The sequence below is a fragment of the Azolla caroliniana genome, unplaced genomic scaffold (genome assembly GCF_043228905.1).
Source record: "Azolla caroliniana isolate FFs.n. ecotype wild unplaced genomic scaffold, voAzoCaro1.0.p SCAF_12, whole genome shotgun sequence".
NCBI classification, from domain to species: Eukaryota; Viridiplantae; Streptophyta; class Polypodiopsida; order Salviniales; family Salviniaceae; genus Azolla; species Azolla caroliniana.
In genome coordinates this window covers 8,668,485-8,812,663 of record NW_028230447.1, presented here as the reverse complement: position 1 = coordinate 8,812,663, position 144,179 = coordinate 8,668,485, and the positions used below count along the sequence as shown (strand labels likewise).

Here is a 144,179-nt window from a genome sequence, read left to right as displayed (position 1 = left end):
ATGGTATGTGTGGTTGCATGGTTGTAGGTGAACCAACAAAGACGCAGTTTTGTCCTCCACACCTAACCCGCAAGCGATGCAACGTGCTTGAACTGTCAATAAATCATTTTCTGGTTCTACTTCATTTGGTAAGGGAGCAAGAATGTTCAGGTCCAAATCCTGTCTGGTCCTTACCATTCCCTCCACAAAATGTAGCTTCTTCTTAAGGCAGCTAACTACCTGTTCTTGATGAATGTATTGTTCCTTCAACGCAACAGAGAAATTTACCGATTAATTATTCTTGTTGTTGAAAGATACACCAACTTTGCTCAGGAATCGTTAACTTACTTGAAGCTTATCCAAATTGTAATCTGCAACAGTATTTACACCTAGAAGGTCCAGGTTCATTGAAAGAACCTGGATCTCTATTTGCAGTTCTATTTTACGCTGGGGATCCAGTGGCCCCTCTAATTCAAGCTCCTGTTGCGCAACCTATTCCAGATAATGCTTGATTAGCACATTTTACCCGTTATTTATAACACAATCACATACCAGCAAAACAATAGTTACCTGAATCTTATTTCTAATTGTTGTAACAGCAGAAGTAACTTTGCTCTCCATTGCAGAAGCCATTGTGGCTTTCTCTAAATCAGTCTTAAAAAATGCCAATGTCTCACAGGCTTCATGGACATTTTTTAGCATATAGCTAACCAATGTCTCACCTGTATCATCGACATTGGCTTTCCTTGGGTGTCGGTGTGGTGTATGCCCCCGGTCTTGCTGGGAGTCGGCAGTTGCATCAACAGCTGCCATGCTCCAAAATCTGTCTATTTTTTGTGCCAAGGTCCCCATCTTTCGGCATCTTTTTACCGATGCCTCACCATAGACTGCCCAAGCTACCCTATACATTTCAGGGTCTCTAGATTCCTTCGTTGTTTTGCAGTACTCATATGCAAGTGCTCTAGCAAATGAAACTGACAACTCATTGTTGACTAGGATCTCCTGATGAACTTTCTGGTGCAGTCTCATGCAGTCATCGTACAAGTCGGCTCGTACATGCTTCAGCTTGACCTTGCCTTTGACTCTAGGCACTGTATATACTGTCATCCAGTCTATATCACTGATCAATTTATCACTTAGGACAGCAGGGTCAACACCCTCGAGTGACAGACCATAGGTGTTGTGGAAGTCCTCCTTTGTCTCGCAAAATTTTGCGAAGTTTAGCACTCTCGTATACGGAGGAACGAGCCATCTGAAATATCATTACAGAAATCAGAAATAGTGCAAAATCAGAATATGTGAGAATCAAAAACCCCAATCAACAACAACAAAAATGGTGCAAAATCTTTAACTTAGCAAATCAGAAACCCTAATCATAATTTGTAATCAAATTTCTAATTTGTAATCAAAATTTGTAACCAGAAACCCTATTCAGAAATTCTAATCAGAAATTTATAATCAAAAACCCTAATCAGAAATTTCAATCACAAACCCTAATCACTAAAGACAGGATTAAACACAAAAAAAGTAATATAAACACACCTGTTGCTACTCCCCGATTTGTGAGACATCCTTGTATGGGACTCCAAGGACTTCGCCCTATTCGATTTTGGGGAAATATGAATCGGCACCAAAGTTCAGACAGTAGTCAAAAAGAAAAAACAAATGTTTGGGGTTTCTGTAACTGAAACATACCTGGACGATGATCGAGCGGGTTCTGTGTTGTAGCTCTCAATCTGCAATGTCGATTTTTTGCTGTTGCGGGAGCTACGTCTGCGTTCGTGCTCTGAGTACTCCATCTGCGTTCAAAATCAGACTTAGGCTAAACAGGAAATTGATGACATTGAAGTCGACCTTAGATGATGGTGATATTCCCCAAGTTCCACTACGTCTGAAACAGAAGTTCAAATATTTGAGTTTTTTCATAAATTAGTTTTTCAAATATTTGATTTTCCCACAAGAAAGACTAGCTAAACAAATAGCTAATTAGCTATGGCCATTTTAGTAGCTAATTAGCTATAATAGTGTTTCCACTCGCATGCTTTTACCCTTATATATTACACACATATATTGTTATACACAATTTATACAAATGCATATATACATTCCAACACAAAAAAATAAATTACATATTATATATATACACATACACATACATAAATTAATACATGAGATTACTTATTACATGTACATACAAACACGTTACACATATGTATATGCATATACGCACATAAATAAATTAGATATTGCATATCATATAATCCATATTTATTACACAATATACAAATATACATACATAATTTACATATATAATTTACATATATATAGATACATATGTATAGATATATTACATATATACATACACAAACATACACATTAGATATATGTATACTTACACATACATTGGATATATACATGCATATTATGTACATATTACAAACATACATCCATATATGAGCCATGTACATACAAAACATGAAAAATATCCCAAAAATATACATACATAAATACATTACATATATACACATCCATACATTCGTACACGTACATACATATCACCATATACACACACATATAGATACACATATGTTAGATATATACATACGTATTATGCACATATTACAAAGACATCCATGCACATTGAATCATGAATATTGACATATACATATATGCATACACATACATACATATCACCATATATATACGTACATATGCCTACAATGTTATAAGTTTTACAAACATACATCCATACACATATATACATACATTACATACATGCATACACATACATATGTTACATATGTATATTACATAGACATACATATCATCACAAACTACAATGTACATATATACATACATATTACGAACAAACATTCACACACACACGTATGCATGCATGTATGCATACACATACAAACATACATACATTACATATTACATATACACACATATGTACATTCATACATGTACTTACATATATTCATACACACTACAATAGTACGTATATGCATACACATACATACATAAATACATTACATATGCATATATTACAATCACACATCCATATACATTGACATATGCATGTATGCATACACATACATACATTACATATGCATACACTTACACATATGTACATTTGTACATGGACATACATAATATTCCTTTATACATTGCTACATATACATACACATGCATACATTATATATATAGAGATATTGTGCACATATTACAATCACACATATATACACATTGAATCATGTACATTTAAATATGCATATATACATACATACACACGCGCGCACGCGCATACAGACATACAATGTACATTCGTACATGGACATAAACATACATACACATACATATATACATGCATGCATGCATACATTAGATATATACATACATATTACAAACAAACATCCATACACACATATATGCATATAGGCATACACATACAAACATACATACATTACATATTACATATATACACATATGTGCATACATATATTCATTCACATGTGCACATGTATAAAATACCTAAAACATCCTATTACATTCTATCATCCATTTACCTAGAAAACATCTCCAGGAATCCATTTCAATTGGAGATGTATCTTTACAATTGTCCCTTGCTTCACATTTGTATGTATTGTGTTTTATATATGTGCATGTGGATGATCAAATGTAATATTTCTATACATATGCACATGTATAGTACACACACATATAGCATGTCGATACGTACACACATGTGATACACACACACACACACATAATATGTACGCACATGCCATACATACAAATTTACAATACATACACATGCACATATATAGAACACACACACACATAACACATAGATACATTATACATACTCACATGCCATACACACAATATATACAACACATGCAATTCAATACATACATACATATACACATGCCATACATACAATGCATATATACAATACGATACAATGCAATACAACATGTACATACATGCATACACACATCCATATGTAGACACAACACATACATATATATGCATGCAATACAATACATGTGCATATATATAGAACCCATACGCACATGCTATACATACAATACATACTTAAGCACATGTATAGAACATAAACACACACACACACCCATATAACACATACATATATAGGAGATGATGATGATACAACCATGCAATACAAAACCTACATATATATGCACATATATAGGACATACACACAAGCACATAACACATACCCTACATACTCACATGCCATACAATATGTACATACATACACACATGCCATACATATTGATACAATATATACAATACAATATGTACATGCATACATACATACAACACATACATATATATACACATGCAATACAATACATACACATGCACATATATACAACATACACACATGCCATAAATATAATACATACATATGCAATTGTATAGAGCATACACATACATACTCACAAAGAACATACATACATATCCATATGCATAAACACACACACTTGTATAGAACATACATACATAGTACATACACAAGCTATAACGCTCTTTTTAAAATGCTAATTGTTTTAAAAAATGGGGGAAGAAAGGGGGGGAGATTACATATGCATTGTGTTTTAGCAAAAAAAAGTGGGGGAAAAAAAGAAGAAACTAAGAGAGAGAGATGTCATCCTTCCCATTTCTCTCGACACAAAAAGGAAGCTATGGCTGAAGGAGGAGAAGATGTTCTTGCTAAGGCTACTGCAACCACATAATCAACACCTACAATCAGAGAGCCAATGGATATCCTAACTGGGCTACAACTTGTGCTTAAGAAGGCTCTAACACACGACGGTATTGCAAGAGGGCTACATGAGGCAACAAATGCTATTGAAAAACATGCAGTTGAGCTTTGTGTATTGGCTGAAGATTGCAACCAGCCTGATTACACGAAACTTGTACAAGCACTTTTTTCAGAGCATAATGTTAACTTGATCTTTGTTCCTAGTGCCAAGAAGCTCGGTGAATGGGTTGGGCTTTGCAAGATTGATTTAGCGGGGAATGCCAGGAAGGTTGGTAGTTGCTCATGTGTAGTTGTGAAGGATTATGGCGAGGAGACAGAGGAGAGGGTCTCAATGTGGTCTGGGAGTATTTGAAAAGTCAGTGATTTTGAGGCTGAATGGCTTTCATCGGTGGTTTAGGGTTTCCTACGTCATGCCCATGCTCTTGGTACGCATCAAAATCCGCGGGTACCTTCGGTAGTTCCTGTTTTTCGGGTTTTTGTTTCGAGAGAATTGGACTATAGTGATGAGTTAGAGGAGGAGGAGGAGGAGGATGCAATGGATTCTTTTCTTCCTTTTATGCAATACTAGATTCCTTCTGCTTAGTTTGATTCACTTTGATGCATATACTTAAAACTAAAAGGTTATATTTTTATGGATCTTTTGATTCCTTTTGAAACTTAACATTAACACTCTTGTTGTTGTTTCACAATGAGATAATCTAATGTCAACCATTGATCATCAAGAGAGAGAGACAGAGAGAGAGAGAGAGAGAGAAGGCTACATGAGGTGATCGACCTCTTCAAAGTGGCCTTCCACTAGCAAACCAGGATGTGCAAGATGAGCTACAATAAGGCGGGAGTTTGTTTTCATCAGGATCTAGACCACTTTCTGAGGGTTCTTGGTTAAGTACCATATATATAATTATAAGTTTTTAACCCTGTTTGTATGTGTGTATGTTTATTTGCATATGCATGGTTGTATTTGTATGCATATATGAATGGATGCATTTGCAACATTCCCTCTTAATTTGTGTATTTGCTATTGTCATTTCACAAGCAAGAAGAGCTCTTTTGGTCTTGCGTAGCCTCATGCAGCTTCAAGAAGTGATTGACAACAGAGGGCGGAGATTCCAAGGACAATCGAACAAGAGTTTGTTGTGATCTTTTGTTTGCAACTATCGTTCTGATCTTCTTATTTTATTCGTACAACATATTAACCTTTGGTTTCATATTGTTACTATATAGGTGCTCAACTTACTGAATGAGGGTGCTTGACAAAGAAGAGGTAAAGAATGTGTTTTCATGTGAGTAGGTTTGCAAATTTCAGACTAGGTGTTCTTGAATTGAAAGCTTTGTGGATTCTACAACTTACTTACTGTAATTCTGTTGTAGAGAGATTAATGGCTATGGCTATGGAAGAGAAGATGTTTTATAGGTTAAAAGTATGATGTGTGAGTGGTTGCATTGTAGCAACTTAGGGCTCAATTTTTCTTAGAGAAAAACTCAGTGTGTTGTTTCTAGCATTGCAATAACTTTATGTAGTAAGTTCTTGCTCAAGTTAAATGTTGTGAATTATTCTTGGATATCATATGATATTCTTGTTATGATATATGCTCTTTTAGATATATCGATTTGCACTTCCATGAAGCCACAATATATGCATTGTTATATAGACATGTTATAGAAGATGGAATGGAATGAAGATCGCCTTTAATGCTTAGTGCTTAGATGGTGATCCTTCTTCGGAATGAAGATGGTGTGAAGACACATGCTCCACACTAACATACATGTAAACAAACATACAAACAAATTTTTTAAAACAGAAATAAGGAAGAAAATATATTAAAACAGTAGAAGCAAAAATTAATGTGTTGCAATTCAACTCATATATAAATAAACATGAAATACAATACAATAAATATATACATAGATTGACCCATGCATAATATACGTGGTATTTGACATCTGTAATATTTGCGATATTCAAGAATATAAAATGGCCCCGAGAATATTATAAAACCATTAGTTTACATATACATGTACACACATACGTATATGATATATATATATATATATATACACACACATATATGATATATACATATCCATACATACATATATGATATATACATATACGTATATGATATATATATATATACACACACACATATATGATATATACATATACACATACATATATGTGTATACACACACATATATCACTCATATATGTATATACACATATACAATAATAATTAATTAACTCACTAATATAAGAATTAATTAATTCACTTAAACATTAATTGATTCACTATACATTAATTAATTTACTAATACATATCTTAATTCATCAATTAATTAATTAAGTAATTGAAAAAATTTAGTTAATTAATTAATTAGGGCTTTTGCTAAACTTAGCTAAACTTAGGGTTTCAATGAAAGCCTGAGTTTGTAGCAGAGAACAAGATGTAGGATTAGAATAAAGCATGAAAGGGAGTCAAGGACATGGGCTGAAAAGAAAAAAAAATTTGTCAAAATTAGGATTATGATAGAAATTAGGGTTTTTAGCTGAAACCCTAATTTCTTGGCTGAGAATAAGATGCAGAGGGAAGCAAGGGCAACACGCACAAGGAGTAGGGTGAGGCTTCCTCGCTCACTGCTCGCTATTCGTTCACTCGCTCACAGGGAAAAAATAGTTTTTTATTTTTTATTTTTTATAAAAAATTCAAAAAAAGAAAGAAAACGAGTGCATTTACATACATTCGTATTCCTATTTGTATGATTTCGTGGAGCAAGCCCCACGAATGCGAATATGTCAATCTATGCATATATACATACATATATTCACATCAAATACAATACATATATGTGAACATACATGCACATACCCACATCACACATATATACACACAACACATACATAAAATATATACAATGTATGCAATATAATACATATATACATATATATATACACATATAAAACATACGTGTGTTTTCTATGTAAGGGCATTTAAAACGAGTTGTTATAAAAATATATATTGACACTAAGGGATATTTTTATTAACCCTTTTTTTTATAAAAGGGTATCTAAAATAGTACAAAACATATGTATAAGGGGTTTATAAAAGATGTCATGAAGGCACGTGATATGACCTCTTCAAATATAATGAAGCCCCCGGGGGTGAGACCCACGACATTCGGTTTTGGTCATCTATGAACGTCATGAAGTACTGTGACCCAGCGTGTGACTTCGTGTTCACTTGGCATACATCGGTGTGCACGAGCTCTAGTGGTTCTTTTCGTCTTGTCGGTGGTCTCGACCGTAAAGAGGTTTAGTTTCTGCTTGCCGGCCAAACAATTGGTGCACATCTCAAGTTGCACATCTTTCACCTCCGGAATGAGGTTGTTCTCGGCAAGTTTACGCATCCCCCTCTGGCTCATGTGGCACAACCTCTTGTGGCACAACTCACCGGCAATGGCAATGTCTACTGCCACATTTACTTTCTCCTGGCAAATTTGGGCATGCATCAGGTACAATGTGTTGATCTTCCGGGCTCGTGACACGATCAGGCTCCCTTTGCTGAACTTCATGACTCCATTCCAGATTCTACTCGTGTAGCCTTCATCATCTAGCGAACCGGCTGATATCAGGTGCATCTGAAGCTCCAGAACGTGTCAGACATCATTCAACAGTAACTTACACCCGGTTGACGTTGTCAGCCCATACGTCTCTTATGCTGACAATTGGGCATGCGCCTCCATTTCCCATCCTCACACAATCGTGATCTCCGGTTCTGTAGGATGCAAAGCACTTCTGCTGGGAGTCAGATGGAACAACGCTCCAGAGTCAACCACCCACGTTGTTTCGTCACTTACAAGATGTTGCTCTCTCTCCTCGGTGATGACCAGTAGTTCTTCCACACTTGTCGCGATTGCAGTCGTCCCTTTCTGATCCGAGCTCTTTCGGTCCGAACTATTCCGGTCCGTAGTCGTCTTTGAGTCGGCACTGCCGACCCCTTTCTCTTTCCGATAGTGTCAACAGTTTTTCTGGAAATGCCCCGGCTTCCAACAATAGAAGCACGTGGCCCTCCCCCTTAACTTTGACCTTGTCCCCGACTTTTGTTGGTTCTGGGGACTCTGATTCCGGCCTCTCCCTCGTGTGTAAGTTTCGGTAACTAGGACTTTTGAGTCAGAGATCACTTCCTTCTCTTTCCAACGAGCGTCTTCATCCAGCAAGCTTGATTTTACTCGTGCTAGGGATAGGTATTTACCTTCGGGCCCAGTATTGCCTAGAGTGAAAATTAACGTCTCCCAACTATCCGGGAGAGAACCGAGTAGTAACAACACGAGTACCTTGTTGGCTAGAGGTACCTCCAACTAGGTATTCTAATTTATAAGCCCCTGGAAGGCATTCATGTGCTCTGCCATGTTGGAGCCATCTTGATATCTGAGTCTCACTAACTTCCGGAATACTGAGCCTCGATTTACGGCATTCTTGTTCTAAAACATGATGCCTATCTTCTCCCAGAGTTCATGAGCTTTACTCTCTTCATTGAAGTTGTTGTACATACTCATGTCGATGAAGCATTGAATTTAAGTTGACATCTTCATATGCATCGCCTCCCAGGTTGACGCATCTATCTTGTCTGGTTTTGCATCTCCAAAATGTACAGGCAACCAAAGATCTTTTACCACCAACATGTCTCTCATTTTCGACTTCCACACTAAGTAGTTGGAGTCGGTGAGCTTGAACATGTCGCCGAATGGATCTTCCATTTTGTATTTAGGCTTGAAACCTTGCTCTCATACCAGATTAATACGAATAGTGCTCGAACACAACTGAGTCTCAATAACACAATGGAAGAAACATACATCAAACAAGAGATTGATGCAGTTACACATGAAATAAGTCGACACAGGATATTAACATGGAAACCCGAATTGGGGAAAACCATGGGAGTTCACAAAACTCCGAACAGGATCACTATAGGGAAGAGAGGTATTACAGCAAGAGTCACAGAGGCACCGACCTCAGGCTTTTTATCTTCGTCAAACCGTTGCGGTTACAACAAATACGACTTTCTATCTCTCTCTCTCTCTCTCTCTCTCTCCTCTCTGAACAACTCACAACAACAAACTACTCCTACAACTAGAATAATGATCATCATACTCTCTAGATGCCCTAGTTATATTTATACTGATATAAACTTTTCGGGCTATTTACAAGTATGACCTCAATGGTACATAGGAACATATTTACCAATATGTCCCTTCTCATGGTTCACATCGGATTCATCCGAACCCCTTCCTGGTCCATCCAGTCCGACTTCCAAATATCCTTTCGGATCCATTCGATCCGGCTTCTTGTTTAGGCTCGTCCTACCCCATCCGGAGGAACCGATTTCACAACACACTGCACATCTTTTCATCGGAATATCATTTAAGAACACCATCATGATATCTGGAATGCAATCCCTTAGTACCTGGTTCATTGCGTTCATTATATGCAGAACCGATTTCGTAGCTCCTTGTGGTAGTATACACATTCATACGAGACCCATGGGTGTCCAAATTATTGTTGTTACGGGCATGAACATATAATATCCCGTGGTGAGAATTTAACGTAATATTCTATACACGTGGATAACGTGTGAGGGTTAAATGAGAGTGTAAAGAAGGGGATGATTACTTTTAATTCTTGGGATTGAGACAACATGATATGGACATGACCATATAATATCATGTGTATAGAATACTACGGTAAATTCTCACCACGGGATATTATATGTTCATGCCCGTAAATAACTCATATTTATAGCCAGACGTAAGGCCCCCAAGCAAATTCACACTTGGCCTAATGGGTTGTGTTACGGGTATGACCACATAATATCCCATGGTGAGAATTTATCGTAGTATTCTATACATGTGGATAAGTGTGAGGGTTAAACGAGAGTGTAAAGAAGGGGAGGATTACTTTTATGATGTGTAAAGACCTAAAGGACATTAGGAATCTGACCTTTATGGTCTGTACCTTTTGTTTTGCTGTCGTGCTCTTTCCATTGGAGGTTTCGACATTGTTCTTTTGTTTGACCCTTGTTTTTGCAGAATACACAAAAAGGATGTTGTCGCTTACAATCGTGATCCATGAATTCGTTGGGTGTCTTGCGTTTCCCATCGAATTGTGACTGCTTAGTTCCGGGCGCTTTGTTGGGTTTGTTATGGTCCTTCTTCGAAGTGCATTGATAGCGAAGAACTATTTCAATGGCCTCTTCAAAGGATTTGGGATCCTTATCGTGTACTATCTAGTGATAGTCCGAATTGGGGATGCCATTGACAAAACAAGCTATTAACCAATTGTCCCCTTCTAGACCCGATTGTTTAATTTGGGTTCTAGCATGGTGAACATATCTTCTAGTGAGGAAAACTTCCTGTTACCTTGTGTTGTCTCGGTTCGAGACAAAGGATTTGGGATCCTTATCGTGTACTATCTAGTGATAGTCCGAATTGGGGATGCCATTGACAAAACAAGCTATTAACCAATTGTCCCCTTCTAGACCCGATTGTTTGATTTGGGTTCTAGCATGGTGAACATATCTTCTAGTGAGGAAAACTTCCTGTTACCTTGTGTTGTCTCGGTTCGAGATGGAGGTTGTAGAAATTGGCCCTTGAATGATAATTTATGGCAAAGAAATAGGATAAGGTCAGACATTATGTCGTGATGTAAACATATCATGGGCCAACATTAATCGATATCATGATCTCACGTGAATACCCCTCTAGACATATGAGATGAGTTTCAAGATCAGGTTACTATGGTAAATGTTAAGAATAAACTATACACAAAAAAATGTTAATAATAAACTATGTTTTTGTGCCCACGTATGTGGTTTCGGCCCTTTAAGTCCTATTACGAGGATCCTGAAGACCCCGAAGTGCACTTAGACCTAAAGTCTAAACATGTGTTATAGTCATATGTATCAACAATGTTTGTATAGTCTTGGTCATATTTGAACTCGACACCGCGAGAACAAATACAATAAACACTTATGCTAACCAAATGGTTTCTATCTTTTCAATGTTTAATGTTTATGCGTATGAGAGATATGTGAGACATTTGCCCATATATGTTTTTTTTCAAAGAAACATATATGTCAAGAGTCCTTATTTGCCTCTCGTTTACCACAAACTATGTCGGTACGTTACCTAACCTTAAGTCTTGTAATTACAATGGCATACGCCAAAGTGCAACCTAATGGTCAAGCCAAATAAGCCCTCTTTTCGTAGTAGGCCCACGTGGCCCATCACATGGTTACGTCATTACGAATGCCTTTCGTAAGAATGATCTCATCGTGGCATCGTATCCATGTAATGAGGGAGGGATGTTGGATATGTGTGTCATAGGTGTGACCTCACATGAAGAGGACCAAGCCCTACATTCTCAACATCATTGTTTCTATAATCGTTTCTTTATGTAACGAAATCGAAGTGACCAACAAGGATGTAAACAACAAAAAAAATTGTTGGAAAAAGGATGTTGACCAAGATCCTTTCCCCGAAAACGAAACATTTGATATAGAAATCACGTAATAACTAATATACACATATGTATATTTATCACATATATACGATCAAAAACATATACACGTGACCACATATGCATATATTAAAAAAATTGTAATATCAAATAGCCAACAATGATGTAGTCGAGATATGTAATCGAGGCATATAGCCTCTACGCACACGAAACATCCAAAAATAAGGGTCAATCGTAATACGCAATTGAGGTATTGTCCTCTTACACATACGACACCAAACGCATATCATTTAAATAGAAATCAAGGTATTGACCTCACATGCATATGTAACATATGTATGTGAATGTTGTCACGGAATTCCGCAACGTGCGAGATCTTAGGCGGGACTGAGGGGTCTTGGACTAGGGAGTAGAGGGGGCAATGAGAGCTTAACCTTTACGACCTTTTGGCTCAAGAGGAAAGGAGAAAGAATAAGAGGTTAGCATGGTAGAGAAAATAGAGACAAGAAACATCAACAAACTATATTAAGAATCCCTCATACAATTACAACCATGGTCACGTAGGCCAAGTCAAACCACAAGAAGAAACCCTAACCGCATAGGTAAAGAAGAAGGAGAATGAAACCCTATGTGAAACCCTAGAACCAAAATCCCTAAACCCTAATGGCGACCCAAAGAAACCCAAAAGTGGAAGCCCTCACAAAGTGACCCCTCACTCCCTTTTATAGTAGTAAGGGGTGAGGCTCATTACATAAAGGGGAGTGAAATCCCCCCTCCTTTAATGGGGAATATCTCCCATGATCTTAAATTGGTGGGCCTTTAACTCTCTCCCCTCACGCTTTCAATGCCACTGCCCATCACATTTGTACTCCCCACGTACTCCCCTTTCCTACGTGCCCATGTGCACATAAGTGCACACCATATTAACACTTAATGAACTTTCGTAGAACACCTTACATTTTACATTTGCTTATTTACTCCTAGGTTACTAATTTAATAAGTATATGTGCTACGTTGCACATCTCGTTTTAGTTCGTCCCGCTCGGGTTTTCCCACCATGGCCGAAAATCTTCACGACAACGTAATACGCAATTGAGGTATTAACCTCCTACGCATACGTCACGAATCACATATCAAATATATGTCAAATAAGGTATTGACCTCATACACATATGTAAATGTTTTATACAACCAATTAATTCGCATTACAACATCATTGAATCAATGAAAGAAAACACATATTATACATGATTAGATTGGGAGAAGAAAGAATAGAAAAAGAAAGAAAGCAAGTGTTACTAAAGTTCCTTTGTTGATTGCTATTTGGATCAAGGTCAACCGCACATTGATCGATCACCATCCATCAAGAAGACAACAAAAACCAACAAAATAAACATTAGAAACATGAGCTCTGTCCCACACCAAATAGTACGAAGATAGCATATGTCGGGCGAGAACTAGGGGGTAAGGTCGCCGCCTAGTGGCGTGTGCTCCGAACTTTCGAGAAATTACTCAATACCTGAACAGATTTTGTCACAGTTTTCAAGGGCCAATTTCTACAACCTCCATCTCGAACCGAGTCAACACAAGCTTTAATGAACCTCTCTAACAGGAAGTTTTCCTCTCCATCAATATCCGAGTTGTCTTGTTCTACTTTATTTTATTGGGTTATATACGTTATAGTAAATCTCCATGGGGTGCACTTGTTCTCCTGGTACAAAAGAAAGAGGGCACATCGCGTATGTGTATTAATTACCAATGCTTGAATAAAGTGACGATCAAGAATTCATATCCATTGCGCCGAGCTGAAGGTCTAATTGATTGTCTCCGGGGAGCTCGGTATTTTACGAAACTTGATCTCCGTATGGGCTACCATCAAATTCGTATAAGTGAGGATGATGTTCCTAAAATGGATTTCTTACACGCTATGGCCATTATGAGTTTTTGGCTATGCCTTTTCGTTTGACAAAGGCTCCGGCCACATTTCAACAACAAATAAATGACATTTTCCGAGAACAACTTGGAAAATTTGTCGTTATTTTCTTGGATGATATTCTAGTTTATAGCCGTACATTAGAAGAACATGCTAAACATGTCCGCTTTGTTTTACAAAGATTGTCTGACAAGAAATTCTACGCAAAGATCTCAAAATGCGAGTTCTTCAAGAAATCAATTACTTATCTTGGACATCTCATAACCGAACGAGGAGTTGAAATGGATCCTTCTTGCATTGAGTAAATCAAGCTTTGGCCCACTCTTCGGAATATTCGAGAAGTTTGATAATTCCTTGGTTTTGTCGGGTTTTTGTGAAAATCCCTTCGTAATTACTCCGAATTGACGACGTCGTTTATTGATCTTCTAAAAGGTCAAATGCTTAAATCTACAAAACCTGTATGTTACCACATATGAGTGACTCATGTATGTGGTAACATGGGTAAAAAACCTCTAACCAACACTAGAGTAAAAAGTGCCCATGTATAAGGAAAATGGTTCACAACAAAGCTACTCGAGGAACACGTAAGTGTAACAAACCCCCCTGGAGTGAATGATGTGAACATGTACAAGGAGTGACAAATCAGCCCCCACAAGGAAATAAGCCTAAAGCTTTGCGAAAAGCTTCAAACTTTTCTCGTGGAAAAGCTTTGGTGAATATGTGTGCCACATTATCTTGTGTAGGCACATATACCAAATCAATATCTCTTGCATGAAGGCGCTCTCTCACATAATGATAATGCACCTCAATATGTTTGGTTCGTGCATGAAATACAGGATTTCGTGCAATAGCCAATGCACTCTGACTATCTGTGAGAATACGTGTAGCAACATCAATCTCCATGCAAAGATCCATCAAAAGGCATCTTAGCCATATACACTCCATTGTAGTTGTCAAAACTGCCCTGTACTCAGCTTCAAAACTTGATGTCGCCAGTGTAGGTTGCTTTTTCCTCAACCAAGATATATATGAGTTTCCAAGGAAAAAGCAATTACCACTAGTGGACACGCGGGTATCGTAACAACCGGCCCAATCACTATCTGTAAAAGCATGCAAGCATGGCTGAGTATCTCTGCCATAAAAGAGACCCAAGCTCAAAGTGCCTCTAAGATATCTAAACACATGTTTCACTGCTTGTCAATGCTTAGTGCCAGGGCTATGCATGAATCGACTCAACTGGGAGACTGCATACTGTATATCCGACCTTGTATTGCATGCATATATAAGGCTTCCCACAACTTGTTGCTAAAGAGAAGTATCAAATGCATCACTAGAATCCTCAATAGAGAACCTAAATCTTGTCTCCACAGGTATGGAAATCGGCTTGCAATCCTCAAAGTCAGAACGCTGAAGTAGCTCAGAATCATTCTCCCCTCAACGGATACAAACTGGATGCCAAGATAGTAGCTCAGAAGACCAAGATAAGTGACTTCAAAAGTATGTTGCAAATCAGCCATAAGAGAATCAAGTTTTGCATCACATGACCTAGTCAAGAGTATGTCATCAACATAAAGAACGAGCACTAGAAGATCAACCCCATCTTTGCGTACATAAAGCGTGCTTTCAATTGGACTACATGTGAAGCCAAGAGCAATCAAGTGCTTATGGATTTTTTCATACCATGAACGTGGAGCTTGCTTGAGACCATACAAGGCCTTATGCAAGCGACAAACCATATGCTCTTTCTCTTTCATAGCAAATCCAGGAGGTTGCTTGACATAAACCTCTTCTTGCAAATCGCTATTTAAGAAAGTTGTTTTTATGTCCAATTGATGCATTTTCCAACCTCTTTGTGCAGCCAATGCAACCACGGTACAAATGGTAGACATGCGTACCATATTGCAAAAGTTTTCTCATAATCGATGCCATATTGTTGTGCATATCCTTTGTCAACCAATCTAGTTTTGTAGCGATCAATACTACCATCGGACTTTCGTTCAATCTTGTAAACCCACTTAGTACCAATCACATTCTTTCATTTTGGTGATTCACATAACTCCCAAGTACCATTCTTATGAATGGAATCCATTTCTGATTGCATAGCACTCATCCAATGTGGATCATCGCATGCATCTTCAAAAGTAAGTGGCTCCTCATTACATGCTATTACGACAATAGAATAATCCACAAAATTACTGGATGCATGGTGAGAGCTTGATCTTGTTCTACCAAGTAAAGGTGCACTCAATTTGCTATCTTGCAAAGTTTGTTTCAGTCACCTCAGCAGAGTTTGTGACCTCTCAATAGCCATACGTTCATTATGTAATATATCTTCAATATGTACATCATGCGTGGGCTGAATTTCATGCTCATTTTCAGCCACATTTTGTTGCAAATGTTCAGCCATGTTTGGTTGGACATTTCGTGCATTTTCAGTACTTATTTGCTGGAAATTTTTATCCCTTTGAAACTCACTTGGCTGGTCTACATGTCCATGGTCAAGCGCACCACTTTGGAGCAAAGGCATGAGTGTATCAAACACATCTTGTGAGCTAACTGTTGGTTGCTTTTTGCATTCAAGAAAAGGGAAAGGTGAATTTTCAGCAAATAACACATCTCGACTCACAATAAATGTGTCCGTCAATGGATGATACAAACGATATCCCTTACTTTCAGCACTATAACCAACAAATATGCATTTCTTTGCCTTATCATCAAGTTTGTGACATTGTTGTGATTGCACAAGAGCATATGCCAAACAACCAAACACACGAATATGACTAACCATAGGTTTATGTCCATTCCAAGCTTCATATGGTGTAATGACTCTCAACGCTTTTGTAGGGCAACGATTCAACACATAATTTGCACACATAACCGCTTCCATCCAAAACTTGTTAGGAAGATGCTTTCCTTTAACCATACATCGTGCCATCTCTAAGAGTGTTCTATTTTTGCGCTCTGCAACACCATTTTGTTGAGGTGTATATGGCACTGTAAATTGATGTAAAATGCCTCTTTCACAAAGAAATCCGTGCGTAGAGTCAAGAGCTTATTTCCGGAAAAAAATTCAACCATAGCTAAAAAGGATTTGAAGCAAGAAAATACCTCATTCTTTGCTTTCATAGGATACACCCATGTGTGGAGAGTAGCATCATCAATAAAGGTAACAAAATATACATGCTTTCCAAAAGATGGAGTCTTTACAGGACCACACACATCACTATGAACAAGTTGTAATTTTCTTGTAGTGTGTATGACTATCTTTTGGAAAAGTAGGATGCATTTTTCCAAGAATGCAACTTTTACATGCATGTTTTTCAATGGACTCAAGTGTAGGCAACCCAATAACCATATCCTTCTTTTGCAAGTGAAGCAAACTATTGAAGTTCAAGTGACCAAAACGAGCATGCCAAAGCTCCATTTCAGCCATGGAAGAAGTATGGACAGCCAAGGCAGTTAGAGAAGCCCTCTTGTATGTATCCAAACGATACAAGCCATTGCATAATGTACCGGACATCACGATAACATCGCCATTGCTATAATCATGAACCATGCACTTATCATCAACAAAGTGTACATGAAGTCCAAATTTGGCAATCAAAGGAACCGAAATTAAGTTTTTGTTGATACCGAGCACATACAATACATTCTTTAAGATGACACCACCTCCATTTGCAGCCGAAAGCTCAATTTCTCCTACTCCAATGATAGGATAAGAGGCATTGTTTGCACACACATGTCCTCCTTGGGGTGCATCTTTGAAGGATGCAAAAAAACTTTTGCATGAAGTAATGTGCTTTGAAGCACTACTATCAAAGAACCAATCCGAATCAATCTCACTTACAACCATACATTTAGAGTGCAATGATGCATCATAATGATATGTAACAACACATGCCCAATAATCTTGGGCTATGTTGGTTTCATCACTCTTTGCACATGAAACATTTTTAGAAATGGTCATGCCAGATTCCTTCTTCTTCTCATTGCGCTTAACAAGCTTTCTATACTCTTCAATAGTATGGCCAACCTTCCGACAATATTTGCATCTCTTCTTCTTTTTCAAATCACCATCATTAGAGGAATAAGTGGAAGAGGGAGGTTGAGGCTTTGGTTTTGATGAACCAAAAGCTGAACCATACTTGCTTTTTCCTTTTTGTGAGATAGCAAGTGCTTGTGTTCCCTCTATCAAACCACTTCTATTCACTTTAGATTGTTCTTCTTCCAAAAGAAGAGTCACAACCTCATCAAATGCATGCATATCGGTATTCCCTTTTGCAACCAAACGAATAGTAGTAGCAAAGCTTTGAAAAGATTCGGGTAATCCTTTCAACAACGTAGAGACAAGTGATGTATTCGAAATGATCTCATCTATGTTTGCCAATTGCTCTTTCAAATCTTTGATGCGTGTCACATACACATCTACTGACTCATTTTCAGCCATATATACATCCTCAAGTTGTTTTCTCAAATATGCAACATGTGCTTCATTACGCACGGCATACAATGAAGCAAGAGTGTCCCATGCTTGTTTGGACGTAGAGCATGACCGAATATGTGGAACTATGTGACGTTTCACAGAAAGTGCAATCAATGCATGAACTTGAGCATCTTTTCCATCCCATCTAAGTTGCTCTTGTGTGGGTGGAGTAGATGAAGTCACTATGCTTGAAGATGAACCTGTATTTCTGGCAGTAGACTGTGAAGTAGTAGGACCGGCAGGGCGCCGATCTACATCTACCACTATGTTCCATAGTTGTTTGGAAACAAGAACGTGTTTCATCATGTAGGGCCACATTGGATAGTTAGTCCCATCAAGCTTATCTTCAGCTTGAAGCATGCGAAACAAGTCACCGTTGTTTGCCATTTTACCAAAGAACAAGAAAGTGGCAAAATCTTACCTCAACAAAATCTGAAATGAGTGCTGAAATTGCATCTCACAAACTATCACTCGGACGGCGATTTTGACTACACGAACAGCTTCGAAATGGGGCTAAACAATAGGTGCTGAAAATGGCCGCCGAGTGCTGAAATACACTTCTCTATATTCGAAACTTGATTTGCACAGTTAAAAGTGCGTGCGCGCCGCGACGCAGACAACCGAAGATGGAGAGGATGAAGAACTTGCTCTGATACCACTGCTGAGTGTGTGAGGAAGAGTGAGAGACACACAAGAAGCACACACAAGAAGCTCAGACAAGAAGCACTCACACAAAGAAGGCAAATGGCTGGAATAGCTTTCTCTATTGATGAATAATACAAACCTAGTAAGAGCCGAAATATATATCCCTAAGTACTAAGTACCACCACATATGAGTGACTCATGTATGTGGTAACATGGGGAAAAAACCTCTAGCCATCACTAGAGTAAAAAGTGCCCATGTATAGGGAAAATGGTTCACATCAAAGCTACTCGAGGAACAAGTGTAACAATGTTGTCTTATATCAAGATGGTAAACCAATAGCACTCGACAATAAGAAACTTGATTATACTAAGTGTCGGTATACCGTTCAAGAAAACGAATTACTTGCAGTTATTCATGCGCTCAAGACATGGTGCCATTATCTTTATGGAAATCGTTTTGTGGTAACTACAAACCACGAGTCCTTGAAATACTTTTGTGACCAACAAGAGATTAAAGGTCGTAAGGCACGATGGCCAAATCTCATCTAGGACTTTGATTTTTCCATATGATATCGTAAAGATTCCATGAACACTATCGCCGATGCATTAAGTCACATTCGTGAAGTTAACATGCTTAGCTTCACTGAAATAACATCAGATCTTTATCATCACCTTCGAGGAAAGTATCCTGGTTATAGTTATTTTGTGAAATATTGGGCAAGAGTTGAGTCTGGAATAGACACCACCACATCCTCGAAGGAATCCTTCCACATTGCTAACAGTCTGCTCTATCGTAACAGGAAGGTTTGTGTTCCAGATTTGCTTGAGGTCAGAAAGAGAATTCTTTTTTAATGCCATGATGCACCCTCAACAGGGCACACTGAAATACATCGCACACTCGTTCTCATCTCCACTCAATTCTATTGGCCTAACATGTGTCCTGATATATCTAGCTATGTGACTAAATGTCACCAATGCTAGGTTGACAAAACCGAGTGACTTAAAGCCACATGACTTTTACATCCCTTCGACGTTCCCAATAATGAGTGGGAAAGTATATCCATAGATTTTATTGTTAGCCTTCCTCGCACCCAATAAGGCCATGATGCCATCTGGGTTGTGGTTGATAGACTAACTAAAATGGCCAGATTTATTGCTACTAAAACCACTGTAATAGCTCCTGAATTGGCTTACCAATTTTTTGACGAGTTATTTCGTTTTTATGGGTTACCAATGGACATCGTGAGTGATTCAGATCCAAAGTTTACTAGTGACTTCTGGACACAAGTCTTTAAGAAGTTAGAAACTACGTTGAGCATGAGCTCCACGGATCATCCTCAATCCAATGGACAGACAAAAGGAGTAAATCAAATTATTGAGGACATGCTTCGAGCATATGTTGGTGCAAAACCAACAAAATGGGAACATTATCTCCCAATTTTGGAGTTTGCTTATAACAGCTCCTAGCATACGTCGACGGGATATAATCCTTTTATGCTGATGTATGGTTTTCTGCCACGAGCCCCGATTGATGTTAATATACATCATGATGAGTTGCGAAGTATGCAAAAATTTCTTCAGGATATACAAGATATGTTGCATATTCCACAACATAATATAAAAACAACTCAAGATAGAGCGCGTTTTTACACCGATCATAATAGGCAACCTCGTGTATTCAACCTTGGACAAAAGGTATTTTTACGTGTACCTCACAATTCTAAGACATTGTCTACAAGTAAGTACACTAAGTTTGACCTACAGTTTTGTGGAGCTTTTCAAGTCCTCAAACCGATTGGTTCATTAGCCTATCGTCATGCTCTTCCCGATAGTGTTGAAATTCATCCAGTTTTTCACGTAAGTCGTCTAAAAGAACTTCTAGGTTCTTGTGACAATATAGTTACAATTGAAACTCTGGTTACTTCTGAAGAATTATCTTCTAAACCACATGTACCAAACAGAATTCGCGATGTTAAAACAAAAACTCTGCGTACTAAAATAATCCGAGAAATTAAAATTACATAGATGGATAAATATATCAAAGATGCCACATGGGAACGCGAAAATACTCTTAGAACTAACTTCCCTAACTTTCCATTGCAACAGTGCAATGTTGAAAGACCCTCTCTAGCTACCCTCATTGGACACATTATCGACTATGTCGAGACTCTAACATTGTTGTGGGTCAACTCTTGTAACGAGCGTTGTCGTGAAGAATGTGCTTCATGATATAAGAATGAAGCTATATATTGTATTAAGTAAAATTGAGAGACTTGAACTCTCAACCTTGTAGACCAAACACAAAGTATACACCACTAAGCTAGGTTAGTTACTTTAGAATATATTTTCATCATTATACTTATCACATATCTATTTTCATACATGGGAGCTCAAGTGAGCATGATGGCTACCATGCATCACATGCAATACATATGCGCCAAATGGCGATCATGCATTACATGTAACTCATGCATTGCATGCATGCCATGCTCCCATACATTACCATATGCATGGCAACACTTATATAAAATGGGAAAACAGGGTAATCAATCAATGAAGAGAAAGTTAGAGAAATAAGATGATCAAAGAAACAAATAATAAGTTAGCTTGTTGGTGAAGAGGCTCGTGTTTTCAAGTTGGAGTCAAGGGTTCGAATCAAGGGTCGGTAGAGAAAGGGTTCATCTTGCTATCAAGCATTGTAAAGTTGGTAAAATCTTGTCTTTTTAATATACATTATGTTTATATCAAATACTCTTGCTTCTTGAATCATATATTGTCTCTATCTTCTATCTATTCTCGTCTCTCTCTCTCACATTACTCGTAACTCTTCTTCTTGCTATTCTTAACCTTTCTAACATCAACATACAAGCCTTATTAAAATTTAAGTTCCTTCAACTCCCCTTAACCTTCATCCCTGCGACTTCGACGCACAAACCACAACTACCCCGACAACGCTCCAGCACACTAGGTACAACTCGACGCCACGACAATGGTACGGGATGTTGATCGAGGCTCGAGTCCGTCATGATCCCTTCGCTCAAGGGTGGTCAGGTGTATCAGCACCCTTCTTCCTATCTCTCCTTTCTTATAATCTATGGCTTTTATCCTTATCATATGATTACTTTAGATCTAAGCTCTAACAATTGTGATATTCAGGCTATCCACGGGTAATTGGAATTGTTCGTATCTAGATATAGGTCTCCAATTGGAGTATATCGTGCGTTCAACAAATGCTTCTACAAATTCATCCACTATTGGTCCGACTCTAGAGTTCCGGATCATTACTTTGTTCACCGGTTGCAAATCTTGAATGAACCGGAGTGACCCATTCTTCTTCGGAACCGTGAACCATTGGTTCGAGTACGGTGCATTTGATAACTCAAGAATTCCCATCGCTACCTTCTCCTTAACCAAATTGATGATCTTCGGAACATGCACGCGTGGAAGCGGAATCGGCCTCAGATTCCACGACACATGATCGATTGTGAAGACCACCATCGGCTCCATGGAAGTAGGGTTGAGGCGTGCTTTGGAGAAGCTGGCTAATAAAATGAAAGACGGAATGTTGAGTATATGTGGCATAGACTCCATTGATAAAGGCCAAAAACCATATTCAGGTTCGAAAAAGAGGGGGTTTTTTGAAACCAGTGTTGGTGGTAATTCCTTGCTTGATTTGGATGTTAAATGTGGTTTGATTGTTGCAGCTACATGAGTGTCCAAGAGTTTTCTAGTTAAATATGTTGCAATATTCATTGTAATAGTGGACTATTTTGTATATTGCCTTTGGCCACTTTAAGTTTAATACAAATGGAGGATATTATTTAAATTGGACAAAAAAGACCACCATCAGCTCAACTTTCTTCTGGTCCATGCACCCGATTTCCCTTGGTGCAAATGCAAATGCCTTGCCATGCTGCTCTAACATCTCCCGAAATTATTCTTCGTCATTTGGTGAGAGGAACCCACCTCCATCGATCCGGAGTTTCATCTGGGTCTCATTCATGAAGGTATGCCCGATATCCATGGACTTTCGAAGTGTCGGATCTTCTAAAACTTCTTTCCTCGTTTGTTCGCTATTTGCGGGTAGTGGTTTCACCTTTTTCTCCACGGTCTTATACTTCGTGCAAACCATCACATCTTCTTTTCGGAGCACATCCGACCCCATTTCGGTAATGATCTTGTATACTTCGACCGATTCCACTGGTACTATCCGGATTCATTGCTCATTTGTACCCTCCTGAAGAACACTTCCTCAACAACCCACGTGATTTCTTTATTCATTTTTATGATTGATGCAAACCGTAGCTCATCCTACATCTTCCGGAGTTCTTTCTTCATTACTCCAGTCAAGACCATGTACGTAGATGCCCTATCTGCCTGATTCGTACTTGTATTGCTCCGGGAGTTTTCCTCCTACATGGGGTATCAAGGCTCCTCAAACTTTCACTCCCCCACTCTACAACAGACCGCTTTAAAAATCCATTTTTGTATGGGACAAGAGCTCTCTCTTGTTCCTTTCATGATTCATTGGCACAACAAGAATTGTACAGATTTTCCTTCCCTTTGGCTCCGAATCTGTGCAAAAGTCATTCAGTTGTCAAGCACCTTTGTTTCCATCCTCAAAACCATAATGAAGGGTTGCCCGAAGACCACAGAATGTGAGATCTCATCTTGCACGAAGAAATTTTTATCAATCTCCACATCTCCAATCTTCACTGTCACATCCGAACAAGCCGCAAATAGATATTTTTTGGCTTTCGTGGCTGCTCGGATCTTCCATCCATGACTGGTGTTTATAGACCACTTTCCCTTCTGGTAGAACTCCTTGGACATCAAATTGATCTCCGATCTGTGATGAATCAATGCAACTACGGGCTCTTTGATGTTTCCAATCCGGACCAGAGTCTCCGTAGTTGCTCGTGCCCAATGTGGCTTTGTGTAGTGGGATTTCGGAATTTCATTGTCCGCGTCTGTGTCGTTCATTAGGATGGTACTCAAATTTACCCTTGGAGCATTTGTCTCCTCCGTAGTCTACCTCTTTCTTTTTACGAGATCCACAAGGAGATCGTGGAACTCCTTCACGATTCCGAGCAATTCTCAAAGGGAAAAGTGCACCCGACTATCGAGGATTCTCTCCTCGAACACCTTCTTTAGGTTTGTCCATTGTTCGATGTTCGAGGTGAGTTTGAATGCCAGAATCATCTTCCCTTTTCCCTTCTCTTCAGAGTTCCAGGTCGCCGGTGTCTTCGATGGTACAGCCGCATCACCCATGTGCCATCACTTCTCATGTACGTACACCTCATGTGATTGACATAAGGTGTGTAAGATATTCTTATCTACGAGGCACTCCCATCCCGTAACTTCCCCGATGTCATCCGCACTGCTCCGGATCTCATTAGAGCCAGTTTTCTCCAAAATTCCTAGCACTTCTGGCCAGAAAGTTGCTTTTGCTCCATATGAGCCACCTGTCACAAACACGGGAAGAGCAAGGTAGAACAGAACAAAGCTAGTCAAAAGCAAAGTAGAGTAGAGCTAGGGCAGACGACAGAATTCTAAGAGATGAGTAAGATGTAGAAGACAGAATACTAAGAGATGAGCGAGAAGCAGAAGATAGATGAAGCTAAATATTTGATTCCGTAATTGGCATTGTTCACCTTGATTGGGATCAAGGTGAACCCCTGTATTTATATTGTTCAAGGATTTCTGCATGCAAGTAGAGGGAGTTTCATGCAAGACCTTCTAGAAAGTTCCAAAACTTTGGAACATCAGAAAGAGATATTCAACCTATATGTATATAGTTTATATCATGATTCTATTTTTGATTAATTGGCTAGACTGATTGATTACATAGACAAAGTCATGGGTTCAAAACCCATCTTGACTTGACATATATACATGACATTATCGTCCCTTTAAGGTTGCCCGTGAAAACTCCGCCTTGGTTTTTGTGGATATCGTTCATGAAATACCCGAACTACGTCTGGGGCATGCTTGAGATGTTGTGCCAGCTCCCATGTTGCTTCGGAGATTAGGTACCCTTTCCAGAGGACAAGATATTGAAACTAGCGATGGAAGAGACAAGAGTCGAGAATTTGGTCGACCTCATATTCTTCTCCGATCGAGAGTTGGATTAGTGGTGGAGAAGAAGGGTGTCAACCAGGGATTTCAGATAGATGGTGAGGTTCAAGAAGGGAGACATGGAATACATTATGAATACGGAAGCGAGATGGTAGCTCTAAGCAGACAACCATGGAACCAATTTTCTCGATGATTCTGAAAGGGCCTAACTTCTTGTAATCGAGCTTCGGGCAAGGACGAATGGTGGCAATATTGCGACGAAGAAGCCAAACAAATTCACCCACCTCAAACCAGGGGGCATCTGAGTGAAGACCGTCAGCTTGTACCTTGTAGCGTTCTCCAATGAGGGTGAGCTCCAAGAAAAGGTCATGATGTACATCTCCAAGAGACGTGCTCAGCCCTCCATAGAAGGATTGACAGAGTTAGAGGGAAGAGAAATATTGAAGGGGGGTGGAGACCGTAGTTTGCAAAAAATGGAGTAACTCTCGTAGACGCATGCAGAGAGTTGTTGTAGGCAAAGTCGGCAAGTGGGAGAAGGTCAACCCAGTCATCTTGTTGGTAGCTAAGAGAGCACGGCAAGTACTATTCCAGGATTTGGTTAACCTACTCTATTTGTCCATCGGTTTGCGGATGATAGGCTGAAGACAGATTCACAGTACAACAGAAGGTTTGCAGAAAGTGCCTCCAAAAATTGGAAACAAATTGTGGTCCCCTTGATCAGAAGTGATATCGTCTGGGAGTCCATGTAGTTGAACAACATTTTTGAAAAACAAATCAGTTGTCTCCTCTCCGAAAATGGTTTTGGCACATAGAGCAAAATGGGCCATCTTGACGAAGCAATCGACCATGACGAACACCGAGTCGTAACCACCAACAAAGGGAAGGTCAATTTTGAAATCCATGGAAAGAGAGGCCCAAGGCTATTTGGGGATTGGGAGAGGTTGAAGGAGACCATATGTTTCGTCCATAAAACATGTTGTTGCCCCGAAATCGAGAAGTGCTAAGGACCTAATAGAAATAGACTTGAAATGGATGCTTACAGGGAAGGAGAAATCTTCTGTAGATGTAGCGAAACTATTGGAGCAACATGAATGCGGATTGTCCAACCACATGGCTCCTACTATTGTTGGACACTGTTGTTTTCTGGCTATTGGAGCCGTCTAGTCATATTGTTTGTAGATAATTGTCGTTGATTATTTTTTACTGGGAAAAATGAATTAGATGGATAGATGCACCACAATATAAACATAGCCCATTGGATTAGTGATACCTCTGTTCAACCTCGGTGAGAGGTGGGGCTCGAGCTCGATCAATTTCCATTGGCACAGGGACATTGCACGATGACGATGGAGGAGATCTCAAAGAGGGTTGCCACCTTGAAGTCGCTTGACAAAGCTCAAACAACCAATTGTCACAACTAACTGCTTGCATGATGGCTTGCGACAATGCAATAGGCTCCAGAAAGTTTAGTAAATTTTTAATCTCGCTTCGAAGGCCCCAACGAAAATGGTCATAGAGCGCTTGGCCATCCCACTGAACATCACATGCTAATTGTCTAAATTTAAAGGCATAAACGGATACAGGGGGCATACCTTTATGTATGAATAGAGTTTGGTAATGGTAGTTCGACATTAGTCCGTATCCCCAAATGTCGCCTCGAACTCTGCCAGAAAGGCAGGAAAATTTTGTAGAAGTGGTGATGACGTTTTGACCAACGGTGCAAACTGTTATGTACACATAACGTAGGTGATGGTAGGTCATTAATATTTACATAAGTGAAGGGTATGTTCACTAATGTTAAAGAGGGGACCAATGTGATTGGATAGAAGGAATGATAGGTGCATGCACTATCATGATTTGGACAACCAATGAATGGAGAGCATTTTAGAAAGGTACATCTATTCAAGGGGCCTAGGAAGAGGTATAAATATGAGGCTTAGCTACCCTCATAACATTACGTTGGAAGGTTGTTGTCTTAGACACCGGTGGTGCGGGTTATGCCTTCGTCTCGACGATCGTGTTTATCTCTTCCAAGGTATTAGTCATCCGAATATACAATGGTATGGGACGTCGGTGGTAGGTTGGATATGTCTAGATCATAGATCGGGGGTGGAACGGGTTCTTCAACCCAATCTATTTTCCTTCTTTTACTTTATTTTGGTCTATTGATTAGTAATAAACTCTTAACAGTGGTATCAGAGCTTTCATTAACATTTTTGTTGTTGTTGTTTTGATGTTTTTGCGTGTGAGCGATGGGGATCTAACAAGGCTCTTCATACTCTTCTCAAGATCAAAACAACATTCTAAACATGTTATTCTTCTTTCTCTATCTCTCTTCTTTTCTATGATGTGTTATTCTTGGTCGCATGGAAATTGTATTACATTTTCTTTTCTATTCCTTCTTCTTTCTACCATGATATGATTTTAATTATTATTGTGCATCTTGTCGAGCATGTTCACACTAATCGCACACGCTCAACTCATGGCCCTTTTGCATATTATGTTGTCTATTCCACTCTCCCCTCCATTGAACCATCTCTTACGATAATAATTAATCTTGTGCATCGGGTCGAGTGTGTTTGCACTAATCGCACACGCTTACCTAATGGCCCTTTTGCATACGATGTTGTGTGCCATTCTTCCCTCTATTCAGCCATTTTTTGGCCATTCTTTGGGATGGTGTGGTCTTAACAAGGTGTATGTCGACTACCTAAGCCATTGTACTCTCTATCGAGCCATCACTTGGCCGATTCTATGGGATGTTGTGGTCTTGACGAGGTGCATGTCGACAACTCTAAGGTTTCTTACCTTAGGGCATGCTTAACGTTTCATACACCTAATTGATTATTTTTCTAATTATTTTCTAATTACACAAATTGTCTTTTCACTTTTTGATGATTTTCTCGTAATTATCATTTACCCACCCACAATTAACTCTCTTTCTTACTCTTATTTTAAGTTCATCTACACTATTTACGTACGTTTAATGGTGTAACGATTCATGTAGACTATTTTTTCATATTGAGTGGGCATCATGCCACTTTTTGAACAGCTTTTCCAAAGTTTTCTCTAGGTTTAAGTCATGTAATCGAGCCTTAGAACTCGATTAAAAACACGTGAGTTCCACTATTGATGTTTTACTCATAAATTTGAGTACTACATCTTTGCGCACAACACCACTACCATTTGTATCAATTTGTGGTTTATGTCACAATTGTGCAAATTACAACCACCATATTGGGATGTATATGTGCATACCTCGCACCATCCATTTATTTGTGACATTGTTTTTAGCAGGTAGCACATGGGTTTTTTGAACCTTCTTTTCGTCACTTCTTGACATTTTTTGGTAGTGACTTATTTTTATCTCTTTTTTCATCCATTTACTTGTTGCTCGCAAGACTAGCATATTACTTGCGAGTGCACTTATTTTTGCATGTAATACACTTTCTCGACCATATCAATGCATGTTGGGTTGGCATTTTAATATAAGGCTAACTAGGAAATTACATTGATGCTAGAACCCTGGTTGAGCCTCAGGCAGCCGCCATGATTTTTCAAGATAAAGATCCGAGAAAGACATCTTGGCTATGTTTTCCCCCATGGTTTTTAAAACACCATAGTGTTACCATAGTTATCGGATCTCGAATCACATCTCATATGTCTAAAGGGGTAAAGACGTGAGATGCTTTCTTGGATAAAGTTCTTCCAATCAAAATTTCAAGCATTCATTTTGCTTGTGTATTTTCTAAACCTCCTTATTTATATTTCGTACACATAGTTTGCATCATCGAACAAGTTTTGAACACTGTTGGAGCGATCTCTCCGACCGAGACCTCTCAACTCCAATCCGCATCTCACACACAAGCTGAAATCACTATTGAGCAATTGCTCACTACTACCTTGAATCAATTGGCCGAAATTAGGCAAGCCAATATGGCTTTGGAAAAGAAAATCCAAGAATTGACTATTGAGTCCAAGAAAGAAGGTGAACCTTCTTTTGTAGTCACGCCATTCAAGGAAGATAAGAAAGAAAGAACCGAGGAGGCCATTAGCACTTAGCTTGGTCGTTGGGAGCCTCATTTTGAGCACCATCCCAAGCCCGATGTTGTAAAAATTGGTTATGTCGGTCGTGAGTTAGGTGGCCGAGTTGCTGCTTGGTGGTGCGGCCTAAGGATTGCAAAGAACTTACCTAGAACTTGGGAAGGTTTCGTTGATGTTTTTAAGAGACAGTTCTTGCAACCGCTTTCTCAAATCGAACAAGTGCAACACTTCCTCACATTGTCGAGTAAGTCATTTACCTCTCTCGAGGATTATGTGCATCATGCTCGAACCCAGATCCAAAAATCGGGACTTACCGGTGAGAAATAGTTTGTCGCTTGTTTTTTTAATGGTATTCCCAATGGGGATTACCATTGGATTGTCCATGACAAGGACCCCACAACTTTCGAGGACGCCGACAACATTGTACTTTGGTACCATAGGACTTCCAAGAAAGACCACAATAAACCTGAGTTCTGTTGGGATTTACGGTCCCTCCGGATGGGATGTCCGGAGATGAATGACGGCAAGCCCGGTTGCGGTTACGGAACCGGATGATGAATAGTACCCGGCTACGGAGCCGGATGAAGAGACCCGGCTACGGAGCCGGATGACGAAGACCCGGCTACGGGGCCGGATGCTGAAGACCCCGGTTACGGAGCCGGATGACGCATGTACCCGGAGAGAGATCCGGATGCGGGGACATATTTGTGAATATGTTTGCCAAGGGCCCTCGAGGCTATATTTGTAAATAGCCCGAAAGTCATATGGGTATAAATATGACTTAGGGCAAACAGTTTTGTGTTGTTGCTCATTTTTCTGTTTTTCCACTAAGAGAGAGTGAAGAGAGCAGCCGAGAGAGAGAGAGAGAGAGAGAGAGAGAGAGAGAGAGAAAGACGAAGAGGTCGTTGCCTCTGTGTATTACCGCCGCCTGTGGCGAAGACAGTGAGCTCAAGGTTGTTGCCTTGTAGCTTCACCATTGTACATCTCTGTTTATAGTGATAGTTGGAGTTTGAGGACTCCCGTGGTTTTTCCCCATTTAGGGTTTTCCACGTCAAACATCCCGTGTACTCTTCTCTCTATTGTACTTCGTGCATTTTGTATTTCCTGTTTTCTGTAAGTTGAACCTATTCCTCGGTTGTGGCCGAGCACTGTTTTTCTACAAGTTCGCCAAAACTCCGAATGTCAAGTTCATTGGGAAAATGACAACAATCCAATCACACTCTTGACCGCAACTCAAAGAAACCAAACCTCTTCTGTGCATATTGCAAGAAGCGGGGCCACACAAAGGATACATGTCGTCGTCTTGAGAGGAAGTCAATGAACACCCCTCCTTAAGACAAATCTATGAGTCACACATGTGGGTCTTTTGATGTTATTAAAGTTCATACCAACCACTTAAGTTCATGTGAATGCACTATTCCATCACATTCACTTGGACCTAATGATTTACTCCAAGCAGTCAGGTATATCAATGGAACACACGCACATTTCTTGTTTGATTCCGGTAGTTCTCACAATTTTCTTAATGATCACTTGGTGCAGCAAATGCAACTCCACATAAACACAAGTGATCATATCTATCAAGTTCACATGACAAATGGTAGTGTTCAATACATCAATGGCATTGTTTGTCAACTGCCAATTCAAATACATACCTATATGGAGAAGCTGGACTTTCATGTTATGAAACTACAATCCGCAGATGTTATTTTAGGATACCCATGTTTTTTTTTTAAAACCTGTCTTTGTCCATTGATTGGGTTGATCACTCAATCACATTTGAACTCAATAATTGTAAAAAAATTATTCAATGTTCCAAACTTCCTTCTCGTTCACTTGTGTCTTATAAATCTTTAAGTGAGTATTCTAGTTCATCAATTTATTCGTGTGTAATTGATCTACTGCTTCAATTTTATTATTTTAATCTTGACGTCATTCAATTACCACATTATGAACGACAATTACTCAACTCTATTTTAGATGATTTTCAAGACGTATTTCCTAACGAATTGTCGCTTACTTTACCATCACAACGTAATGTGGACCATCAGATTGAACTCATTCCCGGTGTTGCTCCTGTGAGCATTCCACCTTATCGACTTATTCGATTAGAAGAGGATGAGATCGCCAAACAACTTAAGGAATACTTGAGTCTGGGTCACATTAGGTATATTGGGGTGCGCCAATTCTTTTAGTTAAGAAGACGGAAGGTTCATGGCGAATGTGTATTAACTATCGTCGTTTGAATCAACTAACAATTAAAAATGCATATATGTTACCTTGTGCCGATGATTTTATTGATCGTTTGCACGGGGCCCGATATTTTACGAAAATTGACTTATGAACAGGTTATCATCAGATTCCCATTGTCGAGGATGATATTCCTAAAACCTTTTTTGTACGTGTTATGGCCATTATGAGTTTTTAGTCATGCCTTTCGGGTTGACTAATGCTCCAGCCACATTCCAACAAGCGATGAATGACGTTTTCTAAGATCAACTCGGTGATTTTGTTGTCGTCTTCTTGGATGATATTCTCATATATAGCCGTACCTTGCAAGATCATGTTCAACATGTTCAATTTGTTTTGCAAAAGTTGTGTGACAACTCTTTCTATGCAAAACATTCAAACTGTGATTTTTTCCAAAAATCTATTGTGTAGCTAGGTCATTTAATTACGGAAAATGGCATTGAAATTGAACCTTCTCATATTGAAAAGGTTAAACTTTGGCCCATTCCTCATAATATTCGTGAACTTCGAACATTCTTAGGATTTGTTGGATTTTTACGAAAATCAATTCGTAATTATTCCAAATCGACTACACCATTAACTGACCTTTTAAAAGGTCATCCACGCAAGTCTGTCAAACCAATTTCCTAGAATGAAAAACTTGACACATCATTTGAGACACTCAAAGAGCATGTGTGTGAAGTTCCTACTCTTCTATTACCAGACCCTTCCAAGCCTTTCTCAATCAAAACCGATGCTAGTGATCATGCTATTGGTGTCATCTTTTGTCAAGGCGGTCACCCTATCGCTTTTCAAAGTAAAAAACTTGATGCTACTCAATATCGGTATTCGGTTCAAGAGAAAGAGTTGTTCGCGGTAATACATGCATTAAAACCATGGAGGCATTATCTCTATGGAAATCAATTTGTGGTTACAACGCACCATGAATCCTTGAAGTATTTTTGTGACCAACTAGATCTTGTTGGTCGTAAAGGCTATTGGGCTAACCTTGTGCAAGATTTTGATTTTTCCATGCGGTATCACAAGGGTTCTATGAACACCGTTGTGGATGTTGTTAGTCCCATTAAAGATTCAGTTAACATGCTTAGCTTCACGGAAAAAAATCTAATCTTTTGGATCACCTTCGAGGGAAATACCTTGATTATAGTTATTTCTCGAAATACTGGACGAAAGCCAAATCTGGTTTAGATGTTGTTACTAGCACCCTAAACCCTTGAAGGAGACCTTTCACATTACAAACGGTTTGCTCTACCATAGTGGAAAGGTTCATACCGGGTCTGCACCATCCGGCTCTCCGTAGCCGGGTCCACCTCATACGGTTTCCTGTCTTCGGCACTGTTCTTCTCCCTTCCCATCCGGAGGGACCTGTCTCCCAACAACTTGATAATCACTCAAACCAACATCAGTTACCCGGTCGGAGTGATCAGCCAGTTCATGCAGAAGGCGACCGTCGAGCACCTTCAGTGCGCACACCGGATACTCCGGTATGTTAGCAACATGAAGGATTGGGGACTACCAGTAAGACCGGAAAAGGTCCAGCCTTTGTGATGAAACACAAGGCGAACTCGATGAAGAAGACCACTTCCGGATCAAAGGAAGTGTGGTACATGACCTCCGGAGCATCTAACCACATGACAAGCCACGAAGAGTGGTTCTCGTTTCTAGAAAAGCCGGAGCAACCGGGAGTTGTCAAAACCGGAGACGACACTCCTCACCCGATTGTGCATGTCGGAGAAGTTCCTTTAAGCCACGCCAAACAATAGGGAAAGTTAATGAACGTACTACATGTTCCGACAATCACAAAGAACCTGGTGTCAATCGGGCAGATCGTCGACTAGGGGATGCAAGTGCGGTTTAAGCACTTTGGATGCTTCATCGAGGAGGAAGGCCAGATAATTGCGCAAGGGTGCCGGGACGAGAGGATGTTTATCCTCGACACCAACGACATCAGCACCACTATGTTCACAAAGGATAGAAGGTTAAATCAGATATCAACCTGTGGCACAAGTGGATCGGCCACGTCAACTATTAGAGGCTTCAAGACCTGCAATCGAAACATGTGGTTTTCGGATTACCGAAATTCAGTGGCCGGAAGGCCCAAATATGTGAAGCCTGATACCGATGTGGTATAACTGAAAAGCTGGTCAGCAGATTGCTGACATCTTCACGAAGGCCCTTGGAACCAACAAGTTGCAACATTTTTCGGAGATGCTTGGTCTTCAGCATCTCAACATGCCACACTTGAGGGAGAGAACCAGGACTGATACGGGGAGAACCGTTACGGAAACTGTCATGAATCTATGAACATTATGTGGCTTCACTTGGGCTTGAACCCAAGACCTTGTAATACATAATCAAGAACCTAACCATTAAGATAGCATATGATTATATGAAATAATAAAAGCTACTTCTTGTAATAGATTGATATTGTAAATGTTCTAGAACATTCTAGAATATCGTAGAAGATCTTAGAATATTCTAGGTCTAGAACATTATAGAACATTATAGAAATCCCTAGGTTATTCTATAGGAACCTATAAATATGGACATACAATTCTTCTCAAACCAATTCGAATCAACGCCAGTCTTAAGCTCTCATCGCCTATCTTGTATCCATTATTATTCTACTTTAATACATTCATTCTTCTCTTATCATTTCATTCCTCTTCTTGTGATCTCTTTATATCTTTCTTCTATCATTTTACCTTCTCTCTTGGTTCTGACAGTTTGATTCGAATTCCTTCTTCTCGTCTAGCCTCTTCCACAAACACTAGTAAGTACCCATGGTTGCTGGCAACCCACAAGAATACCTCGCCCTTGTTGCAGAAATGGAAAATCTCAAAAGCAAGTTTCCATCACTAGAGTTGGAGAATCAACGATTGCTTGAAGACCTACAGAAGGTTTCAGTAGAGAAGCAACAAATACACGATGAGTTTACACGAAGGGTTCAACAACTAGAATCGGCAATAGTAGCTTTACAACAACTAAAAGTTGACGGTCAAGGAGTTCTTAAGGAGCCCAAAATCAACCTCCCAGCTAAATTTGATGGGTCGAGAGCACATTTTCAAGGTTTTATAAATCAAGTGTGGTTGGTAATTCAAATGCATCCCACGTGTTATCTGACGGATTCATCTCAAGTCGGGTTAGTGGGCATTTTATTGACTGGCAGGGCATTGTCATGGTTTCCTCCATTGCTAGAAGCAAATTCGCCCCTACTCAACAACTTTGAAGAATTTATCAAAGATTTTAAGGCTTGCTTTGGAGACACAGATAGTGTAAGAACACTGCGACAAGGGGATCAACCAACATCAACGTATGCAGCCAATTTTCGTCTCATTGCAAGTGATATTCCTTGGGACAAACAAGCTCTAATGGAGCAATTTCGTTCGGGCCTCCGTGGAGATGTAAAGGATTTACTTCTTACCTTCCTTGAGGATCCAAAATCCCTTACAGAAGCTATTAGCCAAGCAATACAGTGAGATAATCGGCTTTTTGAGCGTCGGTCTGAGCGACAACAACAAAAAACAAGATCAAGATTTACGCCAACTTATGCATGAATGACGGCACAATCTCCAAGGCAACAATATAGCCCCATCCCAACTCCACGGCAAGCACGTAGCCCAACACCAATGGATAGCCCGACACCGATGGAGATTGATATGACCTGGCAATGAGGACCTTTATCAGAGGAAGAGAAACAACGTCGTCGAGCAAATCGACTATGGTTATATTGTGGAGGTTCAGGACATATTGCCATTCATTGTCCACACAAACCGAGACGTCAGGTACATCACGTTAACTATGATAATAGAAATGAGCCTAGCATTATTGATAATAGAAATGAGTCTAGCATTGTTGAAACTATGCCAACTAGTGTTTCTAATAATCCAACTCTATCCAATAAGTTTGAGGTCCCAAGCCAATTAGAAGAGGAGTCAAACGAATAAGTCCGGCCAAAATCGGAGCCGTTTGGTTGGACAATCCTAGATCTGTACAGCCTAGTGTGGGTTTCATCTCTTCCAAGCATGTTAGTAGAGTTTTCTCAAGCCAAGTACAAGTTAGGACACCAAGTTGCCAACTTCATGTCCCAGATCTCTTAGATATCGGAGCCAATTCTTGTTTCATGGATAGAGATTTTGCCCGAAAACATCAAATAGCCTTGCATAAACTTCCTTGCCTAGTTTCCGTAGTAGTGATTGATGGACGTTCCATAGCTTCTAGAGAGATATTCGAGGAGTCTGAGTCGATACACATACTCTTAGGTGATTTAGGATGTGTAGTCTCCTTTAACATAATCCGTAGCCCTGAGTATCCAATAGTCCTTGGTTTGCCATGGTTCGAGCTACACAGCCCAAGAATTGATTGGAGATGACGAGAAATTAGGTGCCCTTCAAAAGGAAACATAGTAGTCAAGGGTCGAAGCTAGGATCCTCCCCTTGAAAAACATAGTGTTACCAATTCACCCTCTACCAAACATGTTGTTCCTCTTCATTAGATTTCAACCATCACCCTAGAACAATTATGCCAAGAAGGAGCAAAAGAAGATTTATTCTTATTTGCCATATCAGTTGCACCTTCTAGTGACACTCAAGGGAAGTCAAAGGTCTACATTCCTAAAAAGTACCAAGAATATGTTGATGTCTTCGACAAAGTCAAAGTTAGTGTACTTCCAAAGCATCGGTCATACGATTGTCCCATTGATCTACAGTCAGGAAAAGAGCCACCATGGGGTCCGATCTACAATCTGTCACCAACAGAGCTTGAGGTTCTTTGAGCATACATTGACGAGAATCTTGCAAGTGGATTTATTCGACATTCAAAGTCTCCAGCTGGTGATCCTATCTTTTTCGTGAAGAAAAAGGACGGCTCACGTCGTTTGGTCATGGATTATCGGGGATTAAATAAAGTGACAATAAGAAATATGTATGCTCTACCTTTAATTTCCAGTCTTTTAGAGCGCATTGGTGGGGCAAAGCATTTTACCAAGATTGATCAAGGTGTGCATATAATCTTGTCTGTATTTGTCCGGGAGACGAGTGGAGACTGCATTTCGCATTCGATATGGCCATTTCGAGTATACAGTTATGCCTTTTGGGCTCACAAATGCTCTTGCCGTGTTTCAACATATGGACAAATGACATTTTCCGAGATTTTCTAGATATCTTTCTTATCATCTATTTAGATGATCTATTGATTTACTCTAGACACAAGCGGAGCATGATATACATGTCCGGAAGGTACTCCAACACTTAAGAGAGTATGGTCTTTATGCCAAACTAGAGAAGTGCAGTTTTGATTGCAAAGAAGTTGAGTTCTTGGGTTATACCATTTCATCCAAAGGTATCTTCATGGATCCAACAAAAGTTCAAACAGTATTGGAATGGCATACTCCAAGTTTCGTCCGCAATGTCTAGTGTTTCCTTGGATTTGCCAACTTCTACCGCAAATTCATATGGAATTATTCGAAGATTGTGTTGCCGCTTACTCAACTTACCAAGAAAAATCAAGCATTTGTTTGGACTCTTGAAGTAGACAAAGCCTTTACTCAGTTGAAAGAGGCATTCACATCAACTCCTGTCTTAGCTCATGTTGATCCAGAAAAGCCATTTATCATTGAGGCAGATGCATCCGACATTGCATTGGGGAGCATCCTATCACAATCAGGTGAAGATGGGCACTTACATCCAGTCGCGTTTCACTCAAGAAAGTTTAATGTTGTGGAGATCAACTACGAGGTTCAGGACAAAGAGTTACTAGCTGTGGTCGACTCTTTTGCGCAATGGCGACATTTCCTGGAAGGTTCGCCTCATCAAATCATCATTTATAGTGACCACAAAAATCTTACATATTTTCAGACGACTCGAGTGCTAAATAGGCGACAAGCTCGGTGAGCGCAATTTTTAACTCATTTTGATTTCAAGATCATTTTCCGCCCAGCGAACCAACAAGGGCAAGCAGATGCTCTATCTCGACGCTCATATTTGGCACTTCACCCTGGAGATCCAACTTTCGACAATCAAAAGCAAGTTCTCCTTGGTCCAACAAAGCTACAAGCAACCACGGTTTGCGCCACACCATTGGATTCAAGTCTTCTTGATACTATTCGACAACAACTTAACTCTGATGATTTTGCTATGGATGTCTTCGCCCACCTTGGTCCAAATCATGCATTTTGCTCCACATTGCCAGGGACATCTCAACGCTATAAGGAGTTCAAGTGGAAAGATAACTTACTTTTCTACAAGAATCTACTTTATGTCCCTAATGGATCACCATGCCTTCGAGTGTTGGAGCACTGTCATGATGCCCGTATGGCCGAACACTTTGGTATTGCCAAGACCATGGAGCTAGTGAATCGATCATTTTGGTGGCCTCATTTACAACAATTCGTTGAAGATTATGTTCACACATGTGACACATGTTGTTGAGCTAAAATACCTAGGCATCGCACTCTTCTACCAAGGTCACACCTTTCTATGCCTATATTGGCAACCATCCTCGATGGTGTCTCTTGGACATTCCAGTGATCTCACCAAACCCTAGTGCAGAGCACCACATCCATCGACTACAACACCTTCAGTCTAAGTTGTCTTCACATCTTCAGAAAGCTCAAGCCCAACATAAGGCCCATGCAGATCGACATCGTCTTTCGTCTCCATTCAAGGTTGGTGATCGAGTATGGTTGTTACGCCGTCACATAAAGACTACTCGACTGTGTGATAAACTAGATTATAAACGCTTGGGTCCTTTTGTCATCACGAAGCGAATTAATGATGCAACATTCCGTCTTGATCTTCCTGCAAATTTGCGGCTTCATCCAGTCTTTCACATCTCTCTTTTGGAACCTTACCACACCAGCTCGATTCCCAATCGTGTCGTGCCACCACCGCCTCCTCTCCAACTTGCTAATGGACCAGAGTACAAGGTAGCCTCCATTCTTGATTCAAAGATTGTGCGTAATAAGTTGTATTATCTAGTTGATTGGCTAGGCTATACTCCGAGCGATCGCACATGGGAACCCGTCGATAATGTTTGTAATGCTCCAGCACTTATTGACGACTTCCATCGTCACTATCCCAACAAACCCGGCCCTACATTGTTAACAACTCCTTCGACTCGTCGTTTTAAGAGGAGGGATAGTGTCATGAATCTGTGAACATTATGTGGCTTCACTTGGGCTTGAACCCAAGACCTTGTAATACATAATCAAGAACCTAACCATTAAGATAGCATATGATTATATGAAATAATAAAAGCTACTTCTTGTAATAGATTGATATTGTAAATGTTCTAGAACATTCTAGAACATTCTAGAATATCATAGAAGATCTTAGAATATTCTAGGTCTAGAACATTCTAGAACATTATAGAAATCCCTAGGTTATTCTATAGGAACCTATAAATATGGACATACAATTCTTCTCAAACCAATTTGAATCAACACCAATCTTAAGCTCTCATCGCCTATCTTGTATCCATTCTTATTCTACTTTAATACATTCATTCTTCTCTTATCATTTCATTCCTCTTCTTGTGATCTCTTTATATCTTTCTTCTATCACTTTACCTTCTCTCTTGGTTCTGACAAAAACTGGGAAAATAGGTGTTGGCAACGGACAAAGAACTGGAGAGATACGGGGAGACAAGAAGAAGAAAAAGGAAGTTGAGTCGACTGAAGAAGTCGGCACATCCGATAAAGTCAGAACAAGCGGCGACGGCGGTAGAGTCAAAAAGGACAGAGACAACCGGAAGGCCAAGACCCGGACATTGTCCGATGTGGTAAAGGGCCGTAAGATTGAGGACGAATTGGAGACGGAAAATTTGGACAAGATCGAGAAGGAATTTGTTAGAGACATGAACTAATGTAAGCATTAGATAAGGATAGAATATAGATCTAGATAGAAAGGAGAGAGAGAAAGCAGGGTGCCAATCCACCTGACCACCACCGAGTGAAGGGATCGAGATGGACTCAAGCCTCAATCAGCGTCCCATACCACCGCCTTGGCGTCGAGTCATACCTGGTGCTGGCGCACTCGCTACAAGAGTTGACCCACCACAAGACAGAGTCTCGACGTAGTCAACCAGATGATCAAATGAGGGTAGCTAGGCCTCTTATTTATAGTGATACCCAAGGCCCCCAGGCAAGTTCACACTTGGTCTAATGGGTTGTCTCAATCCTGAGGATTAAAAGTAATCCTCCCCTTCTTTACACTCTCGTTTAACCCTCACACTTATCCACGTGTATGGAATGCTACGGTAAATTCTCACCACGGGATATTATATGGTCATGCCCGTAACATACTCCCCCTCTTTAAAACATTGCACTCTGGCAATGGAAAGTTAGGGAAGCTAGTTCTAAGAGTATTTTCGCGTTCCCATATGGCATCTTTTATTGATTTATCCCTCCATTTTATTTTAAATTCTCGGATTTCTTTAGTACGTAATTTTTTTGTTTTAACATCGAGAATTCTTTCTGGTACATGTGGTTTAGAAGATCATTCTTCAGAAGTAACCAGAGTTTCAGTTGTAACTGTATTGTTGCCAGAACCTAGAAGTTCTTTTAGACGACTCACATGAAAAAATGGATGAATTTCAACACCATCGGGAAGAGCGAGACGATACGTTGATGACCCAATGTGTGGACTGTAAACGGTCCACAAAACCATGGGGCTAACTTAGCGCACTTACCCTTAGACAATGTCTTAGAATTGTGAGGTACAAGTAAAAATACCTTCTATCCAGGGTTGAATACACGAGGTTGCCTATGATGATCGGCATAAAAACGCGCTCTATCTTGAGTTGTTTTTATATTATCTCGTGCAATATGCGACATATCTTGCATATCCCGAAGAAAGTTTTGCGTACTTCGCAACTCATCATGATGTATATTAACATCAGTCGGGGCTCGTGGCTGAAAACCATACATCAACATAAAAAGACTATATCCCGTCGACGTATGCCTGGAGTTGTTATAAGCAAACTCCAAAATTGGGAGATAACGTTCCCATTTTGTTGGTTTTGCACCAACGTATGCTCGAAGCATGTCCTCAATAATTTGATTTACTCGTTCTGTTTGTCCATCGGACTGAGGATGATCCGTGGAGCTCATGCTCAACGTAGTTTCTAACTTCTTAAAGACTTGTGTCCATAAGTCACTAGTAAATTTTGGATCTCGATCACTCACGATATCCATCGGTAACCCATAAAAACGAAATAACTTGTCAACGAATTGGTAAGCCAATTCAGGAGTTGTTACCGTGGTTTTAGTAGCAATAAATCTAGCCATTTTAGTTAGTCTATCAACCACAACCCAGATGGCATCATGGCCTTTTTGGGTGTGAGGAAGGCTAACAATAAAATCCATGGATATACTTTCCCACTTATTATTGGGAATATCCAAGGGATGTAAAAGTCCTACGGCTTTAAGTCACTTGGCTTTGTTAACCTGACATTGGTGACATTTAGTCACATAGCTATGTATGTCAAGACACATCTTAGGTCAATAAAATTGAGTGGAGATGAGAACGAGTGTACGATGTATTCTAGGGTGCCCTGTTGAGGGTGCATCATGGCATTCAAAAAGAATTCTCTTTTTGACCTCGGGCAAATCTAGAACACAAACCTTCCCATTACGGTAGAGCAGACCGTTAGCAATGTGGAAGTATTCCCTCGAGGATGTGGTGGTGTCTGTTCCAGACTCAACTCTTGCCTAGTATTTTGAAAAATAACTGTCATCAAGATATTTTCCTCGAAGGTGATCATAAAGATCTGATGATATTTCAGTGAAGCTAAGCATGTTAACTTCACGGATGCGACTTAGTGCATCAGCGACAGTGTTCATGGAAAAGTCAAAGTCCTGGATGAGATCAGCCCATCGTGCCTTACGACCTTTCAGGACTTGTTGGTCACAAAAATATTTCAAGGACTCGTGGTTCGTAGTTACCACAAAGCGATTTCCATAAAGATAATGGCGCCATGTTTTGAGCGCATGTATAACTGCAAATAATTCCTTTTCTTGAACAGTATACCGACATTGAGCAGAATCAAGTTTCTTATTCTCGAATGTTATTGGTTTACCATCTTGATATAAGACAGCACCAATAGCATAATCGCTTGCATCGGTTTCAACCTCAAAAGGTTTTGAAGGATCAGGTAAAAGAAGTGAAGGAGCCTTACACACCAGGTCCTTGAGTTCCTTAAAGGCGAGGTCTAGTGTAGCATTCCAGACAATAGGTTTTGTAGACTTACGCGTTTGACCTTTTAGAATATCAATAAACGGCGTCGTCAATTGGGAGTAATTACGAAGGGATTTTCACAAAAACCCGACAAAACCAAGGAATGATCGAACTTCTCGAATGTTCCGAAGAGTGGGCCAAAGCTTGATTTTCTCGATGCGAGAAGGATCAATTTCAACTCCTCGTTCGGTTATGAGATGTCCAAGATAAGTAATTGATTTCTTGAAGAACTCACATTTTGAGATCTTCGCGTAAATCTGTTTGTCACGCAATGTTTGTAAAACAAAGCGGACATGTTTAGCATGTTCTTGTAATGTACGGCTATAAACTAAAATATCATCCAAGAAAATAACGACAAATTTTCCAAGTTGTTCTCGGAAAATGCCATTCATTTCTTGTTGAAATGTAGCCGGAGCATTGGTCAAACCAAAAGGCATAACCAAAACCTCATAATGGCCATAGCGCGTACGAAATGCCATTTTAGGAACATCGTCCTCACTTATACGAATTTGATGGTAGCCAGTACGGAGATCAAGTTTCGTAAAATACCGAGCTCCCTGGAGATGGTCAATTAGATCGTCAGCCCGGGGCAATGGATACGAATTCTTGATCGTCACTTTATTCAAGCGTCAGTAATTAATACACATACGTTGTGTGCCCTCTTTCTTTTTAACCAAGAGAACTGGTGCCCCCCATGGAGATTTGCTATAACGTATATAACCCATTCGTAAATAATCCTTGAGTTGCTGAGCTACTTCATCCTCTTCAGATCGACTTAAGCGATAAGGAGGTATACTTATTGGTGCAACGCCAGGTACAATATCTATACGATGGTCTATATTACGTTTAGGAGGTAACCCATCTGGTAGTTCACTCAAAAAAACATCACGAAAATCATTTAAGATTTCATCAAGTTGTTGTTGTTCAAAATATGTTAATTGACCCGAGACATTATCGATATTGTAAACATGAATGTCCGGATCAAGTACACAATAAAATAGAGTAGAACAAGGCAACTCGGATATTGATGGACACAAGGAAACAATCTGACACATTGAATAAAATGAGTACAATCGTTCAGTACAAAAGTTATTGAATAATGAACCCAATCAATAAATAAAGAAGAGTTTTTGTTATAAAACCAGGAATAACCTAGTATTACATCAGTGGTACAAAGATTCATTACATGGAAGTCTACTTCCTCTATATAAGTATCAATAGAAATTCCTAATGAATGAATCGCCCCGTTGATGTATTGTACTCTTCCATCAGCCAAGTGCATCGTATAGGTGTGATCACTTACGATGGGTTGGATTCCCCATATCTGAACCAAACGATCATTGACAAAGTTGTGTGAGCTTCCCGAATCAAATAAAAATTGTACGAGAGATCCATTGATATACCAGTTTGCATGTAGTAAATCATTGGAACCCAAGACATAGTGAGGGAAAGAACATTGACAATTACTTAAATGATGTGTATAGACCTGAAGGACATTAGGAATCTGACCTTTATGGTCTGCAACTTTAGCTTTGTTGTCGTGCTCTTTTCGTTGGAGCTTTCGACATTGCTCTTTGGTATGACCCTTCTTTTTGCAGAATACGCAAAAAGGATGTTGTCGCTTACAATCGGGATCCATGGATTCATTGGGTGTCTTGCATTTCCCAATGAATTGCGACTGCTTAGTCCCAGGCGCTTCGTTGGGTTTGTTGTGGTCCTTCTTCGAAGTGCATTGATAGCGAAGAACTATTTCAATGGCCTCTTCGAAGGATTTTGGATCCTTATCATGCACTATCTAGTGATAATCCGAATTGGGGATGTCATTCACAAAACAAGCTATTAACTAGTTGTCCCCTTCTAGACCCGATTTTTGGATTTGGGTTCTAGCATGGTGGACATAGTCTTCTAGCGAGGAAAATTTCCGACTAGAGAGGTTCATTAAAGCTTGTGCTGCCTCGGTTCGAGAGGGAGGTTGCAGAAATTGGCCCTTGAAAACTGTGACAAAATCTGTCCAGGTATCAGGCAATTTCCCCAAAGTACGGAGCCCACGCCACCAGGCGGCGGCCTTACCCCCTAGTTCTCGGCCGACATATGCAATCTTCGTACCATTTGGCATGGGATAAAGCTAAAAATGAGACTCCCATCAGCCCAGCCACGTGCAGATTGCTTCTTCGGTTCTTTCCTTTTTTTCTCCCGTAAATGGCTTAACGACAAATGATGGTTCACCCTGTCGCTCATCAGGTCTATTAGTCTCACGTTGTAAACTAATGACTCGTGCCTCAAGAGCACTTTGAGTTTGCCGAAGTTCGGTCATCTGTTGAGCGGTGAAACTAAGATATTGGGTTATTTGCGAAAAATACATCTCAATGGACATTTGTCCAGGAGGATTCCCTTGAGTTCCTTTCGCTTGAGCGAATGACATCGGGTCGTTATTTTGAGCCATTAAATGATTATTTCTGGAAAAGAAATAGGGTAAGGTCAGAGAGATAGCATAACATCATGTCGTGATGTAAACATATCATGGGCGAACATTAATCGATATCATTATCTCACATCAATACCCCTCTAGACGTATGAGATGAGGTTCAAGATCAGGTTACTATGGTAACACAAAGGTGTTTTAACAACCATGGGGGTGACAATTTAATGTCTTTCCCTGATCTCTATATTGATTTTTTCATGGCGGCTCCCTAAGGCTCAACCATGTATGTTCGCATCATGAATAGTTTATACACGAAAAAAAATGTTAACAATAAACTATGTTTCGGTGCCCACATATGTGGTTTCAGCTCTTTAAGTCCTATTACAAGGACCCCGAAGTGCACTTAGACCTTAAGTCTAAACATGTGTTATAGTCATATGTATCGTTGGGTCTAAACATGTGTTATAGTCATATGTATCAACGATGTTGTATGGTCTTGGTCATATTTGAACTCGAGACCTCGAGAACAAATGCATTAAACACTTGAGCCAACCAAGTAAGTTGTTGTTCTTGAATGTTTAATGTTTTATGCGTATAAGAGATATGTGAGGCATTTGCCCATATATGTTTTTTTAAAAGAAACATATATGTCAAGTGTCCTTATTTCACCCTCATTTACTACAACTATGTTGGTACGTTACCTAATCTCAAGTCTCGTAATTACAATGGCATACGCCAAAGTGCAACCTAATGGTCAAGCCAAATGAGCCCTCTTTTCGTAGTAGGCCCACGTGGCCCATCACATGGTTACTCATTACGAATGCCTCTCCTTTTCCATGTCCAAACCCAAAGTAGTTCCATTGCATACGAATGTTGAATAAGGAGAAATACTTGCTTTTGTATCTCAGGTTTCCAACAAAATTAGTACTATGTTGTCAATCGAGAGTACTACACATCCATTAATACTAATTTAGTACAAATACAAAACAAAGCATAGCACAACGTATCCATTGAGAACACTCTACACTTATTAAAAGATAAATAGTACTATGTTGTCAACCATGTGAACTTGGCATCCATTAATACTAATTTAGTATGGATACAACACAAAGCATAGTACAATGAATTCATGGAAAGCACTCTACATGAATTAACAGATAAATAATACAAACTCTTCAATATCAGATAGTATTATGTTGTTGACGACGAGTACTTTACATTCATTAATACTGATTTAGTACAGATACAATACACAATACAGTTTAATGTGTCCACGGAGAACACAACCCTCCTTAGAAGATAATTAGTACTACAACACATGTACTTTACATCCCCCAATAAACACATGTACTACAACAAATGTACTTTACATCCCACTTTACACTCAGCATGGATTAATAGATAAGTAGTACGAACTCTTCAATATAAGACAGTACTATGAGTACAAGACATGTACTTTACATCTTCCGATAATTACTGATTTAGTATAGATACAACACCAAGTACAATACAGTGTGTTCATGGAGAACACTCAACATTGATTAATAGATAATTAGTACAAACTCTTCAATCTAGGACAGTATTATGAGTAGTAGACATGTACTTTACATCCTTCGATAATTACTTCTTTAGTACAGATACAACACATAGTACAATACAATGTCCATGGAAAACCCTCAACATGGATTAAAAGATAATTAGTACAATTCTCTTAAGGACGGTCAATACTATGAGTACAAGTTGAGTAAATACTGATTTAGTACAGATACAACACACAACATAGTACAATGTGTCTATGGAGAACACTTCACATGGATTAAAAGATGATTAGTACAATTCTCTTAAGCACGGACAATACTATGAGTACAAGACGAGTACTTTACATCCTTCAGTAAATACTGATTTAGTACAAATACAACATACAACATAGTACAATGTGTCTATGGAGAACACTTCACATGGATTAAAAGATAATTAGTAAAATTCTCTTAAGGATGGACAATACTATGAGTACAAGATGAGTACTTTACATCCTTCTGTAAACACAACATAGTACATATACAACACACAACATAGTACAATGTGTCTATGGAGAACACTTCACATGGATTAAAAGATAATTAGTACAATTCTCTTAAGGACAGACAATACTATGAGTACAAGACAAGTACTTTACATCCTTCTGTAAATACTGATTTAGTATAGATACAACACACAACATAGTACAATGTGTCTATGGAGAACACTTCACATACATTAAAGATAATTAGTACAATTCTCTTAAGGACGGACAATACTATAGAGTACAATACGAGTACTTTACATTCTTCAGTAAATACTGATTTAGTAAAGATACAACACACAACATAGTACACTTTGTCTATGGAGAAAACTTCACATTCACGTGACAGGATAGTACTATTTGATCAATCAAGAATAGTTAACTTAGTTACAAACAAAATTAGTATGCATGCATCCATGTGAATAGTGTTGTGTTCGAATAGTTACAAACATAATCAGTATGCATCCATGTGAATAGTACTGTGTGTGAATAGTTACAAACATAATTAGTATGCATGCACTAACACAAGAATTATTTCCTTATACATTGCATGATAAGTACTAAACATATAGATTAAAAATTACCTAGCGATAAAGTAGAACGATCGTGCCGCCTTAAACTACGAGGCAGCACCATCAAACCAAACCCAATGACGGTTAAAGGTTAACCCTAGAGACAATAAATCTGCATGGTGAAGCTTAAAACAATGTTGAACAAATAGTGTATCATGCTTTTTATCATCTGAAATGTAAAATATTGATTTCTTATGTAACTCACCGTCTTGCCTCCAATAGCAAATATGTACAAGTATTGTACATTGATCATTGTACCAATGCATTGATTGAACCTCATTTTGAACATTAAATGTATAATTTTCTGCAAAGTCAATAACGAATACAATGACACCCGTTGGTAAGTTATTAATACATTCCTTGAACTGTGAATTTTGCCAATACCTCCGGAAGTTATGTGGAATGAACTCCCCAAGTTGTTTCTTAAATTCTGAGACAAGGGTAGCAGCACATGTCTCCTTATATACTTCCTTGATACGCTTAGTTACAAGTCCCTTGCCAATATTTTCAATCACATACTCTAAATATTTCCATTTCATGATATGATTGTTTCCCAAATCAAGCTCCTGCCTACAAAATAATGGTAGCGGACAAACCTTACATGTTCTTAATAGACATGTACGACGATGCCACTCACATGATGGTTCTTTTTCACAAACACAAGACCTCCATAGCTCAGAAACGGATGCATAAGTCATGTTTCGTGCATTACACCTATTATCCTCCCCATTTGGTCTACAAACCTCACAAGTGCAGACACATAATTCCCCGTGTATACCCTTAGAATCATTACGCATTGCATTCACTCCTAGCCTTAACATGTCCATCTTCACGTGGTACACACAACAACATGTATTCCTCTCATTTAATTTTCTAACATAAAATGGTTTCAAACCTTGGAACTTGCGGAATCCAACAGTCAAGCTTGGATGTTGGTCTTTAAAGTTCATGTACAATTCAGCCTACATCAACCAATATATATAGCAAACATTAATATACACTTAGTCAAAACACAAATTTATGGAATGTGAATTGATATAAAAAAATGGAATACCTCTGTCATCTCCAAGAAGTGTCTAGGGTGAATCTGGTACTTACCCTGACTTATTCGTTGTCTACACACGTCCTTCTTATTTGGTGAGACACGCGTATTTTTGGCCCAAAATGAATCCACTTTCTCAATAATCTCTTGAGATAAGGCATCGCATCATCGTCTACGTCCCAACCCCAGCCACTTGAATTGGCTTGAGTGTATATTTCAGCGATGTTTCCTCAAGTTCCTTCTTTGAATACCCAGGGCTAAGGCAACTTTAGTATCACTATATTTTTTTTCTCTCGCACCGTTCACAACCATGTGTAGCGTTGCCCTCTTTGCAGCAAGTTTGTCTATGCTCTCTACACCTTTCACTAAGTCTAGGGATGACTTCATAGACTCTACAATCTCTTCTGAAACACATTGGTTCCTAAAATTTATTCTCTCCATGTCTTCATTCAAACGTTGATGGTGTAACACTCTACATATAATATCCCTACGATCCTCTTCACTAAATCTCTTCATTATTTCTACCAAATAACGGACTATGTGAAGAACCACCCGTCTCTTGGTCCTTTCAGATATACATGAGTTACTTGACAACTCACTCTAGGGACCCCCATTTGGTCACTAGATTTATCCAAAAAAATTAAGTGTCCGGCGAGAGTAGTTAATGTTATATAGACTACACTAAGAAAACATAGTCAAATGTTTTTAAATGTGGCGTGCAAAGTGAGAAATAATTCGTTTCGAACATTAGAATTGCGAATCAAATATGACAATTGTAAAATCTAAAAATTTAGTACTGAAAAATGAAGAAATGAAAAATTTTAGTCCTGAAAATAAAAAAATGGATGGAAGGAACCTCCAATGGTGGTGGGAGCGTTGATTCGGTGTGATATGCCGCCTCGATTTGCTGGAAGGAACCTCCAATGGTTGAAGCACGACGTACAAATTTGACAATTGTAAAATCTAAAAATTTAGTACTGAAAAATGAAGAAATGAAAAATTTTAGTCCTGAAAATAAAAAATTGGATGCAAGGAACCTCCAATGGTGGTGGGAGCGTTGATTCTGTGTGATATGCTACCTCGATTTGCTGGAAAGAACCTCCAATGGTGGAGGGTGCCTTGAATCTTTGTGATATACCGCCTTGATTTAGTGGAAGGAACCTCCAATGGTGGAGGGTGCCTTGAATCTTTGTGATATGCCGCCTGGATTCGGTGGAAGGATCCTCGCCTCGATGGAAAAAGCCCCAAATCACCACGACATAAACTACAATCGGTGGAAGTAAGAAAGTCGTTGTCAAAGAAGTCACTATTGGCTGTTATAAGAGGCCTCAGAACAGTCTCTGTTCCTCAACCTAAACCCTAACAAAAACAGAAACCCTAAAAAAACCAAAATTCCTTAACTCAAAAGCTCCAACTTGACATGGATGTCTGAGATTTGCTCCCTAACCCCTAACAAAACTCTTAGATTGGAGGAAAAGCAGAAACGTGACATGGATGTCTGAGATGAAGAGCTCAGAGGGATAGAGGAAGAGGAGTATGAGGGGAACCGCCAAAAACGACGTGAGGGGAACCGCCAAAATTGACATGAGGGGAAAATAGCCCCCAAAATGGAAAGAACATCTCCTCACATGTTCCCCCCACTCCTTGTAGTAAATGACACTTGTACTACAATCACCCCACTCTCCAAAATCGATTTTCTTTTTCTCTGATTTTTTTTTCTAAATTATTCAGTACTAAGAGTATCGAAAGTACTGACAATTTTTGTGGCCAAAAACAGTACTTTTCTGGTACACCGTAGCGTGCTTCCATCCAATAACTTATATACACATGTATATATCATCACATATATACGATCAACTACATATACACGTGACCACATATGCCTATATTAAACAAATCGTTATATTTAATAGCCAAAAATGACGTAATCGAGATATGTAATCGAGGCATATACCTCTACGCACACGAGACATCCAAAAATAAGGGTTAATCGTAATATGTAATTGAGGTATTGACCTCTTATGCATATGAGACCAAACGCATATCATTTACAACGAATCGAGGTATTGACCTCATACGCAAACGTAACATATGTTTGTGAACGTAATACGCAATTGAGGTATTAACCTCGTGCGCATACGACACTCATCACATATTCAATATACGTCAAATGAGGTATTGACCTCATACACATATGTAAACGTTTTATGAAACCAATGAAGTACCACTACAACATCATTTTAATTAATGAAAATAATATACATATTAACCACACACATGATTAGATGGGAGAAGAAAAAATAGACAAAATAAAACAAGAAAGATTACCAAAGTTCCTTTGTTGATCCTTGTCTGCATGAAGGCCAACCGCACGTAGATCGATCGCCATCAATCAAGAACACAAAAGCAACAAAAGAAACATTAGAAAATGAGCTCGAATACCAACTGTTAGAGACATGAACTAATGTAAGCATTAGATAAGGATAGAATATAGATCTAGATAGAAAGGAGAGAGAGAAAGAAGGGTGTCGATCCACCCAACCACCCTTGAGCGAAGGGATCGAGACAGACTCGAGCCTCGATCAGCGTCCCATACCACTGCCTTGGCGTCGAGTCATACCTGGTGCTGGCGCGCTCGCTACAAGAGTTGACCCACCACAAGATAGAGTCTCGACGTAGTCAACCAAATGATCAAATGAGGGTAGCTAGGCCTCTTATTTATAGCGATACCCAAGGTCCCTAGGCAACTTCACACTTGGCCTAATGGGTTGTCTCAATCCCAAGGATTAAAAGTAATCATCCCCTTCTTTACACTCTCGTTTAACCCTCACACTTATCCACGTGTATGGAATGCTATGGTTAATTCTCACCACGGGATATTATATGGTCATGCCCGTAACAGAATCGGAGGCACCCGATTCGGAGCAGGTGATTGATTCGGAAGAGCCGGATCAAGTCAAGGCCAAACGGACGAGGAGGCAACGGAAGTCGACACCGACACAGAGGAACCAATGGGTCCAGACGTGCCAAAGTCGCAATAGCAAAGGAGCGGAGATGGGCCTTATGAGCAAACAAGCCGACCGAGAAGGTTGAGGTGCGCGGAACTGAATGCGTTGCGGGAAGCAGAATCGGACCGAACGTGGAGCGCGAGCCAAGCGGGAAGACGCAAGGTGGAGCTGGAGGAAAGGACCAGCAGACACAAATCACTAACACTACGATCCGACCTCAACTTGAGCTTGAGGGGGAGTGTTGAGAGGACAAGCTCAACCGGGTCCAGATTGGCTGAATAAGCCAAAGCCAGATTGGTATCTGGAACGGAGAACCAACGAGGTATCCAGATCGGTATCCAGGACCAAGAGCCGTATCAGAGAGACGGATCGGATTGTAACTAATAGGCCGTTAGAGGTCTACAATCTTAGCCTAGTACATAGGCAAATTCCTTGGAGTTAGTGTTAGTCGCTCGTATGAACATTGAAGTATTTGTCAGTACTTCTGTCAGTCCTTTTAAGGACTTGTATAAAAAGTGTTTTGTAGGACATTTGTATGTACAGAGTGTTATTATTTTGAATTGATTTTACTGTTCTGCTCTCTCTGTCTCTCCCGCTCTCTATCTCTGTGATTCAAGCTTCCATTAAACCTTGTCTCTGTTTTCTGTTGTTATCCGGATAAACTGGTTTGTTAAAGCTTCCGCATATTAACTTTGACACTTAGACACCGGTGGTATGGGCTAGGCTTTCGTCACAACGATTGTGTTTATCTCTTCCAAGGTATAGTCATCCTAATATCCAGCGGTAGGTTGGCTATGTCTAGATCATAGCTCAGGGGTGATCGGGTGGAACGGATTCTTCTATCCAATCTATTTTCCTTCTTTTACTTTATTTTGGTCTATTGGTTAGTAATAGAATCTTAACACAAACCAGGCTTGTGCAACACCTGACATAAGGGCCCCAATGAGACCAGCTTGACGAAAATCATCCCCATACCGTTGGGGTTGTAGTTGGATAACAAGCTTGATCTAATTTATGAACCCTCAGAAGTGCTTCCTCGTGCCATCAAACTTGTCATGTAAACTAATATTGGGCTCCATACTTGTAGTGGGATGGAGAGGAGTTGGAGAAAGGGTGGACGAGGAACCAAGCTCTACAGGTAGAACATTTGTTGATGCAAGAGGAGAGCTGTTTTTTTCTTCCTCGAGTTCCATCAGTGTTCCCGCTTGAAGCTTCTGTAACGATTCCCGAAGGTTATCATTCTCAAGTTGAAGTTGATGCATGGATTCCATGAACTAATTTATTATCTTGGTAAGATCCGACATGTTGAGGCTTAGAAAATGGGAAGGTGAAAGAACTGTCAAGGACACAGGTAGAGCAAGGTAGAAAAGAACAAAGCTAGGTAAGAGCAAAGTATAGCAGATCTAGGGTAGACAACAGGATATTGAGAAATCAGTAAGAAGCAGAAGACAGAATACGGAGAGATGAGTGAGAAGTAGAATATAGATGAAGCTGAATATTTGATTTCGTAACTAGCGTTAACCACTGTATTTATACAATTCAAGGAGCTTTGCATGCAAGCAGAGGGAGTTTCATGCAGGAGCTTCTAGAAAGTTCCAAAACTTTTTGGAACATCAGAAAGAGCTATTGAACCTGTATTATTGGCGTTTACGTCATGATTCTATGTTTGATCAATCAGCTAGACTAATTGCCTACATAGACAAAGTCATGGGTTCGAAACCTATCTTTACTTGACGTATATATATGACAACACCTACCCGTATTCCCGTAGTTGTCGCATAATTGCGTCGCACCTCCATCTCCTCCTCTAGCACCTTCTTCATACCGTCATTTCGGAAGTTTGGTTGGAGTGGCTTTGGAGAATCCATAGAATGGATTGAACAATTCACCTCATTTGGAATCTGGTTTATCATGCCTTCACCATTGAGGTGAGGTATCACCACATTCGGGAGTTCGTCATCGACAAAAAGCTCGAAGTCCAATACAGAAGGTAGATATAGAGGTGAACATCACCGACAACCTGACGAAGCCACTCCCAGATCATCGCTTCAGAGCACTAAGGAGACGAATGGGACTACAACAAGTTGAGGAGCACAAGGCAGCTGAATCCGAAGAAGCAATAGGAGAGTTAGAAAATCGGAAGGGTCGAAGAGGTCAAGCAGGTAGAGTTCGAAAGAGCCGAAAGATAGAAAGTCGATCGAAGGGTAGAAGAAGCTGAAAGCCGATCGCATATTCAAAAAGGGGTATGAGGACGAGTCGACCAGAAGAGTTAAAGGCTAAAGGGCCGAAGGCCGACGAACTCAGCAACCAACCCAAGCCGACCGGCTTGTATATACTCTAATTATAGTTTAAATTCAAACTGTAATTTAAGCTTACAAGGGAGATAACCCCTAACTCTTTGTAATAGTTAGAGTAATTCTTTTACGAGGGAGTTTGTTGGGCTAAAAGCCCCACTCTACCTATTGTAATCCTAGTGTGAACACAATTAGGGCTTAGTTACCCTAACTATAAAGATGAGGATCCTATTCTAGTAAATTGAGTTCATGGGATTAATCATGCAATAGTCTTCTTGAGCCATAATTGTGTAATTGTCTATATCTCTCTCTTTCTCTCTGTGTGTATACCTTCTTGGTAGGAACAATGCATCACACCTTCATCCATTACTTGCTTGTTAACTCCATACACAAGATCAATACATGCTTCCGCATTAGTCGTCCCACTTCATACACAACAACCAACCAAGACACACTCAATGCCTACACTTTTGTTAGTTGGGATGTCCACAAATTGCTCAAGATCCTTGAGTTCTTCTACCATCTCTTGGTAATGACAATCAAGACTCTATCGATCCATTGGAATACCCCCTTGCTTTGATGTGATCTCAGGAGGTGTGCTGACCAGGGGATTAGTGCTCGTATTTATATTTAGGAGTACTCATGGTATGAACCATCCTCCATAATATTTTGTGGGGTTTGATGTGTTGGCTTTGGCATTGGTCTTAACCCAGGCCGTCTTGGTAGGTGGTCTAGTGCGAAGTTTGAAAAAATTCTAACCAATGTTGGTTGGGTCTGACCATTTTTGTAAATTGCTAAAATGTGTGTGTGGATGTGTTTTCATGTTAATGATTCCTTAAGGTCAAAAAGCTTGGTCGAGGCAAACGTTCTGAGGAGGTGAACACCTTGACGAGGTGAAAATTCAAAGGATGCGAACACTCTTACAAGGCGGATGTTTTGAGAACGCAAACATTTTGACTAGGTCGATGTTTTGAGGGGGTGAATGCTTTGATGAGGCGGACATTTTAATGAGTCGAATGCTCTCACAAGGTGGACAATCAAGTGTTGATCTTCTCCTTGGTGGTGGCGCCAAATAGATATGTGGCTTTCGTGTACTCGCACGGAAACACATCTACGAATCGTGGAGTTATGCCTCTCGTCGATATGATTATGCCTATTGGTCGCAAAGCAGCAAGAGTAGTTGTCGATCACTCTTGCGCTACTAGCTTAACCAACCTTAGTGCTCAACACTTACACTCACTATCTCTTGTAGATAGAAATAGATGCATAAACAAAAGAAGACAATAGATAAATATACAACATTTATCATTAACAAAGAGGTTTAGCACCGTACAAAAGTAGAGAGGTTAGGGTTTGGCTTAAATAGCTCTTAACACTAGTTGATCTTAGCTCTAATAGAAGATGAACGAGAGTGAAAACTCATAATACGCTAATAGAACTTGGAGAAAACCCAAGATTAGAGAAGAGCTAAAAAGTTACCAAAGGGTGGCTTCATAGCTTTTTACAAGGTTGGTGGGTTTCTTTCACACTAGGTTGGCCATTGGCTATAATGCTTCCTATTTGTGTTTATTATATCCCCCTTTTCCTATAGTCTTGTTGAGCTTGGTATCCCTTGTCGGTGCCTTTGTCTCCAAAATTAGTGTCTTGGATGCTAGATACTTAACACTCGTGTAAGAAACTAAGCATGGAAGTAGGATTTGACAACGGCTCATCCCAAGCTTAGATTGAATTATTAAACCATTTTTAACGGTTTGGCGGTTCGGTTTAGGCTTGAGCTTCCTTAATCGATTTGGGCTCAATTTGGGATTGCTCAAGCCGAACCGAACCAATTTGGGCCAAATTGGTTAAGGCTTAATCAACTTGGCTAAACCGGTTTAGGAACCGATTCGATTCAATTTTGGAAACTCCCAAACAGGTTAAGTCAAAACCAAACCGTTAACAATTCAGTTTCGGCTTTGGTTAGGCTTAACCACACAAAGGAGTTGAAATGAACTAAGATACATGTAACTTGATCATCACAAAACAATTAGATGAAACAAATTTCATGCCTAGAAATTCAAGGTGAAAACATTTTTAAATGGGATAGGAAACTGGGATTACACATACAAGGCGAATATGAAGATTACCTAAAATTCCAAAGAAAATGTTAGCCACAACACAAGTGAAGGAATATAGGAATGGATGCAAGGTTCAAACAAAGAGATGCATTGATTTTATGTCACATACATGTTTTAGAGTCACCAAAGCCTATAAGCTCATGATCTTTGTCCTTATTCAGACCATTGCAATGGAAGGCTCTCTCAAGATCCAATGAAAAAATGCTTCAATTCACCGCCACACCCCCTATCATCATCTTCACATTCAAGCAAGCGTTGTTATCACGTAAATGTGTGTGCAAGTGTGTGCGCTACTCAAGGGGCACCCCAAGGGACATGAACCAAAGAGGATGTGATGTTATGCGAGAAGGCTTTTAAACCCCTTCTGGGTTGCATGTATGATCTCCCCTCTTTAAAGTTCTCGAACATGAAGAGCCACTACTCACTTTCACATGTATTAATGAAAATGTTATATTTTTGGTCTCATTGGTCAAATTTGACATTGGAAGCAGATAAAAAAATCTCTCTTTCTCTCTCTCATAATAGAAAAGCTTGTCTTTCTCAACGACTCAATTGAGTCATGTATCTGCCAATGGGCGCGGTTTTGGCTCAAACCGAACCGAACCGTTAAATCAGGGTTTAACGGTTCATTGCTTCCAAAAAAATTAATGGTTTAGTTTGATTTAGATTTTTAATAAACTGTTCGGTTTGGTTCTAAATCTCGGGTTTATTGATTTCTAGGTTTAACGGATGATTGGTTTTTGATTAACTTCTTTTTTTCACCTTAATAGGTTAGTAATTTAATGGTTTCTTATTGATTTAATAAATTTAACTTAAATGCTTATTTAATTTAATGTATTTTTGTTTATTTAGAGTTTTAATTAGTTTGAGTTAAATGGTTAGGTTTAAAATTTTTTATTAAATGGTTTCAACTTTTCCCTATATGTTTTGGGTTTAAGTGGCTTGAGAGTTCATAAACAGATTGGTTTGAAGAAACCGAACCTGAACCGTGCCCATTGCTACATGCATCTTCTTCTTCTTCTTCTTCTTCTTCTTCTTCTTCTTTAGTAGCTCCACTATATATACGTACATATCATCCATACATACATACATGAGGCCCAGGGGTATTTCAGAGATTTTCCAAATACATACATCCATACATACATACATACATACATGAGGCCCAGGGGTATTTCAGAGATTTTCCAAATACATACATCCATACATACATACATACATACATGAGGCCCAGGGGTATTTCGGAGATTTTCCAAAACCAGAAATTCAAATATCGGTTGAGCTGAAAGAGGAAGGAAAAGAAGAAGAAGAAGAAGAAGATATGAAATCCGTCTCCTTCTTCTTCTTCTTCTTCTTCTTCTTCTTCTAATCTGCGGAATCAATTCTCTGTGTGGTTTCCCTCTCCGATCACACCCTCCCTCCGATAAGGAAAACCTTTCCCTGTTTTCTTCTTCTTCTCCATTTTCCCTTCTCTTTCCTTCTTGTTTTTCAGCCATGGACAACGCAGTATCATCGAAATAAGTCAAGATTCTGTCAATTTAAATGAACTAAGGTATGTAATTCTAAATCTCTGATTACACAAGAAAACAAGTAACATCTCTCCCTCTCTCTTTCTCTCTCTCTCTCTCTCTCTCTCTCTCTCTCTCTCTCTCTCTCTCTCTCTTGTCAGCCATGGAAACACTGTCTTAAGAGACGAAGAACTATCCTTTGATCTTATTTTTGGAAAAAGGAATCTCATACGGTCTCCTCTTATGTGAATCTGTTGCTGTATTTTTTTGTCTTCCTTCGATTCTATATGCTTGGTAAGTTGTCGTCTTAGCTTTTTCATTGTTTCCTCACATTATCTCTTCGAATAACGTTACATACATACCGAAGTACTTACCTAATTGTCTTGCAATTAGTTCAATGATCAGCCCCAATTTCTCTCTGAAAACAACTAAATCTTCTCACGTCAGCCAATGATTCTTTGATATTTTGCTCTGAAAGAATAACATGTAAAATCTCTGCCAATAATCCGATGTTTTTTTCTCCAAAAATCTGAAAGAAAAACAGATATGCTTGGTTAAGGTCTATCTTCTTCTTCTCCTTTACTTGTTGTCACGTTTCATCATTTTTCTGATCCTTTATTTGATGTGTATGCACGTGTCTGAATATAGTCTTGCGGTTCTGGTTTTTGTTATCTGATTTAACTTTTCTTGTTTCATTTCTTTTTTCTCGATTTTTCTTTCTTTGAATATACTTTGAATGTTATATTTTATCTCTTTCGTCTCTGTCTATTCTTTGAATCAGTTTTAATTTCACATTTTTTGTTGTTTTTCCTATCCTTCTTTCTCTCTTGCAATTACTTGGTTGGTTTCTATCTATCTATCTATCTATCTATTTGTATTCTGTTTCAACTTCACATTTCATTATTCTTCTAATCTTTTCTTCTTCTAGCGATCATTTGAATGTTGATTTGTTAGGTGTGTTTCATTGTTTCTTCTGATCTTTTATTTTTCTTTTCCAATTCTTTTAATTCAAGGTTTTATATGAGTCTTCTTCCTGTTCTCGTAGTCCTTTGAATAATCATCGATGAAATATGTGTGTTTCTGTTGACATTTTCTTTCTCTTCCAATTCGTTTAATTCATGGTTTCATTTTTTTCTTCTGATAGTTTCTTTCCCTTATGAATCCTTTGAATTATCATTGACGAGACATGTCTGGTTGTTTCTTCTTATCCTTTTTTATTCCCTTCCAAATTTGTTAATTCTCGAAATGATCATCAACTTCAACTTCAATTTCATTGTTTTTCTGAGCTCTCGTTTAAATGATCATTGATGACCTGTTCCACTTTATTCTGAACTTCCTTCCTTCTGCAATGCTTTTATTGATCATAAATGAGTTTTTTTCGCCTTTGTTAAAATTTTGGATGCATTTTGTTTTGCATTCCTCTGTGATATTTTCAATGCAGTTTTCTATTACAATTTCATATTTGATAGTTTCTTGTGATTTTTCTTTCTCTTGCGATACTTTGTGATGAGCTGTTTCAATATAGCTTGGACTGTCCCCATCTAACCATGACCAAAGTGGAAAAGAATAGAGTGATCCAAACTGATATTATTAACTTGGAAAACAAAACAACATGGATCAACCCTAAAATATCATTTGGTATGAAGATGGCTCATTTCATAATACACTTTTTACACACATCAGAGGATGGACATACATCTATCTTATGCATTGCACTGAGTGATGGGGCAGTTATGAACTTCATCACATCAGTTAGAGATTGATGTAGACAGATATGCTCGAATACTTCTAGAAGAAAGAATTTGCCAATTGTGTCATCAAGGAGTGGAATCTGAAGAACACTATGTTTGTCACTGTTGTGTCATTTATGAAATAAGCAAGAGATGCCATTGTCTCTTTAAACAAGGCTTTGGTGCACTACACATGATAATGGAATATGAGGACCAATGGTACTCAAGAGACACATGGAAAAGTTGTTCAAGGACAACAGTACAGCCACACAAGCTCATCCACAAAGGAAAATCACAACTTTCTTTAGCCCCATCACTACTATTAAAACTACAAGTCAATCAAGGGCTACACAAATGGGTTCCTGACTAGGACATAACAAAGTGGTTACAATAGATCGGCCAATAGCAATTTGTTGTGAATGTATGGCCCAACCCCATGGATCACGATCTCACCTATGCTAGAGATCTTTCGAAGACAAAAGTTACAATATATCTGACTTGAGAATCTTACATGTGCTGATAAAAAGATTCTTTAGTATCTTTTTATTTTATTTACTTTTATGTTTACTTAGTAACATTTAATTTATTTTGATTTGTTGTTCTCAAAGACGAGATGACACTTACGATGTAATATCTTGTTTTTTCTTATGGGCCATTTTGGCCTCTTAAAAGATGTTACAATTTTTCTTTTTTCTTGAGATTCTTTAAATAGTTACTCATGAGCATCTGTTTGGTTCAAGTTTCAATGTCAAGTTCAGTTAGTGTTTTGGAGGTTTTCTTTTTCTTTTTGCAATATTTCGAACAATCAATAATGAGATGCGTTTTATTGTTATGTTGATCTTTCTTTCATCGATGCCTTTAAATCTGTTTCAACTATGTGTTTAATTATCGTTCTGATCTCTCTTGCTCAGCATGTGATATAAAGTTCTCTTTGAGTGATCATCAAAATCTTTGTCTGCTTCTACTTATACGTCGTGTTTTATTGCAATTCATATGTGTCTGGCAAGGTATAGTTCTCTTGCCGTTCTCTTAATGATCATTGCTTTCTATTGGTTGCATTTCTTTCTTATTTTGACGTTGTTCATGCGTTAACTGATGTATAGTATAAGTTGAATGATACATTCACCTCACGTTTCATTTTATTCCAATCTTTCTTCGTAACTGGATACAATTTTGTCTTTGAATGGTCATCAATGAGTTTTTGTTAGTTATAACTTTTTTATTGTTTTACCATCTTTTCTGTTTAAACTTTGTGTTCAAAATTTTGTTTCTGATCTTTATTGCAATCCTTTGATAAGATAATCATTGACAAGCTTTGTCTGCTTCTAATCTGTATATTCATTGCTATTTTGATTTTTCTTGTGCATGACATGGTATATGTTAGTGTTTCATGAAAAGTTCATTAATTCATGTAATGTCTGTGGAGTTTTGTGAGTTTCTGGTTGGAAAATTTTATAGATAGAATAAAATTCATCATAAATATATGAAACTTCAGCTAAATTCCAATGAATTTGTGCTGCTACTCATAATCTACTTCTATTCTATGTATGTAAAAATACTTGGTGGATTAGTAGAGAAACAATATTTTGCATATAGTTTACATGCATATATCAATGGGCTTTTTTCTTTTTTGATTTTGTTTTATTAAACTTTTATCCGTTTGTCAAAATGAACATGCTTTATTCTCTTAACTGTGGACAAATCCTGGAGTCTTTTTTTACATGCTTCATTCTGTTAAAATACCTAAGGTTTTAATTCTATTTGATAAAAAGTTTACTTCATACATATGGAATTGATTACTGATAGTAAGGAAGTGGGTTTCCATCAGAAACTGCTTCAGGCGGTGTTTCATAGCAGTAAATAATGGAGGTTTACAAGGAGAATCCAATAATTCAGCAAGCCACACAGGAGAAGGACCCTATTGTAGGAAATGTTCCCACTGTTTTGATAGGTCAATCAGTGATACCCTTGGTAAACAAACTTCAGGACATATTCTCACAACTTGGCAGTGCCTCGTCAATTGATCTTCCTCAGGTGGCAGTGATTGGAAGCCAAAGTAGTGGAAAATCTAGTGTTTTAGAAGCCCTTGTTGGACGTGATTTCTTGCCCCGAGGAGGTGATATATGTACTCGCAGACCTCTTGTATTGCAACTTATTCAGATAGTTTGTAATTCTGATGATAATTCTGGGGTTGTTGAATGGGGTGAATTCTTACACACTCCTGGAAAGCGCTTCACTGATTTCTCATCAGTCTGGAAGGAGATTCAGGTTTTTGCTTCTCCTCACTAACACGCTTATCTTTTCTTAATTGAATCCTCTACAGGTGTAGAAAATCTCCCATTTTTATTTAAGATTGAATGCTTGTTTCTTTTATTATTGAATCAATAATAAAAGACAGTTTTACAAAGCCTTTGTTTGATTTAAACTCTTTTGAAACTTGCAGGCAGAGACTGAAAGGGAACTAGGATCAAATAAAGGCATTTCTGATAAACAAATTCGGCTGAAAATCTTCTCACCACGTGTGTTAAATATTACTTTAGTAGATCTACCTGGCATCACTAAGGTTCCAGTGGGTGATCAGCCAAGTGATATAGAATCTCGAGTGAGAACTATGGTTCTTTCCTACATCAAACATGAGACATGCATCATATTAGCCGTATCACCAGCCAATGCAGATTTGGCAAATTCAGATTCCCTTCAAATGGCAAGAATGGCTGATCCAGATGGTAATTAAAATACTTTTGTCCTTCTACAAGGGAAAAACTTACAAACATACCTGCAATTTTCTTTATTTCCCCAATACCCATATGAACCGTCATTTTCCAAATGCCTTGTCAATCTCCTCTTAAGAAATTAAATACACTATTGGAGCAAATATATTGTCAATTATATCTATATTTCCATATTATGTGTGCTATTTGATTGATTATATGGTCAAATCATCCACTTCTTCTCCTTTCCAGGGGTTGACTGGGGCATATGGGGGAATAAAGAGAAGTTTAGGGGTATTTTAGATTTTTTCCTATTCTATTTACTATTTAGTCTCGAGTTCTTTTTCCTCGTCTGCCCCTGGTCAATCCCTTAGGCTGCTTTCTGTTTAATTTTCAATCAGTTCAATATTTATGAACTTAAAATTTTTCTTACTTATTCTAATTTTCTTGCTAGGGTGTAATTTTCTTGCTAGGGTGTAATAACCAAGGTTTAAAACCTCAACTTTTGCGATGTGTCCATCGTTTGGAAGATTGCAGATATTTCATTTCTGCTGTTCTTATTTCTTCTTAAATTTTACACAGTTGGATATCATGGATAGGGGAACTGATGCTCGGAACTTACTCCTTGGGAATATAATTCCTCTTCGTTTGGGTTATATTGGAGTTGTAAATCGCAGTCAAGAGGTAAAGAATCTGTCTTTCATGCCCTTTCTTATTTCTCTAATGATGGTTGTAGTGCTCTTTGTCAGAGATTGTTCTCGTAGCTTTTGTATATGTTTTCCTTTTTTGCTACTTTGTTTATTTTAATTTAGTTTTCTGGGTAATATTTACTTCACTTGTGTTATTTATTCGTCATCTGTCCATATGAATGACTACTACTGTTTTTTGGTGGTTAGATTGCAGTTTATACATAAGAGTGGGCGATGAGGGATTGCTACATTAACAAAATAGAAGAATAAGAGAATTCTTGTCTCAGCTTGTCTGATGGTTGACATAATTTATTTCTTTATAACAGGATATTGCTAGAAACAAAAGTATTCAAGATGCACTTTTGTATGAGGAGAATTTCTTCCGCTCTCGTCCAGTGAGTTCTTTTCTTTTCATTTTCTATATTTCACATTCTTGAAGACTGATTTCTCTCTTTATTTATGTTCCCAGATTTATCATGGTTTATCTGATCGTTGTGGTATCCCTCAATTAGCAATAAAATTGAACAGTGTATGCTTATGACATTACATTGGTTTGTTTATGGTCACTCAATCCGCTTTTGTTCTACAGCCTTTTGCATAACATACATTTCTTCTATTTTAGATTCTTTTGCAACATATCAAGGCATTACTTCCTGATATGAAAACACGCATCAATACACAGATTATTGCCCTTTCAAAAGAGCTGGCAAGTTATGGTGAACTTACAGACTCAAAGGTAAGTGACCTCCTGAGTTTATGATTGCCTCCCGAAGCATAAAGTGGAGGAACAATGTAAATTATGAAATTTTGATAAAAGCATCTAGTCCCAAATTGAGTTTAGTTCAGAGCTTTATGGAAACATATTGCAAAAATGTTACACAGGAAAAAAAATTCCTGCTGTTTCCAATATTTTTTTTTATGTTTGTGATTTTAATAGATTTTAAACAATACTGGGATTCAATAAAGTATCCACCAGTGTGTAATTTATCAAAAAACAAGAGATAAATTAACTCAGATAAAATGAAAAGCCAATTAATGATGAACATTGATGAATTCTCGTGCATCAAAACTGAAATGTAATAAATACCACTGTGGACTTAATATATACAGAAATGACAACTAGTGCACCCAGAAGGGGTTATTTTTTGTTCTTTTATGGCAATATCTAATGATGATTTTTTATTTTTCATTTTTTTACTTCTTCATTTTAACTCATAAAATTGGACAAGATGATGTAAAACCCAAAGTCAACTTTTTATATGGTCAAAACTTTTATTTATTTTACTTCTTCATTTTTTTTACATGGTCAAAAAATTTCCTTAAATGATGTAAAACCCAAAGTTTGCAGAGAATATGTATGTCCCTACCATCTTTTAGAAGGGAACAGAGTGTCTTAAGTCTTGTGAGGCACAAAGCCAAGAAGCCAGTTCAGAAAAACAAGATGTTGAGACCACCACCAATCAAACAAATGCAACTCAAATTTCTTTACATGGACAAAATGTCTTCTTGACTGGTCAAAAAAGTAACCAACAGAATACTTCAACACCTTTTTGTCTTGGTTCCTTTGAATTCTGTGTCTTAATCCATACTGCAGTTCCTATATATTTTCAATTATATAAGCCAGGAATAGTCCATGCTGCAGTACATTAGAGGATGGATTCATCATCAGGACCTCTTATATGGACATACATATATCCTATGCACTGTGCAGTGTGCAGTGTGATAGAGAAGCTGAGAACTTCTTCCAATCCGTTAGAGATTGAGGTAGGCAGATATGCACAAATACCTCTAGAATAAAGAATTTGCCGATTGTCTCATCAGGGAATGGAATCTGAAGAACATTGTTTTTAATGAAATAAGAGGGAGATACCAGTGACTCTTTAAGAAAGGTTATGTCCTTTTGCACAAGGTAATGGAAAATGAACGGTGCTTGGGGCGTTACTTGCTAGATCTGAAGAGATCCAAACAGAAGTTGTTGAAGGACAATATAGCCATGCAAGCTCATAAACAAAGAAGAATCACAGCTTTCTTAAGCCCCATCACTCTTACTCATTCTACAAGTCAACAACTAGGACATTGGAAAGGTGTTACAATAGGTCGGACAATAGCAATTTGTCATGCATTTAGGCCACGGCCTTGTGGACTACAACCTCACCACCCTTGTCATCTATAAATAAATGTCATTATCTCCCACCAACACAGGCGCTTCCTTGCTTTGGAAACCTCTCCATTCTAGATCGGCCCACGTTAGAGATCTTTCGAAGACGATGTACAACGTATCTGGCATGAGAATCTGACGTGTGTGTAGATTCTTTTTTCTTTACTTTTTCTGTACTTTACATTTATTTTGGTTTGGTCTTAGAGATGAGACAGCATTTTAAAATGTAATTTGGTCACTTCAAAGATGTTAATGTGTAATTTCTTGTTTGGTTATAGTGCATTTAGTCACTTGAAAGATGTTAATATATTGAGTGATGATATTATATGATCAGTTGGTCAATATATAGTAAGATACATTTAAAAAAGTGTGAGCCGCTTATAAAATTGGGCCTACATAAAGTTACTTAAATTTATAAGTGGATGAGTAGGGGACTGGTTTAAGATACTAATTCTGAAGAGGTGCACTTGACACCATGACCTGGCCTTATTTAAACAAACCGCTTTCTTTGTATAGAACTGAAATTCAGCTTTAGAGCTAATGGCTAACCATCTTGGAGTCCTGAAACTTTTCTTCTACTCTGATAAATGGAAATACCTTGAAATGTCTATGGTTTGGGCTGTTTCTTATTGCATCCTCTTCCACTAATTATATTTAAATAAATACCAAAAGTAGTGCCAATCTTTGAGTGTAACGTGATGTTAATTTCCTTGTCAAGGAGAAACATGCACCTATGGATTTGAATTTTAAGCCTTTGTGAGTCCAAAATGTTAAGGAGATTTTTCTTTGTTTAGTTAAAATTGCTCCAGTAGGGAAAGTTAGCTAAATTGATGGTTCAGTTTGGGTTTTACTGCATCAATGAGTCCAACCAAAAAAGAGATAATCTAATACATGGCGGTTGTCTATCTCGATGTCCAATATACACAAAAAACTATACAAATGTAGATGGAAGTAGAAAACCTTGAAAACCGTTTCCAAATTACCCTGATCCTAATTATGGTGTTGTTTTGTTACTCATTTCCAGTCAGGGCAAGCTGCATTGCTGCTTAATATCATTACACGATATTCGCAAGGTGGGGTCTCATTTGCCTCAAGTGATATGGGCATGAGAAGAGGTTACCGCAACAATATAATCAAATGTTTTCATTCATATAAACAGGCGTTTCATCAATTATCAATGGTAACAACGAAGAAATGTCAACATCAGAATTGTCAGGAGGGGCACGCCTCCATTATATATTTCAGAACATCTTTGTTAAAAGCATCAATGTGAGTTAAAGTGAATCAAGATCCATAATAATGTCAATACAGCTAATTTATACCCCTGCATTTTCATATAATTACAGTACTGAATCTACTCTATTGGGAAAATGTATTTTAGGAGGTTGAACCTTGTGAAGATTTGACAGATGAAGATATTAAGACAGCGATTCAAAATGCCACAGGAGCAAAGAACACAATTTTTGTTCCTGAGGTGGGAAAAACTTGATATTACCTCTTCAGTAGTTTTTAGACAAGAAAAATGTGTTTTGCTTTATGAATTTCACAAGTCATGTTACGGTGTTAGGTTTTTTCAATTGTTTTCCATTTACCATAGTGCCAATCATGCTTATGATAAAATGTCTTTATGCAGTATCCAATCATATCTTGTTATAATGTAATATAAATTTGCATTCTTTGATTTTTTTTATATGGCCAATATCTATTCATCAGAAACAATCAACTGAGTAATCATTGGTTTCATATGTTTTCTCATTTATCTTTTGAAAATTCAAAATCTATCTAATATTCTTAGTTTATCTCAATATTGCAAATTCTGGTTTCAAGTTCTGTTAGATATAAAACCACATTGGATTATTTTTCATGGAAATAATTATGTATAGGTTTAATCTTACAGATACCATTTGAAGTCTTAGTTCGACGACAGATTTCTCGATTGCTTGATCCAAGTTTGCAATGTGCACGGTTTATATATGATGAGCTTGTCAAGGTACATGATTTTGTTTCTCCATCGTGGATCAACCTGTGCTAAAGATCTTTTGAAGACAAAAATTTCAATCTATCTGAGTTGTACATGTATCAATAACAAGATTCTGCAGTCACTTTTATCTTATTTCCATTTTACTTAGTTACACTTCTCATTCTGAAAGACAAGAAAAAAATTTCAGATGTAATCTCTGGTTGGTCTTATAGGCCATTTTGATGTATCCATTCTTGGTATCCTACAGACGTAAATATAGTTTTCTTTCTTCCAATTCTCTATTTTTCTACCATATTCACATGCATTTAATATATAAGACTGGTTTTATAATAATTTACAGTATTTTTTTCGTTTTTATGTTGTGATGAATGATATTAGAGCTTAATCAATATGGTAGAGATTTTTTTGCACGGAGATGTGCCAAAAAGTGTGAAGGCACAGATTGTGTGCATGAAGACCTCTTTTGTTTTGTCATGAATGATGTATAAGCTCAGGTGATAGCATAGTGAACATGATTTTGTGTGACGAGAACATTAGAAAATCTAACATTTCAGATTGCCCATCGTTGTGAGTCTAATGAACTGAGGAGATTTCCCATCCTGCGGAAACGAGTCGAAGAGGTTGTTGCCAATTTCTTGCGTGATGGACTAATACCTGCAGAAACAATGATTTGCCATCTGATTGAAATGGAGGTGACCTTTTGGTTGTTGTATACAATTTCCTATTAAAATCTGTTTTGCTGGGTATTTATTTTACACTATATTATGCAGATGGATTACATAAATACTTCCCATCCATCATTCATTGGTGGCAGCAAAGCTGTAGAATTGGCTCTTCAACAAAATCGAATTGCGAGACAGTCAAAGGTTGACTTTATTTCTATTTACTTATTGACTGTTGTATATGTTATCTAATGTGCATTTGTCTACAGGATAGCAGCGAGTTGAAAGATCCTTTAACAGAAAGGAATTCTTTACCGTCAAAGTCAAGGGCCATCCTTGGGAGGGCAACTCAAGTGGATCAAGTTTGTATATTTAGCAATTCCTGTGAATTGAAACCCAGTGTACAGGGTTGTTTTAATTATATTATCTTTCTGTGTTTGTGCCAGGGGACGAATCCTTCAAATATACAATCTGATACTTCAGCAGGTATTGTATTTTGCAAAAACTGACTGGCTTTTTCTTTATTTCCAAACTGCCACCAAAATTTCATCATTTCCTTAATGCACTTGGTCAATCATTGGAAAAGAGAAAAAGGAGATAAAAACTTTGAAATATGCCAGGCTTTTTCTTTATTCCCCAGGTGTCCCAAATTTTCATTATTTCCCCAATTCACTTAGTAAATCTCTGGAAAAGAGAAAAAGGAGATGAATTGAACATATAATGGCTCAAATAGCACATATTACTGAGAAAAAAGGGATGTTGATCCTAACTGCTCAACAAAGAACTCAGGAGGCATTTTGTGGAAATGAAGGAAAACCAAGGGGTCTTTTTTAAAACTTTAAAATTTGACACCCTCTTAAGACGTTCAAATTTCAACCCTTCATATCTTCTCTTTTCAGCTGCTTCTTCAGGAGGAAGCTGGGGAATTTCATCAATTTTCAGTGGGAATGACACTACTCATTCAAATGGAATGGACCCCACTACATTTACCAACAATTTCAGTGATCCGATTTCCAATTTAGAACCAAGATTTGCAACAATTCAGCTGAGGGAGGTACATGGAATTGCCTTTTTTATAAATTGTCATATGATGAATTTTAATCTGTGATGCCTATATTATTTAGATTTTTAATTTCTCAATCACATCAACATTTTCAGCCACCTGCTTTGCTCAGGGCATCTGAAACTCAGTCTGAGCAAGATTCCATGGAGATAGATATAACTCGTATGTTGATCAAGTCCTATTATGACATTGTCAGAAAGAATATTCAAGATGCTGTGCCAAAAGCTATTATGCATTTTCTGGTAATTTTCTTATATCGTGTATATTAAGGATGATTTGTTAGAGCATGCATTGTTCTGATTACATAATTTGTAGGTCAATCATACCAAACGTGATCTTCACAATGTATTCATCAGGAAGCTTTACAGGTTCTTCATCTTCTCTCCTGATGTATAATGTATGAGCTATGTAATGTACAAATTCTGTGGATGTAGAGGAAATTGATGATACTATGTCTTGCGTGTTTCTTATTTTTGCAGAGAGAACCTCTTTGAAGAGATGCTCCAAGAGAGGGAAGAAGTAGCTTCGAAGCGAAAACGTTGTAAAGAAGTGCTCCGTGTTCTTCACCAGGCTGCCTATGTAAGCTGTGTCCAAGATAATATCTTTGTTCCTTTACTGAGCTTGTGCAATCCATAATCTTTATGTTCCTCATGTGATTGTGCAATTCACAATTGTTTAAGCTTTGTCAGCATAGCCTTGTAAATGGCAATGTATGTTGTCACTCCTTGTGCTGTGGAAAAACATGTCAATGACAATGTTGTAAACGTATACATTTCAAGTGCAAACTGCTAGTGTGCAAGATTGCAAACCATTGGTAAAGACTTAAACCCACAACATTAATGTTACAAAACTCCACACTGCACCATTACATCATCATGTTTATGTAATTGAAATCTCAAATGTTAATGGTAACTTATGAGAAAGCGTGAAGTCTCTTATATTTATGAGTGAGGCTTCGTATTATATATTTTCTGTGTGCTTTATAATGTATAATGAACTCACGTTGTTCTTGAAACATGCATTGGGACATTTGAATATTCTTGCAGACATTGGAAGAATTGCCCTTGAACTATGAAATCATATCAGGCCGGTCCTCATCGAGTATATCAGATGAAACAGGGCTACCACCTGCTGCGAGCAAAGCTTCATCGAGCATATCATTTTCAATGGTTAATGGTGAGCTAGGACCTCAAAGTCCAAGTGCTGCATACATTACCACTTTAAAGAACAATAAGACTAGAAAAACTACCATTTCAGGAGAGCACCCTTTGGCTATAAATAACGAGAATTATCTTGGTAATGGTGATGCTACTAGAGAGGTAGGAGTCACTTATCCTTCACTTTACACGTGAATATCTGTGCCATTTGCCCCCAGTTCAATTTTAATCCCATGATCTTTGTGGTATGGTTTATGGATCAATTAGTATATAAGGCCTCAAAACCTGTATAGAAATAGGAGCAGAGGGATTCAAATGTATGAATATCTTTCAACGTGAGAGATCTCTTGGAATGAATGAATATATTTTAAAGATACAAATATATGTGCTTTAAATTCATTTTGGCACGCTTTGGATGCAAACTGATCTTAGAAGATTAAAAGTATTGCAAAAGAGTGAAACAATGGGCACAAAAATCAAATAATGAAAAGAAAATACACATGTGATTGTGCTTAATCTTCATTTTTCATGTGATTGGGACATTTGTATGCGTTGCCTATTTTGATAATTCTAAATATCTAGACCATTGCTATAATCATAATGATGTAATATTATTTCAGAAATCATCAGATAAGAGGTTATTAGTGCATCACACTAAGATGTCATTGGCAGGGAGTATATACTTCAAATGCAATGTGAAGTTTAAGAGGGGTTTAAGCATATCTAGTAATTGCAGTGAATGGGCTGGATGCCAGACTTGAATGCTGTATGATGATAGCAGCAGAGAACGATTTTTTGCATCTTAGAGAATTTTAAATAAAAGCCATTGAATGTTTTTAGATGAACGTAGTGGATTTATCCCTCTGCAAAATGTTGCTTTCTATCCCTTCTTAATTTTGCATAAGTAAATTTAACCCCTTTTGCAAAATTAAACTTTGACCACATTGTCATTTTATAAACGTTCTTAGATGAACCTAGTGGATTTATCCCTTTGCACTAGTCCACTTAATTATTGATGAATGGTTTACTTCTATCTCTTTGATGCATTTGGCAATATTTTAAGGTTATAAATCATGGCTTGCTTTTCATTTGCCACCATGAACATGATATTCAATAACCTGTAGTTCTGAGGCATTCTTTCCTAGTTAGGCCACCAATTGCTTTAGGGTGTTTCTAACTATTATGAATTATTTGTTATTTTATGGTGGTGAGGCTTGGTATTTGTGTCAATGAAGCAAACATATTGTTAGTAGTGATCAACCAGGCAACATCCTTGGAATGTTTAAGGTTAATGTTCATATTGAAGTTGATGCAAATTGGCAACAAGCTTGATAATAACCTTGTAGTTCTGATGCTTTCTTTTGTAGCTAGGCCACCAAATTGTCCTAGGGAGGTTTCTGACTATTATGAACTATTTGTTTTTTATGGTGGTCAGGCTTGGGATTTGTATCAATGAAGCAAAGGATATTGCTAATGGTGATCAAACAAGCAACATGCTTGAAGTCTTCAGGGTTAATGTACATACTAACGTTGATGCCAGGAAAACCTACACCAAATAATATATGCACAACATGAGAAATAGTGGAAAAGGCTTCATTTATATATAAACACAATATCGTATACCAAAGTCATATACCTGGCATGTCAGCTTTACAGGGCCACATCAATCATTGTCATGATCCTTCACTCTGGCATTCATGCAGTTATACTTAATTCTTTGATAAAAACAGGTTGCGATATCCTTACGCATAGGATGCCATGCCTACTGAAATAGGATAAATTCGAATAACAGCCTGCTGCAAAATTTAATACAAAACTAAGGACCAATAGAAAGCCATGATTCAATGAGAGAGTTTCTCTTCTTCAATAGGTGTGTGATTAACATCATACCCTAAAGAGTCCCTCTACATGACCAAAAACAAAATTATTGCATTTAATTTGTTTAACCCAAAGAGCTCCTCTACATGGCCAAAAACAAAACTATTGCATTCAATTTGTTTAACCCAAATATCTTTCTTTTTTTAAAAGCATCACAAGACTAGAACCAATTTTGGATTTGAGACTCTCTAAGTCACTTGATCTTTGAATATATTCAGTAATATTGTTAATAGATCATTTCGTATAGCAGAAAGGAGTTGTCATTTTGCATGGAAAACTTTGTTTCCTGTCACGTAAATCTGTAATGTCAGGATACAATGTCTCGAATAGAATCTTTTCTGATGATATTTTCTCCATGACAGATAATATGCCATCAAATTCCAACTCGGTAAGAGGGAACTAAGTTGTTGATGAAGCTATATAAACTTTTCTTTGTAATTCATGTAAATACTTTAAGGATCCTGCTGCTCTGTCCCAATAGCAAGGGCATCTCTAATATGAAAGGCCATCACATGATCCTCTGAAGATATTTCTTCATCCTCTACATAATCCTTATCATATTGAATCAATGAATCATGTTTGTTATAATCTTGGAGCCTATCTTCATCAAGATCAAGAGGCTCACCCTTATATAGAAGCATATTGTGCAAGATCGAACAAGCACCAATCATAGACACTGCAGTCTTCACATCGACAGACATAGCTCTATCGAAAATCTTCCATTTCTTGAGCGAGGCAAATGTTCTCAAAACAGATCGACGAGCAATGGAATGCTTTTGATTGAATTGAACCTTATAAGGGTGAAAATCCACATCTTCATAAGGTACCATAAGCCATGGTAAAAGTGGGAACCCTCCATCACCGACAAGATACTGAGGTATATCTAAACCACCCCCTAGATGGACTGAAGAACCATTGAGAAGCTTCTGTGATTGAACATCATCGTATAAAGCTGAGAGCCGTAATACTTTAGAGTCACCAGTGCCACCAGAGAATCCCGCTGCAATATTGAGAATTCTGGAATCTGCATCCACAACAACTTGAGCAATAACACTATGAAACATGTTCCCATCATAATACTCTCCCGCATGTGGACCCGTTGGCCTCCTTATCTTGAACCGCATGCAATCAATCGCACCACAACAATTGGATAAACCGCTTGTTTGTTCAAATTTCTTCACTATTCTCGCAAGAGAATCAGGCTTTGGAAATGCCAAATAATGCTTAAACCGAGAGCAAAGAGCTTCGCAAAGCTGCCGTGTGCATATAAAAGCAGTTGATTCACCTAAACCAAACTTCTCAGCAACTTCTGAATACTTAGCTCCCGTTGTTAATCGAAACAAAGCCATCGCAACTCTCTTCTTCACAGGTACGCATTGTCGATAGTGAGTATCCATTCTTTCAACCAAAGGGGCTACTTGTTGACAAAGCCATTCCATGGTGGAAGGCGACATTCGGAAATGGCTTCTAAATGTAGAAATGTCTATCATTCCAGCAAAGACTCTATTTGCCCATCCAGCTGAGCGAGGTTTTACCCACCATTCATGTGTAAGTTTCCTTCTCTTATCATTATGCTGAGCTATGGCAACAATCATACATTGAAGTTTGTGAATCAGCGGAAGGATATGAGCTTGTGAAGAAATGGAAAATCCACCCCCATCTTCTTCATTTTGCAAATGTTCTAATATCACAAGAATTGCCACTTTGCATGCCATACAGGCAACTAAGATTGCTGACCTTCTTGCATCTAGATCTGGCATGGCTTTCTTTCGTCACACGCGCAGACGCACACACACACAAAAGACGGATTTTCTTCTCTGACAGTTGGTATTTGTAGGTAAGAAAATTCCTCCTTATACAATTAAATCCTATCAAGAGAGCACTTTAACCAGGATTCCATGTCCAAATCTGTCATTTCAACACACATCAAGACAGAGGTTTTATTTCTATGATAGTAACTAAAGCTGGTTTTCCATGAATAAACCTTGCTTACATGAAGTTTTCAAGAGAGAATTTAGCCATAGATTCTGTCCTCTCTGCAAGAATGCTGGTAAGCTAAGGTGAGAGTACTATTCTTATATGTATAAAAGGCTCTCAAGAGAGATCTTAACCATGAAATTCAGACTTTTTGCAATCCAAACCCATCATCTCAGCACAAAAAGATGCTGATTTTCTATTTAGATGATATTACAATCCACGCTTTCGATACTTTGCTTATGTGCATAAAAAGCTATCAAGAGAGAATTTTTAACCATAAATACTGTACTTTTCCCAATCCAAATCTGTTATTCTTTAAATGAAAATGTAGGTTTCAATGATGGTTCTTTCGGGTTAGGAAAATCCTATCAGAGTACTGTTCATGCATAGTTTCTCTCGTTTCCTGGCATCCACACCCTTTATTCCAACACAGAAGACAGGAAATTTTCTTCGCTGATATCAGTTAAACTTGATCAGTGTCTATCATGTCAATTCAAGAAAAAATGGATTAATTTTCTTCTCTGGTTCCAGCTAATCTTGGTATTATAAGGTTAGAATCTCGCCCTTACTGCATAAAAGGAAGGCTACCGAGAGATAATTTGAATCGCAGATATGATATACCGCGCGCTCTGCGCGGAGACAGATATTCAGAACTTCAACTCGAACCCTAATCTTTAAAAAAAAGACGGAGGAAATCCGCTTCCACTTCTTGAGGTCAAGGGTTTTGGTTTCACAAAGAGGGGTAATATGGAGAAAGGGGGGGAAGAGACCCTAACCTGAGCACGCAGGAGAGCCTAAAGAGATCCATCCCATCAAAGAGAGGCGTGCCTCACCTGAATCGCCATAGCTCGCCTACCCATCACCAGTACCACCATTCCTGTCCTGACTCCTGATGAAAGGGAAAGAACAGGAGAAGGAGGGAAGAAGGAAGGAGCTCCCCAACCAAGAAAGCCCGGAAAACTCCCACTCCTTAGGGAGGGATGGGCTGACGTGGCACGTACGGCCGGCCAATGGGGGCTCGGGACTCGGCTTGGCTAGGCTCGGCTCGGCTCGGCTCATCTCGGGGGCTGATGATATTTGATGTCCGGTCGGTGGCCATGGATTACGTCCGCCCGCCCGCCTCACCTTCTTCACCACTTGCTTGTGACTCGTGTGGCACAAAATCATTGGGTTCATTACGCGCATTAAAATTCCTAGTGACTCTCTTCTAGGACAAGAAATATATGTGGCATATGTAATAATATTGGGAAACCGGCAATGGTTCGGTTTCGGCTTAACCGGTTTGGCCTTTGTCCAAAACCAAAGTGTTTTTAAGGCTTTAACTCGTTTGGAAGTTTTCAAACTCGAACCAAGCATCGGTTTGGACAAACCATTTAGCCTTAACTGGTTTGTGAACAATTCAGTTTCATTCAGCTTGAGCCTTGCCAAATCGAGCTCAAAACTGTTTACGAAGTACAAGCCTGAACCGAACCACCAAACGACCAAAGCATTTATAAATGGTTTAACGGCTCGGTTTAGGCTTGAACCGAGCCGTTGCCGATTCCTAATACATATAACAATTTATGGATGTGGCATACAATCAATGTTTGCCCCTCATGTTTATTGTGCTTAAAACGCTCTTGAGACTTGAGCTGCAAATCCATCCTAGTACATTTGTTGCTTACAATAATATCATAGTCAGTTGTAATCGATGTGGCATACATTCAGAACTAATGTGGCTTAAATCATTAGCCTTGATGCATTTGTTACCCTTGTTCTCAAGACCACGAACAAGAACTTGCCAACTAGAAATAGTTATAAAGACATCATATTCACGAGAAATAGATTGATTTTCTATAAGATTTCGGCATTCATACATGCCTTCCAACTATTTCATGCATGAAAAGGGAACTTTGTTGATTAGTAACTATAATGTTCTTAGTGATCCTACTCACCCTATAGTATCTCTAAATATCTATAATAATTATATACACACATATGCATAAAGGAATGGCACTCTTAATAGAGTTGTTGCCCAAAATTGTTAGAGTAGGATTTTTATAAAAACTAGAACAAAATAAAATAGCAAGACCTAGATGAGTTGGCAATTTGGGGACAATTTACTATTATTTGATGCACAAATACACTTGGCTAAGATTTGTGTTGCCCAATGTATCAAACACGTACTAGTTGTTCCTTCTATATATTTACATAAACATTGCCCTATACGAAGTACTTGTGTCCTCGATCGTATATAGCCATCTTCATGTCTTGTGCATGTGTGTTCACACTTATGTACCTGATTTCATGTTCTATACGTGTTCTCGTCCATACGTACATACATACATACATGTGTGTGTGAGGGTTAGCCATACATATTTCTATATATGGTAGCTATGTATGAAGTTGGCCTCATAGAGCTTACGTTGTCGTTATGTGGCGTGCTCGAAGGTGGAAAACGTGTGAAAAAACAAAAGTAGGAGGGGGTGAGATGTGCCTATGTAAATATGAAAATATAAATGTAATAACTAAAATTGATAGAGCCATTGACTTGGTATTGTAGGTGTAGAGTTCGAATATTTGCCAATGCGGCGTGGATTAAGGAGAATAAAGAAAAAGAGGAATATTTGCATTTAATGCAAATGAGGTACCTTTCTCCCTATAAAATGAGGGGAAGAGAACTTATTTGGGTCTTATTCAATTTTTGGCTTCTTGGGCTCGCTTCTTCAATTTTTTTCTTAGGTTTGCATCATTTTTGGGTGTTTCAAGTTAGCTTGAGCTCTCCACTTTCGATGTTCATATTGTGGCATTTGTAGCTCGATCTTAGAGATTTCCGTGAAGGTATATCATTTCTTCAACTCTTCTTCGCTACCACCTATTCTACTTAGGTGGTCATTGCAACCTCCATCACCATCAAGCTCGTTGCGTATGGATGGTTTTCGCAAAGGGATTTGCCTAGCTCGCTTACCGATCATTTGGTAGGAGCACAGAGCGACCTGAGGATACTACTTCAACACCATGGCAACGTAGCCATCAGTAGTAGTCGCAGTCTTGACGGTCCACTCGACTCGCCTTCATTGGGAGCTTACATTGCCCCCATCATTCTCTCTTTTCATACTTGTTTACTTTAAAACTCGTAAATTTAGCCACCACATTCATGGTTTTATTTTAGTAAAGCTGACTCTGCATATGTAAGAAATAATCTCCTTTGTCAAATAGAGTGTTAATCTTGGTGTCTTGCCATTAATCATGCACTAATCATGTGTGTTAAACCGTTAACCACATGACTAGCCTCTCTCGTCGTTTATCGTTGTCTATGTTCACATTGGTATCTACATATGCATTGCCTATGCTTGAGTCATTTGCTAAGTTCGAGTCCTCCAAGACTTCTAGTCTTGGAGCGTTCGAGTTCTCAAAATGTTCGATTCCTTGGAGCCTTTGAGTCCTCGTACAATCATGTCCTCCTCCTAATCTTCACGTCCTTCCTGGTCCAAGGCCCCTCTGGTTCCACTTAAGTAGCATAGGCACACGCGTTTACGCGACAACGCTTGTGTCCTATCCATGTGTACTCGCCTCCATGCTTTTAGTGGGATTTTGAAGAACAAAAACAACATTAGACATATGACATCATTGCACAGAAGCATGCAACATACCTACACAAAGGGATTTTTTTTGCAGCCGGATTTGTAGAGGAGAGCGCGACACCATCTGTACGATATATTACGAATATTGCATACCCCACGTGGAGTATATACTTGTATGTGCAATTAGTGTGTGTAATCACGCACACACATGTATAATGTATGTGTACTACTATACTCATGCTATATATATATATACATACATACATGCGTACGTATACGTATTATGTGTATACATGGAGAGTATATACACATACATATAGTAAGTAGTATGTATATTCTATGAATGGAGTGCTTTGCGTTACATATACATGTACGTATGTATACGTATTTATGTGTATACGTAAAGAGTATATACATACATACATACATACATATGTATGTATAGTACTGTGTACATATTGTAGTGGGTATGTATGTATGTTGTATGAGAATGGAGGAGTGCTTTTGCGTTTGAGAGACTGAAACGTCGTCGCCATTTTACCACATCTGCGCGTGCGTTTGCGTTTCTCTCCTCTCTGTCTCTGTCTCTGTCTCTGTGTCTCTGCACGTCCAAGCAAGTGAGGCGAAGACATCAGGAAACAAAAAGAGAGAAACAGCCTCATCATATGAAGGGCCAAATGTCCATCCATCCATCCATCCATCCATCCATGGCTTCATGCTGGTATGGTGCATATCAATGAGATAGTAGTGTACGCTGTGGAGGGGGATCATTTTGTAAAGGAATGAATGGATGGGATACACTATAGATGATGAATGAATGCCCTGCCCTAGTAGTGAACCAAGAAGGGACATTCCACCTACTCCCATGGCCACAAAGGTAGCATCAGGAGGAGGCGGAGGAGCAGCCCACCCCATATCCCATTACCTGAAGGTGTCCCAAGAGGAAGGGTCGGCATCCACATCGGGGTCCCGCGGTGGTCACCACCGGCACCGGAGTGACGATTTGTCAGAGTATGTCGGGTATCTCGAGAAGGAGCTAGGACGGCTGAGGCTGGAGAGGGATGCGGCCGAATCGAGGCACCAGGAGGAGAAGCGGCGGCTCAAAGAAGGGCTCAATGCCGCCCTCGACAAGCTCGATGACACCCGAAGGAAGATGCTCGCACACAAGCATGACTCCCTCATGTCCGCCCGCCTCGTCCAAGAGGAACGCATGCGCGAGAAGGTTCTCTCTCTCGCTCTCTCGCTCTCCCTCTCTCTTGAGTGGTTCAAATCACACACCATCTTCCTACACATGCATACAATACTAACCCACACACACAGACACTTTGGCTCATTAAATGTCAATTTCATTTTACTAGGAGATTTTGTCGCAACTAATGGGAAAATGCACTACAATCCGCACCACTGACCTAGATGATTACTACATTGTAGAATATGGGAAAAATGTGCACAATCCACAACCATTCACTAGATTACCCCATGCACAATGTACAATCTCACTAATTTGTTAGATGACCATGGGGAATGTCAGATTTCAAAACCAATTCACTACTAGAGAACCATGGGGTATGAAGTGGGTTCAATATTCCTACCAAGTATATGTAGGGGAGGGGATTCAAGTCCATGAATCTACTAGGTGAACACATTAAATGCATGGCCCTCTAATTTCTTTTATGTGGAATCCCGTGTTGGATAACCTTTACAACACCTTCTTGGCCTCTTTCTCTTTCTATATATGTGGATATATTGTATACATCTCTAAGAATAAAGCTTGGGGACATTTTTCCCTCTTAGGATTGTTATATATATATATATATATTAGATGAAGGATTAAGGACTAACATCATGGGCTTGTATAAGGAAGACATGTTCACAAAGAAGGTAGGTTCATCGAGGCATGGCATGAGGGGGTTGCCACTCCTCTCTCTCAATATCCACCATACCTCCTAATTATGTTGCACCTTGCATGAATAACATGTAATCTCCTTGTGGACAAAGGCTAGCAAAGAGTCTCACAAATCTCTTTAAGCTATCATTGTGACATAACTTCTAGACCTAGAATGAATTGCTCAATTTGTCACATCTACTTTTTCAAAAGGCTCTAACTTCTCATAATGGTATATTTCTTGGATATTTAATTCAATGAGAATGCATCTAGCGAAATCTACTCTTAAAACAACGTTGGTGATAACTTTGGCCAAATAATGTCACCAAAGGTGATAGCCTTTAATCCTTGGTGTAACAATTCCTTAATTCATTTTATGTCGTGGAATCTCAATTCATTTCTCGTTATTGATGTGTTTGCATGGTCTTTATAGTTAACACATAAGCTTCAACACCATGACATCATTAAATTCCACATTTTGCATCTACAATGGCGATTGATCATGTTACTAAAGAAAATATCTTGATTCCAATTTTAGAATTTTGAGGAGAAAATAGAAAAACTAGAGCTTGAGTTGGAGATGAAGAATGAGCTCATTAGTCGTAGACGGAAAAAGGAAGAAAAGGCAATGAAACAACTTGAGAAGGAAAATGAGCTACTAAAGAAGAAGTCTACCCTTGGATGGATGCTTGGATGTCTTTCTGGTACTTTCTACCTCATAGTATGATGATTCATTTATATAGAGATGAGGTTAACACAATATCAACAAACACATATGTTTTATTATTAAATTGTCACATTAAAGTGATTCCATTAATAGTAATGTAGGATTGAATCATTTATAGATAGTCCTAGGAAAATTGCAATGTAATCCATTGACATATATGGTAAATATTATATTGGTCTATTGGTTATTGAAGTTGTTAACTAGTTGATATATGCAAAGCACGATGTGATCCAATCTCCCTTGCTTCTAAATATGGTCATAAAATGTCTTCTAGAAACATTATAAGAGAAAACCATAACTCCTCAGTTTTAGAAAAATGTGCAAATCAAACTTCACGCTTATAAAAGCTTGAACCACTACATTGTCTCTAGATGATGTTGTGCTTCGAAAAGAATAGAAAAGTCTAAGCAATAATGGCAAACTTTGATGAGATGGTCATTAACTTGAGTGTTAATATTCAACCACATGCATATGTTGTACTTATTCCACCATGTTTGTAGAGGTCTATTTGCAATCAGGGCCAAATGGTGAAGGGGATCCACTTTTGAAGATGGTAAGGAACATACAAAGGGAGTTAGAAAGAGAGAATGTTGTATTAAGTTATAGTAATGAGCCACCACACATCCAATTAGAGTATGTGGAGAAGGAGATTCATCGTCTCATTGATTGTGCTAGATTGGTACAAAATGATGGAACATCAACCTCGTTTCACAAGGACACAATTGATCGTAAGGTTTGACTCTGTGAGATACTTTTTATTACTCAAATATACATAATTGCAATACCTCTTTGAAAACCCATTTATTGGTTTATAATACTTTGTGTTTGACAATAGGAGTGTCTCCGAGGTGATGCTACTCAACGCAGTGATAGATCAGTAGAGAAAGTCAATCCAAGGTTTGAATCAAAGTAAACATTATTTATTGTACATTTCAGCCATCAATAATCAAAATTAATGCGAGGAAAGCTTTCATTATTTCCCAACATGTGAAGGATAATATCTCAAAGTTTCTTGTTGTGTATCATTGGGAACTAATTACTTATTAGATATCAATTTGTAAGTAGTCAATATCTCATCAACGTTTTTTGTTTGGCTATCATAGGGTGTTGTGCATCCGTAATTATGGCATGGGGAATGTGATAACAAATCATATGCATGTTATACTTTAGTCACAATCGATATGAAAAGTTAGTCCTCGATTGACCGAGAAATGATTTTTGGTTAAGCGTTTGTTGACAATCCAAGACATGAAGCTCTAAAGTTAGTGCATCCTTTATTTCCAATTATTTGTAGAGACCATATTACATTAATAATTGGTGACACGCATTCTGGAGAGGATATCAGAATGAATTTTAGTTTGGTGATGGAGCCCATTGTGAAGGGTAGTTAGCAGCTCTCATGCCTAAGCAGAGGAGTCACAATGTGGGCCTTGATGTGAATAGAAAATAGTCTTGTCCATGTTCCCATATTGGGTTAAGGATATTTTACTTCAAAGAAAGACCATGTCCCTAGTGAGAATTAAAGTAGTTGTCTCAATTTGTGTGATCCTATTTCTTGCAACACCTTGCGATGTGAAAAGCAAGTGGTTCTTCTTGTGGAATCGCTTGAATTGAGCACATATTAAGAGAAATAAAAAACATCTTACACCTCCATGGGGTGGAGTAGAATCTAAAGTCTTGTACATGTTCCCATATTGGGTTAAGGATATTTAGAAAATAGTCTTGTCCATGTTCCCATATTGGGTTAAGGATATTTAGAAAATAGTCTTGTCCATGTTCCCATATTGGGTTAAGGATATTTTACTTCAAAGAAAGACCATGTCCCTAGTGAGAATTAAAGTAGTTGTCTCAATTTGTGTGATCCTATTTCTTGCAACACCTTGTGATGTGAAAAGCAAGTGGTTCCTCTTGTGGAATCGCTTGAATTGAGCACATATTAAGAGAAATAAAAAACATCTTACACCTCCATGGGGTGGAGTAGAATCTAAAATTATTTTTGTATGATATATTGTCAATGTATTAATGAAAAATGAGGCAATAGTGGGGTTACCTTCGGGGTAGGATGATGTTTTATGACTAAAATGCGCGGAAATTGATAGGACAAATGAAGAAGATGAGGGACCAAATGCACGTTTCATTATCAATTGCTTCAAAAATGGGGGATCAGAAGTGGTGGCTGCAACACCAAAGTCTGCGGAGAGTATCACATCAAGGAGCACACAAATTGAGGTTTTTGAGGCAAACCCAAGTGCAAATGTGGAGCATGCACGGTTAACAGGGAGCACATGGGCGGAGGTGAAGGTGATGAATACTCGAGAGGCAGAACGGGCCGAGCTATTGCATTGTCATAGTGACATCAAGAAGATGTTGTGTGACTTGCAAGCAAGCTTCAACAAATATGTGAACATTGCCTCTGGCCCTCCCACCGGCAATGCCTATAAAACCCGCTCGCTTGCCAACTTTCTTCGACCACCTTCCCCAATTCCCAAGAAGAATCGCTCCTCTTCTGCTCCCAAGTTTAGTGCTAGTTGTTCTCGTGCTCCTGTTTGTCCAAAGCCCAAGTCGAAACGTTTCACGTAACTTTAAAGAGTAAATTTTGGTACATATTATATAAAATACCTTTATATTTAACCTTTTAACCCAACATTTATCATTATTTTGTACATCATATTGTTTATTGATTCATACCTGAGCTCCAGGAAAACAACCCAATCTTCTTGTAATTTGCACGTGCGATGTCCAAAAATCACTTTTCAAATTGTAGAATGGAAAGTTCATATAAGTGCCTCCCAAATTTGAGATTCTTTGGTTGGATATACTTGGGTTGTTGAAATGCTTATTGTTTATTATATGATTAGATTTCTTTAGTTTGCTGAGTAAAAAGGTTATCACCAATGAGATGACATCTCCAAAATACATACAATATACATATGTAGCACAAGTTGTATGACAAGTAGGATTACCTTTTGATTAAGAGACTCTAATGTTCTTTTGCTTGGACATACTTGTGTTATTGAATTGCTTGTCATTTGTTATGAACCCCTTTCTTTTAATTATTGAACTAAAACGATTATCGCCTGTAGAATGCCATCTCTTAAACACAAACAATATACATATGTAGCACATGTGTGTAGGACAATTAAGATGATTTGTCAAGTAGGAACTACCCTATCGTACAGAATGTGATTGCTCAAGTGATTATTTCCAAAAGTTATGAAGAAATTTAGCAACTCGAGCAATACACATGCGTGGCACATTCTCTTGTCACCTATTGTGACAAATGGACTTATGTCACATCATCATAGATTTCTATCTTAAGATTTAGGGACCGTTTTAGCACCAAAGATGTGGTTACCATTTTATGCCACATTGGTTATTGCTGAAGCAATTTAGGCTACGCCAACATGTATTCCTAGTGTAACTCTCAAGAACATTTCCGCAGAACAGGTTCAGGGAGACCAATAATTTTTTACGCCAAATCAATTATCGTTGCTAGTGTTTGATACATGCAACACGAACTCAGTTATCGTTACCATTTTTTCAATTCCGATAATTGGTTCGCAAAAGGTTTGAAGTCATTGGCACCGTGGGGAATATAAGGGACAATGCTTCGCCCGCACGCACCAATACCGCCTTTGTTTTTTGCGAATGGGTAGGGCCTTGTTTAGTTAGAAAGGATACACATTTTCTCTTCTTGTTCTTGTTCTTGTTCTTCTTTTATCATGATTCATGACATGCAAAGCTATTACTAATTAGCTACATATGGTATATGTATATTCATAATGTACATACATAGCCTTCATCTTCATGAGACACACTGTACACACATACATATGCCAACAACATAAATGGCTCCTGCTACAGACAAAAAGGAGAAACTCTACCCACATGTGAACATCATCCATCCATCACCAACACAACACAAGACAACACACTGCGTATATGTATGGCAGGCACAGTGCCCTCTGCAGATTGATGTATGTCTCTTGTTCTCATTGACATGAGTTCTTCCCCTGTTTTTATTACACATACAAAGCAACTTAATTATGTATGGTTCTTGTCGGTGCATCATCAGAAAATGATGGAGATTCCAGGGCACCTACCCTGTTCCATTTGGCTAAATGCAGGGCACCACATTTCACTACGGCCCCCCCTCCCCCCCATGGATGATGATGAGAAGAATAGAGTGTTGTGTCGGATTCCTCGTTTCTTTTCATATGTAAGGATGACATAACTAACAAGAGAATGTAAGAAAGACATGATGAGACGACATAATGTTAGTAGGATGGATACCTTGTGGAAGGACTACTTCAAAGATCCCTCTCCATGGCTCTACACAGATAACATAATGGTAAGGAAAAAGAATATAGTCTGAAGAAAGATAGAGAGATGTATATATGAATTTATGTGAGTGTGCATTTGGTTTGTTACACATACAGAGTTCACATAGTCCTGTTGTCTTTCAACATACAGAATCTCCCCAGATTTGCACACATCCGGACTAATGAGTCTCTGTGGATTGATGGGTTATACAATCCATATTGGGTTTATGAAGAGCTCACAAGAAACAAAGGTTTTGTGGTATCAATTAATGGAGAGCATATGGAGCCAAACTGTGGAGAAGAAGTATTATTTGAAGAGATTGGAAATGCAAGAGTCAATAAGGTAAGTTTTTCTTTTGTGGCATTACTCAAGGATTGTGGCAATAGGAAGAACCTGGATGAATTGATTAGACTACATGTTGATATAGTGAGAAGTGGTTTACTTGGAAAGAACTCTTATCTAGCCACCATTTTGGTTAGTATGTATGTCAAATGTGGTGATCTTGCAAAGGCACAACGTGTTCTCGAAGAGATTCCGTTTCAGGATGTGATCTCTTATAATTCTTTAATAGGAGGGTACGCTCAGCAAGGAAAATACAATGATGCATTTGATTCCATGGACCAGATGCGAAACAAAGGTCTCTCTGCAGACAAAGTAACTTTTATTTGCATCTTGAAAGCATGTGGAAAAATGGGAAATTTAGACAAGGGTAAAGAGATTCATGAAGAGATTGTGTATAGGGGCTTTCTTCATGAGGATATCACACTGGGCACTGCATTGGTGGACATGTATGCTAAATGTGGTGCACTTGCCGAAGCACATTTGGTACTCAAAGCATTTCCTATGCGAAATGTTGTTTCTTGGAATGCTCTAATTGCAGGATATTCTGAATATGGTCAATGTCACAAAGCATTGGCATGCATTGAATTGATGCAAAGAGATGGTCTCTCACCGAATGTAGTCACCTTTGTTTGCATTGTGAAGGCATGTGGAAGCCAAAAAGATATGGACAAGGGCAAAGAAATTCATGATGATATTGTAAGTAGAGGGTTGTTAGAGAAGGATATTGTTCTTGGTAATGCTTTAGTTGATATGTATGCTAAATGTGGTGCATTGGCAAAAGCACAGGAAGTTCTCGAGGAGCTATCCACTCGAGATATTGTTTCTTGGAATGCACTAATTGCCGGTTATGCACAACATGGGCAAGTCCATGAAGTATTGGATTGTTTTAAACAGATGCAAAGTGAATGCCTCTCTCCTAATGCAATCACTTTTACTTGTATCTTGAAAGCTTGTTGTATTGCCAGAGATATTGAAAAGGGGAAACAAATCCATGAAGAGATTCTAAATAGGGGCTTATTGGAGAAGGATATTTTGCTTGGAAATGCCTTGGTGGATATGTATGCTAAATGTGGTTTTCTTGCGAAAGCACAACAAGTGCTCGATGAGCTTCTGGTTCGAAACATTGTTTCATGGTCGACATTGATCGCGGGGTATACACATCAAGGACAAGGTCACAATGCACTAGATTGCTTTGAACGGATGCAAAGTGAGGGATTTTCTCCAGATCTAGTCACATACATTTATGCCTTCAAAGCATGTGGCATTGTAGGGTCTATAGACAAGGGCAAGCAAATTCATGATAAGGTTGTGTGTAGGGGCTTAATACAGAAAGATAACGTGCTTGGAAATGCTTTGGTTGATATGTATGCCAAATGTGGTACCCTTCTAGAAGCACAAAAAGTACTCAAAGAGCTTCCTGTTCGAGATGTAGTTTCATGGAATTCACTGATTGCAGGGTATGCCCAGTGTGGAAGATTTCATGCAGCACTGAATACATTAGAAGAGATGCAATGTGATGGCATTTCACCCGATGCGGTAAGCTTCATTTGTTGTTTGAGGGCTTGTGCAAGCCTACAAACCATAGATAAAGGCAAACAAATTCATGAAAAGATTGAGAGTGAGAACTTGTTGGACAAGGATATCGTCCTTGGGGCTGCTCTAGTGGATATGTATTCTAAATGTGGTATGCTTGTAAAAGCAAAGCAAGTGCTCGAAGAGCTTCTTGTTCGAGATGTATCTTCTTGGAATGCACTAATCGCCGGATATGTCCAACATGGACAAATTTACAAGGCACTGATTTGCTTTGAAATGATGGAAAGTGAGGGGGTTTGTCCGAACACGGTGACCTTCATTTGTGCATTGGGGGCATGTGGCATCAGAAGAGATGTAGAGAAAGGAAAGCAAATCCATGCGGAGGTTGTGAGTAGAGGCTTTCTGGTGAATGATATTGCACTTGGCAATGCGTTAGTGGATATGTATGCCAAATTTGGTATGTTTGGAGAAGCACGGATGGTGATGGAAGAGCTTCCTGTTCAGGACAAAGTTTCGTGGAATGCATTAGTTGCAGGATATGCCCACGTGGGCCAAGGTCATGAAGCACTCAACTGTTTTGAAAGAATGCAAAAGGAGGGTTTTGCACCAGATGCAATCTCATTTGTTTGTGCCTTGAAGGCATGCGCCAATATGGGATCTATAGACAAGGGTACACAAATACACGATGAAATTATAAGTAGAGGCTTGCTTGGTAAGGATATTATGCTCGGGAATGCCTTGGTAGATATGTATACCAAGTGTGGTGTTCTCGCTAAAGCACTGCAAGTGTTAGAAGAGCTTCCTATTCGAAACACAATCTCGTGGAATGTATTGATTGCGGGTTATGCTGAAAGGGATCAGGGTCGTGAAGCATTGAGTTGCTATAAGCAGATGCGAAGTGAGGGCCTTTCTCCTGATGAAGTGACCTTGCTTTTTGTCTTGAAGGCTTGTGCCAGTGTTGGCGATATAGTCAAGGGTAAACAAATCCATGATGAGATAGCAAGTAGAGGCTTGTTCGAGAAGGATATTGTGCTTGGTAATGTATTGGTGGATATGTATGCTAAATGTGGTGATCTGGCAGAAGCAGAAATGGTCTTCAATGAACTTCCTAACCGGAGCATAGTCTCTTGGAATGCAGTGATTTCAGGTTATTCACAACGAGGGAGAAATCGTGAAGCATTGAACTGTTTCTCCCAAATGCAAAGCGAAGGACTTTCCCCAGATATAGTCACCTTCATTTACATCTTGAAAGCATGTGGAGATATGGGAGCTATGGACAAAGGCAAAAAAATTCATGAAGAGATTGGAAAGAGGGGTTTAATTGAGAAGGATATTGCTCTTGGGAATGCTCTGGTAGATATGTATGCTAAATGTGGTATGCTTCAAAAAGCACAAGAAGTATTAGATGACCTTCTGCATAGAGATATAGTCTCATGGAATGCATTAATCGTAGGCTATATACAAGAGGGCCAAGCTCAACAAGCACTCAATTATTTTGAATGGATGCAAACTGAGGGTCTCACCCCAGACTCGGTGAGCTTCATTTGTGCCTTGAAGGCTTGTGGAAGCACCGGCGCTTTAAACAAGGGCAAACAAATTCATGATGATATAATGAGTAGGGGCTTCCTGAAGAAGGATAACTTGCTAGGGGCTGCTTTGGTGGAAATGTACGCGAAATGCGGTCTACTTGATAAAGCTCAAAAAGTTCTGAAAGAACTTCCAATTCAAAGCATAGTCTCTTGGAATGTGTTGATCGGAGAATATGCTCAACAAGGCCAAGGTCATGAAGCGCTGAACTGTTTCGAATATATGCTAAGTGAAGATATTTGTATCGATGTGGCCACTTTTATTTGCATGTTGAAAGCATGTGGTAGCGTAGGGGCAATAAGCAAGGGTAAACAAGTTCACGATGAAGTTGTGAGGAGAGGCCTGTTACAAAAGGATGTTATGCTTGCCACCGCTTTGATCGACATGTATTGCAAATGCGGTATGCTCGAAAAAGCACATGTTTTGCTCAAACAACTTCAGATTCGAGATGAGGTCTCATGGAGTGCACTAATCGCAGGATATGCCCAACAAGGGCAAGGTTATCAAGCCTTAAATTGCTTGAAGGAGATGAAAACAGAGGGTTTCTCACCTGATGAGATTACATTCCTCTCTCTCTTAAGTGCATGTAGTCACTCTGGACTATTGGAAGAAGCTCAGATGCTCTTTGAGGACATGACTAGAAGATATGGTATTACACCAAGCTTAGAGCATCTTACTTGCATTCTTGTCGTGTTTGGGTATGCGGGTCAATTCAATGAGGCGATATCAATGATTAGGGCGATGCCATCATCAGATTGTCCAGAAGTTTGGCTCGCACTTCTGGGTGCTTGTAAAAAATGGGGGAATGTAAAAGTCGGGTCATTTGCCTTTGATCAGGCACTACTATTAGATAATTCTTGTGCTGCAGCCTATGTCCTTATGGCTAGTATTTTTGCATCTTCTGGCATGCAAGAAGATGCTGAAAGGGTTGAGGCCATGAGAATGAAATATGCTTGTTGCGTAAACCACCACGTTGGAAATGGTATCGAGTCACTTTAGTGTTGGGGATTGAAGCTGAAAAACGTGTTATGTTGAGCCACATATTTTTGTAGGTGTACAAAAACAAAGAACAAGGCAACAAATGTAGTATAAAAGTTAAAAATGTATTATATTTATATTGAGCCAAAAGCTATTTATGTATTGGGGATTGAAAGTTAAAAATGAGGCAAAAGAGCTCTCCATCTAATCAAATGTTTTCTAAGGTGTGTGAAAGGACAAAACTTATGAGGAGAAGCGAATGATCGTGTTTTGTCCTTCTCTTCACTCACCATCATACATCCAAAACTTAACCGTTAGCCTAAAAATGTTGACATTCAAATGTGTGAAGCACTGACATTACAAGTAGCCCAATTTTCTCGTCCCTCACTTGATCTCCATCTATTAATAAAATCCCTAAACTCCATGCTTTGCTTGGTACTTCTCTTCGGCCATGTCTCCAATTGTTCCACTTTGCACATCTCTTTAAGGTTTGCTCCATGAGTTTCCACAATTGATTTGCACAACATGCATGAGTCCTTTTCCCATATATGGAAATTTATTGCATATTTAATGTGCTTTAAGTTTGGGGTGGGGTGGGTAAATTAGAACTAAAAGCACTGTTCATTTATAACCTTGTCATATGATCTATGGCTAGAAATATCTTGATAAGTTGTGTGCTTAAATTGAAGTTATGGGAATGTCATCATGGTTGTTCTTGTGAAATGAAGTAGAAAGTTTATGAGCAAAAGCATCTTGCACGAGGAATGTTTATGGAACATCTAGAAACATAGATTGACATATTCACATTCCTGGGGGTTACCAAACGAATGCATGGAAAAATATTCGTAAAAAAACAAAGAAGTCTTCATAAAGTCTTGACTCCTTACTTTTTAGTTTCTTAGATATACCATATAAGTTATAACAAAGAGGACGAATGCATAAAAAGGGGATATTTTACTTCACATTAAAAAGGAAACTTAAACTAATAATATTTTTATAATAGATGTAAAACTTAAAAGTATTTGTTTTATTTATTTTTTAAATAAATAAAAGGTTCATTAATTCCCCACTTTTTACTCTCCCACACAACTTGATATTTTGATCTACCATTAAAAAGGAACTCACACTAATAATGGTTTTATAATAGTGTGAAATGCACATAAGAGATCAAAACTAGTCTTGCTAGCTTCATACTTATCATTCAATATATAGAAGATACAAAGAACCCATTTTGGGACGGCCTAGCTACACGTGTCCCAAAATGGTGTGCTAAGGGTGGGCTAAAATGGGTGATGTGCTAAACGGGAGTGGCTAAAAGAGTGGTGTGTTCAAATGCATGCTCTTGCATGAAAGGGACACCACATTTCCCCCCTAAGAAAAACAAGAGATTGAGGGGCATGAGTGACCATGTGTGGTCCTTGCCGGGAACTGGAACGGTCCTCGCTGAGAGTTGGAACACGAACACCAACGGGCGTGAGCAACCGTGTTGTCCTCACCGAGAATTGGAACACAAACGAGTGAGTGACCATGTGGCCCTCACCGGGAACTGGAACACGAACAACAACGGGCATGAGCGACCATGTCGGTCCTCACCGGGATCTGGAACACGAACAATAGTTGGAGTGAGTGGCCATGTGCGGTCCTCACCGGAGACTGGAACACAAACGGGAGTGAGCGACCATGCGGTCCTCACCAGGAACTAGAACACGAAAGAAACTAAAAAATAGAGACAATGAAGCGATGTTGATGATGAAGCGGTGGATATCGGGAGGCTTAACTAGTGAACTAAGGGGGTGCTAATAGAAGAGATACTACTACAAGAGACTAACAAGAGTGTCGGTGATGGTGGTGAGGGCGATGCTACCTACGAAGCGGAAGAGGCGGATGCTTGGATGTGGGGGATTGGGACCCGTCATCTCCACCAATATGTGAAATGCACATAAGAGATCAAAACCAGTCTAGCTAGCTTCATACTTATCATTCAATATATAGAAGATACAAAGAACCCATTTTGGGACGGCCTAGCTACACGTGTCCCAAAATGGTGTGCTAAAAGGGTGGGCTAAAATGGGTGATGTGCTAAACGGGAGTGGCTAAAAGAGTGGTGTGTTCAAATGCATGCTCTTGCATGAAAGGGACACCACAATAGATATAAAGCTTAAAAGTATTTGTTTTATTTTTTAATAAAACAATAAATATTGTAGCACACACCATATCACTCAAAGTCTAACCTTTTGGTCATTTCCTTAGTTTCCATTTATAATAGTTTTAGTTACAAACATTATGTTCTTGTTGTTTCTTCATCTAAACTAACTAACTATTCCTAATCTTGGCCCACTACACAACACTTCCCCCTTTTTGAAAAAGGGGTGTTAGGGCTTATCACGACCCTCCCCCCTCTCCCCCCTTTTTGAAAGTAAAAATAAATAGGGTTTAAGGTGAACACAGAGGGCGGCCACAAGGGAACTCAACAGGGGGGAATCTCGACCGCAGAATCAAAGGGGAACGACCTCTCCCGACACCAACACTGGAGTCATCAACAGGAACGACCTCGGGGGTGCATGTAATCTGATCCTCAGCTGATATGTCGCGGCTTGCATCCGGAGTAGCTACAGGTACTCGTTTAATTCGGCATATGTGAGCTACCATCTCAAAGGAATTTGATGTTCATCGCAAATAGTATGTTTGTGGTCTGATCCATGCCAAAACCGTGTAAGGACCTAACCATCTATGCATGAATGATTCGCAAAGTCCTGCCTTGTGAATCGGGTAATATACTCGAACTGTTTCTCCTATTTGTAATTTGAGCGGCGTGTGAGAAGCGTCGAAATGCCTTTTCTGTCATTGTTGGGCCATTCACAAGTTGTGTTGGATTGCACGTCGCAATAGTGGTTGATTCGTCTGGAGGTGCAACCACCATTCGGCTGCATCCGTGTGGCGAGGTTGAGCTTTTATGGAATTTATGTCTTGTGGCAACCTTGGATCGCGACCATACAGTGCCCGAAAAGGGTTGATGCGAGTAGATTCTTGTACTAAGGTATTGTAGGCATGAACCGCAAAGGGTAGAACTTGCCCATGATTGGTGTAATGGATCCACATAGCAATGGGCACAGTTTCGGCTCAAACCGAACTGAACAGTTAAGCCATGGCTTAATGGTTTATTGGTTCAAAGATAAATAAACCGTTTGGTTTGGTTTCAAATATTATGATTCGGTTTGGTTTCGGTTCGGTTCAGTTTTGAATTTCATGGTTTATCGGTTTCGGTTCGGTTTGGTTTTGAATTTCACGGTTTAGCGAGTTTCGGCTTATGTGGTTTGGTTTAAAGGTTTAAAAGTTTTGAAGGTTTAAAGGTTTATAGGTTTGGTTTGGTTTTGATTTATGATAACCTGATGTGGTTTGGTTCTAAATTTTTCATAAACAGTTTCGTTTAAACGGTTCGGTTTAAATGACTTCATAAAATTGAAACAATTTGGTTTGGTTTTTAATATAAATAAATGGTTTGATTTGGTTTGGTTTCAAGGTCAAGAAACCGAACCGCGCCCATTGCTAGATCCACATATGCTGAGATTACTTGTTTAATTGTTCAATTTAGGCGTTCGGTGAGCCCGTTAGATTGTGGATGATATGATGATGTGAAGTCTTGTGTGATGCCCAAACTCTGGCTAAGGATGTGAATAACCTCGCTGTGGAATTGTGATCCTTGGTACGACAAAAGTTGGCGTGGGAAACCATGGGGAAAAATAACTCGTTGAAGTAGTGCATGGGTGACCGAGTTAGCTGTGGCATCGGATAGGGAAATCGCCTCACACCAGCGGGTTAGGTATTCCGTGATCACCAAAATGTACTTATTGCCATTAATCGATGTAGGGAAAGGGCCAATGTGGTCCCATCCCACCAACTCGAAGGGCTCTATGACTTCTATGGGGTGTAATGTCCCATACGATTGTTGTGGAGCCTTCATTGACTGACATGTTGGACATTCTTTCAGGAATTGGGAGATGGATTGACGAAGCTTTGGCCAATAGTAGAGGGACCAAATGTGATGTAACAACTTATGGAATCCAAAGTGGCCGGTGAGTTGACTGTTGTGGTAGAACTCTAGATAGCTTGGACGAAGAGCCTATGGTACGTAGACTCGTGATGGTTGACCTTGACTTACAAAATGTAAAATGTTATTAATAATTATAAAGTTACGATGGATGTGATTTTTCCTACCTCGGATTTGTAGGATTATCTCTTTAATAGTAGGGTCTGGTTGTTGTAGTTCCGCGATTTGTTGAGGGTGAATAGGGGGCTCGTGCTTTTACATACTGAGTTGGGAGGCTTGATGCTCAATTCGGGATAAGGAATCCACGATATATTCGTGATGCCTTGACGGTAAGTTAGTGTAAATTTGTATTCTTGTAGTGCCAATGCCCACCTGAGTAGTTGTCCTGGTGGATGACTTTAGTTGATCATCAAGGAGAGGAGTCTGTTGGTGGTCTATCTCAACTTGGACTGTGGTACCATGCAAATAAGGGTAGAATTTCTAGAAGGCCCAGATCACTGCCAAGAATTCCTTCTTTGTTGTTGAATAATTTTGTTCTGCCTTTGTTAGTGCTCGGCTGATGTAAGCGATAGGCTGTCATTCATTTGTGTGGTCTTGTTGTAGCAATATTGCACCCATTCCTACATTAGACGCATCTGTTTGCACACGGAATGTTCGACTAAAATCAGGAAAACCTAATGTGGCTGCATCTTTGATGAGTTTTTTTATTTCATTAAAACTGTTTAGTGGACCATGTAAATTGGGTTCCCTTCTTCAAAAGCATTTAAAGGGGTTGTGTGACTGTGGCCAATTGTGGTACAAATCGTAATGAAAAAATCACTAGGCCCAAGAAACTTTGTAGTGTTTTGACGTTAGCCGGGGTTGGATAATCTGTTATGGTTTTGATTTTTGTAGGATCCATGCTAATGCTAGTGGGTGAAATGATAAATCCCAAGAACTTTAATGATGTCACACCCCACTAACATTTTTTCCATTGTAGTTGCAGATTATATTTCTGGATACATCGGAGCACCTCTCCCAAGACTAGGGTGTGCCACTGCCAATCAGAAGTATGGACCAGGATATCATCACGGTACACCAGTACCACACCTTCATTGATGAGGTCTTGAAAGATTGTATTTGCCATTCTTTGGAACGTGCTTCTAGCATCGGATAGACCGAATGACATTCTTTTAAATTGGAATAAACCATGTTGTGTGCGAAAAGCTGTTTTATGTTTGTCGGTAGGGTCTAATGGGATGTGCAAGTACCCAGATGCAAGATCCAATGATGTGAAGTATCTTGACTTCCCGATTTGATCCAACAAGTCATCAATGTGTGGCAATGGATAGAGATCATGCTTCATGATCTTGTTCAAAGGTTTGAAATCGATGCAAAAACGGAATGTACCATATCTTTACGAACGAGATGCGGCTAAGCAACCCAATCGCTACTTGATGACTCGATGATGTCTTTCTCTAGCATGTCTTGTACTACTTGATTGATTCGATGATTATCTAATGGTGATCGTTGTCGGGGTGTTGTTCGAACTGGTGTTGAATCGGCTGTGGGAATAGAATGTTGCACCGGAAGATTGATTTTGGTTGTCTTTGTAGGCTTGTGAAATAGGTCGGGGAACTGCTGGAGTATACTACAGATTGTGGCTAGCCGTACTTGTGGTGGTTCTAGGTGAATTTGTGTGTGCAAGATGTGTGTGCTAAATTGTGGAGTGTTAAGTAGTGGAATCATGGTTATTGGTTTTGTATTAGGTAAAATTAACATTTGTGTATCAAAGTGCAATTGTGTGCCGTTCTTTATAAACCAATCACAACCTAACGTAATTGGAAATAGTTGGTGCAGTAAGATGTAAAAGGAATGAAGAAAGTTGTGTTGTGCAAGAGTGAATGTACAATGTACGTGTCTAGCGGATTGGTATATTTTTTGCTTATCGCCAAAGATGACCTAAATCGGCGCTACTGGTGAAGTGGATAAATTCAGTGACTTAACTAAATCTACACTAATTTAAGATATGGTGCTTCTTGAATCTAAAAGGGCTTCATGTGATGTGTGATTTATTTGTGCTATTGTGGAACATACCATGCGTCTGGAAGAGGTTGCGCCTTGAATGTGCGGGAGCTGCTCTTTCGTCAATGCTTCGCTTGGCTGTTTCCTTGTTCCATAGCGAGTGATGCAGCATCGGCCAATTGAATTTGTGCATTTTGATGATGCCTAGAGGCTGCCAACTTCCTGCAATACTTTTTAACATGGTTGTACCCATTACAATAAAAAAAAGGGGGCTTACCATGACTGTCTCGATCTGGTAAACTCTTTTTAGTGCTAAATTGTGCATTTTGGACGTCTATATGCATAGGGCCAACGGTTGGCTCAATTGCTATTTTTTGAATATTGTTATTTGCAGGTGGTATCGGTTGTGATAGGTTGATGTAATCTGGTTCCTCAATTCGTTGTGCGATTTGCACCACTATCTGGAATGTAGTTGGGCCTTGGTCTCTGACACGACGATATATGTCGTGGCGTAATGGTGGAAGCAGAAAATAGAGCTTCATGGTCTCCTTCATATTGGGGTCGACCCGTAGTAACAACTACTTCATTTTGATGGCGAATTGTGCCATTGGTTCATGTGCTTGTTGACGTAGGTTGTTTAATTGTTGGAGGGCTATTTGTGTGACGTCATTGTTTGTGAAATGTTGTATGAGTTGCTCGCGTAAGTAGGTCCAATTCTGTTTGATTTCTTCGGGTTGTTGAATGAACTAGGTGGCGGCAACATGCTCTAGCACCGTTCACAATTCTAACGACTTTCTTTTATCGTACCATTCATGGTAGCTTGCCACGTTGTCGAAATGATCCAATCAGGCTAGAACATCTTCTGTTGGAAGGCCTGAGAAGGATCTTGGGCAGGTTCTTGAATCTTTCTGTTTGCTAGTCGTGGCACCTGTGGACTGATTTGTAAGCCATGTCATAAGCGTTTGGTTTGTATGATTTACTTGCATCATCATTGTCGACATCGCCTGAAACATTTGCTCCATGGCCGGGTTAATTTGTGCGTGTTCTATGAATTTAGGTTGCATGTTGACAGTGTTGTCCTCCTTCGGTTGTTGCATGGTGTATGAGATCTTTGTGCTGTGGATGGTTACCTGACGGTGATAATTTGATAATTTTATCTGACATTAAAAAGGGGAGTAATAATTTTTTTTTATAATAGATGTAATAATATTTGTTTTTTTTTTAAATAATAAATAATAAATAAATAAAGGAATGATCTGTAATATTTTTGGGGTCATTTTCTATTCTCGAATATTACGGATGGCAAATACCATGAATATCACACATGGGTCAATCTATGTCCAGAAATATTAAAAGGCACAACACCCCATTCCACATAAGAGAGTGACCTACGTTGTATAGAAGTGATGGTGCTAATTGTGGACAAAGGAATGGGCTCTAGCAAACATGGGTGAGTGTGTTGACCTATCCAAAATATACATGCAAGTGCGTGCGCACACACACACACATACATATTGAATGTAATTTGTAAAGCTTCAGCCTCTACATGATACATTGGCATTGAGAAAAAAAAACATTTCTTCATATCTTACATCCACATAACACTCAACATTTTGCTTTAGCAAGTCTTTTACACTATCAACTTGATTCTCAAGCAATTCTATGGAGTTGAGGTGAGTTCCATAGTAAATATTTCAAGCATAATATACTTACATCCCTCTCCGTATTCACAATGTCAATGTGAAGTGAATTAGCCTGCTCGTTTCTAATTGCAACCAAATCATAATGAGGCTTGGTGAGGAAATCGCAGACACGGATGGTGTAGGGCACATTTCAAATGGCGTGTGCAATCTGCACCTTTGGATCATTATCCAAAAAAAGTGAGCCCCCAAAAACCAACCTGGCTCTCACCACTGGCTTTGTCGTTAGAGAAAAAGCATTTTGGTTGGAAACTAATATGAATTCAAATTAATATTCAAAAATCTTCTTTGATTTGGTTTTCCATCAACTCAATATCTTGGAGTTCTTCTTTGCCCCAAGTAAAATGCATTACTTCCACTCCAATCATTAGAAATATATGAGGTAGAGAAATGATTTTGTTCTTCTTGTAATAACTTTGGGATTAACTGATCAAAAGATAGAATATTGAGCACATGCGTGGAAGTTTTAAATACATCATAATTCCTTGGTAATCCTTCTAAACAAACTCTTACACATTCATCATCATCAATGACATAATCCACCATTTTCAATTGATCCATGAGTTTTCTTATTTTTGCAACATAATCTAAGATAGTCCCTTTTTCCATTTTTATATGTTGCATTTTCCTTGCTGATGTTATATCAATAGACATTTGTGCAAGCATATCCCACATACCTTTCGTTGTGGTACATCTTTTAATACGCGGAATCAAAGATGCAGTTAATGTATTAGAAATAATTTCTATAGCAACATAAATTTTCTTTAGCCATACTTTTGGTTCAAGAAACTCAATTAATTTGGCACTTGTACTAGCACCTTTTTCAACCTTAACATTGCCTTGCATCAACTCATCACCATTCTTGACAACATCCCAAAGATCTTGTGAGTGCAAAAAATAATTCAGCTTTTTACTTCCAAGAGGGATAATTATCTTTATCCAATTTCTCAAGTTTTACTACTTGTAACGGCATCTTCTAATTATTGATTTATATCACAATCATTATTGATATTCACATGCACACTTATCACCTTCAATAGACATATATTCTCGAAGCAAAATTTCAAATCAACATCAGAAATGGTTTTGGGATTTACTATAAGACATACTATATCAACCAAAATTAAATGAAATATTTAACCATGTGATTTGATGATAAGATATTGATGAGTTGTAATCACCTTAGACTTTGTTTGTTATAATTCACTAAAGGAAAAAAAGCATCAATTCTTCATTCCTTTTCTTCCATTGTCATCGCGATCAATCTATGATCAATTCGTTCGAATGAGCTTTGATTTGATACCACGGTTAGAGGTATTTGAATAGAAAGGTTATAGCATAGATAGAGAGAGAGAATATAGATGATGATATTGACATCAAATAGATGCAATGTGCTTCATATTAATTGTCAACTACATTATCATTAGTACTCATTGTCGGATTTCTTGTTCAGATTTGGAGTTACATTTCTCAGATTTGGCGAATCTTGTCGGGTTGTTATTTGATGCCCAGATAGTGGGTATTTGGACAATTCACACATTGCGACCCAAAATTAGTGATGGAGATTGTTGTTTGAAGTTTCCTACCTCCTGACGAATTGGGGATATGTGCAACGCTTTCTGTATTATCTTACTTTTATGGTTGGCACGGAGTCGAAGCATATCCACGAAAGTTTGAAGGGGAGTAACAAATGTGGGCAGATTTCTTTAGCCGGAGCACATATGTAAGCAAAAACTCTTTCGTTGGTGGAGTGCTGGTCATATATTGGCAAGTGGCAATTCGTGGTGGTCACTCGTGATGACACCACCACCACCAACCGCATTCTTCTAACTCTCTCGCGCCAACACTCTCAACTCAACTCTCTATAAATACAAACCCGAAAAAAACAGAGATAGAATTTTAGAAAGAAAGCACAAGGCAAATGGACACACACCCCACCAAATAAAAACACACAACATCATCAAACACCAACAAACACCTTTTAACTGCATACACACACACACACACACACACACACACACACAAAATAAAACAAAGAAAGACCCAAAAAATGACTCTCTGTTTTTCCATCTTCATCATCATCTTCTTCTTCTTCTTCTTCTTCTTCTTCTTCTTCACATTTTCTTATCTCGCTCGCATCGCTTCATATCATTCCCTCTCTCTCCCCACCCCCCTCTGTGTCTCACGCCTCCTTCTTCGTGTACTGTTTCTGCATAATCTTCTGTTCACAATCCATGGTAAGCCTCTCTCTCTGTTTACAGACATTATAAACCTGAATTTTTAGACATAGTTAACACTAACATGCACACCTGTTTTTTTTTTTTTCAAAAAAACCCTAATATTTGTGTGTGCTCAGGATTTTCCCTACAAATAGAAGTCTTGATTAATTTATTGATATATTCACATGCTAGAAGGAACTGTATATATATATATCTGCATTTGTGTGTGTGTGTGTGTGCATACAAACTGTAAATGCACGTGGTATATGTGTTATATATATATATATATATATATATCTGCATTTGTGTGTGTGTGTATCAAACTGTAAATGCACGTGGTATATGTGTTTGTGTATATGGAAAATGGGAGGAAAATTGCCATCTCTTGGGATTGTATAGGGACATGGAAATTACCATTGCCTCCCTCAGTTACCAACTTGTTCCTTGATATGAATGCCTTTTGGTGGTTAAGCTGATTTATACAAATGCGTATATAATCTGTATTCTTGTAGGAACTTTCAAATAAGATGCATCATTTCAATTCTTAGTCAAAATCTCTTGCGAAGTCTCGTGAGAGGGTGGAGAGTTCTTATTACGTCACGTGATCATTCTTATTACGTCACGTGATCATCTGTTGCCATATTTTGCTTCAATCATGGCGAATCTCATGCGAATGATCACCAGAAAGATTGTTGGGGTAGCATCCCCTTCACCACCACCACCTCCACCGCCACCGCCACCGTCTGCTCCTAAGGTAAAACAAATTCTTAATTATAATTATTGTTAATCTGAATCATCTTCGAAAGAAAAAAGAAAATCTAAATACTTTTGAATCGTTTTTTGCTTTTCTACATTTCTTATTTGTCATATTAGGTTTGGTTTGATGACTGTAAGATCCAAGATTTTGAACTTGGCAAAATCGTAGGAGCAGGAAGTTTTGGGAGGGTTTATGTGGCGACACACATCAAAACGAATCATGTTTGTGTAGCAAAATCTCTTTCCAAATCTGCTATCATCAAATCAAAGCAGGTAAAGAACTTTTTTGCTTTGTATATATGGATTTCTGGTCTATTACAGATACAAAATTTTTGCTCTTTATTGTTTTTGAATTGTTCATCTGTCCTTGATAATCTTTTCGAAATACTATAGGTGCTTTAAGTTAAGAATTGAATAGATTTTTTGTTGTTCCCAAGGAGGCTAATTTGACCTATGGGACCAAATAAACATATCGTCTTGTATGTGACTCCAACCTAAGAAGGGGGTTATTACTCTGCAGTGAAAATAAATGTATACACATATGTGCTCACTCTTCTCGGGGGAGACTTGAGTACAAAACTTAAATTATCATGCCCATCTAACAAGTTATCATATTTCTTGCAAATTACGTATAGACTGAACATGCTAGAATTAAGTTATATTCATTGTCCTCTAGGTTTTTGTTGCATACCATGCATATCTTCATATTTGAGTGATGGTGGCATGATGCTAACTCAACGCCTAACATGTGTGAGTGAGTTTGAAGAAGTGTTAAGGCCCTTTGAGAGCCAAGGCTGATGCGGATAATGAGATGTGATTGGATACATTATGACATTTTTACCTTGTATTGGGACCAACGTTGAGGATTAATATTTGCAATGTAATTTTCCAAATTTGACATTTTAGCATCTTGCCACTTCATCCCTGGGACCTCTATTAATCTATCCTCAATGAGCATATATTTCAAGCATCACCTGAGAGCTCCAATCTCAGGTGATGCTCCAATCCCAGACTCTTTAATACAAAGATATATGAAACTTTGCACCACTTATATCGGTTTTCCCTTGTATGTAAAAGTGGGGTAATTTCTTGATTGTATTGCCTTTATTGCCTTCAACATCACTATTTCTTTTGAATTCACTTTAATTTGTTTTGAATCAAGTAGGTACTCTCTGCTTGGATTTATAACATGTGTTATTTGTTGAAACACTAAATATTACGCAGTTAGAACATGTAAAAGCTGAAAAAGATAGTCTACAGAAGATCGATTTTCCATTCATTGTGAACCTTCATGGTTGTTGCCAAGACCCTAGATGTGTGCATCTTGTTATGGAGTATGTTTGTGGGTATGTGTACAACTTTGGAACTTATTAATGTTGATGAAAAATCCTGTGGTGGACATTTTTTGAATGACCCTTATAATTTCATTATTTATTTTTGCCAGGGGCGACTTCTTTGGATACTTGAGAGGGAAGGGAAAGTTTGACGAAAGTACCTCTGTAAGTTTTCTCTTCTTTGATTGTGTCATTAGGTGTTCTGTAGCCTTCCTTATTTATATGTAAAACAAAGGAAGAAAAAGAAACCCTAAAAAATGCTTCAGGGTACTCCTTTTTAATACAGCAATATAATAGTACACTACTGACAACAAAAAATTTAGGGATATTTTGGTATGTTTTTTCCTTTTTATATATGCAAATGTACTGCAATTTTGAGAATAGCTGGGACTAGCTAAAAATCTAGAGATAGATAGGTTGTTAACATTCGCAGGAGCCAGATTATGATATATGAGACTAATTTGATCACATACATTGGAATTTGCAGCGATTTTATGCCGCACAAGTACTCCTTGCATTCGAGTACATCCATAACTTGAACATTATCTATAGGGACCTTAAGGTTAGATTTTGTGGATGTTGAAACACAACAAACAATTTTATCAATCTCTTGTTTGGAGTTGTGTGCAAAGATCATTGCTTAGTTATCTTGGATATAATCTTATTTCTATAGTTATTATTATTATTGTTATTTTATTGTTAAATGTTTCCAATACATACACAGCCAGAAAATCTTTTACTGGATGATAAAGGAAACATAAAGATTGCTGACTTTGGATTTGCCAAGAAAATAGATCATAGAACGTTTACCTTGTGTGGTATGTGCACTTCAAATGGTTTTTCAGAACTCTAAAACAGGAACATTCATATAAATAATCTTGAACAGCCTTTGAGAAACTTTCCTTTGAGCTAGATTAAAATATTATGAGTTTCAACTGTTTGTTTTCTCCAAATACAAAGTGCCATGTATTTGACAGATTTTCTTAGCTTTTGGTTACTGAATATGATGCCATTATCTTTTGTAAACTTGTCAGGAACGCCAGATTATCTGGCACCAGAAATACTTCTTAATAAAGGTCATGGGAAACCTGTAGACTGGTGAGATGTTGATTTTATTAATGGTAGATAGTATAGATGTGTGTATGTTTTCACTTATATTGACATAAAAAATAAATATCTTCTTTGCTTATGGAAGGTGGTCATTTTTGTCTTATCGATAATCATAATGAGAACTACAATGTCCATTGTTCTTTAATATTATCATCATCTTGGAACTACATTATACCTACAAGTGGATTGCTGATTTAGTAAGGAAACTAATCTTTGAACATCAATAGTCAATTATCAGGAGGATTCAGGACCTCACATAGAATAAATGAAAATGTTTCACATTGATTCCATATGCCATGTTTTTTCAATTGCTCAGGACAATAATTAAATTTCCTGTGTATCTTTTATCATATCCTGCCTTTAATGTGTCTGTGCTATTCTCAAAATGAAAATGCATTTACTTGGTAAAACGGCTTTCTCCACAGCCATATCTGATGTTGATCTTTTAATAGATCGTCCAGGTGGACGTTTGGGGTGCTTGTTTATGAAATGTTAGCTGGATACCCTCCCTTCTACGATGAAGGTGAGGCTATACACTTTTTGATCGATGATAAATTTTTCTTATTTTCATAGGGGCAACTTAAAAACCTATCAACAACACTTCATCATCTTGTTTTTTGTTTTAATAGATGTTAATGGAACTTATCAGAAGATACTGGATGGCAAATTGCTTTTTCCAAGCCATTTCTCAAAGAAGTAAAATATTCTTCAAGCATTTATTTTTCTTGTGCGAGTATTAGATTTGTAAATACAAAAGAAATCCCCAAAATTTTGCATATTGTGAAAGTTATTAACTTGTGAGACATGTTTTTTTGTATTCTTATATAAGATCATACGTTGAATGAAAATTTCCATCCAAAAAACCTTATATAAAAATTTCGCGTGAAGTCACATGAAAATGCTACAAAAAAATCTCGATAGGATTTATGAGTAATAAAACAAACAATATATTAAATTTACAGTGCCAAAGATCTTATCCGGAAGCTTTTGACTGCAGACTTGACAAAGAGGTATGTGCATATTTTTCACTACATGAATATGTTATTTTTTAGTAGTAGGGTGGAAATAAATATTTATGCCCAATATGTGGAACTGATATAGAAAAAGGTTTATATTTTTCTTCCTGATCATGGAAAGAATTATATAAACATTTCTCTAATATATATTGCTTGCCAATGTGCTGAACTCGTCTTGATTTTTTTCATATATATATATATATGTATATCTTTTTGTCAATTGTGACACAGGATTGGTTGCCTAAAAGATGGAGTGAACGAAATAAAGAGTCATCCTTGGTTTTCTGGTATTAGATGGGATGATATTTTGTACAAAAGAGAAAGAGCTCCCTTGCAACCCAAACCACTGGTAATATTTCATACATGATATCACGCTTCCAATTGGTTTTCTTTTTGACACTTCTAAAGAACAATTTCCATGCATCTAAAAGCTTTAAATTGTTTTTTTTATATCATTTTATTCCTGAAATGTTTTCGATGTAGGTTTCTCCAAATGACACTTCCAACTTTGATAGTAACTCAGTTGCTCCTGCAAAGGGAGACACGTCAATGTTGACGGATGAAGAACAAGCTATGTTCCGAGATTTGTAGACCCATGACATTCCCTACCATGGAAAACCTAGCTTTTGAAGTTTTGCCATTTTTATAGCATGAAGTAGATTGTAAAAAAGAAGCCTAGCATCTAGGTTGTGGAGGTGTAAACAAGGAGCTTCCATTAATATGCTATTTTTTAATATGGTGTTAGGCATCGTGTCACATAACGTTTGTGCATTAGAGAGAGAGAGAGAGAGAGAGAGGCCTTTTCTTTGTATAATATATTCTGGAAAGATCCTCATTGCAATGTCTTTAGGTTAACTTTGAGACTTACATAGGCTAAAGATAAGGATATGGATGCTACATGGACTAACACAGAAATTGCGATAATGATGTCAACATAATAAATATGCAGCTTTTCCAATAAGATAATTTATCCTATTCAAATAATCAAATCATGATTCATTGTTAATGAGAAATTGCTACACAAAGCAAAACAATTCATTGGCTTTCAAACAATGAAAGGAGTTCAAATAGTTAAGCCTATGAAATAAGTGGAATGGAACTTGAAATAAACAATTAGTTTACAAAATTAAATTGAAATTTGAGACGAAATATGTGTGCAGTTCATGTGTAAGAATATTGAAACATTTCCCAAGTACAAAGCAGAACCAAATTTCTGAATAAATGCCATCCTACAAATTCAAGTCCAATTTCCAGTGAAAACACAAACATTCATGGCCCTTGTTTAGCATAATATGCGTGAGCATAAAAAGTCTGTGAAACAAACTTATTCTGTTAACAAAAAAGGCCATTTGTTTCCCTTCATCATGTTTTGCAAATATATTTTATATGTTTGCCCCATTTCCTCCCTTTTAACACATAACATGCATGAGTGTATATGCTTGTGATGCAACTAATTCTGTTTATGAATATTTCCATTTACCATAAAATATGTTGTTAACCTGTTTTAAACTTTCGCTCCATTTTCTCCCATTAATATATCTTGTAATGAACAGACATTTTTATATTTTTGCACTTTTGTTCCAGTTTCTCCCATTAATATATCTTGTGATGAGCAAACATCTCTACATTTTTGCTTTTCGTTGATTTCCTGAATCTTTTATTCACACATGTGACCATTTGAATACTTTGCTCAATTGTTCATGTGCTCACTTCTACACCTTAAGGGACCAGGATACTATTCAAGTTATGCATAATGCAAGGAGGCCCAGGTTCCATTTTCATAAAAAGATAATCCCTCATAAAATATGTTGAGATTAAACCTTTACACACCAAAAACCAATTGTAAAATTGATTTCTTCAGTATTATTTGACATTTTTTTATTCTTTTGTAAAGAATAAACTATAAATTGGTTTTGGGTATACCAAAATATTATAGGTGGCACATCTTATTGTAAATACCACATGCCAATTAGGCACAAATAAATCTGACAATAAATGGAACCTCCAATATTATTCCCTCAATAGAAAAATCACTTTTGCCATTTATCTTTCTTTGTTATTGATTCCTTGGTGAGTTTGTTATTGTTGTATATGTCTTGGTGTTTGTTGTTATTTATGTATATGTTTGATGATTGTTATAGCTTCTTGTTTAATATGATTTTTTTTCCCTTTATAGTATGAGAGAAGTTAAATCTTTCCTCCAAACATTCCTTTGGATACAAATGAGAACTCCTTTTCATCCACTGCATTCTAACTCAACCTTCTTCAAGCACGCCATGTATGTAAAATAGATTGTCCACACAAAGGAGAATGCATTGCTTGCCAACGCCTGGATGCATAATGGAACGGTTTTTTTAAAGCAAATAACAACTAAAATAATACAACTCTATTCCTTGCTATATGAACTAAATTACCTGAAGATGAACTGGCACATAGCGATGGGTTATAAAATCACATGCTGGCCAATACATAAGACCACTTTTAATTGTTCTAGGAAAGTCTCGCTTTAGCCGTGATATGATATCGTCTGTCGACTCACCTGTAGTTAATAAGCAAGGAATAAGTCCATTGACTCACCTACACTTGAATATGCAAGGAAAAACATATATACTGTCACAAACGGGATCATCATTCACAAATTTCTTTCAGTTTGAACACTAGTTCTGTTACAAGTCTGGATAAAAGAAACACGCTATCCAGCATTGTTGGAAATTTTTGGGCTATTACCTTGTGCCTTGTAAGAAAGCCAGAGGAATATATGCCATTGACACCAAGTTAATTAAACAACTCTAAATGTATTGTGCATCAGCAAAGTTAGCCAAGATACCTTGAACAAAAGCATTAAGTGAAAAGAAAGACACTGTGAAAGTCGGGCCATAGATAAGTTGTGACATCGCTATCTTTTTTATTGTTGTTATCAAATCTCGCCTCGGGAAGTACCTTAACAGGAAATTGAACCATAAATGCAACATGGGCCCTGACATGAACATGCCCACAGCAAACATACGTATTGTCCTTCTAGGATCCCATTGAACTTCCTCAGGGTCATCTGAACTCCACATACCAAGTCTCTGCAACATTTAGTGAGAAATTTACAATCACATTTTGGGTTAGTGCTCAGAGATCCTAAACAAAAATAAACCCATTTGGATATTAGGATGTTATGGAATTTCAATCATAAAATTCAAACCAATTTTAGTTACAGTCTCAATATTTTTAAATATAATGGTATACACAACTAAATAACTAAAAACTATAGTTGGAGATTATTCTTACACTCTTTCTCTCCCTTGGACATTATCCCTTCTCAAAAAAGTAATAAAAATAGAAATCAAAGCAAAAGAGCATCGACGGGTGGAAGTAGCTAGGAAACAACTACAACAAGAAGAATTCCAACTCGTACACACTACAATCAAAGAAGAGTCGATAAGGTATGCAAGGTAACTGAATGTGCAAGCACTGACATTCCCAAGTCAACATGTGCCACCCCTGAGCAACAGCATCATCAATATGAAGAAAGGCGACTCTCCCTTACCCTTCTCAAACTCTACATTTACAAGGTCGCAGACCACATCACACGTGGAGATAGCAGGGAATTGACATTTAATTACAGCCATCTACATTCTTCTTTACTGTCTTGATCTCTAAATCTCATACAGGTATATGGCATCATTATTCAATGCCCTAGATGGTTTTGCAGACAACAAGGCCTTAACATGAGCATGGGAAAGACCAAGACCCTGAACTTTCACATATTCATGCTGCCTCGCCGACAAGCTGTATTTACCATAGCAAGAGGGGCAATTTGAAATAGTGGATTCCTACGTAGTAAATAGTTACATTTACAATTACCATTGGTGCGCATCTCAATGGTCCAAGATCTCAAAGTTGATTCACTCAAGGATATTCAGCTCTGGCATTGCTAGAACAACAATGCCACTAGGAACATTTTCAGGAATGTCATACCAAAGTATGACCATTCCACAACATCTTCATCCCTGCCCTCATGTATGGTGTAGCCATATGGACTTCACACCTCCCCATGCCTCCACATCCAGACAAAGATACAAATAGACTGCTCACTTGTCATGGTGTTGTCATGGATGATCTGTAGCAAATTCTCCACTGCATGATACACATTAATTGAATTGGCCACAACCCTATGATGGTAGAAGCATTATTCTAGACAGTGAACCTCAACAACTAGATGTGAAGCATGCCACCTAAAGAATTACACATAAGATGTTCGAAGCATTTAGTAAACAGCAATAGAATAGTGAGAAGTATTGTGGTACTCACATGTAATGAAGTGCAACTCATCAGTTAGAGATCCACGCATGACAACCATTAAGCATACCTATGCACTAAATGAATAAGTCTTAGGAAAAGTATGCACTCCTATTGGGTTGTTGGAGGTCATGGAGCACGATTGAAGTAAAATAAGGATGTCCACTATCACCCACTCTCTTCAATCTTTATATAGATTAGACACCAAATAATATAGAAAAATCGGGTGGATCAGATGAAAGATTGCCAAAGATTGCGCGTACCAATAGTACTATTGTATGCTAATGACATTGGGTTCATCTCCAACTCTCAGGAGGGACCACAAAGACATCTAAACGATTTAAAGCAATTTGGTACAAACAAAGATTTGTAAGTAAACCTAGATTAAACTAAAGCAATGGTGCTTCACACCATAGAACGTAATATACGTGTTCGTGCAAGCATTCAAACGTTTGAAAACGAACACGTTTGAAAAGGGAAAAATGCGTGCTCCTTTTTTTTCTTTTTTTTATTGATTATCATTGCAATTTAGCTCACCCTAGTGGTAAGTTGTCATGCCATTGCTGTCTATGTCCTGGGTCCAATTCCCAATTTTCTCATCTCTCTCTTGTTAGTGTCATGTCATAACAAAATTTTATGTTAGTGTCATATTACTTTTTACTTTTTTTTACTTTTGTTATTATTAGAAATTAGCTCACCCTAGTGGTAAGTTGTTATGCTACTACTGCCTACGTCATATTTTCTTCATATTCTCAAATATACGTTTTATAAGTTTTTGAACGTTTGTTTATAATTTATAATGACATATTTTGATTCAATCTCTATAGTTCATACTCATTTTTTGTAAAGTTCTAAAGTGAGGAGAATAGAGATGTCTTGATTCTTAAGAAGCATCCCAAAGGTATGCATGTGATACAATGCAAATATTGCAACCATACTTATGTTGGTGGTTCACAATGGATTAGAGTCCACTTATTGGGATTGAGAGTGAATCAATATATAATATAGACCATAGTCAATCCAATCCAACTTCGAGATGATTTACCATACACGTTTGATTGAATCATTCTCGAATGCGAATGCACGTATGATACGTACGGTTCATTCTATGCTTCACACCACTCAAGCATAGATAACAAGAGCAATACCAAAGTTCTTCTTGGGAGAGGAAGAGGTACCATATACACAATCCTACACATATCGAACAATAACATTCACACGACCTTGGTACCCTTGAAAACAATGTGCACATAGACCAAAGAACCACAAACTAAAGAGTGGTTGGTTGATGAACTTAGGACATTGAATCTTCTCAGCAGAGTAGAAATATGTGGACTACACCTTCATAGGACACATAACTGGATAGATTTGGAGAGATCTTTAGTCTCAATGATTGCTTGCATGATCAATAGAACAGTGGAGCAGCCCAAATAGTGATCAAGGCATTATCCCAATCAATGATCAGCATCCAATGGATTTTTATGAAACAAGAGGGAGATATTCGTTCTTTGCGCTAGGCTTTGGCCCACTACACATGGTAATAGAATACTAAGACCAACTGTGTGTGGGACTTTTCTTGCTCAAATTCCAGAGATATAGAGAAAAGTTGTTGAAGGATAGCAGTACAACCACAAAAGCTCATCAATGAAGAACCATCACAACTTTCTTTAGCTCCATTGCCTCCTGGTCATGCTGTAAGTCAACCAAGGGCTACACAACTGGGGTCTCAACCAGAACATTCGAATGGGGTTACAATGGATCAGACTGGAGCTCTAAACTACACCACTAGTCTTTAATGTCCTCCAGCAAGCAGTCGGCCTTTTGCAGAGATTGTGAAAACTCTATCCAGCAAAGGCACCCACGATTTGCACTTATTGAAGCAGCTAGCAAGAGACAGAGATACCTGGTTGGTATGCACAATGGACTAACTGTACATCGCGGACACAGCATACAAATTGACAACCTCTTCTGGAACTCACCTGCATATTACTGAATCACATAATTATTGGATCGCCCCTTTTTCCTTGGGCACAAGGATGGAATATGACAAGAATAGCTTCCTACAGACATCATCAGATAGGTTTGTGGTCCTCCCCAGCTACATGGGTACTCATCCCTCACACAGCACGCATAGTGTAATTGGATAGATCCACTTGTCATCACACCAACTGGGAATAGAGACAAGGAGATATGGAGGGCTAGAACCAGATGACCATCTTTGCTATAAACAGCATTCTGTAGCCCAATACAACCAGGCCCCATTGGGGCCTCATCGATAACCTCACTACCTCAAAAAGATAAGGTCATCCTTGCCCATCATAGGAATCACTGGCCACACTATTGTCACCCTTTAACCTTTTGATTAAGAATATCTGAGGTATGTAGTGAGGACACACCTCAATGTTTGCTTTTAATTTATTTACAGAGTATCCATTGTATTTATGATGGGATACAATTACCCCGCTTTATACATTATTCGTAAAGATGCTTTAGTCTCTCATAGACCATAATATACATATTGTCAAATTGCACATATAGTTAAGGAAAAGGAGATTAAATTGACCAAAGGTATTCGGGGAAATAGACAAAATCCCAAAATAATGCTAAAAACCCTAGTATTATGCAAAATAATGTAAATCATCTACAATAAATATAAATATATATAACAAACACTAATGTTTGTTTATCTTATATTTATAGATAACATAACCAAATTAAAGGGCATAAATCTCTAAAGAATCATAGAGAATTGAAGTAAAATACCTGGGAAACGACATCGGCAAAGAAATAAATGGTGGCAGCAGTAATACTCTTGGTTAATACAGGCCTCTCTGAGAGCATTCGCAGGTAAAATTCTACAAAATGCAGACGAGTATGAAACTGGCGAACAAAACCAGAGGCTACCAAAGATGATGAGGATGAGGATGACCACTGATACCGGCACCTGTGTAAGATTAAACTAGATCTCTGTGTGATGTGGCTATGGCGACCCCCCCTGTGATGATTTAAGAGGCTCTTTTGAATAGTCATCATTTGTGAAGAAGAATGTTTGTTGTTGTTGTTGTGAAGAAGAAGACGAGAAGATCGCCAAAGAACCTGATTCAGCATCATCTTCTCGGATTCAGCAGTTTCTTCGTTTGATCTCCTTTTAACATTTCTTGAAAAATCAAGAACTTTATTCTCTGTGCGTGGTGGATATGCAGACTAAAATTCAGAAAATTAAATTGAAAATTATGCAGTGTTGCCTTTTGATGACGGCTAACATTGCCTGTCATGTGATGATGATGATGAGAGAACGGTATTCCAAAAAATTTGCCAGTTTTGTCAAAAAAAAAAATTGCCCTTCAAAAAAGTAAATACATCCAATATTATTATTATTATTCGTACCAAACAATATACATATTATAATACACAATCCCATTCTATTTCTTCAATGTGTGGCCCATTCAAATGAGACTCGCATTAAATCATGTAAATGTTCTATACATATTCAATCGATTTCTTTCCATCTCTTCGATGATATCTTGCTTCGAGAACCCTCTCTCACACGACACCTTACCATAATTTCATCAAATGAGGGAAACTATCTTGCCAATCCTTCATTTTGCAAAACATACGCCAAGCTCCATGTATATTATATACAACCTTCACAATTTAAACGTAAAGAAGTGTCAACAAACCTATAGAGTTCCATTTTACAAGCCTTTGCATCATGTAAAAATTGAAGACATGCATTGACATCAATGATCAATTATAACTTGTGTGTGAGAGATGCAAAGTTGCAAAGTTGTGGATGTATTCCATCAACGATCAATTATAACTTGTGTGAGAGAGATGCAAAGTTGCAAAGTTGTGGATGTATTCCACAAAGTACAACTTGATCAAAGCAAAGAGCTTGAGAAAAGAAAGAAATAATTACAACTTGATCAAAGCAAGGGAGAGAAATCAAGAAAGAAGTAGAAGCAAGTGGGGAGAGAGAGAGAGAGAGATAGAGATAGATAGATAGATAGATTATATTATCGTCTTCGGAGATCAAATATGACCTATGAGACCAAAAATATTACATTTCACGTGATACGTGTGAAAGTGAGTAGTGACTCTCGATGTTCAAGAACTTTACCAATGAATGTTGCAATCGAGAGTGCACATTGTGTTTGTGAGAGGAATTCATGCAAAGATTGGGCTCGATCGAAGAGATGTGGAAAGCATGGTCGAATATGATCAAAGGCAGAGCATTGTATCAAAGTGTGATACTCAGACTCGCGAACTTGTTTAGGGCAAAGTGTGCATAACCGACCACTCTCATCACTTGTACCCCAACGCCCTGTTTCACATCGCAATGCATGTGAGCTAAGTCGCATGGAAGCAATGGTTCGAATGGCAGATAACGGTATGGGCTCTAACATGTATGGATGTGTACGATTTCCCCGTTCCGCAAAGAATATGGTTTTGTAGTTAGGTGCAACATGTGTAGTATAATGTGTGAAGCGTGAGCCTCCACATTTGTCCCATGTCATGATACATTGGCGTTGCAAAAATGCCTCATTTACAGAGGAATCTAATGATGCATCATGAAGCAAGTGTCTCGCATCCCATCTACCAAACCATTTTTCTATATCTTGCATCCAACCGGAACACAAAATTTTGCTTTTATGCGTCTTTTGGATCTTTTTGCTTGCTTCCCACGCAATTCTAGGAAGTCGATGTGAGGGACTTTTTTGAACCTTAAGCATGTATTCAACAACCCTTTCCATGGCCATGATCTCAATGGGAAGCGATCCCGTCTCAAGGAGGAGGAGGGTGTAGGGCGTTTGTTTCTTAACTTGTAGAAACTTGGTAAGAAAATGCTTTTGGACATTTTCAAACTCTTTCCACATAGACTTAGGGATGCTACCGCCCCATACTTCCACCCCATAGAGAAGAACTGGTGTCACCAAAGTGTCAAAAAGATATTTCTTGAGGACCCAACACTTAATATCTCCAAGATTGCATGTGTTCTCAAATGCATAGTATGCTCGTTTGCCCGCCTCTAAGCGGCGTGTAGCACATTCATTCCATCTATGATTTGAAGGAACTTCAAGGCCAAGATATTTGAAGCTTTCCACACATTCAAGTGGCTCATTGTTGTACATAATGCATGGTTTATCTCTTTTTTGGCTCTTCACAAGCATAATCTTTGTTTTAGAGCTATTGACACTTAATTTAGTATGCATGCAAAATTTTTCCAATGCCTTCATAAGCTTTTGTGCATCTCCTAAAGTATTTGCAAAAAGCACTACGTCATCTGCATATAGCAAAAGCATAATCACAACATTCCCAATGGCAACTTCTTCAACACATTCTTCCTTTGCAAACTTGGTAACCATTTCTTCCAATTCATCAATGCATAGACCAAATAGTGTTGGTGAGAGTGGGCATCCTTGCTTAGCACCAATAGTGCTTTTGAAAAAATCTGAAAGTTTATCTTTCATGCGCACACAACATATAACCTTCTCATAAATTCGGGAAATTGCAAGCATATATTCACTTGGCACCTCAAGTTCTTCCATTCGCCTCCAAAGATGCTCACGAGGTACCATATCAAAAGCTTTCTTGAAGTCTACAAAGCAACAATATAAACCTTTACCCCTAAGGCGACTTTCCTCCATTAATACTCGAAGGGTGATAAGGTGATCAATGGTGCTATGGTGTTTCCGAAAGCCAGCTTGTCCATAAGCTCTCTTACCACTTTTTTCAGCCCATACACTTATCTTTGATTCCATTATACATCCAAATAGTTTTGCCATTAATGAGCCAACCATGATGGTTCGATAATTGTTTACATTATTTATATCTCCACCTTTATGTAAAGGTTTGATCCAATTTGTAGTCCAATCGTACGGCATACCATGTTGCAATGCATCATTAAACATATCGCTTATCCATATATGTGCTTCCTTTCCTGTCCATTTGAGCATTTCAGCCTTTACACATTGAAGATCGCTTGCCTTTCGAGAGGCCAATTTCTTAAGTCCTATGCATATATCTTCAATTGTAAAGAAGGAAGGCATATGTGAAAGAGAACCATAACACATCATCTTTCCGGCAAGAGATAACTCATATAAATTCTTACAATGCATAGACAAGTCGTGAAGAGTTAAGTCACCATAACTCTCAACACGTTTTCCCTTTAGATTTCCCCAAAATTTAGCACATGCATGTGCTTTCTCTTGCGTTTGGATAAATTGTTGAGTAACTTCCCATATTCTTCTCTTTCTTTGAATAAGCCTTTTATACTCATGCAAATGCTTTTGGTAATTCTCTTTATCCTTAACTACATCCAAAACCATAAGGCACTTTCGAGCTTCACGACATTCTTTATCAAACCATTTTTTCCTAAGTTTCTTGGTGCATTTCCAAGATGTGCGGTTGGTCGAAAAACATTTGTTTGTACATGAGAGAATGACTTTCTTGAAAGCTTCCCATTTGCATTCTAGTGTGGCACCATGTTGTATCTTTGTCATTTGTAACATATCCTCAACCATCTTGGAATACATGGGTGCTCGCTTAAGGTTCATGCTCAAGTGCGGTTGTTTATTATCTTCAATAGCCTTCTCACAATCAAACCTATGCATACATTTGAGATCAATACATAAAGGCCTATGATCTGATTCCGGTGTCCATTCACCAAGTGAGAATTTATGTATACGATCCAAAATACCTTCGGAAAGTAGCACATAATCAATCACACTATTTCCGTTGTATTTTCTACATGTAAAACCATTAGTGTTGGGCCATAAGGAAATACCATTTGCAATAAGCAATCCGGTACTATTGCACATTTGTAGGAGTAGTTTCCCAAATTGGTCCGGATCTTTTTCATCGCTAGAAGAGCGGTTATACATTTGCATATCCTCTTGCATCCTTGAGATATGTGGCATAAAAGATTCTTGTGAATCAAGTTGGAAACTTCTTGTACGAGCATTCATGTCACCAAAGACAATAACTTCCCCTTTGGATTTGAAATAAGCAATATCATCTTCTAGATTGGCAAACGGTTGATCTTTATCCAAACAAGCATAAAAGTTAGAATCTTGATGAGGAATGTAACATCCAACAACAAAAGTGGGCAAATCATTAGGTGTTTCTATTTTGAGCCATATGTAGCATTTATTTTCATCATTTTTTATGATTGACACATATTTCTCTATTTCCTTCTTAATCAAACATGCCACCCCTCCTTGTCCTCTTCTTTGTCTTGGATTTTTCTTCCATATCAAAGAGTGTACATTATAGTTTCCTAAACCTTGAATCCTTTGAGTATCATGCTCCCATGTTTCAACAAGAAGTGTGATATCCGAGTCATTGGTGAACTCCTCTATGCCAAATCCCGCATTCCATGGGTATCCATTGCAATTCCAAAAACATAGTCGTAAAAGGCGTGGGTTAGTCTCATAGATCACGTGTCCCTATTTGCCTACATTTCCATCTTTAGGCACATCCTTAACCTTGTTTTTCAATCTTTCTTCATATGCTTTACGACGAGCATTTTGTTGTGAGATAGTACGATCTTCACTCACAAAGCATTGTGTACCTTTGAGGTATACCCAACTATTTTCGAGTATGATCCGCCGCTTTGTATCATCCGTCATTGTGCATACAATAGGCCTTTCTCCGGAGCGAGTAACACCATGTTTCCCAACTCGGTGTGCCCCATATACATTCACATCTGACATCCCATAATGCATGCTAAAAAATTCACCAATGGCCTTTCCAAGGGATGCGGGTGTTTCCATACTCTCTTCTTTAATCCCACGGACGACAATGTTCTTTGATCGTCGTTCGCGTTCTTTCAATTCTCGGACATCTATGCTTTCTATATTCTTCTCTTGATGCATCACATGCATATTAGATGAGTTTGATAACACATCCCCACCACATACATCGGCCCATGACTTCGTTGTACATACATTTTTCATCTCACTTACATCCCGCCTCATCGTATCCAATTTTTCTTCTTTTAATGCTTCCTTTAACTCAATCTTGTTAAGGCGCTCATTTGTTTCAAATGAAGCTCTTTTACATTCTTGAATCTCTTCTTGAAGTTTTGCAACCACTTGTTTAAGACTTTCATTCTCAATGACAACACTTTGGAGCTTAGTATTCTCTTTCATTAACATCCTAATCTCTTCACCTTGCTTGTTTATGGTTTCTTGAAGAGAAATCAAGTGACTCATAAGCATTTTGTCCATTGCATTAGAATCGAGATTTGTTGGTGATCTCGGCTCATTATCAATAATACCCCCAAACTTTGCGGCGGTTTTACGAGTATTTGCCATTGTACAGACAAACCGTACGGGAAAAGAGAGACAAAGAGGGAAGGAGAGAGAATGTACCTTTCACTCGATTTAGGGCTTCAAAATCTACCTTCCGTTTGAGGAACCGTGGGGCAAAGATGGCTGCGGATGAAAATGCTCATAACTTCTCGCCACGGTAACGGAATTCAGTAAATGAACATTCTTTAGAAAGCTCTCTCAAAGAGCTCTCCAAGGAGCTATAGAACGTAGAAAACGATGGCCGGAGTGAACTTATAGAGAGCTTTGAAAGAGAGAGAGAGAGAGAGAGAGAGAGAGAGAGAGAGAGAGAGAGAGAGAGAGAGAGCCCAGATGGATGTAGCTCAATTGGTAAGGATGCCCAATGGAGACCAAGTGGTCATGGGTTCAACCCTTACATTCCACAGTGGCATCTAGTGATTTAAGAGATATATAAGCAGTATATATTAGAGAGGTGAAGAAGTTGGGTTTCAAACCCACAACACAGTGCTTGTAGTGTTAACAACTTACCACTAGGGTAAGGTAATTACAATAAAAAGAGAAAGAGAGAAACAAACTAACAAAAGAGAGGAATAGGCCGAAAAGAGAAGAAGCCCTAAGTTTATTTTCACATTATGCATATGCCCAGACACTTCTTCTCCTTTATCATATCACATAACATATGTTTACACATTTACCCTTCTTAAATAAAACTATATGCTATAGCGTGCGTTTCAGGCTTGCAGGGAAAAGTACCATTTTCGAGTTCTAAGATTGCTGCTTTAAAGTGGAAAGAAAAGTGCAAAGCATCTTCTTGCCAGTGATTCATCAAGATTGCCGTCGGCTCGGTTTAAAGTGAAAAGAAAAGTGCTGCTTTGCTTTGCTGGATTCGCAGATTATGGCCAAGAACCTATGAATTGTAATTTGTAACTACTAATATATGTACTATTGTTTTGGCCTTAGCAAAATTTGAGGGTATTAACAAATTTTAAACCTTCATTTTTATGTTTTTATAAAATATATGCCCGTCAAGATTGATGGTTTCATTTTCAAATTAACCTTCATATACGGTTAAATTTGCCAAAAACACTCAAAACGGCCGTCAAAAGGCAACCCTGCATATATGTATAACCATAGATTGATCCATGCGTAATATTTGTGGTATTCGTCATCCGTAATATTTGTACAAAATGACTACATGAATATTATAGAACCATTCATTTATTATTTAAAAAAAACAAATATTTTTACATCTATTATAAAACTAATAGTGTAAGGTCCCCTTTTTAATGTCAAATAAAAATATCAAATTTTGTTTTGTGGGAGAGTAAAAAAGGGGGATTAATGAACCTTTTATTGATTAAAAAGAGAACAAATACTTTTAAATTTTACATCTATTATAAAAATATTATTAATGCGAGGTCCCATTTTTAATGTCAAATAAAAATATCAAATTTTGTCCGAGAGTAAAAAGTGGAGAATCAATGAACCTTTAATTAATTAATTAATTAATTAACTTTTTTTTAAATTGTTTTATGAAAAAATAAAATAAAAACTTTAAGTTTATATCCATTATAAAAATATTATTAGTCTAAGTCTCCTTTTTAATGTGAAGTAAAATATCCCCTTTTTATTGTCAAAGTCCTCTTTGTTATATAGTATGTATATGATATATCTAAGAAACTAAAAAGTAGGGACTTTATGAACTTTCTTTTTTTTTAAAACGAATATTTGTTCATGCATTTGTACGCGTATTCACATGCATTCGTTTGGTAACCTCCACGAATGCGAATATATCAATTTATGTGTATAACAATACATGTATAATAACAGTAAATATGTATGTTTATATGTATATGCTCGTTTCTGTTTGAAACCAAATCATAATTAGGCCTCGTGAGGAAATCGCGGACACGAACAGTGCAAGGCACGTTTTGAATGCGCGTGCGATTTGCATTGTTCAATCTCTATCCACAAAAAGCGCGCGCCAAAAACCCAACCGGGGTCTGACGAGCCTCTGTCACATCTAACCCGACTTTGACAATCCTTTGTCACACCTAACCAGGGTACATGAACCTAACCTAGGTACCTAAACCTAACCCAGGTACATGAACCTAACCCACGTACCTAAACCTAACCTAATACCTACACCTAACCCGGGTGCATGCACCTAACCCGGGTACCCAATTGAAATTTCTGAAGTGATCATTGTTTAAAAGATATGCTAAGATTACTCAAAAATATCAAAAGCTTTAAAAAAAATACAAAATTGCACGATTTTATAGATAAAAAATCACATGAAGTAATGTAATAAAAAACTATGAGATCAAGGCTCTTGTTCAAAGGATGGCAAGATACACCCACAATTTTTGCAACAATTTGCATTGGAGTCTCTTGAAGTCAATGCCAAACCATCACAATGCAAACACTGAACCTTCTTAGTGTCACATATTGGCAATTGCCTTTTAGCACGACGCACAACTCTTTGTAGTCTGCTGGTGTGTATTTTGGTCGTGTTTGGGGAGCTGCCAATAAGTTCTTTGTGAAATGTTTGCCGTGGCTCCTCTTTTTGCACCAATTTGCTTTTGACTTATTGAACCTCCCAACGCCATATTGGTTGTTACCGATGCACCCATAGATAAGAGCAATTCCTTTCGAAAATCTACCATTAGTTGCAAAAAACGCTCAAGAGCCACACTATTCATTGCTCCCCATCCTTGCTCGAGAAGTTGATGTGCTTCTATCTTTCTTTCTTCCCTTTCGTTAACTTCTACATTCATCTCCACTTCTGCTTCTTGTGTCGACTCTAGTTGTCTATCCATTGTCACATCATCCATTCACATTTGGGTTGCATGATCTATAAATGGTAATGATCCACATAGTGATGGCATATGTCTCTTAACGATCATCTGAATGGAGCAAATGCTTACATTTACTTGCAAAGTCTTGGAAATCATAATATGAACATTGGAGTGAGAAATTGTACCATACAGTGGGAATGGTTATGCTCAATATTCGAAACCAATATTGGGCCTCGTCCACAATATGCACTGAGTTGCTATCAACCACATATCTTTCTAGTATCCTCTCAGCCTCCTTAAGTCTTGACCTTTGATCCTTACAATTTGCATGGGGTTGGAATCTACCACTCTCACATATCTCTTATCGTTCCATGTACCATTCTACCACGGTCCTGCCAATGCAAGTGCCAGAGACATTGTCCCCGATTAAGACATGCACAAGATCAATAATAGACTAGTATATTCTTCCTCTCAAGGCAGTGTACTTGAGAAATTTCCAATGTCTCTCCACAAGATTGGTAGTGTCAACATGTCCATAATTGAATAGTTACCAAACTTGGGCTATAGATAACAATTGGCAACGGTTCGGTTCGGTTCGAGAGGGTTCAATCCGAACCGGTTTGAAACCGAACCGTTTAAAATATTTGAAACCTGAACCAAAACGAACCGAACCACAAACCGTTAAACCGAACCATTACAATTTTCTCAAACCATTAAGCCATTAAACCGGTAAAACCGCGGTTTCGGTTTTCAGCTTAGATCAAATTTTTAAAATTAAAAATTAAAAATATTTCATTATTTAAATTTTTTAAAATTTAAATATTTTCCTAAAATGTGAGAATAAGGCATGAAAATGAAAAGATTGTTTAAAAACAGTTTTTAAACTTTTTTAAAATTTGTTTTTAAAATTTTAAAAATAAAATAAAATAACTGTTAAACCTAACCGTTAAGCCGCGGTTTCGCAGTTCAGTTCGGTTCAAACCGAACGGTTGCCGATTGTTAGCTATAGACTCCTCCAAACACAAACACAAGTTTGTTCACACCATCTGTCATGATATGGCCCCAAAAGGAATTAAACCCGTGACCTTATGTTACACGAGTTGAGGCCATACCATTAAGATAACAATTGTAGTACAAAAAATGTTATTTTCATTTATTATTTCATTATAGAATATTCATGTATATTTTATATTACTCTAGAACATTCTAGAAACTTCAGGTATACTCCTGATAATAATATAAATAGAGGCATATGTCACTATTAAAAAACAATTCAATTCAACTCCAGTCTTAAGCCTCTTAGTTATCTTTGTACTCTTTTCATATAATATACTTCTCTATTATCATACTTCTCTCTTCCACTCTCTCTCTCTCTCTCTCTCTCTCTCTCTCTCTCTCTCTCTTAATTCTCTCACAATCTCTCTCCCTTCCCTTTGATGAAAGTATAAGAATAGATATGCGGAAGAATGTGTATGAGGACCTTCAAAATGATGTACAACAAACAACACAAATATACAACAAGAAGATAGACAGAAGATGGACACAATTTCAGAGCTTCAATGGAAGTTCTTATTCTCTCACTCTGTAACTCTTACACTTTGAGTATCTCTTTACAAGGTTAGGTTTGAGCTTATATACTTGAGCCCTACCTAGAGGACGTGTCCACACTAAGGATACAAAGTGGAAGGAGTTGGCCTTTTATGCCAACAAACTCCCCCGTAAAAGGGCTACTCTTTCCTATGTATACAAATAATTGGGGTTATCTCCCACGTGAACCTAGATTACAAATCTAATCTATAGTTACAAGTATACATACAAGGTTGTCGGCATTCAGCCGAATTTGTAGAGGTAAAGTCGAGCTTTAGCCTTATTCGACTAGTTATCTAGATTGCATGTCACCCGAATCGACTCGTTCATTCACTTCGTTTGCTTCCCTCTCATGCTCGATCCTGTGCTCCTCGATCTATCTTTAGGTTTGTTTGCCCTTCGATCGTTTCCTCTCTAGTCGGTATCCTCGCTCAGTGTTGCATCTTTAGCCTCTTGGCATTCTGATTCTATGGACTTGGAATGTCTGAAAATCCTAATTGCCCAAGTTTATCAAACAAATTTTCCCAAGTTTCTCGGGAGGCATTAGCAAGATTCTCGGGAGGTTCCCATGTTCGATCATTAGGTGTATAACCTAACTAGTCAACTAAATAATACAATTTGTTGCGAATGATCTTGGAGTCGAGAATGGCAACAACTTCATATTCAGAGCCATCCGAAACTTTGATTGGAGGTGGGGGAGATGTAAGACGACATGGAATAGAGCTGGTTGTGTATGGCTTCAAAAGTGAAACAACATGTTTGCATTCACAAGTGGAAGGATCGCGCATTCCACTTATACATTCCTTTTATAATCTTGCGATTTTAGGCGATTTCAGAAACTTGATACACTAGTACCACATGTTTTAAATTTGTTAATTTTTTGAGATTTAACAAGTTTCAAAATGATAATTTTTAAAATTGAATAGTTTTTCAATAAATGCTTAAAAGTTGATGGTTTGCAGATATGAAATGTAGTTAACTTAAAGAAAATCACAATGGTTAACTTAACACACAAGTTAAGATTAATGGTTTCACCATCTTGAGAAGATGTAGGTTTCAGAAGTGGAAGTTACATCTATTGTTAGACTTGAAAATGTTTTAAGTATAAGAGGTAACATTGTAATCCTTAATGCCATCATCTATAAATTTAGTGCTCATTAACATCCATAAATTCACAACTCAAGAAATGTATACAATATTCATAAACAATTTTGATAAATCCATAACTCCTAAAATGTAGATGATATTCATAAACTGTCAAAACTACCAAACTTAGATGTAAACATTAATATATCAATTTGAACATATCACATACTTATCAAGGTATCCACAATGCTCTCCTCTTCTTCATTTTGAGAGCTCCCCTACAAAATTTGTGAAGTAAATGGCATTTGCAAGGTTCAATTACCATCAACACAATTATTAATGGTTTTTTGTTAATCAAGGAAGCACATGTTCACCATAAGGTATCTTGTTGCATAACATAATTCTTTACAACATCGATATGCATCTTTTACTCTTGACAAAACTAATATTTTAGTACAATTCGAGTTCATGTAAACCCTAAACCTCTTTTAGTCGAAAAAGAAAAAGAATTCTAAACATGAACTCCATACATTGTATTGAGTTGATGTAAAAAACAGAGTTTTCATCGCAATTCCATACAATGTATCAAATTTATGTTCAAAGTTTTTTTTCCCGAATTTAAAAAAATAAAAAAATAAAAAATAAAAAAATCGAACTTGACTTGATTAAAAAACCAGATTTTTCACCACAATTCAGTACAATGTACCTAGTTCATGTTTAAAGTAATTTTTTCAATTTTTGTTTATTTTGTTTTTATTTATTTATTTTTATGGAAACAAAAAACTTTAAACATGAATTCGATCCATTGTATCGACTTGTGATGAAAACTCTGGTTTTTTCATCATTTCAACTTTAAAAAAAAAAAACAAAAGGACCCAAAATAAATAAAAAAAAACCAAAATTGTTTTTTTTAAACCCCCCAAAAAAACCCTTTAAACATGAACTCAATACATTGTATCAAATTCATGTGAAAAAGTCAGATTTTCGACGCGAACTCGATACAATATATCGAGTTGGTCTTGAAAACTTTGTTTTTCAACATGTATCAAAAAGTTGACTTTTCAACATGAATTTGATAAGGCGTATCGAGTTCCCATTGAAAACTCTGTTTTTAAACACGAAGCGATACAATGTAATGAGTTCATGTTTAAAGTTTTTTTTATTTTTTTATTTTTTCTATCCTAGATAGCTTGGAGACGTTAGTTGTCACGTTGGGCAACACCAGGCTAGAAGGAAAACAGTTGTCCCTAGCAAGGGTAAAATCAAGCTTGCTAGATGAAGAAGCTCGCCTGAAGGATCGGGAGTCTGGAGCCGATCTGAAGGCCTTGGTTACCGAAGATGACCACAACCGGGGAAGGGGCCGGTATCAGAGTCCCCAAAACCGGCACAAATTGGGGATGAGGTCGAAGTCAAGGGGGAGGCCTACTTGCTTCTACTATGGAAAACTGGGGCACTTCCAGAAGAACTATCGGCATTTCCGGAAAGAGAAAGAAACCGGCACTACCGATTCGAAGAAGAGTTTTGACCGGAGAGGCCCGAATCGGAAAGGAACGTCAACAATAGAGACAAATGAAGAAGAATTGATGCTCATTACTTAGGAGAATGAGTTAAACCTTGTCGGCGACGAGACAACATGGGTTGTCAATTCCAAAGCGTCGTTCCACCTGACACTGGATCGGAAATGCTTCTCATCCTACACAACCGGAGATCATGGTTGTGTCCGGATGGGGAATGAAGGTACATGTCGAATTGTCGGCATAGGAGATGTGTTGTTGACGACATCAACCGGATGCAAGTTGATGCTGAAGGATGTTTGACACGTTCCGGAGGTTCGACTGAACCTGATATCAGCCGGTCGGCTAGATGATGAAGGCTACACGGGTAGCATCCGGAACGGAGTCATGAAGTTCAGCAAAGGGATCCTAATAGTGGCTCGAGCCCGGAAGGTCAACACATTGTACTTGATGAATGCCTGGATACGCCGAGAAGAAGTGAACGTAGCATCCAACACTACCGGTGAGTTGTGGCACAAGAGAATGTGTCATATGAGCCAGAAGGGGATGAAGAGACTTGCTGAAGATAATCTCATTCCGGTGAAGAACGTGCAACTTGAGAAGTGCACTGAATGCCTAGCTGGCAAGCAAAACCGAACCTCCTTCCGGTCAAGACCACCGATGAGACAGAATGCACCACTGGAGCTGGTGCATACCGATGTGTGTCAAGTGGACACGAAGTCACATGCCGGATCGCAGTACTTCATGACATTCATAGATGACCATAGCCGGAAGTTGTGGGTCTCACCGTTGAAGAAGAAGGATCAGGTGCTATCTGTCTTCAAGGAACTCCACGCGAGAGTGGAAAGAGAATCCGGTTGGAAGCTAAAGGCGGTTCAAGCGGACAACGGAGGAGAATCGGGGTACAGTTCGAGGAGTACTACCGGTCGAAGGGAATCCGGCTTGAATTTACCGTGCCAAAGACGCCGGAACTAAACGGGTTGGCCGAATGGATGAACCAGACCATAATGGAGAGAGTTCACAGCATGCTAGCGCATGCCAAGTTACCCAAGAAGTTTTGGGCTAAGGCGCTGACGATGGCGACTTACGTGATAAATTGGTCACCCTCAATACCCTTGGACGGAAACACACCACAAAGAGTATGGACTGGTAAGAACGTGTCTTACCTGCATCTGAAGGTGTTGGGGTGTCTCGCATATGTGCATGTTGCAAAGGACAAGAGAGCAAAGCTGGATCTGAAGTCCAGGCCATGCATATTCCTTGGATACGGCGATGATGAGTTCGGTTATCGGGTGTGGGATCTGGTCGACAAGAAGGTGTTCCAGAGTCAAGACATAGTCTTCATGGAAGACATGACCATTGTCATCTGGGAGTCGGAGAAGAAGATGATGAACTCCGGATCATCCAATGAAAACCGATTTGAGGACACAAGGACCTACCCGGTTGAAAACCGGATGCTGGCCGGCAACCGAATGACACTCGACGAACCGAACGAAGAAGAAGAAGAAGAAGAAGACACCAGAACCGGACAAGATCCCGAATCGGATTCGGATTCAGAACAAACGAAGGAACTGGTAGTCAGAAACCAGATGGAGATATCCTCACCGAGAGAGAAGAGCCCCCAAGAGATTTCCAGATGTAGATCATGTGTTGCTAACAGATGTGGGGGAGCCGGAAAGCTTCGAAGAAGCAAAGAGAGACACCCACGACCGCAAGTGGTTAAGTGCCATGCAGGACGAGATGGATTCCCTGCATGAGAACCACATGTATGAACTGACGGAGTTGCCGAAAGGGAAGAGAGCACTCCGGAACAAGTGGGTGTACAAATTGAAATAGGGAGATGTCGGAAATCCACCAAGGTACAAAGCCCGGATTGTGGTGAAGGGCTTCCAACTGAAGAAAGGACTGGACTTCGATGAGATCTTTGCCTCGATAGTAAAGATAACATCCATCCGGACGGTATTGGGCATAACGGCAAGCATGGACCTCGAGGTAGAGCAATTGGACGTCAAGACAACATTCATCCATGGTGACCTCAAAGAGGAGATCTACATGCATCAACTGGAAGGATTTGAGAAGAAAAGGGAGGAGCACCTGGTGTGCCGGCTGAAGAAGACCTTATACAGACGGAAGCAAGCTCCCCGGCAATGGTACCGGAAGTTCGACTCCTTCATGACCGACCAAGGGTAACACAAGACACATGCCGATCATTGCGTTGTCATGAAAATCCGCCAGCTAGTGTAGATCGTGAGGCGGAACCGCCGGGGTTCTGGACCAGAAGGATTTAGGGCTGAATGATTTATGCACTTTAAGTTTTGAGACGAGATATTTCCCTCAAATAAGAGTAAGATAGTATGAGAAATTGAATAATACCTAATTATATTAATGCATAAACAAATCTTCGAGTAAGAAAGTATGCAAGATCGAATAATGATTAATTATGCTTATGAGTAAGAGCGTATGAATAGCACTAAATTATATCTATATGTAAGCAAAACTTAAATTAAGAGAGTTTTTATTACTAAATCATCCATATAATGGACTTATTTTGATACATAATTTTTTATTATCCCCCTTTAGGGTTAAGAGTATGAGAGAGGAAACATAAATCTTCTCTTCTTCAAATCCCTATCCATCTCCCCCTCTTCTTTTTAAGAATAGCTCTTTCCTGATACTTCTCCTATATGTGGATGATATGTTGAAAATTGGACGAGACCAAGGCAAGATTCGGATGCTGAAGAAGGCTCTAAACCAGACCTTCTCAATGAAAGACTTGGGTCCGGCAAGACAGTTATTGGGAATGCACATCATCCGGGACCGGTCGAAGAAGTTGTTGTGGTTGTCACAGGGGAAGTACGTGGCAAAGGTGTTTCAACGATTCAACATGTTGGAGTCAAAACCAGTCGGATCGACACTTCCGGCAAACTGCAAGCTATCCAGAAAACAAAGCCTGAGGGCAAAGGCAGAGAAGACGGATATGATGAAGATACCATATGCCTCTGCTGTCGGAAGCTTGATGTACGTGATGGTATGTACCCGGACGGATATCAGATATGCGGTCGGAGTGGTGAGCCGGTTCATGAGCAATCCCGGAAAAGAGCACTGGAACAAGGTCAAGTGGATACTCTGGTATCTGAAAGGCAACTCGAGTATGTGCCTCCAGTTTGGCTCCGGTAATCCCCAACTTGACGGATTCACGGATTTGGATATGTCGGCCGATGCGGATACCAACCGGTCTACATTTTGATATGTCATGACTTATGCAAGGGGAGCTGTTTCGTGGCAGTCGAGGCTGCAGAAGACGGTTGCATTGTCAACCACGGAGGTGGAGTACATGGCAGTTGTGGAAAGCCGGCAAGGAGATAATCTGGATGAAGGACTTCATCGGAGAGTTAGGGATCCAACAGGAGGAATACCGGCTCTACTGCGATAGTCAAAGTGCCATCCACCTTGCAAAGAACGTGGCCTACCATTCCCGGAAGAAACATATCCAACAAAGGTACCATTGGATTCGGGAGAGAGTAGAAGATCAAGAGTTCATGCTGATGAAGATCCACACAAAGGAGAACGGGTCAGATATGCCGACCAAGGTGTTGACGACCGACAAGCTGGACGCGTGCCGAAAACGGATTGGGCTAATGAGACATCCCATCCTGAAGTGAAGGGGGAGATTGTTGGGAAGCCGGTTCCTCCGGATGGGATCTGGTTATGAATGAAGAGGACCCGGTAAGAACCAGAAGAGATCCGAAAACCGGATCAGATGGACCCGGTGAGAACCGGAAGAGAGAAGACATATTTGTAAATAGCCCTAAGTTCATATAAGTATAAATATGACTTAGGGCAATCACTTTATGTAGAACTTTGTCATATTGTTGTATGTATAACTATTGTATAGAGCGAGTGACAAAGAGAGAGAGAGGGAGAGAGAGGAGACACAGAGCGATAGTTTGTTGTAACCGCCGCTCGACGAAGAAACAGAGCTCGAGGTCGTTGCCTCTGAGTTTCTGATTGTACCTTTCTCATATAGTGATAATTCGGAGTCTATGGACTCCCGTGGCTTTTCCCTATTAGGGTTCCACGTAAACATCCTGAGTACTCTCTATTGCTTGTGTGTGTGTACGTGCGTTCACTCTCTATTTCCCATTTCTGTGTTTCATTCTCATTGAAGTGATCCAAGACTCGGTTGTGGTTGAGCAATATTCCGCGTTGTTCTTCTCACATCCAAGTAAACTATGACGAATATATCGAGGAAATCTCGAAAAATGTCATTCGCCATGTGTTGGAAAACTACTTGTGCATTCGTGAGACCAAATGGCATCACTGTATACTCAAAATGGCCATAGCAAGTACGGAAAGCAGTCTTCCATTCATCCCCAGGATGAATTCGAACAAGGTTGTAAGTGTTAGGAATATGTCCCTCCAATGGGAGGAGCTGACTGCTTGGAGAGAGCCGACAGTTGAGGAGTTGACTCATAGAGAGTTGATCGAGCTCGAAACCCTTGTGGTGATGCTTGAGACTACAACGCAACAAAAAGAGCTAACATTGGATGTGCCTAAGTCGAATCTTCTACATGAAGAAGCACAACGAAAGGAACATGGTCCAACTATGAGCACAAAGCCTTCATCTCAGAAAAAGCCTCAAATAGAGGAAGAAGCCATACTCGGGGCCCACAATATAATAGGAAAAACTCTAAGGGGAGGCCTAAATCTAGAAATAGGAAAAACTCTAAGAAAGACTTCACAAGTCATTAGTATGGTGGTCCAAACCACGTTGAAAGAGATTGTAGAAAGAAAAAGAGGGACCAAAAGAGTGGAACTACTGACAACAAGAAAAATGATTCCACAACAGTCACATGTGATGGTGATATTATCATTGCGTGTGATGATGCTTGGGTTAGTTTAGCATGCCAACAAACCGATAGGATTATCGATTCGCGAGCCTTGTACCACATTACCCCATATCGGGGGATGTTCTCGTCATATGGTGGTGGTGACTTTGGTATAGGAAACATAATTCTGACCACGAACATGGGTTGCAAACTAGTATTAAAAGATGGTAGGCATGTACCGGACATTCGTCTGAATATTATTTCAGCTGGCAACCACGGCGTGACAAAGGTTGTTGGCATAGGAAACATAATTTTGACCACGGACATGGGTTGCAAACTAGTATTAAAAGATGTTAGGCATGTACCGAACATTCGGCTGAATATTATTTCAGCCGGTAAGCTAAATGATGAAGCTTACACGAATTCCTTTGGTGAAGGGAAATGGAAGCTCATCAAAGGCTCACTAGTATTAGCAAAATTTCTAAAACAAAATTCCCTCTATGTATTGCATGTTGTTGTGCCTAGCGGAGAGGTAAATGTAGTCAACAAGGATGCCTCGATTGAGCTATGGCATGTCAAGAGACTTGGGCACATAAGTCAAAAGGGACTCGATGTTCTAGCAAGGAAGAACATCTTGCCGGACATAAAAGGTATGCATTTGGAGATGTGTGTTGATTGCTTGGCTGATAGACAACACAGAGTCGCTTTTCAGCATTTGGCCCCCAAAAGAAAAACTCAACCACTAGAATTGGTGCAAACTGACTTGTGCTATATGAAAGATAAGACTATAGGGGGAGCATTGTACTTTTCCACATTTATTGATGATGTCTCAAGGAAGTTGTGGTGCTTCGCATTGAAAACTAAAGATAAAGTCTTTGAGATCTTTAAAAACTTCCATGTAAGTGTGGAAAGGGAAACAGGGAGAAAACTTAAATGTATTCATGCGCATAACGGGGGTGAGTACCGAGGACAATTTGAACAATATTGTCGTGAGCATGGTATTAGGCTTGAGAGGAGTGTTCCCAAAACACCTCAGCACAATGGTGTGGTTGAGAGGATGAATAGGACAATTTGTGAGCGGATAAGATGCTTCCATGTAAGTGTGGAAAGGGAAACATGGAGAAAACTTAAATGTATCCGTGCGGATAACGGGGGTGAGTACCGAGGACAATTTGAACAATATTGTCATGAGCATGGTATTAGGCTTGAGAGGAGTGTTCCCAAAACACCTCAGCACAATGGTGTGGTTGAGAGGATGAATAGGACAATTTGTGAGCGCATAAGATGTATGTTATCCCACTCAAAATTGCCTAAAACGTTTTGGGGTGAAACAATAAGGATTATCGTTGATCTCATAAATTTGTCCCCATCAGTCCCTTTGGATGGTGATGTACCCGAGAGGGTGTAGACAGGTAAGGATGTGTCATACAAACACTTAAGAGTGTTTGGTTGCAAGGCTTATGTCCACATCTCGAAAGATGAAAGATCCAAGCTTGATGAAAAGTGCAAACCATGCACATTTTTAGGATATGGCCACGAGGAATTCGGCTATAGACTTTATGACCCAATAGATAAGAAGGTCATTAGAAGTAGGGATGTGGTATTCCTTGAGGATCAGACCTTGCAAGATCTGAAGACGAATGAGATGCCAAAGTTCAGCCCTAACTTTTCAATCACCAAATACTGAACACTTGCCCCAGACACCCAACGTCGTGGGGGAGATACGGAGGAGTATGATGATACGGCTGATGATGCAGCCGATGATGATGATGGGCAAAATCACGATCATCATACTCTAGGTGACTAGTTTGATGAAATTTCAGCAGCTCCTCCGGAGAGGTTATGAGGTCTATGAGATAAAGACGACCTTCTACCATATACAACCCACATGAATATGTGATGCTTTCAAATGGAGGAGAGTCAAAAACCTTTAGAGAAGCTATGACAAATGATCATAAGGAGGAATGGCTTGAAGCATTGAATGATGAGATGAGGTCTTTGCAAGACAATCATACTTATGATCTGGTAAAGTTGCCTAAGGGAAAGAGAGCACTGAAAAACAAATGGGTTTACAAGCTAAAGACCGAGGAACATTGCTCACAACCAAGATACAAGGCAAGACTGGTTATGAAGGGGTTCAACCAGAAAAAGGGTGTTAATCCTAGGGTCGGACAACAGCCTAACACATGGTGTCCACTTAAGACACTTCACCAAAGGGTGGTACGGCAGAATGACTTATGGCACAACGTTTAATTAGACCTTAATTGGTTACTTAGCAATTCGTAATTAACACGCGTAAGATATAACAATGAATACAGAACGGTAATCAAAACTGGAAGATTAAGACAATAAGCTCTATTAATTATCCGCTCTCGATTACATTGTAACCGGGCCTTTATATAGGTCCCCGATGTGAAATACAAAACGGTGCCAACCGGCACCTTTTCGGATTCGGTCCGGATCCGGATCGGCATACCGATTCCGGTCCATCCGTCCACATCTACTCATATATTACTATATATTTTAAGACTACTAATTACAACAGTTCCCGAATAAACTATTCCTTTTCCCACTCTGGTTTGGACCTCCTTAAGCCTTCTTGCCAGCCGATAACACATGGCACGCCCGTGGGACAGTACCTTGTACGTCGAACCCACTATCCGGCCCTTTTACGCTTCGTCCAAAATGTCCATAATGCTTTGCTCCAAAATTTCCAATGGCTCGTTGGGAATCTGTTGTTGTTGTTGTGGTTGCTGCTGTTGTGGTTGCTGTTCCGTTTGTGGCTATGGTTGCTCCGTTTGTGCCTTCTTCGTTTGGGGCTGTGGCTCCGTTTGTTGCTCTGGCACCGGCGTTTCCTTCGTTGGTTCCTCTGTCGGAGTTGTCTCTGGCTGACTAACCCTGGCCTGGTCCCCGTCTGGTCCTAGTACCGGCGACGGTTCTGTCATAACTAGACTCGAACCCATAACCTTTTGTTACACGGGTCGAGACTTTACCATTAGGTTATGAGTTGTAATTTGAAGGATATTATTTTCATTTAGGTTTTATTAGGAAATTGATGTATATTCCAGATTTCTCTGGAACATTCTAGAAACTTCAGGAGTATTCCTGAAGACACTATAAAAGGAGGCGCAAGGCATTAGTTCGAACCAAATCGGTTCAACGCCAGTCTTAAGCCTTCTAACTACTGTTGTATATCTTCCGTCATATAATACATATATCTTTCGCATCATCATTCTCTCTCTCTCTCTCTCTCTCTCACTCACTCATTCCTTCTCTCAAAGTTCGACACCTCTCATAGTACTAATCCTTCTCTGTCTTAGTACTATTCCCCAACAATAGTACTAATCCTTCTTTTAGTACTAATTCCTTCTCTGCCTTAATAGAGTTCCTGACAGTTTGAACCGATTTTCCTCCTACTAGTCTCCCTCTTCCTTCTGTCTCTCTCCTTTCCTACTAGTCTCTTATTTCCCTTTTCCTTCATCCCATGGCCACCGTTAGCGCTGAAGAGTATCAATCCGTTTTCTCGGAATTTCAATGCTTGAAAGAGAAGTTTCATGCTTTGGAACAAGAAAATCAACGCTTGTTGGGGGATCTTCAGCAAATTTCCTTAGAAAAGCAGCAAACGCAACAACAGCATGGGGAACTTGCGTTACGCGTGCAACAACTCGAAGCAACCATCGTAGCAATGCAACAACAAGGGCACGGAGCACAAGGGATTCATAAAGAACCCAAGATTGGCCTTCCCACGAAGTTCGATGGAACGCGATCGCAGTTTAGAGGGTTTCTTAACCAGGTACGGTTAGTTATTCAAATGCATCCGTCCCGATATCCCACCGATGCATCACGAGTGGGTTTAGTAGGCACGTTGTTAACTGGCTCAGCATTAGCATGGTTCGCACCGCTACTAGAAAAGGAATCTCCAGTACTAAATAATTTTGAAGAATTCATAAGTGAGTTTAAAGCATGTTTTGGAGATACTGACAGCATAAGGACTGCAATCAACAAAATCCGGCGATTACGCCAAGGTGACCGTCCAGCCTCCGCATATGCTGCAGATTTCCGCCTACTCGCCGCCGATATCCCCTGGGATGATCAAGCATTGATGGAGCAGTTCCGCTATGGTCTACGCAACGATGTCAAGGATTTACTCTTGACTTTCCCTGAAGAGCCAAAATCATTAACAGAAGCAATCAGTCGAGCGGTCAGATGTGACAACCGCCTCTTCGAGCGACGTTCGGAACGACAATTTCAGATGCCGAGGGCAAGATCCGAGCCTACCTATGCCTCAATGGTAGCGAAACCTTTTCAAAGGGAGTCACATAATGCGCCTCCAGTAAGTACTCCAACTCCAATGGAAATTGACACTACACGTCGTCGTGGGCCGCTATCGGAGGAGGAAAAGCAACGACGCCGAACAAACCGATTATGCCTTTATTGCGGTGGACCAGGGCATATCGCGATAAACTGTCCCCATAGACCAAGAAGGCAGGTAAACCAAGTCATTGTTAGTTCTGACTATACTAAACCCGAGTCTATGTCAGTAGGAATCTCTGATAATCCTCATAGTCATAATAGTCCTAATAGTACTAATAGTCCGAATCTCGCAAACAAATTTGATGTCCTTAGCCAATTAGAAGAAGAGTTAAACGACTAAGTCCAGCCAAAATAGGAGCCGTTTGGTTGGACAGCCCTAGATCTGTGCAGCCCATTAGTGGTTCCATTCCCTCTAAGCAAGTTAGTGATGTGTTCGTAGTCCAAGTAGCAGTTAGTACTAAAAGTACCCCTCCAGTACATACCTTAGCCCTTCTAGATTCCGGAGCTAATTCTTGCTTCATGGATAGGAATTTTGCCCGAGCTCATCAGATATCTCTAAGAAAGCTCCCATGTCCAGCCTCAGTAGTAGTCATTGATGGTCGTCCCATTGCTTCTGGTAATATCATAGAAGAGTCGGAACCCGTTAATATTGTCCTAGATAACTTAACATGTGTAGTATCATTTAATATTATTAGTATTCCAGAACATCCCATAGTTTTAGGATTACCATGGTTCGAGTTACATGACCCAGACATAGATTGGAGGACAAGGGAAATCCGGTTGCGACAAACCCAAGGATCTACCCAGAAGGTTGCAACCATTTCGCTACGTCAGTTGCGTGAGGAAGGGCGCAAGGAGGAAATGTTTCTCTTTGCAATATCAGTACACCCCTCCAGCACCACCAAAGAGGAGTCCACCGTTCAACTTCCCGAGAAGTATCGTCAGTATGCTGATGTGTTCGATAAAGTACAAGCCAACACACTTCCTCATCATCGGCCGTACGACTGCGCCATCGACTTACAACCGGGAAAAGAGCCGCCATGGGGGCCGATCTACAATTTGTCACCAACCGAGCTAGAAGTCCTTCGAGCCTATATAGAGGAGAATTTGGAGAACGGTTTCATTCGGCATTCGAAATCTCCAGCCGGCGCACCCATTTTCTTCGTCAAGAAAAAAGATGGCTCGCTTCGACTCGTTGTAGATTACCGTGGCTTGAATAAGGTCACAGTAAGAAATAGGTATGCTCTTCCCCTTATCTCAAGTCTTTTAGAACGGATCAACGGTGCCAGGTTCTTCACGAAGATCGACTTACGAGGAGCCTATAACCTCGTACGGATCCGACCAGGAGATGAATGGAAGACCGCGTTTCGCACCAGATATGGGCACTTCGAGTATACGGTCATGCCGTTCGGACTCACTAATGCGCCGGCAGTCTTCCAGCACATGGCGAATGATATATTTCGAGACCTCTTGGATGATTTTTTGATCATCTATTTGGATGATCTACTGGTTTATTCAAAGACCCAAGAAGAACATGATTCTCATGTACTATTAGTACTAAAACGACTTCGAGAACATGGTCTGTATGCAAAGTTAGAGAAATGTAGTTTCGGGTGCAACCAAGTGGAGTTTCTCGGCTATGTCATCTCCTCAGAAGGCATATCTATGGACCCAGCCAAGGTCAAAACGGTGATAGAATGGCACACTCCGCGTTCGGTGCGGGATGTGCAATGCTTCCTAGGCTTTGCAAATTTCTACCGGAAGTTCATACAAAATTACTCAAAAATTGTGTTGCCTCTCACACAGCTCACCAGGAAGGGACAATCATTCATTTGGTCTAAAGAGACGGACATGGCTTTCGAGAGTCTTAAGAAGGCGTTTACATCAGCTCCAATTTTAGGTCATGTGGATCCGGAAAAACCATTCATTATCGAAGCTGATGCATCAGATTTCGCATTGGGGAGCATTCTGTCACAACAGGGTAACGACGAGAAGCTACATCCTGTGGCTTTCCACTCCCGTAAGTTTGACGCCGCCGAAATCAACTACGAAATTCATGATAAAGAGCTATTAGCAATAGTTGATTCTTTTATGCAATGGAGGCATTTCCTGGAGGGATCTCCTCATCAGGTCACTGTATTCAGTGACCACAAGAACCTTGCCTACTTTCAAGATGCTCGTGTACTGAATCGACGTCAAGCTCGGTGGGCCCATTTCCTCACACGCTTCGACTTCAAAATTACATATCGTCCGGGGAAGCACCAAGGGAAGGCAGATGCATTATCACGGCGTTCGTATCTAACACCACGTCCCGGTGAGCCAGCTTTCGATAACCAGAAGCAAGTAATCTTGGGTCCAGCACGACTGCAAGCAGCACAGATCTTTGACATGCCCGTGGATTCCGACATTACCAATACTATACGTGAGGACTTGAAGACTGACGCTTTCGCCCAAGCTATACTAGCACAAATTGACCCCTCTCGAGCGTCATGTTCACAATCACAATCACCAGGTACGGATTATCGGCAATTCAAATACTGTGATGGATTACTCTTCTTTAAAGAACTTTTGTATGTTCCTAATGGTTCTTGCCGCCTTCGAGTAGTACAAAACTGCCATGACACATATACAGCAGGACATTTTGGTAGTACTAAAACATTAGATTTAGTACAACGATCATTCTGGTGGCCCCGTATGCGACAATTTGTCGAAGATTTTGTTCGGACTTGCGATACATGCTGCAGAGCGAAAATGCCAAGACATCATCCATATGGTTTATTAGAACCATTACCAATTCCAAGCAAGCCATGGCAATCCATTGCTCTTGACTTCATTACAGATCTTCCAGTCTCTAAGGGATTCAGTGCGATTCTCACAGTGGTGGATCGATATACGAAGATGGCTCATTTCTTACCATGTACTAAAGAAATATCTAGTGAAGACACCGCCGAAATTGTCATGCGGGAAGTATGTCGGCATCATGGACTCCCTGATAATATCATCAGCGATCGTGGACCCCAGTTTGTGTCAAAATTCTGGAAGCACCTTTTTAAAATGCTGAAGGTCACTTGTAACCTCTCCTCCGGCTACCACCCACAAACCGACGGTCAAGCCGAACGAACAAATCAAACACTGGAGCAGTATCTGCGGTGCTTTCTCAACTATCATCAGAATGACTGGGCAGATATTCTTCCGTTCGCCGAATTTGCCTATAATAACGCTATCCACGCATCGACTAAAGTCACGCCATTCTACACTTATACGGGATATCATCCCCGGTGGTGTGTCCTTGAAACCCCAGAAGTGTCCACAAATCCTTACGCGGAGGATCGTTTGGAGCGGTTACGCAAGATACAAGCGGATTTATCTACTCAACTCCAGCAAGCTCAACAATCACACAAGGACTACGCAGATCGTCATCGACTTCCATCCAGTTTTAACATTGGAGATCGGGTGTGGCTGCTACGGCGACACATCAAGACTACTCGCCCATGTGAGAAGTTGGATTATCGACGATTAGGTCCTTTCCGTATTATCGGGAAGATTAATGATGTCGCTTTTCGTCTCGAGCTACCTCCGCAACTTCGGATACACCCGGTGTTTCATAGTTCTCTCCTCGAACCCTATCACGAGAGCACTATCCCAGGACGTACTATACAACCTCCACCTCCTATCGAGCTCGAAGATGGACCTGAGTATGAGGTCGCTGCCATCCTCGATTCCAAGATTGTTCGCAACAAGCTCTACTATCTAGTCGATTGGCTAGGATATAGTCCCAGCGAGCGTACTTGGGAACCGATCGAGAATGTGACCAATGCTCGTGCTCTTCTAGAAGACTTCCATCGACGATATCCCGAGAAACCGGGTCCTCAATCCAAAACGACTCGTGAAACTCGTCGTTTTAAAGGGGGGATAGTGTCATAACTAGACTCGAACCCATAACCTTTTGTTACACGGGTCGAGACTTTACCATTAGGTTATGAGTTGTAATTTGAAGGATATTATTTTCATTTAGGTTTTATTAGGAAATTGATGTATATTCCAGATTTCTCTGGAACATTCTAGAAACTTCAGGAGTATTCCTGAAGACACTATAAAAGGAGGCGCAAGGCATTAGTTCGAACCAAATCGGTTCAACGCCAGTCTTAAGCCTTCTAACTACTGTTGTATATCTTCCGTCATATAATACATATATCTTTCGCATCATCATTCTCTCTCTCTCTCTCTCTCTCTCTCTCTCTCTCTCTCTCTCTCTCTCACTCACTCATTCCTTCTCTCAAAGTTCGACACCTCTCATAGTACTAATCCTTCTCTGTCTTAGTACTATTCCCCAACAATAGTACTAATCCTTCTTTTAGTACTAATTCCTTCTCTGCCTTAATAGAGTTCCTGACAGGTTCCTCATCGCTTAGGTTGACCGTTGCCGCCTTTCTCGCTTTTTCTTCTCGAAGCCAGGACTGCTCATAGCTCTCAAACTGGATTTGAGCCTCCAACCGATCGTCGTCCAGTTGAGCTACGAGCTGCATGACCTGCACCAATTGTTCATCCGCCAGGGCTATGAAATCTTCAGCCAGCTCATCCCTTATGGCGGTGAAGTCCTCTGATGTCAGCGTATAACAGTCATCACCCTCCTTCCGCCGGTTTTCCACGTCCGCTCTGAGCAATTGGAGTTCCGCCGTATTCTGTGCCCATTTCGTCCACCAACGCACAGAGCTGTCGTCAATCAAGCCTTTGGTCTTAGTGAGCCATGACCGGAGGATGCACTGGATCCGTTCGGCTCCCATCTGTGATTTATTTTCTACGGCTTGTCGCTCCTCTTTCAATTGCTTGATGATTCGGACCGTGTCCGCCTCCTACTCCCTATAATGCGACAATTGATTTTGATAGGTTGTTTGCAACCTCTGTAATACCATTGTCGCTCTTTCCTTGTCTTCATGGTTCTGTTTGTGGAGCTCCATCCGATCATTCGCCGCTTCCTCCAATAGCTTGGAACTCTCAGCTCGTTCTTCAGCGAGTGTCGTTGTGGCCCTATCAACTTCTTGCCAGAGCTCGGCCATCCGTTCTTGTTGTTGCTTATACTCCGTCTCCAGTTGCTTGTATTCCCGATGCAGATGATCAAAATCATCGGTCTTCTGCTTTAGCCTCTGGTTGATATGCCGGCGCGCGCGATCCTCCCGGTCCTTCTGTTGACGGAGCTCTTCCTTTAACCTCTCGATTTCTATCTCCGCCATCCGTCGCAGCTTGTCTTTTTCCTGTAGCAATTTCTCTTTTTCCTCCTTCAGCCGGTCGTAAGCATGATGTCCTTTACGCAGGTTTTCCTCTGCCCGGCGGAGGGTCTCAGTAGTCTTCCTTAATTCTTCTTCGGCCGCCTTCTTCAAGTCGCGTTCGTGGCTCCGTAATACTTCTTGTGTGGCAAGTTCATCTCGTAATTCCGCAAGCTCTTGGGCTTGCGCCGCATCTTTCTCCGGGACAGTTTGTGTCTCCGAGGTCTTATTCCTCTGTACATCAACCGGAGTCACCGGTGCTTGGATCTGTGTTGCGGTTAAGGCCATTTTGGCCATGTCTCCTGTGATCTGATCCAAGTCTTGTTCGAGGCACCGGATCCTTGACCGGGCCGTCTCCAGTTCATCAGTTGTGACGAGCAACCGTTCCGTTTGCGCTCTTTCTTCCACCTCTATGCATCCGACTACTCCATCAATTTGGTCTCCTATCCACCGGAGCCATTGGCTGCCGGTGCACTATTGTTGCGCTTGCACGGAGAGTTGGCTGATGGGTTCACTCGCCGGTGGCTGGTCCCGCCTTACTGCGTCGATCAGGGCTTCTTGTTCTGCCAGCTGACCACTTGCCGTTTCGGCTCTGAGTGTGTTTCGGCTAGCTGCCCCTTGTCTGCTTGTTGTTAGCCGGCTAGGACGGTTGCTCTTTGTATATTCGGCTCTTGAGTTACGGGGCTTGCCGGTGCTGCCTGTTGTGCCAGGACTTCTGTGACCGGTTCCCTCCGAACCGGTTCCGGTGCCTCCCTTGGCGTAGGATGCTTAGCGTGAGTTGCGACCGTTCCATCCTTTTGTGGGTCCGAACGCTTCCCGGCATTCATTCTTGCCGCCAGGGTATCCGTGTCCTGTTGCACCGGTCGGTGGAGTGGGCTCTTCAGGGGCCGTGCCGGTGTCTTCTCGTGTGTGTCCATTGGCCGCTTCCGGCTGGCGCGCTCCTTTGCCGCCTTCTCTACGTCGGTCGTCTTCCCTTTAGTGGCCTTGGAGGCCAACAGTTGTTGCCATTTCGAAGTAGGTTTCGGGGTGCCGTCCGTTGCTCTCCCCCGCTTTTTGGTTTGGACGGGCTCGACCGGTGGTGCCAACAGGGTGAGCCATTGCGTCACCGCATGCCATATTTTCCGGCCTTCCTTGCCGTCCTTTCCTCTTACTATATCAATGGCCGTACACATCTCGTCGGCGATCAGCACCGGCCAATCTACCTTGACCCCTTCGTATGTCGCGATAATCAAGCCTGCTCGGTTCTGAGGCATGACGGGGGGTCGAGGGTACACATGGCCGAACTCATGGAGCACACGGGCAATTTCGCAGAATAGCATATCTTCGCCGCCCTGTGTCCTGTAGCCCTTGCTAGCAAGAGAGTACTCACCGAAATATTTGATGAGTTGTTCGGAGGTCGGATTATTGATCGTGTAGATGCCTCCCTCTGGAAGGCCTATTAATGCACGGATCGCCTCCTCCGTGATCACCTCTGTGTCAATTTCTTTTATAATCTTTTTGGCCTCCTTGTGTGGCGCCGCCTCCATGATCGTTAAGAAACCCTCCAAACCGTGCTGCCATAGTCATTTCTTGGCGGCTTCAGACAGCGTTTGGCAGTCCATCTCTGCGTCGAGGTCGGAGAGCATTGGCGAGGTTTGATGGTGGGGAGAGTGTGAGAGAGAAAGTTCTGAGGGAGGGGGTTCTCTGTGTGCAAGCTCTCTACGATTGATCTTCACGCGTCTGTCTGCGTCTGTTCTCCTTGGTTCGCGATAGGAGAAGGTCTCGATGCGTGGGGGTTTTTCTCTCTGCATCTTGGTGCCTTTTTCGAGCCTCCGCATGTGCAGGTCGTGTACTATAATAGCATTGCGTGCCATGTGTTGGTGGTTTAATGTCTTATTCATAGCCCCTCGTACCTTTTCGACGTGCCTCTTTACTCCTCGTTTGCATGGCCGTTTCCACCACTCCTTTTCATGATTTATTTGATTCGCCCCTTTATTTTATTTTTTATTTATTTTTTATTTTTTATTTTTTGTAAAGTAAATTGTGTGGTTAATTTTTCTCCGGTCTTGTCAGACCCTTACCCGAAACGCGCACCTTGCCGGCCTCTTAACGATTTGCCGTCGTTATGCTTTCCCCGGTTGTCGGCTCCTGCTCCCCCTTACCGGCTTGATGGTAGCCATTTTCCTCACGAGTTGCCGTCGTGGTTGGCCTGCCGGCGTCTAATTCCGTGGTGGTCCTTTGTGCAAATGGGTTCTTGGGCATAGGTCCTTTGTAGGGCTTTAGTCTAAATCCGTTGACCCATTTACCCTGCACTTCGCCAACAAGTGTCCCTAACTGGTAGGATCCATTGAACTCGCGTGTGATCCAGTACGGTCCGGTCCATCTAAATCATAGTTTGCCTGGCATTTTACCCATCCGGGTCTGGAACACTAGTACCGGCTTGCCGATTTCGAACATTTTCTCGTTTCCCTTCCGGTGCCGATCTACAAACGCTTTCCGTCGCCGTTGTTCCAATTCCAGGTGCATGATGCTCGCCAATCGGTGTTCCTCTAGTTCACACAAAGCCTTTAACCGAATTGCCTCTGTTTCTTTTTCATTGAGTTGTTCCCGAATCTGAATCCGTAAACTCGGTACCTGGAATTCGACCAGCATGACTGCCTCTAATCCGAATGCTAACCGGAACCGCGTTGTTCGGATGCTTGTTTTGTATGCTGTCCGGTAAGCCTAGAGCGCATTGTGCAGCTTTGTGTCCCAATCTGTCTGATTTTCATTGACGATCTTGCGCAGGATATTCCGTAGCGTTTTGTTTGTTGACTCCGCTAATCCGTTGGCTTGTGGGTAGTACGGGGTGCTCCGTTTATGTACTACCGCATAGAATGACATCAAGCTCTCCACTACTTGTCCTAGAAAGTTCCCTCCTTGGTCGCTTATTAGCTTTATTGGGCATCCGTACCGGCACCAAATGCATTCGTATAAGAATTTTGCCGTTGACGTTGCGGTGTTATCTCGTAAGGCTTTGGCTTCCACCCATTTAGTGCAGTAGTCCGTCGCGACAATCACATACCGGTTGCCAGTTCTCATTGCCGATGGTTTAAATGGTCCGACAAAATCCAGTCCCCATTTCTGAAATGGTTCTAGCGGTAGTACTGGCTGGTGCGGCATCCTAGCTTGTTCCGTTGGCTGGCCCATTCGCTGGCATAGATCACACTCTTTCGCATACCCGATTGCGTCCTTCAATGTAGTCGGCCACCATAGGCCACTTTGCCATATCTTCCTAGCCGTAGCATCCCCGGCATAATGGCCTCCGGCAACTCCGCAGTGTGCTTCCCGTAGTATTACCTCTTTCTCGTCGCTGCGCACCACTCGTCGCCATATACCGTCCGCACCTTTGTGGTATAGCGTGTCCTGTAATAAACAGAAGTGTCGACTTTGTACCGCTAGGCGCTTCCTCTCGTCCCGGTTCATCTCCTCCGGAGGCAATCCGGTGCTTAGAAATTGGTGCATATTCGTTAGCCACTTATCTTCTGGTGCCACCGTTTCATCTGTTGCCATTTCCACAGTGACTCGAAATAGCTCAGCATCCGGAAACTCGTCCGGTACTCTGTCGCCAATTTTGCCAGAATCTAACCGGCTTAAATAATCTGCTACTGCATGCTGTATATCGGGTCGGTGGAATATCTCGAATTCGAACTCCTGCAACAGCAAAGTCCACCGGGCCAACTTACCAGTAAGTGACGCTTTGGACACTAGGTAGAGAAGTGCCGAGTGATCTACATGGAAGGAAAACTTTCTTCCCAACAAATAGTGCCTGAATTTTGTTGCGTTGTAGATCATGCCTAAAGCTTCCCTTTCCGTGGTGGAGTAGTTTCGTTCGGCTTGGGATAACTTCCGGCTTGCGTAATATACAGGTTTGTACCATCTTGGCTCCGTAAGTTGCATCAGCGCACTCCCGATTGCAATGTCGGATGCATCCACGAACACATGAAATTCCTTCGCCCAATCCAGGGGTTGCACTATAGGCGCTTGCGACAATAGAACTTTGAGTGCCCGGTACACCTTATCTTCGGTGTCGGTCCACTGGAACGGTGTTCGGTGTACCGCAACATGCAGTAGTGTAGCTAGGTCCGCCAAATACCGGAGCATTCGGCTATGCCAACGGATTTGTCCTAAGAAATGGCTCAATGCCTTTGTCGTTTTTGGTGTTGGTGCCTCCTAGATCGCTTTTACTTTGTCCGGATCCACGGCAATGCCTTCCTTGCTCACAATATGCCCTAGTAGCGTTCCGCTGGACACTCCAAATACACACTTTGCCGGATTCAGGCTTAGCCGGTACGCCCTACACTTCTCCAGACATAGTCTGAGGGGCTGCAAATGATCTTCTTCTCGGCTATAGACGGCGAAGTCGTCAAGGAACACCTGCATAAAAGCCGGTATGTATTCGCCAAAGATCTCCATGATGATCCGTTGGAATGTTCTCGGTGCCATTTTCAGTCCGAACATCATCACCACGGCAACAAACACTCCCCATTCGGTGACGAAAGCCGTTTTCTCTTGATCATCAGGGTGCATCCAGATCTGATTATACCCGCTGAATCCGTCCAAGAAACTGTAGACTTCATGGCCGGTGACGGCATCCAAAACTCCATCCGTAAACGGAAGTGGAAATGCATCCGTTACCATTGCCGCATTGAGCTTCCGGTAGTCGACACAAACTCTAATTTTGTCGTTCTTCTTCGGTACAACTACGATCGGGCTCAGCCATGTAGATTTCTTTACGGGACGGATGAAGCCAACCCTCAGCAATTTGTCGATTTCCTCCTTTACTTTGGCGGCGTAGTTTGGGTTCATCCGGTACCGACGCTGTGCTACCGGCTTGGCGTCTTTGCTCAGATGTATCTGGTGCTGATATAACTGAGGATCCAGCCCTCTCATATCCTCGTAAGACCAGGCAAATACGTCGCGAAACTCATTGAGGAGTGTAATTATCGCCATTTTGTTCTTTGCATTCATTTCTTTGGCGACGTGCACCGGTTTTGCCTCCTCCGCCGTTCCTAGATTTACCTCTTCTAATTGAGACGCTTTTACACGCTGTGATACGGCCATTTCTCTTTCCAACGCCTCTTGCGCTTGCCGTAACTCCCGGATTGCTTCTCTATCCGGTCCTACTTCGGTTTCGTCCAGTTGCAGTAAGTAGGGTGATACCGCTTCAGCGACATCAATTTCGAATAGAGGTACAATCTTCCGGTTCTCCTGCAAGTACTGATCTTCTTCTTCGTCTGCTAATCCTTCCAGCATATTGACGCACTCCGTATATAACGGTGTCAGATCCTTGCCGGTGCCCTTCCTTGGTTGTGTTGGTACTCGTACCTTCGCTTTTCCCCGCCGGAACGTAATCATATTCCTCCTCTAGTTCTGCTTGATGTGTGTCGTCTTTAACCAAGGGCGTCCCAACAATAATGGGTATGCTCCTTGAGCCTGCAACTGGAGAACTACGACTGAGATTCGGAATGTGTGGCCCCCGATGGTTACTTCTAAGTCCCGTATTAATCCTGTCGGTCGCACCGAGCTTGTGTCCGCCATTCGAAGCCAGAACGGACATGGCTCCCACTCTTGGATTCCAAGAGCATCGCACGTCCGGAGGCTTATTACATTAACGACGGAGCCTCCATCTATTATCGTGTCGGGGAGTTCTTTCCCTTTCACAATGGCCGTAATTGCCGGACTGTTGGTGTCCACCACCGCCGGTCCTTCCTCCGGATTTGAGAAGAATGCCGGAGCCGGTGGTGTGCCGCCTGTCGTCATGCCGGACTTGAGTTCTTCTGTGAATCTTGGTACTAGCTGCAAGAGTCATCCTAACGGCAGCGTGATCTGGCATTCCTGCAATGCCTGCCATGTCGCGTTTTCGGATTGACTGCCGCCGGCGAGGTCTTCAGTGTTCTCCTTTTGCTGCGCAAGTTCTGCTACGTTTCGCTCATTTGCCTTTTTCACCCATTCCGTTGCCTGTTTCCAGATGGCCTCTTGTGTCTCCCATTCCGTCGTCTTGCCCTTCGACCTTGTGGTGACCTGCTGTAGGTCTGCGACTTCGACGACTACCATGTTTACTGTCGGTCACTTATCATAGCTCTTTGCCGGACATTGATTACTATAATGTCCTTCTTGCTGACAATAATAGCAATATGCTTTCCGGGTATTGCTGGATTCGGCATTGTTTCCTGTACCCGGTGGAGGACCTATGGTAACCGCGGGGCTCTGGTCCGGTTGGCTGCTTGAGGCGCCTTTTTCCGGTTCCCGTGGGTGGCTCCCGTTTTTGAAATGCCGTTTTTTATTAAAGTTCTTTTTGTTGCGGTACCCTTGCCGGGGTTGGTCGTCATATCTCCCGTAATCTTCCCGTCGTTGGTGATACCCGGGGGATTGATCCCGGTTGTGATGCTCATATCGTCCATTGTAATCTCGGTACTTGTCATATCTCTTGTACCGGTCATATTTGTCTCGCCGATCGTCGTACCGGACATCCTGTGCCGGTCGATATCACTCCTCTCGCCGCCATCGTTCGTCTTCTTCGTCTTGGCTGCTACGTGGCTCGATTTGCCGGACTGGTGGTGCTTGCCAATTCAATAAGTTATATTCACACCGGTCCATCGTGTGGCTCGTAGATTGGTAGAGTAAGCAATGCATCCGCATGGTGCACTCCAGTGACGAGTGTCCGGAATTCAAGTAGGTCGTATATTGGATTGCTTGCCAGAACCGGAGATCCTCATCGGTTGGTAATGCTCATTGGAGAGCTCCTATTGATAGCCAAGAGCTTGTTTTCTCCATTTCTCTAACCCGGTCAATGACCTGGTCGACGGTGCTTGTGCGAAAGTCGATGACTGTGCATACCGTTCGTAGAGGTTCCCAGAGCGCGGCTAAGAATATAGCCTGTACTTCTTCCTCCGAAGGTGCGCGGGTAAGTTGACTGTGCATCCATTGAAACCGGATGACAAACTGCGGAATGCTCTCACCGGGGTCTTGCCTGATGGTATAAAATAGGCCCACCATTTCTCTCTGGTCCACCTCCTTCTGAAAGAAGTGCAAGAATTTATCTTTCAGGTTCGCAAAGGTGGTGATGGTGCTACGATCCTGCGTCTGGTGCCATCTGGCGGACGGTCCTTCCAATGTCACGCCGAATTCGGCTATCTTAGATCGTTCCTCTTCTGCCGCGGTTAACCGTTGTGACACATGGTTCGCCTCCCATGTTTGTTGAAACGCGTGAACATGAGCCTCCGTGTCCGGATCATCCCTATACTTGGAGTACTGGAACGGCATGTCGTCATCTGGTGTCGGTACGCGGGTTGGTGGTGTCGGTGGTTTTTCCTGTTGTTCCGTCGGCGTCGGAGGTCTTTGTCGGTCTTCCTTTGGTGTTGCCGGCTTGACTTCTGGTGTTGGAGGTTTTTGCCGGTCTTTTTCCGTCTCCGGAGGTTGCTCCACGTCTAGTGCCGGAGGTTCCCGATCCGCCAACTCTGGTTCCGGTGTTGATAATGTATCCAACTCCTCATCCTCCGGTCCTCCTGGGGTGTCATTACTGCTGCAATAGTTTGTGTGCACACTGTAACCCCCTTCCGAATCCGATTCCAGCGCTGAAAATGCTTCGGATTCGCCGTCTCTTCCGACCAAGGCCTAGAGAAGGGTTTCTGCTTCCCGGAGACTGCTTAAGCTGCTTCCTTTGTTCGGGTAGGCGTTTTGTTGCAAACAAAGCGACTCCTCCGCCACTTTTCGGATCACTTTGGAAAATGATCGATCCATTCGGATTTCTTCCGCTGCTTGCTGGAAAGCCTCTCGCCACCTTCTCCGTTCAGCAAGTCTTCGTGCTCTCTCCGTAACCGGGTCGTCTGTTGGCCTAGTCATCCATTCCTGCCACTGTTCATTGCGATTGTGCAGGAATCATGGTCGCCAAAAACTGTGTTAATCCTAGGGCCAGACAACAGCCTAACACAGGGTGTCCACTTAAGACACTTCACCAAAGGGTGGTACGACAGAATGACTTACGGCACAACGCTTAATTAGACCTTAATTGGTTACTTAGCAATTCGTAATTAACACGCGTAAGATATAACAATGAATACAGAACGGTAATCAAAAC

The 144,179-nt window shown here is 39.7% G+C and overlaps 4 protein-coding genes, 2 long non-coding RNA genes and 2 pseudogenes across 10 annotated transcripts; 7 read left to right on the top strand and 1 right to left on the bottom strand.

Annotated features, from left to right (window-relative positions):
* The first annotated feature begins 4,680 nt into the window (after nt 1–4,680).
* On the top strand, nt 4,681–5,137 carry LOC147857042 (small ribosomal subunit protein eS12 pseudogene; annotated as a pseudogene).
* Nucleotides 5,138–56,920: 51,783 nt separating this feature from the next.
* On the top strand, nt 56,921–69,507 carry LOC147857041 (dynamin-related protein 3A-like; annotated as a pseudogene). Its single transcript, XR_015530590.1, has 21 exons — nt 56,921–57,021; nt 60,536–60,975; nt 61,151–61,450; nt 61,892–61,906; nt 62,001–62,102; nt 62,434–62,502; nt 62,577–62,636; nt 62,730–62,843; nt 65,290–65,338; nt 65,425–65,534; nt 65,647–65,739; nt 66,163–66,255; nt 66,801–66,938; nt 67,017–67,112; nt 67,178–67,270; nt 67,355–67,394; nt 67,808–67,962; nt 68,067–68,213; nt 68,287–68,339; nt 68,451–68,550; nt 69,018–69,507. The product of XR_015530590.1 is annotated as a dynamin-related protein 3A-like (transcript).
* Nucleotides 69,508–77,087: 7,580 nt separating this feature from the next.
* On the top strand, nt 77,088–81,856 carry LOC147857040 (uncharacterized). Of its 2 annotated transcripts, none has more exons than XM_087328086.1 (5): nt 77,088–77,768; nt 78,970–79,135; nt 79,659–79,891; nt 79,994–80,067; nt 81,258–81,856. In XM_087328086.1, exons 1-5 carry the CDS (start codon nt 77,364–77,366, stop codon nt 81,736–81,738), a joined length of 1,359 nt encoding a protein of 452 aa, XP_087184212.1. In that variant the 5' UTR covers nt 77,088–77,363; the 3' UTR covers nt 81,739–81,856. The 2 variants fall into 2 exon arrangements, with proteins under 2 accessions (XP_087184212.1, XP_087184213.1); XM_087328087.1 differs by having other exon boundaries at nt 77,092–77,768; nt 79,994–80,055.
* A 1,234-nt stretch (nt 81,857–83,090) lies between these two features.
* On the top strand, nt 83,091–88,152 carry LOC147857039 (pentatricopeptide repeat-containing protein At2g39620-like). 2 transcript variants are annotated; one of them, XM_087328332.1, is made up of 2 exons: nt 83,091–83,509; nt 83,632–88,152. In XM_087328332.1, the coding sequence occupies exons 1-2, from the start codon at nt 83,417–83,419 to the stop codon at nt 87,940–87,942; spliced, it is 4,404 nt and encodes a 1,467-aa protein (XP_087184458.1). In that variant the 5' UTR covers nt 83,091–83,416; the 3' UTR covers nt 87,943–88,152. The 2 variants fall into 2 exon arrangements, with proteins under 2 accessions (XP_087184458.1, XP_087184459.1); XM_087328333.1 differs by having other exon boundaries at nt 83,598–88,152.
* A 2,289-nt stretch (nt 88,153–90,441) lies between these two features.
* On the top strand, nt 90,442–92,266 carry LOC147857038 (uncharacterized). Of its 2 annotated transcripts, XR_015530620.1 has the most exons (4): nt 90,442–90,958; nt 91,514–91,736; nt 91,910–92,085; nt 92,186–92,266. It is a non-coding gene; the product is annotated as an uncharacterized LOC147857038 (long non-coding RNA). The 2 variants fall into 2 exon arrangements; XR_015530619.1 differs by lacking the exon at nt 92,186–92,266 and having other exon boundaries at nt 91,910–92,135.
* Nucleotides 92,267–92,894: 628 nt separating this feature from the next.
* Nucleotides 92,895–94,829, top strand: LOC147857037 (uncharacterized). The gene is made up of 3 exons (XR_015530614.1): nt 92,895–94,268; nt 94,368–94,601; nt 94,724–94,829. It is a non-coding gene; the product is annotated as an uncharacterized LOC147857037 (long non-coding RNA).
* A 2,973-nt stretch (nt 94,830–97,802) lies between these two features.
* Nucleotides 97,803–102,955, top strand: LOC147857036 (uncharacterized). Its single transcript, XM_087328930.1, has 13 exons — nt 97,803–97,910; nt 98,405–98,646; nt 98,766–98,921; nt 99,873–99,994; nt 100,093–100,147; nt 100,470–100,544; nt 100,707–100,800; nt 101,017–101,080; nt 101,554–101,615; nt 101,722–101,788; nt 102,055–102,102; nt 102,340–102,457; nt 102,592–102,955. Exons 2-13 carry the CDS (start codon nt 98,548–98,550, stop codon nt 102,697–102,699), a joined length of 1,068 nt encoding a protein of 355 aa, XP_087185056.1. The 5' UTR covers nt 97,803–97,910; nt 98,405–98,547; the 3' UTR covers nt 102,700–102,955.
* Nucleotides 102,956–104,094: 1,139 nt separating this feature from the next.
* LOC147857035 (uncharacterized) lies at nt 104,095–117,508 on the bottom strand. The gene is made up of 5 exons (XM_087328606.1): nt 117,311–117,508; nt 109,159–109,599; nt 104,936–105,179; nt 104,523–104,647; nt 104,095–104,437 (listed from the first exon to the last, which is right to left on the bottom strand). The coding sequence occupies exons 1-5, from the start codon at nt 117,506–117,508 to the stop codon at nt 104,345–104,347; spliced, it is 1,101 nt and encodes a 366-aa protein (XP_087184732.1). The 3' UTR covers nt 104,095–104,344.
* Between the last annotated feature and the right edge of the window lie 26,671 nt (nt 117,509–144,179).

Coding starts and splice junctions, on each gene's coding strand:
- LOC147857035 (XM_087328606.1), bottom strand. CDS start 117,508: ATGGATAGACAACTAGAGTCGACACAAGAAGCAGAAGTGGAGATGAAT. Junction 105,180..109,158: donor TTGCCGATGTCGTTTCCCAG/GTATTTTACTTC, acceptor TAAATGTTGCAG/AGACTTGGTATGTGGAGTTC. Junction 104,648..104,935: donor ACTTAATGCTTTTGTTCAAG/GTATCTTGGCTA, acceptor TATTAACTACAG/GTGAGTCGACAGACGATATC.
- LOC147857036 (XM_087328930.1), top strand. CDS start 98,548: ATGGCGAATCTCATGCGAATGATCACCAGAAAGATTGTTGGGGTAGCA. Junction 98,647..98,765: donor CGCCACCGTCTGCTCCTAAG/GTAAAACAAATT, acceptor TTGTCATATTAG/GTTTGGTTTGATGACTGTAA. Junction 102,458..102,591: donor CCTTGCAACCCAAACCACTG/GTAATATTTCAT, acceptor TTTTCGATGTAG/GTTTCTCCAAATGACACTTC.
- LOC147857040 (XM_087328086.1), top strand. CDS start 77,364: ATGCCCTGCCCTAGTAGTGAACCAAGAAGGGACATTCCACCTACTCCC. Junction 79,892..79,993: donor AGGACACAATTGATCGTAAG/GTTTGACTCTGT, acceptor GTTTGACAATAG/GAGTGTCTCCGAGGTGATGC. Junction 80,068..81,257: donor AATCCAAGGTTTGAATCAAA/GTAAACATTATT, acceptor GGAAATTGATAG/GACAAATGAAGAAGATGAGG.
- LOC147857039 (XM_087328332.1), top strand. CDS start 83,417: ATGATGAGACGACATAATGTTAGTAGGATGGATACCTTGTGGAAGGAC. Junction 83,510..83,631: donor TCTACACAGATAACATAATG/GTAAGGAAAAAG, acceptor TTCAACATACAG/AATCTCCCCAGATTTGCACA.